The following is a 115,872-nucleotide window of genomic DNA, read 5'->3' as shown; positions in this document are numbered from 1 at the left end:
CATCCCCTGTCATTGATGCAGAGAGTAATGTTGGAGTTGTATCAAAGGTGAGCATAAGGCTTATGGTTAAGGGTAGTAAACCGCCGCATCAAGCAAGTTACCCCGATGCTTGTTTACCCAGACTGCACAGATAGATACTTTGTTAGTTGTTGTCTGAATGTAAATCCTATTTTCCATATTTACCCCTGCCGTAGAAGCAGAGAGCAGCACTGTATATGTATTCAAAGTGAAGTATCAGGCTTAATTGGTTTAGGGTAGTAACCGCCGTAATAAGCAAGCTACCCCCACGCTTATTTGTTTACCCAGATTGTGAAGTTCAGTCCTTGTTGGTTGTTGTCTGAATGCAAATCCTCTTTTCTGCATGTGTGACTGAGGTGAGGTATTCTGTTAGCATTTAGCTTCTGTGTAGGGATGTATAGCAGCCTGGCTTGTTCTGTTTTCACAATGAGAGGTGTATTGGTATTTTAGGAGCTGGTTTATGTTTGGAGTGTTACTTTTTCATATTGTTTGAGTGCTGACATTTAATGCTGATTGGTATGGGAGTGCTCAAGCCTTTCTGAGGGTCAAGCCCACATCCAAAATGCTTTCCAATAGGTCTAATACCATATGAGTATTTTTGCAGGGTTTTCTGATTAGCACCACAGCAGTGCGTGTAAATATAACATACAGGTTGTTGTAAGTGATATTTTTACCTTGCAAGACTATACTCAATGTTCTTTTGCTATAAAATCTGTTGTTATAACTGCATAAGTTTTTTTTGTATAAACATTTTTATTGGTGTTTAACATATACAAAAATACAACACCATATCAAGATATTACAAGCTCATAACACCTTTTAACAACTCACCCCAACCCACCCAACCCTCCCTCCCGCCCCCCTCACGTACACAACCAATAATAACAAGGGGGTTCCCAAATATATATACAACATACTTCAAAACAAATTACTGCACATCTAGAACTGAGAGATTGGCATCCCACTACTGCCGAAGATGGAGCACGAAGTCATAAGGAGGTAAATTAGCATACTAGAGCAGGTATGAAATAGTTAATAGCCAATTTTCGAATGTTCACATATAGTGCAAACTATCAGCACAGAATAATGGAAGTCACTGGAACAAACTAGTGTCCCTAGAAGGGGAAGATGGAAATCAGCTCATAAGAGTGTTACAGTGCGCCATGCCAGCTGTCCAGGTAAAGTATGGGTCCCAGGTGGAACTAAATTTTTTAATGGTGCGATATTTCTCTGCCGTTATTTGAGCCATAGTACATATTGTATCCAATCTTGCGAGTACCGCTTTCAATGACGGGCAACAGGGCGCTTTCCACTCTTTAGCGATCACCAGCCGAGCTGCTATACACATCTGTGGTAGAAAAGGATGCCGTGAGCCCGGTTGGGTGGGGTCCGTGTTATTGAGTAAAGCAACATCCACCGTGAGGTGAATAGGTTGCTTCAAGATAATAGACAATTGGGCTTCGATTTGTCTCCATAGAGGTTGGATACAGTCCCCCGACCACCACATGTGTAGATAGGTGCCAGTCAAAGCACAGCCCCTCCAGCAAAGTCCCGAACAGGAGGGCTTCATTTTGGCTAGGCGTTCTGGGGTCAGGTACCATTGAAAGAGCTGCTTATAACCGCTCTCTACTAGAGTGGCTGAAATGGAAGCTTTACTAAGTTGGCAATAAAGTTGTGCCCAGTCATCTTCTGAGTACGCCCGCTGGAGGTCACAGTCCAAGATTTAATGTGGGCTGGAGTATAGGTAAGTTTCGCATTTAGTATTTGATACAGTTTAGCAATCAGTCCTCTGGGTGGGTTGGTGGTGTTGCAGTAGCCCTCAAAAAGTGACTTGCCTCTACCCAAGCCACCCTTCAGCTGTTGGGAAGTACAAAAGTGGCGTATTTGAGAGTATGCTAAATAGTCAGTTCGAGGAAGACTATATTTCTGGCACATAGACTCAAATGTGAGGATATCATCTCTGCTCCATAAGTGTTCAAAAGGTGCAATGCCCCGGGTTCGCCAAGCAGCAAAAGAATTGCGTTCAAGGCCAGGTGGGAAAGCTGTGGTATGGAATATATGCGAGAGATGGTAGCAGGGCTTCTTACCAACAAAGCATGATTTCCACTTTTCCCAAATGTCCAGTGTGTGCCTGGTGGTTGGAAACAAAGCAGATGAGCACCCCCAGGTTTTCTTAGACTGCCACACCAGGGCTGAGAGTGGTATGGTTGGTATTTGCGACTGTTCAATAGCTGCCCAATGTTTAGGTTCGTTTGTGTGATGCCATGTGATGAGAGGTCTGAGTTGCGCCGCTACATAGTACCAGAGCAGATTAGGGACACTTAGGCCTCCAGATAGCTTGGTTTGATATAGAACGTGACGATTGACCCGAGGAAGTCTCCTCTTCCAAATGAAGCTAAATACTTTTCTTTGCCATGATTTTACAAGAGCAGGTATGATTGGTATCGGCAGGGACTGAAACAAATATAACAGTCTGGGTAATACATTCATTTTGACTGTCGCTATACGACCCAACCAAGAGAGAGGTAAGTTGCCCCATATATCTAAATCCAGAAAAATTTGTTTTATTAACGATGGATAGTTTAAGGCAAAGAGATCTCTGGGATGAGATGATATATGACAACAATATCCACCAACCTACACCAATCGACTCTCACATCACATGTAAGCAGGTTAGAGATCTTGGGGTGATTCTAGATAACCGACTAAACCTAAGGAAAATGGTCAATACTACAACGAAAGACTGCTTTTACAGATTACAGGTTCTAAAACGACTTAAACCTCTCTTATTCTTCCACGACTTCAGGACAGTCCTCCAAGCGCTACTGTTCGCCAAAATAGACTACTGCAGCGCACTTCTACTAGGACTTCCCAAATCTGCTACTAAACCTCTGCAGATGATTCAAAATGCGGCAGCAAGATTGTTAACCAGTACCAGCCGCTACGATCACATATCACCAATTCTCAGGAAACTACACTGGTTACCAGTAAATTACAGAATTCTATACAAATCGATTACCTTAATCCACAAAACCATCCATCATCAACTTCAACTTGACCTGGAAATACCTTTCAAACTCTACTCTTCTATCAGACCAACTAGAGACATTTACAAAGGCACTCTTAATGTTCCCCCTACTAAAGCCACACGCCTCGCTATAACCAAAGACAGAGCCTTTTCGATAGCAGGCCCATCGATCTGGAACAGTATCCCATCAAACCTCAGACTGGAGCCATGCCTTTTATCTTTCGGAAAAAGTCTTAAAACCTGGCTCTTTCAACAAGCCTTCCCTGAACCACCAGACAATCACTAGTTGGCCTTCATTCCTACCCGGTCTGGCACTCCGTTTCTCAAAGAAAAAATAAATGGACTCTGAGACATTCAGGTTAAAGCACCGTCCTTAAGTTTTTAACTTGTACACTCTACGGTAAAATTTTTTACCGGCCTATCTTCTTTCCAGCTTGTTACAAGCATCCAAGTTCTCTCCCCCTGTTGATTGTAACTTTGACTTATTCCTACTTATTGTTATCTTTCGTTTACGTGAATCTGTACTCTAGTTTTTCCCTTGTTAAATTGTAAACCGATCTGATATGGTAAATTTACTATGAAGGTCGGTATAAAAAACTGATAAATAAATAAATAAATAAATATACGAATCCCCAAGTATTTGATGTGCTTGGAAGCCCAACGGAACGGATGTTGTGATTTCAATCTGGCAACGTGGGCAGGACCACAGGTTCAATTTAAAATCTCGGATTTTTCCCAATTTACCTTAAAGCCCGACACTGTGCTGAACGCCTGGATATCCCCTTCAATAGCATTCAGAGCGGTATGTGGGTTGGTCAGAGAGAACATGATATCATCGGCAAAGAGGGTGATTTTGAATTCTTGTTGTGCAAAAGAAAAGCCTGAGATTGCCGAATCAGCCCTGATAGTGACCACCAGTGGCTCTAAGAAAAGTGCAAAGAGTAGAGGTGAGAAGGGGCATCCCTGTCTAGTACCACGGCCTACTGAAAATCGGTCTGAGTACCCTCCATTGATTTTGAGACAAGCTTGGGGATTGGTATATAAACTCGTGATCCAAGTGCAAAAGCTCCGGCCGAAGCCCATCTTGCGGAGAACACTGAAAAGAAATGGCCAATGAACCAAGTCGAAAGCTTTTTCAGCATCTATAGAGAGAAAAAGAGATTCAACCTTTTGATCATGGGACCACCACATCATGTTAATCAATTTCCGTATATTGTCCCCAGCTAGCCGGCCCGGCATGAAGCCAGCCTGGTCTTGGTGAATAAGACTAGTTAGGGAAGTGTTCATTCTTCCTGCTAGGATTTTCGCTAGGAGTTTAATAACTGCATAAGTTTTAATTGTGTGTGCGTGTGTGGATGGGCCTGTGATACCCTTGACGGGTTCCAGAGAGGGAAAGGGTAGACCTGGGTAGGGAGGAATGTCAGATTTTAAAGCTTACGTTATAGAGGGAGATGGGCTGGGGAGGGGGCTAGCACAGTAATTGTTTGCACAGGGCAGCAAAAAAGCTAGCACCGGCCCCGATGAGGGGAGAGTGCCAGTGTGTGTATGAGAGAGCACCTGCATGTGTGTTTGAGAGCATGCCTGCATGAATGTATGCGTGAGTGAGCACCTGTCTGTATATGAAAGAAAGAATGCCTGTGTGTGTGTGAAGGGAAGAGACAGAGGATAAAGATTGTGTGGCTCCCCCTTCCCCCAAATCCTCAACAATCTGTGGGTGAGTGGAAATCAAAAGATCCCTGTATTTCTTTATTTTATGGTATGGAGAGCTGGAGATTTTTTTTAATCCTATTTTTAATTTTGGGGTGTTATTTCATGTGTCTGCTGTTTTGAAATATTTTAATGGTATTTGGAAAATATTAGAACAAATTTGACTTTTTTAAATTATTAGTTGTTTGTGGCCTGTTCTGACATTTATTCTTTTTATTATGGTTTTAATATTATGAATGATTTATATCTCTTGATTTTACTGCTTGATGATTTGTGAGCAGTGATGATGTTTCTCTTTTTCCACTGTTGCACTGCATAATACAGTTGACCTTGTGGTTTCCAGAGCATGTATGTGAGCAAGAATATGTGAACCAGTGCGCATGTGTGTGAGCAAGAGGACTAATTAAGTTGGTGGGCCTGTGTGTGAGTGTAAAAGAGCAAGTGAGCTAGTGAGAGCAAGAGTGAGCCAGTAAGCATGTATATAAGAAAGCACAAGTGAGCAAGAGCATGAGAGAGTATATGACACAATAAGCTTGTCTGTGAGAGTGATCGTGTGAGCCAGGGAGCATCTATATGAGAGAGCATGAGTGTTAGAGAGAATATAAGGGAGTTTGTGTGAAAATGAACATGTGTTAGAGAGAGGAGAGAGCTTGTGCGTACCTACCACCACTTGACTAATCCTCGACAATCTCAGGTTCCCAGGAATGGCGAACAGGGGATTTATTGTAGCTTAATTTTAATTAATGGATGTTTGATGTATCTGCCATTTTGAAAGATTTTATTGATGTTGGGGAAATTAAGAAAACAATGTTATATGTTGTAATCATTGGATGTTTTCATCAGCTGTTTTGAAATATTCTTTTTATGAGTTTGGTTTTACTGTTATGATTGATGCTTTATATTTCTTGATACTATTTGATGTTTAATGAGGAATGGTGATACTTCTATTTTTCCACTGTTTTACTGAAAACAGTGTCTGGCTTGTTGTGGTTTCAAGTTCAGTTTTTGTCTGCATGTTTCTATTTATACTGACAGTTCAGTGTCAATACTTTGTCATCTCTTTATTTTGTATTTGGTGAGAGTCTGTCCGTGTTCTGCATGTTTCGAGGTGAAGTATTCTTCTAATGTATAGTTTCTGTGTAGGGATCTACAACAGCTTTGCTTGTTCTGTTTTCTTAATAGGAGTGTTTTAGTGTCTGGTGTAATATTTATAATGTTGCCTTTTCATAGGTAGGGCTGTTATTGAATACTGTCAGTTAGTGCTGTTTTCATATGGGAGGTTTACTATATTGTAATTGCTTACTTAAAAGCTTTCTGATGGCTGAGCTCTCACCCAACACCCTTTACAAGACGCCTAATAAAATATGGTTGCAGATAGTATTTTTTGCAGTTTTCTGGTTGGTACCATAGCAGTGCATGTAAATAATATACATATTGTAGTTAATATTTTTAGCTTAGAAGACTGTATTTTGAATGTTATTTTTCATGTAAAATCTGTTACTCCTGGCTGCATTGGCTCCACAAGAGAAAGCAGGATTCCCATCTGGAGTGGCGCTGCTTTGGGTTAGTGGCTTTCCCTAATCTTGGACAGGGCTTAATTTTTTCTTTCTATAGGCCCAAGGAAAAGTATGGATCACTTCTAGTCCCCTTTCCCTGAAGTAAGTAAGCTGAGCCGAGCCTGGGGAATCATAAAAGCAGCAGATTGTGTAGTGCCAGGTCAATGGGAATGCATTGGAGTGGTGGGAGGGTGGTGAAGTGGATGCAAGCTACAGGCACAGGAAGGGGAGTGAGCCAGGAAGAAGTACCTGTGCAGTGTTGGAAAGGCTTCTGTCTGAGGTGACTGGACTGAGCTCTGTGGATAGGAAAGGGGAAAGGCTACTGAAAACTGAGAAAGGGTTGGCAGTAAACAAAACTTTAAACTATGATGTGGCTGTGCTGAAGTGGTGGCACTCATATGAGTACATATGTGGCACATAACAACAGTAGTGTTAGAATGTATGTGGGTCTGTCATACCTATACATATATTTTGTGTTTAAGAGTGTTTGTGTTTCTTTCTCTGACACAGATACACACCCACATTCTTGCTCTGTGTGGATTTATCTGTGTGTTTGTGACAAAGTTTCTGAGAAAGTGTGTGTGCCTTTGTCTATGTTAGTGTATATGTGCCAATAAAATTTCTGCAATCAATAAATCTGTGTGACTGAGCATCTGTGTCTCTCTGATGTTGGCAGTACCGTTGCCTCCTTACTTGCACTGGTTCAAGAGCTGCTTTGTTGGCCAGGCCAGGATGTGTGTTTAAGAATGTATGTATGTATGTATGTTTGTGTATATATACAAGATAGCAGACTTGGGGGGCGCCCAATCGATTTGCATGGATCAAATAGGGGCTACAGCTTTGCTTGCTGCTGGTTTTGAAGTATGCTCTATTTCTTAGTTCTTTAGGGAAAAATGTGAAATTTATTTTGGAGATATTTGGGCTTAATTCTGCCAGGTTCCGGAGTCGACTTGGCATGCTTTTGGAAGCTGTTGATGCATGCGCTGTAGAGCAAGTGCATGAGGAAGTCAGTTATCCGGTGGGCCGGTTTAAAAAAAAAATTCCCCGGGCTGATATTTTCCTGCAATCCCCCCCTGACCCTCAGTGAGGGGAAGTGTAGACCTTTATAGTATGATTTGCATCCTAATGGCATCCTGCAAAACTCTCAAAGTAAGAGCTCGGTTCTTAAGATCTGTAATGAAACCTGTGCTAACTTGTGGGGCCAGTAAGACTCAACCTAAAGGGGGTTTGTTCTGCTACAGCTTCTGATTGGGCAGAAGTTTTTTCTGCTGCTTTCGGAGTGGTGCAGAGAGCTCCACCCCAGAAACAGCACAAACAGGAACACTGGAGGGGGAGGGTCGGGAGAGACTGTGCCGCATGGGTTAGTGTCTGCACCCTGGGCTCCAGTCACTCTGCAGCGTCTCCTAATCTGCCAAAAAAAAACAACCCCTCCCCTGTCAAGGTTGCACAAACAGACCCAAGGGCAGCCGAGCAAGCCTGCACGATCTCACCGGGTCAGACAAGGCTAAAATGTAAGGTTAAGACGGGTCAGCCTCTGGTGACAGCTTGCTTGCCTTACCAGTCATTTTGCACACACTGCTTTGAAATGGTGCAGATAAAGATGAGCAGCAGCCTCCCTCTCACCCTCCAATCCTCATCACACAGCTAGGCAAAAATACATTTACATAAATAATTCTTGAATTCTTCAAATGTCTTCCTGTAAGTGTCCAGCTTTTTCATACCTGCCTAGTCTTTTTCTGTTTGATCAGAATGGATTTCAGATATCGATGCCGCTCTGAATTTCGGCAACGTGAGGGGAAGAGAGGCTGCGTGAAATCGCAGAACTAGGGCGATAGAAATTAGGATCTGGGAGGATATTTCAAGTGGAGCAATTTCTCTAGCACCTTTTCTCCCTTGTAGTTTGCCAGATGTTGTAAATCATGTCGTCTAACTTGTTTGTTTTTTTTTTTTTCTATTTCCTACTAAGAAGTTGCAGACCTTCCATCCCCTCTCTAGGATCCCCGTCACTACCCGAGGCAGGGGGCCTAAAGGCTGGCATCTTCAAACGCGTACCAGCACGATAAATGTATTCCTAGCTTTTTCTAGACATTAATATTGGTTAATAAAAAAAAAAATAGGATGATCCTCGGGTTTCTTCCAGAGCTACGCAGGCTAAATTTCCAGGATCAAGTTTACCGAAATTTGAGCTGAAAAAAAACGCAGCTCGGGCGGGGAAGCAAACAGAGGCAGCCAATCGGAAGAGCGCGTTCTCAAGGGCTGCTCGGCAGCCCCGAAGGGCGACCAATCGGGTGCAGGCTTACTTGTGACGCTGGGAAGCTGCGGGGAAGCCGCGATATTTTAGGTGGTGTGGGCAGCCGGCGGCGGGGGAAGGATACAGGGGCGGCGCGGCAGTGATCTTACCGAGGAAGGGGCGGCCGGCGGCAGGAAATGCTGCTGCTCAGGAAGGTCCTGGTCCGCTCGTGGACGGGGTGAGTTTTGCGGCTCCTCGGCCGTGGATTTGTAGTCTCGCTTTTCTGCGTCCCTGGGCTCTGCCTCGGGGCTATCGCCCGCCGCCACTATTCAGGAGCGAACGGCCACTTTGCGGGGCTGGAGAGATCCATGTTTTCGATACGTGGCTTGTAGTACCGTATTCGCATCCCAGGTTTTGTTCTTGGCAGTGTCTGTGCTGATTTTTCCTTCTCTGCATATTGGAGTAGATAGAAAACATTTAGACGGATAATTTCAGTTATCCGTCTAAATGGCAAGCTTTAGGGCATTGACTGTTACCCAGCTAAGTTATAGCCGAATAAAAAAGGGAGTGTTCTGGGGATGTTCGGGGCATCACAAAGAGATCTGGCTAACTTTGCCAATTTTCCACTGTAACTGTTAGTCGGCTAACTTTAGACCTGCTTCAGAGCAGGTCTAAATATATTTGGCCTTATTTTTATCTTCGAATTTATAAATTGTCTAAAGCAGTACTGTAGGCAATGGACAAATAAAACAAACATAAAAAATACAAATAATCACAAAAACAGATCAATTCAAATCATGAAATTCATAGGAGTACCATAGCAGTCCTTAGGAGCATGAATAAGTATGTCAATTATTCAGAATCCCAAGAAGGCTAGTGATATGGCTGTTTAAATAACCAAGGTTTTAACAAAGTTTGGAAAGTTGGTTAAGTTGCGCTTAAGCTATTAAAACAAAACAAAACAAAACCATCCTCATATCATGGGCCTACAGCCCCAAACCTGGCCCCAACCTACCTCCCAATCAAACTCCAAAGGCCCTGCAGGGCTGAACCTACCGCTCCTCCCCAGAGTGCACCATTGTCAAGTTCAAAAAAATTTTTTTTTCAGGGCCAGGAATCATTGCCACTCAATTCCGCCCCCCCCCCCCCCAACACCTGGTTCCTGACAGTGCCCTGTTGGGGCAAAAATAGCCAGACAGCCATCGTCTGGCAGGGGTTGTCTGGTTGGATCCAAGATGAGCCAGCTGGTCGTGACCTTCTGCACTAATTGCCTTGACTATCCGGGTAGACCTGCGATTTCAAGAGCGAATGCAGGAATGTAAGGTCTCCCAGCGGCCCATCCTCCTGGCTTCTCGCTTCCAGCATCCCTTGGCATCTTCCCCTGATCCCTCAGAGGAACTCATGCAATTGGGTCATTCGAGGCTCTCTTAAGAAGAGAAGCGGAGGCCAGGGGCACCTCGCCCATCATTGTCCTGAGAGGTCGTGAAACTTCCATGCCTAAGGTTGATAGGAAAGGGAACCCTAGTCCAGATCCCACCATTTCCACAGATGCTGGGATCTGTTTGTCTGACCTTAGGCCAGTCCTCAATCCACACTCTGAGCAGGCGGAAACGTATTTGAGAAGGCGTTGGTCCGCCAGTATGGTAAGCCCATCACTAATTTGGAGAATGCTCTCACCGTTTCTTTACTCTATGGGGAGCCTCTTCCAGGCCGAGTCCCCGAAGGGACACTGTCCGTTACAATGCGGATGGGTCTTCTCCACAACGAGATCCTCACCACCTTCGTGCTCCCCAGGACAGTCATCCCCGTTATCTTAGGGCTTCCCTGGCTTCAGCAACACCAGCCCTCCATCGGCTGGGGCACCTTGCATCTGGCTTGGTGGGGTCCTACCTGTGCCAGAAACCATGCTTAGCATTGGCTCAGCCATCCGTTACCATGTCTATGGCCACTGTCATGCTTGGCCTACCATCCTAATATGCCACCTAAGCCGACGTCTTTAATAAGCAATGGGTGGAAATCTATGATCCTATGATTGTGCCAGCAATTTCCTACCAGGGAAGATGCCCCCTCAAGGTCGGGATGCTGAATACAAGTACCCTCTACAAGAAGTGTCCTGAGGGAAGGAGAAGAGTGGAATTAAAGCTCAAATTGACTTTTGTGATGGTTATTCTGAATTAGTTTGTTGTTTTTTGTCCTAAGAAATGTCAAGTTTTCCTTGGCTTATGAGGGGAACTTGTGCATCAGCTTGGAAAACAGACTGTTGCACCACATTATATAGGGGGGCAGTATCAAGTCCAAAAATTTGCCCTCTGCCTCCATCTGCTGGTAGGAGGGACAAACCCACTTGTCTGGACTGGTCTGTCAGGATTCAAGGAAAAACAGCAGGTGAGAACCTAATTGTAGCCTTTCCTCGGTTGTACAAGTCAGTACTTTGGGGAGAAAGGATCCGCATGTAGGAGAAGAGTTATTGCTATACAGATCAATTTTTTTGAGATGTTTAATTGTTTTCTACTTTGTGACTGCTTGAAAAAGTTCAATATTTTCCTCACTGATCCATGAACTTTAAAGAGAAAGGTTGATAGATAAAAATTAAATCTTGTTAACAAGAGGGTCATAAATACTAAGCATTATGTTTTATATATAATCACAAATAGACACAAAGTGGGAGAATTATTATTAGTATTTCTGGCCCCTGCCCTGCAAAGATAATTGGACAGATCTTGATTTTTTTATGAAGTACTTTTGATTCTTTAAAACATGTGGCAATCCCTGATGCTGTTTGACCTGTTGGAACTTGTTCACAATTGAGGCATCTCACGTTAACTGAGTTGATTTTTAACCAGTGTGTTTTTGGCACTAGTTAAGACTACTGGCAAATGTCTGTAAGAGAAAAAAAAATGTTGACTTTATTTGAAGCTCAAAACAAATTGATATACCATCAAAGCACCTGCAGATTTTAAGTGAAATGGCATTTTTGACCGTACTTCAGAGGTAGTAAAAATGCTAGGTAATGTGCCTTCATTCTGCTTTGGACTTTTTCCTGCTTTCCAGATTGAGATGGCACCATTGTTTGACAGCAGAAGTAACAAATGAACCTGTTTTAGAGTTTAAACGTGACAGTCCAGAACGAGAAGCACTTATAAAGGTAGGTGCATCCATGTTTCTGAAGCAAAATTCTATACGTTGCACAGACAAGGCCCCCATGTATTTATTTAAAGTGACTTTTGTTTTGGACTCTGCTTTAAAATAGAAATAAGCCTGGTCATATTCTGCAAGCCTCCATTCAGAATTTATTTTTTTTTTTGACCGCTGCTGGATTCATCCTTAAATAATCTACAGAAGCACTTCAATGAGGTTGACTGGAAAGCAATCCTTACCATCCTGCTGGAGCGGTCACTATGGATGGGAATTTCCGTCTCCACAGCTGCCGGGGGTGTGTGTGTGTGTGTGTGGAGAACACACCCTTTCTTTCTTTCTCCCTTCTGACGTCAGATCACGTATACGACAGGTGCGGCCTTTGGCAGTTGCCAGTATTCCCAACTGCTCCCAGAGTCTTGGCTGGGCCTTGGCCTGGCTGAGCTTGCTGGCTCCTGGGCCGGCAGTCTCCCGGGGGCCGTTTTCCCCCAGGGGATAGCTTGCTCCCGGAGAGTAGATTGATTTGTATTTCTCTCCTGGTTGAGCTCCCCTCGGGCACACTCCCATTTCCCTTAGGGATTTGCTGAGTAGCCCCCCCTCCCTTTTATGGTTTGTGCGACCTCTCTGCCTCTCCTCCCCACCCCCCCCCCCCCCACCAATGCTGGCGTTGTTTGCCACAAAACGTAAAAAGGGGGGGGGAGGGGAGCGAGCAGGAGGCGCTAGATGAAGAGAGGATAAAGCAGGGTTGCGGAGGTGGGGAGTATATGCCCCCCATGGCGGGTCTCAGGCAGGAGACAGGATCCACAGGAGCCCTCCCCCACCCACCCCCCTCGGGCCGCGGAGGCAAAGAGAGCTTATCAGGGCTGCGAGGGTACACCTGTCTGTGGTGGGGGGAGGCAGCCAAGGCTGTCTTCAAAGGGCCCGCGGCAGAATGAATCTTTAACCGTGGCAGGGTGGAAGAGCCGCATGGGTGCAGGGAGAACCGTGGCAGCGTGTGGGGGATAGTGCAGGATCTCTTGCATAGTGTGTGTGAGTAACTATTCCACCCAGGCTAGAGCCTCCTGCAGGCACAGCAGCAGAAGCAGCACACGCGTGAAACCCGGGTGCCGGCATGTCTGACACGGAGACCCTCCCCTCCTTCAGAAGTGTTCCAGTAAACACGAGTGGCGTGCTCGGTCTGCAGTGGGTGCAGGGAAGCCCTCTCAGTGGGGGAGGGGGGGGGCCTTAAAAAGCTTTTGGTTTGTGTAATGAACACATCAGGCATGTTTCGCCACGCAGAAGCCTGGAACAAGTAGGGTTTTTCTTGGGTCCGTCGAGCCTCCTGAGGGCAGGGAACGGCCCTTCAAGAGGTGCAGTAGCTACTCGGGCGGTACATGCTGTCCCCCCGGAATCTATGGAAGGTTCCTGGTCAGGCCCGTGCATGCCGGGGGGAGAAAAGGTTCCTTCGGTGATGAGTCCTTGGTGGGGCAACTGCCCCCAAGAGGTAATTTCCACATTTTCCTGACAGGGGAGCTGTTCTGTAATTCAGAAGGTAGCGCTCCCTGCACCTGGACCAGGCAGACCTCTGTGATTGGCCCACATGCAGAAAGCTCGACCTCGTGTAGCCAGGGACTGCGCTCTCGCTTTCCCCTGCCCATGGCCGCCCTCAAAGCTCTGTCCCTTAATGACAGAAAGAATCTCTCTAGCTCTTTTCACCTTAGTATTAATTAGTATTGATAATGCTTCCACCGGTCCTGATAATGAGTGGTCTAGTAGGATGATAAGGAAGGTGAAATTTAATCTTACCTGCTAAATTTCCTTTCCTTGAGTCCTGCTAGAAAAGCCCGATTGGGAACAAGATGCTGTGAGTCCTAGCATGGCATAGAGAATATTCATCTTCTCTCCTGTCCTATCCATTTCCTATCTCCTATAGGTATAGCAGTAAAGACCCAAGCTATGCCCTCCTTTTCAAAAAAGAAAAGAGGAGGAAAGGGAAAGAACTGGGTTAAATGTAAAAAAGAGGTACATGTTTTTTCATTGCACAGATATATAGATACCAGTGAAACAAATGAAGACATGGAGTGAGAATCGGGATCTCTCTCTCTTGCTCTTTTCACCTTAATATTAATTTGTGTAGAGCAGTTGTTTCTCTTGTTCTGTCAGAAAGCTGCTGGCAACTGCCTAAGGCCACACCTCCCTTATACCTGACATGATTTCCTGAGAAAGTAAAGAAGGCATGTTCTCTGTCTCTGGCAGCTGTGGAGGGGGAAATCCCCATGCGTCAAGACTGGTCTAGCAGGACTCAAGGAAAGGAAAATATACAGGTAAGATTAAATGTCACCTTATGCTGTATACCCTAAAAAATTAAAAATGACCTTTAAAATCTTGGTTGGCTATGTATTTATGGGCTAGAAGATGCCAGGAACAGTGTCAATGAGCACTTCCCTTGCTGACTGAATTGCACATCCTGACATACCATAAAGAGGGCTTGCATGCTATTGGTAAGGAAGTGGAGTGCCTGACATGCTGTCGTCACCAGAGTATGGTAAATAATGCCTAAGGATGTATAAAACTATAAAATAGCACTATGTTTGTGTGGAGGGAGTGTGTCAGGGATTGCTATAGTAATCTCAAAATTTAGAGATTCTAGTCTGCTTACAAGTTGGCATAGTGTACAGCCATTTGCGATGCTGTCCGTTGCCTGGTTTGGGTGAACACACTTAGGATCATCTTTTGAATTTCTGCTTGTGCAGCTGTGCGCAGCTTTCCGCCCCAGTTCTAAAGCAAATTTAGGGCGCCCTGGTTTTCTTGGTAGGTTAAAAGCATGGCTCCAGATGCACTGATCCCTGCGCGATTACTGGTTGCTTTCTTATTTTTCTTGTAAATCTCACCCAGGCGCTGCGGGATGTGAAGGGTAAAACTGAAGACATCCCATGTGTCGTTGGGGGAGAAGCAGTGTGGACTGGGGATGTGAGATACCAAGTCTCGGTGAGTTTTGCTTAGAGGAGAGAAAAACCCCCAGGAATAATTTGCATCTGACTGAAGGTGGGATTTTAAAGAAAAGGGCCACACAGTTTCCAAATGTGAACATGCCTATATTCTATTACAGAGGATCTGTAAGCCATTTCCTAGGGACTGTTTTTTAAATATGCGCTCTGCTAGCAGTGTTGAAGGGCAGAACTGTGACAGTACATGTTTAAGAGTTTGACTGGCTGCATGGAGTTTACTCTTAGTGTTAGATCGAATGTCGTGCGCTCTGATTCCCTTACCGGGCACGTCCTAGTCACAGATGGAACAGATACCACGGGAAGGGAGAAAAGCAGGAAATGCAGTATGCTTACTTTCAGTTCTAGAGTGCTGTGGCCATGAATCTGTGCGTTTTAGAAGGCAGAGGGAAAAGCAGTTTTGAAATCGGGTAAGTATGGAGGCAATATTCATCTGCTGGGTGGCCCGCAAAGTTAGCTGGATAAACCTATCTGTCTAACCTTGTCAGGATTTCAGTGGGGTGGAGGGACCTCTGAATATGCTTGGCAGTCTTAAAGAGAGCCAGATAACTTTATGGCACAACCAGAGGTAGCCAGCTGACTTACCTGGCTAACTCTGAATATCGGAGTAAGCTGGATAACTTATCCGGCTAATTTAACGCTGCCCCAGAATTGCCCCTGTGTTATCTGGCGAAACCTTATCCAGATAAGTATCGGAAATAATTATGTCTGCATTCAGCCAGAGAAGTTATTCAGCTAAATGCAGTTCATTGTGGATCCCTTTTGCTTTCAGCTGAAAAAGAATGAAGTGGGCAAGTCTCAAAATACCGCTCAGTGGCCGCTGAGCTTGGCTAACTTTAATCTGATTCCCAAAGAGAGCCTGGCTGGCTAGGATGTCTCTCTGAGAATCTGACTATCTGCTGAAGCTTCGCCGCCTGTGATTCGCGCGGCTTCAGTTGCCCAGCTGTGTTCGAAAACTGAAAACATCCTAACTTTCAGCAGCTGAAACAGAACCGCTTTAGTGCAGGGCTCCCCAAACTTTCAAGAGAGGGGGCCACATGGGACACTTTGTGTCACTGGTGGGGGAAGGGTGGCGCCCCTGGGAGTTTTGGAGCCGCTCGGAGCGGGTAACGTTTTCAGATAGGTGGATCGAAGTGCCTAACTCCTTAAATTAGACGGCTGGGTTGTTTGTTTGAAAGGTGAACTCCTAACTGTACATCTTCTTCTGATGGTTTCTGTTTGAGTTGTTTTAGGGGAAACGAGTGTTTGAAACTTCTCCTCCTGTTCAGTGGCTTTCGCTGTTGTAGAGCAAAGGCCGTAGAGGTTCTGATCAGAGATTTCGGGAGCCGTTTTCATTCTAGCTCAGCGCGCATGCTTTTAGCTGCATTAAAATGGGACATTCCTTGGTCTTTAGGTCGGGGGGTGGTGGTGGTGGTAAAATGGCGGAGGTGCTGAAGCTTTTCCGAAATTCCACGCCCTCGCTCCTCCCTGCCACCCACCTAAATAGCAGGCGCGAAGAGCGCAGGTGCTTCTAGCGCATGCATTTTACGTTGGCTTCTTTGGAAAAGGAAACTGTGTCCTTTGCAATTACATGGGCTACTCAAAATGATCCCCTCTGCCCTACAGTACGTGGAAAGTAAAAAAAAAATAGCACAGACTTTAGAGAAAGATATTGGACTCCATGCGTTCTGTCCCCCGCCTCCCAAAAAAAAAAAAAATCTACGTAGCAGCTATTGTAGAAACAGATATTCGGGAGATAATTTAAAAAAAAAAAAAAAGATATTCTTCATGGCCCCCCCAAAAATATTCACTCCACTCGTTTACAAAGGATTCTCTGAAATTCATAGGTGCCGTTTATTTGGCTTTGCTTCTGTCCAAGGCCGGATGAATTCTGGCCGGAGCTCGACATCACCTGTGGCCATCATTTTAATTCTTTAAAGTCATTCTCAGAAATAGAGCGATTCATTTCTCTCCCATGTGTCAGTAATGTTGATCGTTTTGAGGGTAAGCATCAAACATATACCACACGTGGTGCTACACACCGGGCGTTACCAGGTATTTCCAAAACGAACTTCACACGCATCAGTTCGCTTTGAAAATCCTCCGGTACCCGGCCCCAGTGACCCCTCACGAAGTCAGGGTGTCGCTTGCTCACGCGCAATCAAAAACGTCAGTCTGTTAGTCCTCACTCTGCCTCTCCTCAGTGGGCGCGAGAGCACCTTGCGTGTGGTTTTACACGCACTGAGCTTTCTTGAATTTCTCAGGAGCCATTTATGCGCATTAAACCGTGGCTTGTGCGCATAAATAGCTCTGAAAATGACCCCCCCCTTGGCGAGGTCAGATTGTTCGCTCTGGGACAAAGTCCGTGGACTCTTTTTATCCACAGGCTCGCGACGTTTGCGCCTGCTCTCCGTACGATTAATTTTTCCCCGTGAAGAGTGAAGCGCGCACAGTTGACAACGCGGCCTGCGCGTTATTTTCCTCCCAGACCCGAACGCGTCCCCTGGAACGCCGCCTCTGACGGTGGCTGAAATACGGTGTGCGGTGAGACACTGTACTCATGCGGCGCAACTTTCAGACCCCAGTTTACGAAAATGCCCGTCTCATTTCGGTTTGCTGAGCCTGGTAGGGGGGAGTTTGATCTCGCTGCAGTGCAAAACTTTCTGCCTTTGCACAGAGGGAATATTTTTATCTTTTGTGTGGTTTTTTTTTTGGACTTGTGTTTGCATTTGAAAGCTTTTGATGTTTGTCTCTGGACCTCCCTGTGTGGGTGGGGGGATGCGTGCTCTTCTCCTGTCCGTTTCTTTGTGGGGGAAAAAATGGAGGGGGAGGGAAGGAGCGTGGGGGGGGGGCTGAAACAGGTTCGTCTGTGCTTTATTAAAAAGGGGCTGGTGGAGGGAGCTCACCGTCCCTGTAAGCGTGAAACCTGAGGAATTTTATCTGTGAAAGTGCAGTGACTCGGTTTGCCTGTGGTGAGATATCCTTAGGGGTCACTGGGCCTCTTGGACACAGAGCTCCCTTGTCCTCTGAGGGTGAAGGGTTTGAGGTAAGAGGTTTGTTTTTTTTACATGGAAATTCAGTATATTTTGTGGGGCGGTTCCCAAAGGAATTGAAAAACTACAGCGGAGAAGACTGAAAGCCGCCTTCTTCCATTACCTGTGCTCTTGGGCCTTTCCTCTGTTTAAGAATCCGGTGTAGTCACCTACTTATTAACAACTTAGCTTAAGAATTTATTTTCTGTTCTCCTTTTAATGCTCGTGTGCGTTTACCTGCTTTTGAACTCTGTATAGATTACTCGTGTGCATTTCTGTGTAAACCTTTGCTGCCATACGTGGGATGGGATTCAATCATTAATGGGTTTTGTCTCCGCTCTATCCCATTTAAAGGCTTACTGTCTCTAAAGCTAACCTGCGGTAGGCTTGCATACCAAATATTTAATAATTAGCTACATCTAAGTTATACTGAACTTAACAGGGACAGACCTTCCTAGAAGAACTCACAAATAGTACAGGGTTATTGAGTTTGCTTAGGATTGGTTTAATTTAATGGGCCCTGTGGAGAATCGTAAGGATCAATTAAATACTGCATCTGGGTGAGGTTCAGGGTAGATTTTGTAGGTTTCTGCAACAGAGGCGCCTTCCCTGCCGTAAAGCAAGGAGGAGGATCTCTGCTGTTTTGGGGGTGTGAGCTACAGCGGCACAGGGAATGTAGTCAGAATTATTAGCAAGATGAATGCAGCATCTTACCAGAAAATATAGGAGGAGAATTTGCATTCATCAGCCAGGAAGCTGCGCATGGGGCGCATGTGGACTTTCCAACACGACAAGGATCTGAAACATAAGGCCAAGCTGACCCTTCAGTGGCTGCAGCAGAAGAAAGTGAAGGTTCTGAAGTGGCCATCAGAGTGTCCTGACCTCAACATCACTGAGCCACTTTGGGGAGAACTCAGACCTGCAGTTCATGCTGGACAGACAAAGAATGTACAAGATCTGGAGGCTTTTTGCCAAGAGGAATGGGCAGCTTTACCCCATGAGAAAATACAGGGCCTCATTCACAACTATCACAACAGACTGCAAGCCGTCATTGATCTTGTTCTCTATGTTAAATTCCTAGCCCCTTTTTCTCTGTTCCAAGTTGGGTAATTCCCTTGTTTTATTGTAACTGCAATCGTTTTATCAGCACCTGTTAATGTTTATTATTATCATTTAAATATTATTATTTTGTGTTCCTGCACCTCTTGTTAATTGTAAACTGGCATGATGCGATACTCATCGCGAATGCCGGTATAGAAAAACTTAAAATAAATAAATAAATTGATGCAAAAATGAGGCAATACACGATATTAAAAACTAGGGGTATGCAAACTTTTGAACAGGACCATTTTATTAATTCCCTTATTGCTATGGTTTGTTTATTGCTTGTGCTATTCTGTGTTGCATATTAGTTCAATTTGAAAGATTTTAAAAATAACAGATGTATTGTGTCTGATCACTCATGTTTTCTTAAAATGCTATGCATCTTACAAATTCTGCCAGGGGGATATAAATTTAGAAATAGATTTTTTCGTTTTGCTATAAATTGGGCTTTTTTTGTAAGATGTAAATAGCATAACTCAAAGCTTAGAATTCCAAATACTGTAGCTGTTGTCAGTTCAACTCCATAGAAAATGAATGCACCGAAAATCACATGATTGGTGACTGAGCAAATCCAGAAGCAAGAATTAAAAAAGAAATGAATGAATAAACCCACAAATAAATGAATCAAAAACCCCAAAAGGCACTAATCTGTTGTTAAACACACCAACCCGTCGATTGGAGCAGTCAGCGATGATGAATAGAAGGAACGGAATCAGCTGAGATTTTACCTAGTAATTTATGATCATGCGATGATCGATATGTATAGTAAATCAAAGAGAGTTTGCTTATGCTATCTTCCACAGAGCTCAATGTGCGTAAAAAAAAAAAAGATCCATTGGTCATGAAAGATGGCTTAAAGCGCCTGGAAAAAGCATCTTGTTTACTGCCTTGACCACAGCCCTGGACAATGGGTAAAACATGCTGAGGTCACGGTTCGAAGGCATTTATATCCTGATAACTTCTCAGTTAATCCGGATAAATTCCGATGTTCGCATATCAGCGGCGCTTATCTGGATGAATCATTATCTTAATACAATTTAGCCAGCTAAACTGGGGGCGTTTTGGGGTGGGAGAGATGACGTATGGTAGCCCGGAAAATTCATTTTTCCACAGCTTGATTCTCAAAACTGCTTTCCTTTCAATCTGTGTCTTTAACGGCCACCTTTTGAAGTGGGTGTCTGCATGATACAGCATGAAGGTAGTTTGCTGGTTTGTGCGGGCTGACCCCATTGCAAATAACGTGCTGCGATTTGATGTGTGCGGGACAGTGGGGAGGGGGCAGGTCTGATGGGATGTAGATGCTCAGGCTGAGCGACGCTTCAGAAAAGGGTGAGCTTCCCTGTGGAGGAGGGGAGGGAGTCACTTTTACTGCAGGGGAGCTGGGTGAACCCTCCTCTCTCTCACCAACCACCATATCCTTGGAGGGGAATTCCCTTTCCTAGGCTCACTGGTGAGATAAATTTGACATTGGAAATGTAACTCTTTTCTTGGAGATTCATAGCCCTGGGGTGAATATATCTGGATATTAAAATTGATATATAGGGGCAGAAAATCAGTTTCTTTTTGTTAAACAGATGCTGACCAGACAAATAGGTTTACTAGGTCATTTTAGCTGTGTGCTATGGTCTATTTTGATTTTTCTAAATATTTTCCTCTTACCTTTTGTGTACGGCATCCTGGTGGAATGTTTTGCATGGCTCCACCCTCATCTGATGTAAAGTCTTACATATTTATGACGAAATGTGCTTTGTAAAAACTGCTGTGATCATAAAACAATTTTTCCTTTTTTTTCCCCCCCTCCCAGCCTTTTAATCACTCGCACAGGGTTGCCAAGTTTTGCTATGCGGACAAGGTGAGTGAGTAAGCATCCCTGAGTAGGACTCTCTTATGCTGTCCTACACGCTGAAGGGTGAAGCCTTAATTAATGGTGCTGCTGCCGAGAAGAGCCGATTCACACTCTTTATGTGGGTGTGAAGAGTAAATGAAAGGATCTTCATTGCTTAAGAGAGAACAAAACACGGGGAACATTACAGGAAGGTGTGGGTAATACAACCGTTGAACTTTCAAGCAAATCGTTTTTATTTCTTTCCCAAACGAGGGTGACCGTAGGAAGCGAAGGCAAAGGAAGCCGTTCCCTTTGTCGTGACATAGAAGGGTTGTAAGGTATGCGCGTGATCACTGCGTACAAAATCTGCGACAGATTAGAAGGCCAAAACGAATTGGTGCAATCGAAGTTTGCAGTGAACTACACTGAACGAATGTGGCGGAATGATGAGAAGGGGTTGAAATTGATGTCCTAGTTGCTATAAATGTGAAACCAGCCATTTTTTTCATAGAAAGGAGACTTCATTTAGGCATGGATGAGGAATTTCCTTCCGTATGTGGATATTTTTTTTTCTGCTCCTGTGGGTTTTACTGTTGGGGGTTTATACACTGGAACCGTGGTGGGTGAAGTGAAAAGGCTCCCTTTTCCGCGTGCCACTTATTTTATTAGTTTTGAGAGGCAGGCAATTGCTGGGTGCTCCAGAGCTCAGAGTGTCATAGGATATTTTTTGTCAAGTAACATTAAGAGGACAACATAAAAGCTATAGGTGACAGAACAGATTTCTGATTAGCTTTCGAGAGAGACACTTACCAAAAAATGTATTTATTTTTTTTTATTTTTAAAGGACTTACTGAACAAAGCAATGAACGCAGCTTTGGCAGCGCGAAAAGAGTGGGACCTGAAGCCCATCCAAGATCGAGCTCAGATTTTCCTGAAAGCAGCCGATCTCCTTAGTGGCCCCAGAAGAGCTGAAGTGCTGGCCAAAACAATGGTTGGACAGGTAACGCGGTAGTCAGAATGGCATTCCTCAAAAGTATCTTAACCACTTGATTCCATACAATAAGGCCCCTGCTCAACCCCTGCCTCAGGCCCAGCAGGTGCTGGGAACGTTATGAAAATAGTGATCGCTGCCCAGCCCTCCGCCCCCGAGGGTGAGAGCCCCTGCTGTTGTGCAACAGAGACACCTACAGGTAGGAGTCAGGGTGCACACGTAACGGGTCGGTAAGGGAGTCCCTCACAACTGTTGCTGTGATGGTTGGGTTATAGGAGGAGAATGGGACCTACAAGGGGGGGGGGGGGGGGTTAGAAAACCTTGGTGGTTGGGAATAAAGGTCTGATTTACAGAGTTCCCTGTCACAAATGACATTGAGTTAGGGGTTGGAAGCTCGGGCATGGATGGAGAGGTTACCAGACCCAAAAGGTATGCTCCAGCAGCGGTACGATGCTCTTCTCTCTTCGTATTTTTACTAGACTACCCGTAGAACAGTTCTTCCAGTCTGCTCAGTTTCAAACCATCTACCTCGCTTGGGAGTACGCGGGAGAAGCGGTCATTAGCTTTCTTTGTACCTGCTGCTGAAGATATCACTCCTACCCAGAAAGCCAATGGTCTTTGTGCAGTAATTTCTGTCCTACACGTTATTAAAAGTAAATCCCATCCCTTTCATGCGGGTTGTCACACTTTTTCCGGTGAAGTCTATTTGCCAGCGAGAAATGTCTCTAGTTGTTTCTGACAAGCAGAGACGAGTCGGATGGTTAGGTGACAGGGCTCCGAAGCTTTCTAGTAAAATCGCACTTCCCACGTGCCCATGGGCCCAGCTGCTCTTCAGGTTACTTTTTCTTCTCTCCGCCATCCTTCAGACATCTCCGAGGTACTTCATAGCTGACCCCCTCTTCACAGAAGAAAATAGTAATTTTCTTAGTGTTGATCTTTTTTTTTTTTTAATTTACCCTATTAGTGTCCAAGTTAGCATTTGTGTGTCCAGAAGAACAAGCAAAAACTGCACCATCTCACTCTACAAAGTAGGTAGACACTTATGGCTGTTACTGCTGTAAAATGGGCTTCCACCAAGTATTGTGTCGAGCACTGTGTACAAGGCCATGACTTGGAATTCAATTCACTCGTGCCTCTCTCATTATTGTCTAGACACGGCGGCCTGTTGGGATACTAGGATGAACTGTCCATCCTCCAAGGCTTGTTTTCAGATCCCAATTTCCCCACCCCCTGTTTTTTTTAATTTTAGATAAGTCTTCCTTTTTGTTGTCTTTTTTTTCTCCCCTTCTTTATTTGACATCAGTCCTTATCTAGGGAGCCCCATCTATGTTGTTTATTGTCTCTGTCATCAGAGGAAGCAAAATTGCTTATCTATAAAAGATGTTCTCTGACAGAACAATGAATCACACCATCTACCTGCTTCCCTACTGAATGTGATCTTCTTTCCTTTCATCCTTTGAGCTGGGCTAGATGGGAAAGTGGGGGATACTGGGGCATGGGAAACCCTGCACGTGCCTGTAAAGAATTTACTAGAAAGTTCTAGAGTCCTGCACTCTGCCCGTGATAGAGATCATGTGACCCATGGGACTCGTTACGCAGTCTTCAGAGGAAAACCAGTTTCTTTGTATTTGTTCAAGGCTAGAACGCTTGTCAGCACTTTTTCAAACAAAGATATGAATCAGAATTTTATTTAGAACAAACTGTGAAATCTCCGATTTCAGGAGCTCTATAAAGTTGAGCTGGGTCTTTGTGCTGCACTGCAGAAATGCAGTGGTGATGTATGCCAAAGACCCTGATTGTTTCCAATCTCGTTTTAAGGGAAAAACTATTATCCAGGCCGAAATTGATGCTGCGGCAGAACTGATCGATTTCTTCCGATTTAACGCGAAGCATGCCTTGGATCTGGGACGTGAGCAGCTCATCAGTATACCCATCAGTACCAATAAGATGGTTTATCGGGGACTGGAGGTAAGAGCAGAGAATTAGCAAATCTATTACTGAAATTGATCACTGCACCTGGAAACTGAAGGGTAACCACTGTAAAGCCAACATTTAAGAAGGACTCCAGGGGTCACCTTAGAAACTATAGATTGGTGAGTTTGATATTGGTGCTGGCCAAAATGTTGTAAGCAATTCGTAAAAACAAAATTACTGGTCAAGTGGATAGGTGTGGCTTAATGGGGACAAGCCAATGTGGATTTAGCAAAGGGAAGTCTTGCCTTAGCAATCTACAAGATTTGTTGAAGGTGTAAATAAACTCGTAGGTAAGGGTGAACTGGTCGATAAAGTGTATCTTTCCAGAAGACATTTCCGAAAGTCCCTCATGAGAAACCCTGTCAGGAATTTAAAGTCATGGGATAGGAGGCGAGGCCCTATTGTTCATTGGTAACTGGTTAAAATGCAGGAAACAGAGTAGGACTAAATGGTCATTTTTCTTAATGGAGAAAGGTAGAGAGTGGAGTGCCCCAGGAATCTGTACTGGAACCAGTGCGGTTTAACACATTCATAAATGATCAGGAAAAGCAAGCAATGAATGAGGTGACCACATTTGTACAGGATACAAAAGTATTCATAGTTGTTAAAATACGAGTGGATTGTGAGGAACTGCAGGAGGACCTTGTGAGACCAGCAGATGAAATTTAACATGGACAAGTGGAAAGTGATGCACCCACAGGCCGATCTAGTATGGTGTGCTGGCCGCAGCGCACGGCTCAACGCGCATTTTGGACAAGCAGCCACAACCCCGGAAGCAAAATGGGGGGTAGCGCATCCAAAACACGCACCCAACCGCCCGCGTAGAAAATAGCACTCCTCACATGTAAATTCATGTTGATGAGCGCTATTATGTCTTCCCCTCAATGCAGAAAAAACAAACGTGCGCCCAATCCGCACATTTGTACTGATGAGCAGCCAAAAAAAAAAAGTGTACAGAAAAGCAGTAAATACTGCTTTTCTGTACTTACAGGGCTGTTCCTTCTAAAAGGTGCTTGGTCCCTTCGCTGACATGTAACAGTGAAGGGACCAAAATAAAGACCATCTTGCGAAAACGCAAATGATACAAAAAGTTGTTCTGGAGGAAATTTCCTCTTTTGATTTCTCTAGAAAAGCTAGACATAGAAAAAAAATGCGATGAAAGGGGAGATGAGTGGTATATGAAGGAATTATCAGTCGAACTGCAGTGTTATATGCCACCATGCAGGACTCCTTACTTGCGGTTTGTTTGTTTGTTTTTTGCCAAGGTAGCCCATAACATCATACAATATGTGTACACACCCATCAGTCCCCAGGCACATACATTTCCTGCAACATACACATGTACTCTTTGCAGCTGTCATCGTAACACAGATGCTCACTCCCTATTGCCTGCATTGACTCACGCACAAGTGCCTGTCTCCACTCACACAGCCCCTGCTGCCTGCCTATCAGGCCGATTCAGTAAAGTCCGCGGGAGAGCGGACGAACGCCCGCTCTCCCGGCCCCTCGCCAGTGTGCGCGATTCGGTATTCAAATTAGGTGGTGTGGTAGAAACGGGGAAAAGGAGGCACTAGGGACACTAGCGCGTCCCTAGTGCCTCCTTTTAGCCTGGAGCAGCGGCTGTCAGTGGGTTTGATAGCCGATGCTCAATTTTGCCAGCGTTGGTTCTCGAGCCCGCTGACAGCCACGGGCTGGGAAACCGGGTGTCGGCAAAATTGAGCATCTGGTTTTTGGCCCGACAGCCCCGGGCCGAATTCAAATTTATTTATTTATTTACTTTTTTTTTACTCTTCGGGACCTCTGACTTAATATCGCCATGATATTAAGTCGGAGGGTGCACAGAAAAGCAGTTTTTACTGCTTTTCTGTGCACTTTCCCGGTGCCGGAAGAAATTAGCGCCGACCTTTGGGTCGGCGCTAATTTCTGAAAGTGCGGCTTGGCTGCACATTTTACTTTCTGTATCCCGCGCGCATAGCTAATAGGGCCATCGACATGCATTTGCATGTCGATGGCCCTATTAGGTGCCGCGGGTTGGACGTGCGTTTTCCTCCCCTTACTGAATAAGGGGTAAGGGAAAACGCGCGTCCAAGAGCAGGCTAACAGTGCGCTCCGTCGGAGCGCACTGTACTGTATCGGCCTGCAAATAAAACTCACTCCCAGCAGCCTGCATTCACATACTGTCTGCCGATGCCTACATACATACATGCGTACACGTACAGCTCATTGGATTCTTTTCAGCTAAACTAACTGGCAGTGAGTTGTGTAATAACTGAGATAGCCAAGATGAGATGTCAGGAGAGAAGGTTGCAGTGGCTATGCTTAAAATTCAGGCTGTATTTCATAGTGCATGTCATTCTCTCTCCCTCTCTTCCTTTCCACCTCTTCAACAAGGGTTTTGTGGCAGCTATTTCACCGTTTAACTTCACTGCAATTGGTGGAAATTTAGCAGGTGCCCCGGCATTGATGGTGAGTACTTTCCCTAGTTCGCTTTGTTAACCTGAGGAGATATTTTAATTTAGATACAATGGAGTGGAGCTACCCGGTTGATAAGACATACACTTTACTCCTGAGGGAATTCTGCGCACAAATACTGAAAATTCTGCAAACTTTATATTGGTCAAAATACCACAATTTACATGACAGACTTTAAGTAATTACATTTTAAATTATTACAGAAGAAAGTTATTACTTAAAGTTGCAGAAATTTAAATATTTTGAGCAGAATTTCCCTAGAAATTCACTGTAAGAGTGTCCCTTCCACATACACACACCCTCATACAGGCTCCCTCACTCTCTCACAAACACACATCCCTTCACACAAGCTCCCTTTCTCTCTCACGCATACCCCTCACACAGGCTCTGTTTCACACATACACAATCCCTTTTTCATACACATGAATACACTCCTTCACAATCTCCTCATATAGGCTTCCCCTCTCTCTGAAACCCATACTCAAGCATCACCCCACTCCCCCTCTTACCAACCAAGCTGTCTCCCACCCTCCCCCCACATCCCCTCTCCTCTCTCACACACACATTCTCTCTCAGCGGCATCCCTCTCCCCTCATATAGGTTCCCTCTCTCTGAAACCCACACTCAAATATCCCCCCCACCCACCCTCTCTTACGTCCCATGCTCTTTTTCACCCTCCCCACCCTTCCTCTTACCAACCATGCTTACACACATTCTCTCTCACTGGCATCCCCCCCCCTTACTCTCTCTCACACCCTCCTGCTCTCTCTCTCTCACCCTCTCCTCTCTGACATACATTCTCTCTCACCGGTGTGCCGCGGGTCGTGCTCCGTTTGCGGCGAAGATGAAGGCCTGGCGTGCGCGCCGTTCGCGGTGAAAAGGGAAGGCCCCCGTGTGTTGAGAACGGCGCGCCGGGCCTTCATCTTCACCGTGAACGGAGCGCGTCCCATGGCACACGGGGGCCTTCCCTTTTCGCCGTGAACGGCGGGCCGGGCCTTCATCTTCGCCGTGAATGGAGCGTGTGCTGCGGGACGCGCTCCGTTTGCGGCATGCCGGGGGTCTCCTCTGCTATTTTCTGTGCAGAATTTGGCAAATCTGCGCAGGGGGGGGAATTCTGCGCAGAATTCCCCCAGGAGTAACACTTCCAGAACACTGTTAGCAATTAATCACCTCTTCTGATCCTGCACGGGAGAGAGAGAGAGCCTGACCTCTGTCATGAGAACAACTTGCATGATGACTTAATGAGTGGGAAATATGGGGACTTGAACCTTCTTGTTGGAAGAGCTCTTTGATTCACACTGTGTTTGCTAGATGTTGTTCACTTGTAGGCTGTGTCATGTGTGCCTTTCTCATTGTTTTCTGTCCCTTAAATGTATGATTCTATACTTTTTTGCATGGAAACTTACCTGTCAAGCACTCAATCATTTCTCAAGCTTTCTTAGATCACTGTCTGTTCCCTCAGGGATATCCACTATTTCGGATTTTAGCGTCATCCACAAAAAGGCAAATATTTCTTTCTGACCCCTCTGCAATATTGCTTTCAAAAATAATCTATCACTCAGCCCGTTTTTAATCCAGCCCACTGCATTAGGCCCATTTCCGACCTCTTATGCGGGGTAGTATCCAAGATTTTGCTGAAATCCAAGGGCTTTACGTTCTCTAGTCAACCAATCAAAGAAATCGATCCGATTTCTGTGACACAATCTGTCTCTGATAAACCACTGGATTTCCTTCCGTTGTCTCCATTCAGTTTCCAACCACTGAGGTCAGACTGGCTGACTTCCAACCGTCTCTCGGTTAATCCTTTTATGAAGAGGGACATCATGACTGCTGTTCCCTTTTCAAAAGTTTGAGATGTCTTGTGTACTCCTAGCTCTATAGCTAATGCTTTTCATACATTGGTTTTAATTCCATCTGTATCACTCCATGGTGGGAACTCAGCTTGAGAATTGTGCGCAGTTCTGGTCACCACATCTCAAGAAAGGTACAGAGAAGGGTGTCCAAGATGATAAAGGGGATGGAATGGGTCCCTTATGAGGAAAGGCTAAAGAGGTTAGGACTCTTCAGCTTGGAGAAGAGATGGCTGAGGAGGGATATGATAGAGGACTATAAAATAGTGAGTGGAATGGAACAAGTAAACATTAATCAATTGAAAAGTGCAAAGGACACGGGACACACAATGAAGTTACTAAGTAATACAGTTAAAATTAATAAGAGAAAATATTTTTTGCTCAATGCATAATTAAGCTCTGAAATTAGTTGCTAGAGGATGTGGTGAAAGCTGCGTTTGAAGAAGGTTTGGACAAGTTCCTGGAGGAAAAGCCCATTAACTATTATTAAGGTGGAGTTGCAGAAATCCACTGCTTATTCCTGGGATAAGCAGCTTGGAATCTCTCTACCCCTCGGGATCCTGCCAGGTACCTGTGACCTGCCTTGGCCACTGTTGGAAACAGGATACTGGGCTTGATGGACCTTTTTGATCTGATGCACCATGGCAAGATTTATGTTCTTATCTTTCCAGGTTTCCCACCTGAGTGGGATTATAATCCACTACTGAGAGAAATTGGAAAATAAATCCTTGTGCTATCTCAAAATCAGGCAAGAAAACTGACTTGCTGGCTTTTTTGCAGGGTTTTTTTGGCCCAAATCTAAAATTTGGCCCTACGAAAATTGTCTATAAACAGAAAAAGCTACAATCACACATTTAATAATCTCTCTAGTTGCTATGTTTGGTGTTGGCCACTATAGTTCCGCTGCCTTTTTGGAATTTGTAATGTTTAATTTTGTTTCCTTGTTCCCACCAGAAGTTGTGTCTTAATAAATTTAATTAAAGATAAAATAAAAGAACAATTTTCTCATGGGCCACAAAGGCAACACTTTTCTGCGCCTTTTCCTGGGGGCGAACGTGTGCATTTATGACTGAACATAATCTCTTCACTTTGCCTGTATAAGGTAATGCTATTTTATATAAGGAATCTGAAATTTAGGGATTCTTTTGGATTGTACTTTGCCTTTTAAACCTCAGCTCTAAAAGCTTCTTAGAGGGGAGTACTTTACATTGAGACATGTTAAACTCATCCTGGATCTGAAGGACTTTGAACCATTTTACAAGTCATTGTATTATGGGTTACCAAATTCCAGTTTAAAAGCACTGCAGATCTTACAGATTTCTGCTGCCCACCTTATTACAGATTGGCAGTGAAATGATCATATTACATCTGTATTGAAACAGATTCACTGATTACCTGTTCTGCAACAAATCCAATTTAAAGCCTTAGTTTTGCTTTTTAAAGTTTTAAAACACAATGAACCAGAATATTTAAAGTTGTTACTGATTCCCGATGTTCCTAGACGCCCCTTTCGTTCCAGTGGGGAAAATTAGAAGATTGTTCGGCTTTCATGCAGGTAAAGGCACGACTTCTGGTGGGAGACAAGGAAATGTGCTTTTACCTGCAGTAAAAAAGTCTATGTCTGCTATCCCTCCATAGCTGAGAAAAGGTGCATTCTCAGGAGTGGGGAGATGGGGGCAGTGCATCTGTTTGCATGAATGACTCCCCTCAGCTCACCCTATCAATAATGGGTCTTTATACGAGTCTGTTATAATAATACTCGTTATCAATCTGGGAAATACTGACATCTTGTGGCTATTGCTCATACTGCAGCCTCATGTTTCCTGGATAGACAAGTTAGATAAAAAATGCTGCTTATAATAATACTATCTTGAGCATGCATACAAGTGCAGAGTTGGGCAGTGAGGCACAGATGTAGTCAGGCAGAAGCTTTGGGCCACATTGGATTGCAGAGTCATAGCACTGGAGTTGCAATTTTAAAGGCAGGGGTACCAGTAATATATGGCAGGGAGAGTGAATGAGGAGGAGATGCTGGCCACTGGTACCAGCAGAGGCAGTTTGCATCAGGTGGTGCTGTGAGAGCCATGGTGTTGTCCACATTTATTAATTGTATTTTTTATTAAAATATTTATTATCCACCTATAAGAAAGCAGTTCTAAACAGAGTACAAGAACATAAACAATCTAAAAAATGTTACAGTAAGCAAAAATGAATAAAACAAAAACAATAATAAAACACAAAAACATAATTAAAACAAATTAATGAATTAAATTCTTCCTGAAAAAGAATGGTCTTGAGCTGCTTTCTAAATATAACTAAATCAGTGTGGCGGGTAAAGCATTCCAGCATACAGACCCAAAAACAAAGTAGCTCAATGACAGGTACTTTCCAAATGAGGAAGTTTAGGAGAAGGCATTAACAATATATGTTCCCCACTGGAAGGAAGGTGGCCTTTAGGAACATCGGGAATCAGTAACGACTTTAAATATTCTGGTTCATTGTGTTTTTTAAAACTTTAAAAGGCAAAAGTAAGGCTTTAAATTGGATTTGTTGCAGAACCGGTAATCAGTGAATCTGTTTCAATACGGATGTAATAATATCATTTTGCTACCTATCTGTAATAAGGCGGGCGGCAGAAATCTGTAAGATCTGCAGTGCTTTTAAACTGGAATTTGGTAACCCATAATACAATGACTTGTAAAATGGTTCAAAGTCCTTCAGATCCAGGATGAGTTTAACATGTCTCAATGTAAAGTACTCCCCTCCAAGAAGTTTTTAGAGCTGAGGTTTAAAAGGCAAAGTACAATCCAAAAGCAGTAAATAAATAACTAGGAGGAAAATAGAAACACAGGCCATTCTCAAACTGCCCTCCTAGGCGCAGAGCCCTCAGGTACTGTGTGCCTACGGCCCTCACACTTAGTCTTCAAAGGGAGCACTCATGGAAGACTGTCGGCGCGTGTAGTGTACGTACCGATTTCACATCAGCTTTTTTTGTGTAGGTGAAATGTAAAATAACACACACAGACTTGAAAATGTCATCTTTAAGAACATAAGAAAATGCCATACTGGGTCAGACCAAGGGTCCATCAAGCCCAGCATCCTGTTTCCAACAGTGGCCAATCCAGGCCACAAGAACCTGGCAAGTACCCAAAAACTAAGTCTATTCCATGTAACCATTGCTAATGGCAGTGGCTATTCTCTAGGTGAACTTAATTAATAGCAGGTAATGGACTTCTCCTCCAAGAACTTCTCCAATCCTTTTTTAAACACAGCTATACTAACTGCACTAACCACATCCTCTGGCAACAAATTCCAGAGTTTAATTGTGGTTGAGTGAAAAGAACTTTCTCCGATTAGTTTTAAATGTGCCCTATGCTAACTTCATGGAGTGCCCCCTAGTCTTTGTACTATCCGAAAGAGTAAATAACCGATTCATCTCTATCCGTTCAAGACCTCTCATGATTTTAAACACCTCTATCATATCCCCCCTCAGCCGTCTCTTCTCCAAGCTGAACAGCCCTAACCTCTTTACTCTTTCCTCATAGGGGAGCTGTTCCATCCCCTTTATCCTCTTTCCGCATTAATTTCCTCCCCTGAGCTGAGAGTGCCTCTGGGAATGCCTCCTTGCTGTCCGGCTAACAGCTTGCTTGCCATGGAAGATGGGGCGTACTCTTTGGTGCATTGAGGTTGGGCAGATTCCAGGTAGCCCGTTTACGTGGGTAAATCTCTTAGAACCAAACTTGCTAATGCTTCCCCCCCCCCCCCCCCCCCCAATCTGTGTGTATGGAGTACAAAGCATAGCAAAATAGGCCCTTAGTGTTTTGCAAGTGAAGAGAGAGAACCGTGTACCGCTGGATTTCTTACACCGACAAGCTCTAACCTGCTGAATAGGAAACCGCAGAAGCAAATCTTGCAGGTTTGGTTGACCAGTAGATGACTTCAGTCCTGGCTTAAATGTCACACACAACTCTGTCCCCTGGTCAAATTAGCAGCAGGGCTCAATGCCTTCTATTCCCGTGTGACAGATATTAACTATCGTTTTACAGGGATCTGTATTGTTTAACTGTGAATATCACGATTTCAAACCAGAACTTATTCCGTCATGCAAAAAATTTATTTTTATTTCAGTTTATCTGTATTTGTTGTACTTATGTGTTATATCCAATAAATATTAATGTCAGCTCAAAAGCATACATCAATACCCTTCCCTCACCCCCCTCCCGTTCCACCTTGGTCATTGCATGCAGAGATTTCAGATGTTATATTGGTCATAGGAAAAACTGTTGTTGGGACAATGCAGAAATAATTCAAAGATAAAAGCATATTTGCTTCACATGTCTAGCTTGTGAGACCACATAGGTTCCATCTTCAAAGTGCCACAGCAGCTTTTGATTCTGTATTTATATTACTTTTTTAATACGTTATTTTAACCAGAGGCATCTGACAAGAGCAACACATATAAGAGAGGTTTTAGCTGGATTGAATTGTCAGGAGTTTGTTTTAACAATAGGGGTACAAGAAAAGAGAGCACACAGTAGCCATAGAAGCCTGCTTAGAGCAAGTGGTGCACGGAGTATGAGACTAGAAGAGGTGAGCGTATGAAGCAGTGAGATAAGGAGGAGCCAGGTTTATAAAGAGCATGGCACGTAAAAGGGAGCTAGTGGAAGAAGCGAGAAGAGGAAGCAGCACGAGAATGCTGGAGGAAGCTGGTAAGAGATCCTAGCAGTGGAGTTGGGAAGAATGTATAAGTAATGAAGAGAAGATTCAAGAATACTAATAAGGAGACTGTTGCTGTCCAATGAGCAATTTCACAAACTGTAAAGAAAGTTTTGCACAGAATTGGATTGTGACTGCATTTTTGTGGCATCAAATCTGTTGAGAATGAAGAAAGGTGGATCTATATTCAGGCAACAATCAACAAGGACTGAATTACACAGTCTGAATAAACAGATAAGCATGGGTGTAGCTTGCTTATTTGCGGTGGTTAATATCCCTAACTAAATTAAGCTATTTCACTTAGATGCAGTTCCAAACTGCTGTCTACATTAATGGTGGGGGTGGAAGGGAAATAGAATAAAAAAAAATGAGCCAAGAGAAACATAAGTATGTGAGAGAAAAAAAAAGTGCGAAAGCTTGCTGGGCAGACTGGATGGGCTGTTTGGTCTTCTTCTGCCGTCATTTCTGTTTCTATGATTGTTCAGTGGACTTCATATATTCATTGATCCCTCCTCCTTCAGGGTAATGTTGTGCTGTGGAAACCCAGTGACACTGCCATTTTGTCCAGTTATGTTGTCTACAAAGTTTTTCTGGAAGCTGGCCTCCCTCCGAATGTTGTTCAATTTGTTCCTGCCGATGGTCCTGTTTTTGGAGACACAGTAACAAACTCTGAACATTTATGTGGGATCAATTTCACTGGTAGCGTGCCGTAAGTATTCTGGGATATTAATCTTGAATCTGTGTGTACAATGACACTGAAAATTAGTATTCTTCCCTGTACGTACCTGGATCAGTCCTTTCTGTTTTCTACGTTCTAGAACTTTCAAGCGCCTTTGGAAGCAAGTTTCTGAGAATCTGGATCGTTATCGAACTTTCCCACGGCTGGCTGGAGGTAAGGATATGTCCCCCGAAAGAAACCAATTGGACCTAATTCGTTTTGGGATACCCATTCGTTTTAAATGAGTGAATATCCCTATTAATACTTTAATAATATAAAATCATGGAATCTTCTAATCTAAAAAAGTCACATTCAGTCAGGCTCGTACCTGAAGCTGGGGATATTGGCATGGGGCAAGCATTAATCAGACTGACAGTTCTGGCTGCTGTACTCTTAATACCACACAAGACCATTTTTTAGCACTTTGGTCACGTTAACCCACTTACTTTTTCTGCTTTAGTCAGTCTAGTTTTACTGATTTAGTTCAGGGGTAGGCAACAATTTTTGAAGTGGTGTGCCAAGATTAAAATCGGGGGTAGATAATGCTGGTCCTCAAGTGCCACAAGCCGGTCGGCATCCTGTTCAGCCAGATTACTTTCACATAACTGAATAATTTAATTGACATTCATTTTCACTTAAAATGTTCGTTATGTAAAAATGATAGAAATATGTTTTTCCTCATGTAAAAACAAAATAATTAAAATAAGAAAAATGTCTCTCACTCCCTATTAGCAAAACAGAAGAGGCCAAGCTGTTATAGATCCGTATACAGAAACTGCATGCTAGTTAGCAGAATACCTCACCGCAATCAAACATGCAGAACCTCACCAAATACAGAATAAAGTGACCCTAAAAAAGAATAGATAGAAACATGCAGAGAAAAATGAACTTGAAACGGGAACAATGAAAAACAGAAACACTAGACTAGGAATAGCCTAGAAGTGAGAGCAGTGGGCCATGAACCAGAGCAGTCAGGGTTAAGGTCACACTGCAGTTCCTTGTGAACGTGGGTAAGTCCATTGCCTCAGGTATGAACTTAGATTGTGTGCCCTTTGGGGACAGGGAAATACCTACAGTACCTGAATATAATCTGCTTTGAAGTGCCTGAAAAAACGGAATGTAAACCAATAAAATAAAAAATAAAAATAAAATGTGTCAAACTTCAAACCACAAAATTAAGGAATATAAAACAATCATAATAGTAATACCATACTAATAAAAAGAATAAATATTTCAATACAGCAGATGAATAGAATAACAGTCAATAATAAAAAACTCATACAGAAGTTTGTAAACATTTTCCAAACACTGATAAATATTTTGAAACAGCAGGCAGAATATTAGAACATAAAACTTCCCACACTGGGTCAGACCAAGGGTCCATCAAGCCCATTATCCCATTTCCAACAATGGATCCCAGGGAGTAGATAGATTCCAAGATACTTATCCAAGAATAAGCAGTGGATTTCTGCAACTCACCTTAATAATGGTTTATGGACCTTTCCTCCAGGAACTTGTCCAGACCATTTTTAAACGCAGCTACACTAATAGCTTTCACGACATCCTCTGGCAACGAATTCCCGAGATAATTATGCATAGAGTAAAAAAAATATTTTCTCTTATTAGTTTTAAATGTTTTACCTTGTAACTTCATTGTGTGTCCCCTGGTCTTTGTACTTTTGAAAGAGTAAACAACTGATTGTTTACTCACTCCATTCCACTCATTATTTTATAGACCTCTATCATATCTTCCCTCAGCTGAAGTGTCCTAACATCTTTAGCCTTTCCTTATATAGGGGAATTGTTCCATCCCCTTTGTCATTTTGGTTGCCTTTCTCTTTTCTAATTCCACTACATACTTTTTGAGATGTGGTGACCAGAACTGCACACAGTACACAAGATGAGGTCGCACCATGGAGCGATACAGACTCATTATGATATTCTCTGGTTTGTTCTCCATTCCTTTCCTAATAATCCCTAGCATTCTATTTGCTTTCTTGGCTGCTGCTGCACACTGAGCAGAAGATTTGAACATAATATCAGCGATGCCGCCTAGATTTTGTTTTCCTGAATGGCGACTCTTAATGTGGAATCTTGAATTGTGTAGATATAATTTGGGTTCCCTGTACGTAACTGGATCAGCTCAAACTGCTGGGTTATGCCTCCCTTCCAGCAGATGGAGACAGAGAAAAACTTGAAGGATACCCCTGTAAGTAGGATGCGCCACCCTCAGCCCCTTCAGTGCTTCTCTGTCTCCAGCAGATGAAGGTGGCAAACCTGCAGTCCTGGCTAATAGACTCTAAACAAGAGAAAAAAAGAGAGTTGCAGTGACAGGAGTCTTTTAAATGTGCTTTGCTGAAACAAAGTTAAAAAAAAAAGAGCCGGGCCTCCTGAGGAGCAGAGTCATTTCTCATCGGTGGTTGGCCTGCCGTGTGCTTTGTCCTTCACTCCGGTGTACCAGGAGCAGCAGCTGGTAAGTGACTGGGGGGGGGGATTAACCGGTGGGCCGGTCCCTCCCTGATCCAGAGAGAACCATGGGTTGTGCTCTGGTGACGCCAGCGCGAATTAAAATAAAAAAGAAAATGAATCAGAAAGTGTTCTTGTTTGCAGCTGTGCTGCTCTTATTTGGCGTCCCGGGCTCCGGGGTTTATTTTCACGGCCTCCCCTCCTTGTCCAGCGTGGCAATGCCGCGTGCTTTGGCCTGCAAATTCTTTGGGGAGCCAGCAACATGGCTCTCTGCCTGGGGGTGAGGGCCTGTCAGCCGGGGGGGGGGGGGGGGGGGGGGAAGAGTAAGGCATATTGGTCCCGTGGTGTGGGCGTCCCGATGCTCACTCGTGGTACTTAGCCTGCCCTACTCCCGCGGAACATGGGAAAGGCGGCCATTTTAGGAGCTTTAGATGCTGATGTAGACAGGTCAGTGGGGGCAGGGGGGGGGGCTGGGGGATCTTCCTCTTCAGTTATTTCCGCAGGATTTTTGCCCCGGGTCTCCCCATGATTTATTTCCTGCTTTCTATGCTCCTTTGGGTACCCCCCCTTGGAAAAATTTAAAGGGTCAGGGTCTATATACCTTGTAAGTATATAGACCCTGTAAGTAACCCGTTTAAGCCTGTATATACAGACCTGTAAATAGCCTGTTATAGTTTTAATGCTTCTATTTCATTGTCCTCTGCTCTATGTATATTCCTCCCTGTTTCACCTCCCCGTTGATTGTAATTTCAGCCTTTCAGTTACAATGTGAACCGGTATGATGTATGCTTACTAATGCCAGTATATAAAAGTTTTAAATAAATAAATAAATAAATCATTTTTCAGCTGATTTTATTACCATTACATAAGGTTTATTTAGCTAGCTTTATGCCCATGGGAGATCCTGAGACCCTTCTGGGGTGGCCTGGGGATGGGCCCTCTTCTCCCATGCAGGTTCCTAGGCCGGATCCTCCTGAGGTCTCCTGGATTAGGATGGTTCCGGTTCCGGGAACCAGGGGGCGGTGCCGCTGGCGGATCCACTTCAGGCGGACATGGATGAGGATTTTGAGCGTGTGGCCCCGGTGGAAGGGGATGATCCTCGGGTCCTTAGGCTCTTTCGTAGAGATGAGTTGGAGCCGATGATCCCATATGTCCAGGTGGAGTTGGGCATACAGGCTGGTCAGATGGCAACGCCTCAGGATCAGGGCACGCTGGATCTGGTGCTGTCTGGTCTTTGTCCCACGGCTAGAACTTTTCCTTTTCATCCTATGTTGCTCCAGCTAATGTTTTGGGAGTGGGATACTCCAGAAGCTAGACTTCACGTAGGCAGAGCTATGGAAAAATTGTACCCGCTGCCGGATGACTCTCTTGACCTCCTTAAGGTTCCCAAGGTTGATGCGGCCGTATCCGCAGTCACCAAGCGTACGGCTATTCCTGTGGTTGGGGCGGCTGCCCTTAAGGACCCTTAGGATCATAAGCTGGAGGTGCTTCTCAAGGGTATCTTTGAAGTGTCGGCTCTGTGGGTTCGAGCAGCCGTTTGCAGTAGTTTAATGCAGGATCCGAGTCTCCGGTGGGTACGACGACTCCTGAGTGCGAGAGAGCTCTCCGTGGAGGTGTCTGTGCACGCTGATCATTTGGAGGCGGCGGTAGCGAATGGGGCAGATGCCTTGTACAATCTCCTTCATACGTCGTCGCGTTTTGTGGCATCTGTGGTGTCAGGCCGCAGGCTTTTACAGCTCCGTAATTGGTTGACTGATGTTTCCTCCAAGTGCAGCTGGGTGCTTTTCCGTTTTGGGGGAAACCTTTTGGAGATGATTTGGAGCAGCTCATTAAGTCCTTGGGGGACAATAAAGTGTACAAGCTCCTGGAGGATAGGTCAAAAACTTCCAGAGGTTTTGGCCCTTCCTGATTTGCTATTTTGGGGGCAGTGCCGTTTTTGCCAGTCTAAGCCGGCTCCGTTTGGCCAAAGACTGTCGTCTGGCAGGTCGCAGACCTGGTCTCCTTCTTTGCGTGGCCGTAGACCTGCCCGAGAATGTGGTGCCACAGGGGCGACGGGAGTCAAGTCCTCCCAATGAAATAGCGCCGGCCCACTCCCCCGTTCCTGTCGTTGGGGGGCGGCTGTCCCTGTTTTACGACGAGTGGGTCAAAATAACATCGGACCATTGGGTTCTACACATAGCTGCGTTCCCGGATTTGGATCAGAATTCTGCACATGCTCGTGAATTGAAGCGTTTGGATGTCAGGCGGGCGCTGATGCGTTACTTGGAGGTCACTAATGATTTTCGCCTGTCGGATCACCTTTTTGTCTTGTGGAGCAGTCCCAGGAGAGGGCATAAAGCTTTCAAGGCCCGGTGGTTAAAGGATGCTATTGTTTCAGCATACATATGTCATGGGTGAGTGGTTCCAGAGGGTCTTTAGGCTCATTTGCTCTGTTCTCAGGCGGTGTCCTGGGCAGACAGTCAGTTGATTTCCCCTCTGGAGATCTGTAAGGCGGCAACCAGGAAATCTTTGCATACCTTTGCTCGGCATTACCGTTTGGATGTTCGGGCTCCTGTCTTTGAGAATTTTGGCAGCGGTGTGCTTCGAGCAGGTAAGGCGGCTTGGGTACATCCCAGCAGTCTGGGCTGATCCGGGTACGTGCAGGGAAAGGAAAATTGGTTCTTACCTGCTAATTTTTGTTCCTGTAGTACCACGGATCAGCCCAGACGGCTGCCAAGTTTTTTGATTCCGCTCGATAGATTATTGGTTTTTTTCCTGTCGTACTATAGCAGGATGAAGATTTCACATTTTGTATGTAGTTGAGTCTCCTAAATTTGGTTTAACCATTAAAATGTTTTGGATTCCTGTTACCACTTTAATTCTGCTTTGATATTGTTTATACTGAAGGGGCTGCAGGTGGTGCATCCTGCTTACGGGGGTGTCCTTCAAGTTTGTCTCTGTCTCCATCTACTGGAAGGGAGGCATAAACCAGCAGCCTGAGCTGATCCGTGGTACTACAGGAACGAAAATTAGCAGGTAAGAACCAATTATCCTTTTCCTCTCTTCCACATGCAATTGCAAACACAGACATGCTTTCTCTGTCTTCTACATGAATATGCGCATACATGCTCTATTTCTTCCACATGCAATAACACACAGAGAACTGTTTCCTCCACATGCAATCTTAAACATATGCTATTTATCTCTCTTCCACATGCAGTCACACAAACTCTCTCTGCCCTACATGCAAGTGCACATAAACTTGCTTTCTGTCTCCCACATGTAATTACACATTCTCTCTTAATGCAATCGCAAACACACATTCTTTATCTCTCTTCCACATGTAGTCACTGACGCATTCTCTTTTTCACATGAATCACAAACACACACTCTTTATCTGTCTTCCACATATTGTCACTGATGCATTCTCTTTTTCACATGAATCACAAACACACACTCTTTATCTGTCTTCCACATGTAGTCACTGATGCATTCTCTCTTTTCTACATGAATCACAAACACGCACTCTTTATCTGTCTTCCACATGTAGTCACTGATGCATTCTCTCTTTTCTACATGAATCACAAACACGCACTTTTTCTTGCCCCCATGCAGTGACACACACATACACCTGCTCTCTCTCTCCCCCACATGCAAACATACACACACATGCTCTTTATTTGTGTTCCACATGCAGTCACAGACACATGCTCTCTCTCCCACATGCAAACAGAAGGAAAATTGTAGAAATGATTTATTAGTACATTTTTTGGTTTGTGATCAGAATGCTGTATTTGCGATTTGGAAAGACGATCTGCTGAGCCTTTGCTTGATCTCTCTCCCATTCTGCCCTAGGGAGAGAGGGTGGGGGGGGATCCTTGGACCTATGCTGACTCTTGCCTCTTCTCGGGCCGTGGGTCCCTAAAGAGTGGATTCCTAGGCCACTGTTTCTCCTCCTGTGACCCAAGTGGGGGGAGGGGGGGGGATTCCTGGTCTAGGGGTTGACCCAAAACCTTGAGAGCAGGTATGCACTGACTACGTATGCAATGGGCACTGTGACACACAACAAGCAGAGCTTTGTATTGTTTAATTTTCAAGCCATCTGCATTTGCTGTGTGAAAAAGGTATAAATATATATATATATATAAATATTTTTTTTGAAAGTATGCACTTTACTGTTTCCAAAGACTGCTCAACCATGTGTCTAGGGCAGGGAAAGTACTGGGATTATATGGCAGCACAAAGTAGGTACATTCCATATAAATGCATGTCAGTGTATATAAAGTTTGTCACATACACTGTGCTTGCATTGGATCTTCAGACAAACCTTCAAAGATGGAATTAGCTAACCACTCATAACATCCATCACCTAACCACAGTCAATTTCATAACCGCAATATCAAGAATATCATCATAGGACTCGTTTTAAACCATTAATGTACCGCCACGTCAATTCCATACACCTTCTCTCAAGCTCATAATAATCATTTTTTCCTAGATTCTTCTAGCTCCAACACTCGCCGCCTTACGATATATCATAATCCAGACTATAATCCATGCCTTTCTCCTCATCACTTAAAATAGTTGACATAAATTATCCAAGTTACATTTTGATGTTATTTTTAACTCACTTGATGTCTCTTATTTATTATATTTTAATTCGTTTGATGTCAGTTGTTTTTTCCTGTTTGTTGTCAGTTGCTCCCAAATGTATTAAGTTGTTATATCTGTAAACCGGAATGAAGGCAGCCTGCTAAATTCCGGTATATAAAAACTTTTAAATAAATAAATAAATAACTTTGTGGTATGAGGGGACTTTTGCTGCCCGTGCAGCTACGAGCATTCATTCGGTGCTTAACAATTGAATCTGAAATGCTTTGTTTTTTTTAACATTTAGAATGCGGGGGGAAGAATTTTCACTTCATCCACAGCTCAGCAGACGTGGGCAGCGCCGTGAACGGGACCCTGCGCTCCGCTTTTGAGTACGGCGGCCAGAAGTGCTCGGCCTGCTCGCGCCTCTACGTCCCAGACTCCCTGTGGCCCCAGATGAAGGAGAAGCTGCTGGAGGAGCACAAGAAGATGAAAGTGGGAAATGTGAGAGCAGCTCTCATAGGCTGAAGGGCTTTGGGTGGCAGGAGCCTGATAAGATTTAGTCACTGTGGGAGCTCACCGCTAAGTCTTCTTTCCAGTAATTTCTCCCATCTAGGACCAAACGATTAGATTGTAGAAAATGGCAGGAAGAAGTATTGTAAGTAGTAGTGGACTTGCTGCGTGAAATGAAAAAAAGAGGGGGAGAGTATAGTAAATGTTCATTTCCTGTGTCTTTTAATTCCTGTCTTGTGCCTAGCAGATAATGACTAGGTATTAACAAAATGAAAACGTTGCCTTCATTTCTGTTTCATTTCAGCCCATTGAGGATTTTGAGTGTTTTCTCTCTGCTGTTATTGATGAAAAGGTAAAACGCATCCCATCCAAAGACCCTTGCAAACAAATTGCTTAGTCTGGCGCAGCCCAGCAATGTTTCAAGAGAAAACATTTGCTGAAAGTCACAGATCTAGATCAGAATAATAAAAGACTATTTTGCTATGTTTATTTAGTCTTTTGCTCGTATTAAAAACTGGATCAAACATGCCGAGTCATCGCCCAGTTTGAGTATCCTGGCCGGAGGGAAATGCGACAACAGAGTTGGGTATTTTATCGAACCTTGCATCGTAGAGACCAAGGATCCGAAGGCGGACATCATGACAGAGGTGAGAAGCCCGAACCGACGTGCCCTGGATAAGTTTCTCCTTGTGCTGTCAGCCTTGACAGAGCTGTGAAAAATGATCCCAAGTCCAGTAGCTCAGGGTGGTTGAACAAATGGAATGGATGAAATGCCGGCCCAGTGGAATATAGAGCGGTGCTGTTTAAGCACAGGCAGCGTGAGGCCCAAAGGTGAGAAAGAGGGAGGTAACCAGGGTTAGGATGCGGGACATATGTTGATTATCGGGGACAGTGCAGAGATTTTCAATAGGAGTTAGAGGACAGATATGGTACATCATTACCCTACTATGCTTTGCAAAGGTTAAAAAGTTTCTTTCACTGAATGCACAATTAAGCTCTGGAAGTCATTGGCAGAGGATGCGGGTAAGGCAGTTAGCGTAGGCTGGTTTAAAAAAGGTTTGGACAAGTTCTTGGAGGAGAAGTCCATAAATCTTTATTAATCGGGTAGACTTTGGGAAAGCCACTATTTATCCCTGGCTGTTAGCAGGATGGGATGAACGTACTACTTGGAATCCTGCCAGACACTTATGATCTGGATCGGCCACTGTTGGAAATTGGATGTTGGACGTGATGGACCCTCTGTCTAACCCGGTATGAAAGGTTTTATGTTCTTCTAATCTTAACCTAGCCTTTTGTGTTGCCTGCATGCATCTTAAAATCAGTGGTTGCAGAGCACAGTTTTTGAAGTTGGAGAAATTGGTCAACAGACAGATTATCATGCGACTTCCACGAGTGATAGGTAGAGTACTTAATTGAGGGTATTCCGGTCTGTATTTGTACGACGGATCAAAAACAAAAGCTTCTCGCCTGTAAAAGAAGATACAAGTATTAAACTGTCTTTGTATGTCAAATGGAGGTTACTGTCATAATTATTAAGCCACTCCAAAAAACACTGGTAATGCAGACCAGTGGTTCTGAACCTTTTTTTGGCTGGGACACACCTGACATGTGACCATCATGGGGCAAAAGGTAAATATATATTCCCTGTATGTACCCGGATCAGTCCAGACTCCTGGGTTTTGCCCCCCCCTAGCAGATAGAGACAGAGAAGTTTACAGAACAAACTCCACCTTATATAGGATGGTGCCACCTACAGTCCCTCAGTATTTCTTTGTCTCTAGCAGATGGTGGAGGTGCCAAACCTGCAGTCTGGTTATTTAGTGTAGATACATTTTTTTTGGGTTGTAGTGATTTGTTAATGTAAAAGGTTGAGTTTACCCAGTTAGAACAGCATATTTTAGCCTGAACCCACATGGTTTCTGAAGGAGTATGGTGGCCTCTCAGGGGGTTGCTGGGTCCTGAGGGAACCATCCCCCCTGGTTTCAGAGGCAGCTGCAGCTAAGGGCTGAGAGCTCTGTTACTGGGCCAGTAAAGCTTGATATATTAAAAAAAAAAAAAAAAAAGTTTTGTTTGTTGTTTGTCTCTCGGTCATGGCTACTCCTTGCGGTCTAGGTGGGGCTTTTATCGCCGTTTGGTCCTCCGGGATGGTCGCAGCGTTTGTGGGCTCTTTCAGGCAGGTTTTTACGGTGAGACTATGGTGGCATATATTCATAGCCAAGGGGGCATCCGGAGTCAACCAGTGGCACTGGAAGCTTGTCCCTTGATCTCCTGGCTGGAGCAGAACTTAGTAAGTACAGTATTGTCTCACTTTGCTGGGGTGGACAATGTGCAGCTGGCCCTTTCCCTGTACGTACCCGGATCAGTCCAGACACCTGGGTCGTGACTCCGCACCAGCAGATGGAGACAGAGTAAAACTTGACGGGCTCCCTACATATAGTAAGGCGCCACCCACAGCCCCTCAGTCTTTCTCTGTCTCCAGCAGATGGGGCAGGTCCACCCACAGTCTCTGGGATCCCTGGGGTTTTAGTTAGTCAGGGATATTAAAAAAAAAAAGTGAAAAAGGGAAGAGCATTGGTAGTTTTTAGCATCCCTTCTTTAAAAAAAAAAAAAAAAGTTTAACTTACAGTTTTGTAGAGGACAGCTCCCGTCGGAGGAGCCTCCCAGGGGGACAGGCAGGTCCTGAGGGGATCTTCCCCCCTCTGGTAGAGGCTGCTGCTGGGGTCGAGGACCCGGCCTTCTCCGGCAGCAGTGTCGGGGGTGACACCGGGGAGCCCGGTTCACTCACCCCCGGTGGAGCGGGAAACTTCGGCACCTGGGCCAGTGGCTAAGTATTAAAAAAAAAAAAAAAAAAAGTTTGCAGCTTTTGTTTTCCGTGTCGTCTCTTTCTCTCTCTTTGTCTCGCCGGCGGGTTCCTTCGTTGGGGGGAGGATTTCTTCTTTGTAGAGGCGGCGATTTTTTGTTTTAGCTCAGGTCCGGAATGCCTGTCGGGTCGGCCTGCCGCGCGTGTGGGTCGGCGTGTGTGCCGGCGTGTGTGCCGGCGTGTGTGCGGGTCTCTCGTGACGGCATGTGTTCCGCTTGTCTCGCTGGAGGTGAGGGACCATCGGGGGGCGGTCGGGGGAGCCGTTCTCGGTCGTCTCGCTCGCCGCCATGTGCCGTGGCTACCGCGATCGGGGGGCTGGACCCGTTCCCGCTTAGTGCGGGAACGGCGGCCATTTTGAATTTGGTTCGGGAAGCCACGAGGAGGGCCGTGGAACATGGCGGCCAGCCACCTCCACTTTCTCCCCAGCCTTGGGCATGGGGGGGAAACCCCAGGGGGCCTAGATTCAGGAAAATTGAGCTCGGGGGGAGGGATCCTCGGATTTGGAGGATTCCTTCTCCGAGGATTTTACGCTTTTATTAAAAAAGCTGGCAAAGTTCAAGAGATGAAAACGCAAGTCCAGGAAAGCTCCAGGGGGCAGAGAGGGGTGCTCTCACCCCCAGAAGAGGTCGGGCCGTCATGGGGAATCGTCGGGTCACCCCAAGGAGAAGAGACCGGCATGAGGTGTCCCTCGGGACCCGGCGACAGAGTCTACCTCTTCGGAGGAGGTGGAGTCGGTCTCGGGGACCACAGGAGGGCCCGAGGGGCCCGATGATCAGGGTCCGGCTCAGCCGGGCGCAGGCAAGGGAGCGCTGATGGGGGATGGGGATGATCCCGAGGTCGTGCGCCTCTTCAAAAGAGAAGAGGTATCCCCACTTATTCCAGTGATCCTCGAGGAGCTCGGGGTGGAGGCTCCACCCGTGGAAGCCCATCAGGGTGCTAATATGGACCCGGTAGTCCTCGGTCTCGTGGGACCTACGGTGGCGTTCCCGTTTCATTTTTCTGCATCTGACATCCTTTTTCGGGAATGGGATACCCTGGAATTGGGTCTTAAGGTTAGTAAGGCTATGGATAAGGTGTATCCTCTGCTGGAGGATGTTTTAGAGTTGCTGCGCCTCCCACGAGTGGACGTGGCGGTGTCGGCAGTGACAAAGAGATCTACCATCTCCATGACGGGCGCCACGGCGCTCAGAGACATCCAGGATCGGAAACTGGAGGTGCAACTCAAAAAGATTTTTGAGGTATCTGCCCTGGGAGTCAGGGCGGCCATTTGCAGCAATTTTGTGTTGCGGGCTGGCCTCCGCTGGGCCCAAAATTTACAAGCGAATGCTGGTCTTTCTGAGGGGGAGGCTTCACAGGCGGATCACTTGGAAGCGGTGATAGCCTACAGCGCAGATGCCATGCATGATTTGCTGAGAACTTCAGCCAGGGCTATGGTGTCAGCGGTCTCAGCTCGCCGTCTCCTCTGGCTCCGAAACTGGGCCGCAGATGGTATGTCTAAGGTTCATTTGGGCTCTTTGCCTTTTAAGGGGAAGTTACTCTTTGGAAAGCAACTGGATGATCTTATGCAGTTCCTGAGCGAGAACAAGACTTTCAAGCTGCTGGAGGACAGGCCTAGGCCTCGGTCTAACTTCTCCGCGAGGACCGCAAAGATCGACGGGGACGGATCAGTCCTAGCGGGCAGGCTTTGCCAGATCCTCCTCATGGTCTCAGTCCTTTCGAGGGAAGAAGTTCAACAGGTCAGGCGGGCCCTCGGCAGGATCAGGGTCCAAGTCGGCCCAATGAAACGAGACAGGTTCATTCCTCGCCACGGCTTTCAGAAGCCGTACCAAACGTGGGAGCGAGGCTCGAGCAGTTTTACGAGGAATGGACCAACATAACTTCAGACCAGTGAGTCCTAGGAGTGATAAGACACGGTTACGTGTTAGATTTTGCACGTCTGCCGTGGAACAAGTTTCTCGTCTCTCCCTGCAAGAATATCGCCAAACGTGCAGCTGTATGGGCGACACTTCAGCGTCTGGAAGATCTGGGTGGCATTACTCGCATGTCCTCAAGGCAATGGGGATGGGAAGGTACTCCATTTACTTTGTGGTCGCAAAGAAGGACGGCTCGTTCAGGCCAATCTTCGACCTAAAAGGAGTCAACAGGTGCCTTCGTGTTCCCAGTTTCAAGATGGAGACGATCCGCTCGGTAGTGGCCGCGGTTCGTCCGGGCGAGTACCTCGTGTCGCTGGATCTAACGGAGGCGTATTTGCACATTGGGATTCAGCCGGCCTATCACAGGTATTTGAGGTTTTGCATCCTAGGCAGACATTATCAGTTCAGGGCTCTTCCTTTCGGCCTTGCCACGGCTCCACGCACCTTTACCTAAGTTATGGTGGTGGTGGCCGCTCAGCTCCGGAGGGAAGGGTTCCTGGTTCACCCTTACCTAGAGGATTGGCTCATCCGGGCCAAATCCTAGGCCGATTGCCGGCGGGCGATTGCCAGGGTCCTGCAGCTTTTGCGGTCTCTCGGCTGGGTGGTCAACCTATCCAAGAGTCATCTGCAGCCTACCCAGAGGTTGGAATACCTGGGGACTTGTTCGACACCGAGGGTGCCAGGGTCTCTCTGACTCAGGAGAGAGTGGTCAAGCTCCAGAGGCAGGTGAACCGACTATTGTCCATGTGGTGACCGCTGGTATGCGATTACCTGATGGTCCTGGGGTCCATGGCGTCGACGCTCGCTTTGGTCCTCTGGGCTTTCGCTCATCTGCGACCGTTACAATCAGTGTTACTTTCCTGCTGGAAGTCGGCATCGGAAGAGTTTCGTCAGCCGCTGCCCCTCACAGGCCGCGCCAGGGCCAGCCTGCAGTAGTGGCTCTGCACCGACCATCTGACGTGCGGTGTCTCTCTGCTCATGCCCACTTGGACAGTGGTGACGACGGATGCCGGTCTTTCTGGTTGGGGGGGCAGTCTGTGGGGGATGGTGAGTGCAAGGTCAGTGGTTGAGCCAGCAGACACTGTGGTCCATCAACCGGTTAGAGACCAGGGCGGTAGCGTTGGCGTTAAGAGCCTTTCTTCCATGGATACAGGGCCGGGCGGTCCGGGTTCTGTCGGACAATGCGACCACAGTGGCCTATATCAATTGCCAGGGAGGAGGAAGGAGCCAGCAAGTGGCGGAGGAGGCGAGCCAGTTGATGTGCTGGGCGGAGCAACACCTCAGCAGTATAGCGGCGTCTCACATCGCCGGAGTAGACAACGTCCAAGTGGACTTCCTCAGCCGACATCGGCTGGATCCAGGTGAATGGGAGTTACCGGAGGTTGCGTATCGTCTCATCTGTGCCAGGTGGGGACAGCCACACCTGGATCTGATGGCCACCGCTCACAACTCAAAGTTGCTGCGGTTCTTCAGCCGTCTGAGGGAGCGGGGCGCAGGAGGAGTCGACGCACTAGTGCTTCCCTGGCTCACGGACGTGTTGCTATATGTATTCCCTCCGTGGCCTCTCATAGGCAAGGTTCTACGATGAATCGAGTTACATCCGGTGGCGGTGATCTTGGTGGCGCCGGAATGGCCAAGGCGCCCGTGGTTCGCGGACCTCATTCGGCTGGCGGCGGAGCCTCCGCTTTGGCTTCACGGAGATGTGATCATCGTTCGTCAAGGATCTGTCTGTTTGGAGGATGTGGATCACTTTTGTCTCGCGGCTTGGCTTTTGAAAGGGCGTGCTTGAGGACGAAGGGGTACTCCGAGGCAGTCATCGCTACTTTGTTGAGAGCTAGAAAGCAGTCTATGTCTTTAACATATTTGCGGGTTTGGACAGTTTTCGAGGACTGGTGTGGTACTTGTGAAGTAGATCCTGTATGGCCATCTGTACCTGTGGTCCTTGCTTTCCTCCAAGAGGGCCTCTCGAAGGGGCTGTCCTGGAGTATCCTGAAGGTCCAGATAGCTGCGCTGGGTTGCCTTAGAGGTAAGGTCCAAGGGGTGTCCTCGGCTTGCCATCCAGATGCGATGCGTTTTCTTCGTGGGGCTAAACATTTACGCCCACCGGTACGTAATCCTTGTCCATCCTGGAACTTAAACTGCGTGCTATCATCTCTGTGTGGAGCGCCGTTTGAACCAATGAAGTGGGCGACTCTTAAGGGTCTTACCTTGAAGACGGTGTTCCTGGTAGCAATTATGTCCGCTTGTCGGGTCTCGGAACTGCAGGCCCTGTCCTGTAGAGAACCATTTTTGTGATTTTCGGAGGCCGGTGTCTCTCTGCGAACGGTTCTGTCCTTTTTGCCCAAGGTGGTGTCTGCCTTTCATTTGAATCAGTTGGTGGACCTTCCAGGGTTTTTGAGCATGGATCAGATGGACAAAGGGTCGAAAGAGTTAAGGAGACTTGATGTTTGCAGAATTCTACTTCGTTACCTGGAGGTTACGAATTCTTTCTGGGTTTCCGACCAGCCGTTTGTCCTCTGCGGCTTCGCGTGCCACGATTGCGCGTCGGCTCAAGGAGGCGATCGGTTCGGCGTATCTTCCGCAGGGCAAGGTGGCGCCTGAGGGGCTTTGAGCTCATTCGACTGGGGCGCAAGCCACATCCTGGGCTGAGGTTTCTCAGGTGTCCACGCAGGAGATCTGTAGAGCAGCGACGTGGAAGTTGTTGTGTACTTTTACTAAGCTTTACAGACGTGATGTCCAGTCAGCTGAGTCTCAAGGGTTTGGAGCGAGTGTTCTCCGAGCAGGACTCTCTGCTTCCCATCCTCGATAAGTAGCTCTGGTACATCCCAGGTGTCTGGACTGATCCGGGTATGTACAGGGAAAGGAAAATTAGTTCTTACCTGATAATTTTTGTTCCTGTAGTACCACGGATCAGTCCAGGGTCCCGCCTGTCTGTGTGTTGTTACTGATGGACAGAGGGAGAGCCTGCTCGGTTGACTTGAGTCCTCATTTACTCCAAATGCGAGTTTTTTGCAGTGTTTGAATTTGAGACCGGGCCGTTGTTGGCTTCTGGTTCTGATGTTTTCGATTCTAGCCGGAGGTGCTATGGTGAATTGAACTCTGTTATGGTTTTTCATAGTTAGTTCTGGCATTTTATTGCTTTGACATTACGTTCGACTGAGGGGTTGTGGGTGGCACCTTACTATATGTAGGGAGCCTGTCAAGTTTTACTCTGCCTCCATCTGCTGGTGCGCCGTCACAACCCAGGTGTCTGGTACTACAGGAACGAAAATCATCAGGTAAGAACTAATTTTCCTTTATCAACTGTCACCATCTAGACCCTGGGGAATGGGAATGGATGGTTGCTGTCTCTCTGCTCGGTTGTGACGTGTGGGGCACGCCCAGTATGGGTTTCACGGTGATGTTTCAGAATGCTACAGTGCTGTGGTATTTTTTACGGTTGTTGCAGAGAGACGAGAGCAGAAGGGGGTAGATGCCCGTAGTGCAGTCCTGGCCCACCAGGGTTCTTCTGTACGTCTTCCCGCCTTGGCTATTAGAGGAGATTAGAGATCCATCCAGTAGAGGTCAATCTGGTAGTCCCAGAACGGCTGAGATGTTTCTGGTGGGCGGGCCTCCTCAAATCTGGTGGTACGTGACCGCTGCGGTTTCCAGTTTCTTCCAGGCCTGCTGCATCAAAGGCCCGTTTGTTTGAAGGAAGTGGGTTGCTTTTGACTAGCGGCTTGGCCTTTGAAAGGCACTGTTAACGTCGCAAGGGCTATTATTCAGCTGTAGCGGCTACTCTCTGAGGGTCACGAGAGCCTTTCACTAACATAGTGAATGTGTCAGTTTGGAAGATATTTCAGCTTAGTGTCTGGACCGTGTGGTGCTACCTACCTGGGCCTCAGCGTGAGCGGCGTTCAGTTTTTCTTCCATCTGGACTGACCAACGGCTTGTCGGGTAGTTCTGTAAGAGTGCAGGTGGAGGCTCTTGATTGTTTGCGTGGCACCGGGCAAGGAGTGGTGTGTTTCCCAAGAGGAGCAAATCACTCGCGTCCTTCGCCGAGGCATCTTTGTCCGTCGGGGAGTCTGAGATTACCTTTCATGTCTCTTTCCTCTGTGCCTTCTGTGTTTGTCCAAAGGGCGACTTAGAGGAATCTTACTTTGAAGGTAGTTGTTTTCTAGTGGGCATCTCTTTGGCTAGTAGGGTGTTGGAACTCTAGGTGCTTTGCTGTTAAAAACCTTTTTTTTTTTTGTGGATAGTTCTCTACCGGCCTTTGCGGAATTGGTCCCCTCGGATGCTTTGTATAGGGACTTGTGGAAGGGGGACGGTCGCAGAGCCCTGCTGTGTTGTCTGGAGGTAGCGAATGCTTTTTGTGAGTCAGACCATCTTTTTGGACTATGAAGTGGTCTCAAACGGAGACGGCAGGCTTCAAAGAGTAATATAACTCGCCGGCTGAAGGTCGCTTTTCCTCAGTCTCTTTGTTTTGCGGTGGATGTCTTCCGGCAGGGCTGCGGTGGCATTGTGGGTGGAGTGTCAGCTGGTTGTCTGCCGGAGCTTTGTCGGGTGGCTACTTGGAAATCCTTGCATACTTTTGTGAGGCATTCCAGTCTGGTTGTCCAAGCAGTAGGTTCTAGAGGCTTCGGTGAAGGTGTGCCTTGAGTGGGCCTCTCCGGATCACATCCCGGGTAAGGAAGCTCCGGTATATCCCAGGAGGCTGGATCGATCTGGGTACGTACAGGGAAAGTAAAATTTGGGGTGGATTTTAAAAGGGTTACGGAGCGGCCTCGGAGGGAACGGGCAGCGCGTGGAGGGCTCGGCGTGCGCGGGTCGTACAAACGCGTACCCCCTTGCGCGTGCCGACCCCGGATTTTATAAGATACGCGCGGCTATGCGTGTATCTTATAAAATTCAGTGTACTTTTGTTTGCGCCTGGTGCGTGAAGAAAAGTATGCGATCGTGCAAATTCTTAAAATCTACGTCGGTGGCTTCCTGAAGGCTGGAGGATGGGAATGAATGAATAGAGGCATGGGGGTAGCTTGCTGGAACGGTGGTTACTTTCCTTATCTAATAAACCATGTTACGGTTAATGCAAGTTCAACAATTCTCCTTGCTTCAATGGTAAGGGGAAATGTGGAAAAGAGGAGTTATATTCAGGCAACGAACAGGGACCTTGAAGTGTATGGTCCGTGAAAAGAAATACACATGGGGGTGATGTGGTGGTTACCAGCCTTAACCAATGAGGCTGATAGTTCACTTTTGGTGCAATTCCAACATTATTCCGTCAGCTTAAATGGCAGGGGGTGGCGGAAATTTTGAAATAAACAGTAACTAAGGGCCCCTAGCTTGGCGGTTTATGAAACCGATAAGTACGGGAGCTTGCTGGGCAGAGTGGATGGGCCATTTGGTCTTTTTGTGATGCGCTGTTTGTAAAGAGCATTGGCAAAGAAAAATTGGAATGGTTGAGTATATGGACTAAAGCTTGGAAAGGAAGAAAAGGCATTGAGATAGCAGGACAAATAGAAAGGGAGGAAAATATTTATTTAGAATAATGTCCATAGGAATATTGGGGAAAATGGTTCTTGTCAGTGAAATTAGGGAGCAGTCATAACGCAAGTGCATTATTAATGCTTAATAATTGTGTGCCTGATTTGCAAAGTATATTGTATGTGTGTTTTTAATACATAAATGGCATTTTCAAAATCAGAGCCAAGCTACAATTAGCACGTACTTCTTATGAAATGAGCGAGAGGCATTTACACACACATGTAGAAAATGATATAAGGCTGGGAAGAAGGGTAACTTCCTTTACTAATATATATGTGTGTGTGCTGTGGGAGGAGGTATATATTTCCAAAGCAGACTTCTATGGAAGCAGCTCATGCATGCTATTAGGAAATTACTTTCTGTAAATGTAATGCTTATGAGTATGTAGGGTATGGCTATGTGGTGTTCCTGGCTGGTTTCCAGAATGTTGATGTGTAAGTACAGTAGATTGCGAAGCGGTGCTGTTTCTCCCAAATTGAAATTATGTAGTGTTTCATCGGTTAATGATGAAAGTTACCTGCATGTGTGCTGAATTATCTGTTTATGACGCAGGAAATATTTGGGCCAGTTTTAACGGTGTACGTCTATCCGGGAAAGAAGTACAAGGAAGTCCTGCAACTGATAGACACGACGTCCCCCTACGGACTGACGGGAGCTGTGTTTGCCCAGGACAGGTATATGTCCTGATATCTCTGGGTTCAAGTAGCGGTACGGTTAGAGGGTTATCGGAGGGAATCGTTAACTAGTTTGAGTTCAGACGGGTGTGATAGTGCTTAGTTTCCTCTGTAATATGCTGCTTATGATGTTGGTGGTAGATAGAGAGAAGGTGATTACATAGCCAAGGTACAAGAGAGTAGAAGTGGCCTTGCTCCTGAGATGTTGTTGATAACTCAACAAAGAGTACAGTAAATAGCATGAACAATGCAAATATTAAATAATATCGAACGGTATGCTTGAGATGGCGGTCGGAGAGACTAGGTCATACATTTGGTAGAAATGGTTAATGGCATGGAAAAATAAAAAGAAGGAATAGAAAATGTATTATCATTTGAAGGAGAATGGCAAACATTTGATGGCAGATGATACGCCACAAAATTGTTCACGGAACCGGAACCGAGCTAGGGCGATAGCTCAGCGGGATTATGTTGACTGTCCCTGATATATAGTACGGTAAGGCAATACATTCATGGAAGTATTGATTGTGCAAGTCTTTTAAAGGATAAAAGCTGTCTGTTGAATGTTAACTGTTCCGGGCCATGTCTTAGTAGCCATTTTGCTCGGCAGAGGAATGACAGAAATATAATAAGGTGTCAACATTTTGTCTTTTTCTGCCTCAGAGATGTCATTGATGAAGCCACTCGGGTTTTGAGAAACGCAGCTGGGAATTTTTATGTTAATGATAAATCGACCGGTGCCGTCGTAGGCCAGCAGCCTTTTGGGGGGTCCCGAGCGTCAGGTGAGTCGTAGGTTAATATAAGGGTAGGTTGTAAGTTTAATTATTTTTCTTTCTATTGTCACTTTGTACCTTAACAGTCTAGACTTTGTGCTCGGTTTTTTGAATCGAGATCTCATGTTATCTTTTTGATTTTTGCAACCAGGTCACGATGCAACAAAAAGATGGTAAATCAGTTGTCATTTATTAATTTATGTAAGATATCAGTCTCTTATTGATTTATTATTTCTTTTTTTTTAAATTAATACTTTTATTAACTTTCATTATAACAAAGTTATTACAATAGCAAGATGAATACAGAATATAGAATACTTCCCCAATCCCCACCTATGTAGGGGAGCTGTAATTGTTGTGTTACAGAATCCCCGAAGATAAATGATGAGTGCTTATTCACACCCCCGAATACTCTCATACCCCATATAAATATTTGTAAAGAATAATCCACTGCCACCCCAGTTGTGTAGGAGCAGTTAAGCTGTGAATCAAACAACAGATTACATGGAAGAAATATATTCCACAGATGATTTTCATGAGGCACGAAAGGCGGCCATACTCCCGTATTTAGTAGCTGTTAATGAAGCCAAATGATAATATAAATGTAATTTATCTATGACTTCTGGCACCTTCGGTACCTGTTCTGTTTTGCACTTTACTGCTATCAAAGTGTGAGCAGCTATAAATGTATTCGAACAGAAGCGCTGCTGGGTTTTATGAAGGGCATCTGGAAACACATGCAGTAAAGCCATCATGGCTGATGCCTGAAGAGGCACATGAAACAGGTCACTCAGCCAGGCATTGATTTATTATTTGTAATCTGCTTTTCAAGCAATTTAAAGGCAGATCACATTCAGGTGATGTTGGATTTTCCCTGTCCTGAGAGGGTGTACAATGTAAGTTAACATGTAGTGCTCTGCTTTTCACTGAAGTAAACTGAAAAGACCATAGAGGTGTGTAGATGGTGTTATAAATGTGGAATGGAGTAGCCTGGGGCTAGAGAAGTCCATTTGAACAATGTTAGACTTTGGTCTGTGTCGCATGCCTGACACCTGAGTGTCGTGCTGCCAAAGTGATCGTCCTCTGCTTTGTGATTCCTCCTTGTTTAGCTTATGTGTTTTTCTGTAATCTCTTCTTGTGTTATTTTTCTTTGTTACACAACATTCTTAGCCCAGCTTTTTTACATCTGTTCCCATTTACCCAACCATGTTCTCTCTGCAATGTTTTTTGTTTCCAGGTAGTGTAATGAGGACCTCTGTAGCAGTGGTGAAGGAAGTCCTTAGGAGATTTATCCAGTCTAATTTTGGGAAGTATCCAGATAAATCTGTGCTTGCCAAAATGTTCTTCTGCTCTCTGTACAAATAGAATGTGGATAAATTGTTTTGTGCACTAAGTGGAGGTGGATAAAAAAGAGAGGTGGGAGATGAGGTATTCTAGGGGTAGTGCTGATAAGGAGCGCTATCTGAAGCAATGGAATTCATTGTCGGAAGGTGTGGTGAAAGCTGTTAGTGTAACCGTGTTGGAAATGGTTAGGACAAGTTCCTGGAGAAAAAGTGCAATAAGCATAGTGAAGGTAGAGTTGCAGAAATTGACTGCTTATTCTTGGGATGAGCAGGTTGGACTCTATCTGTCCGTCGGGATCCCGCCAGGTGCTCGTGAACCGGATCGATCTGCGTAGGAAACGGGAACACGGGGTTTGTCGGATCCTCGGTTTGTTCTACTGTGGTATGCTCGATGTTATGTTTATATGATAATGTGTAATTATGCGTATGCGGTCTGCGTTTGAGCCGAACAGCTGACGTAAGTGTCGTCTGAAGTTTAGTCCCTGTTATAAAAAGTAACCGTGCTTCCTGTAGCCTTGCAGGTTTTGGAAGTAATGCCACTTTAAGTTTATGACTACTGTGTTTTTGTTTTTATGTTTGCATAGGAACGAATGATAAGCCAGGTGGTCCCCATTACATCCTTCGGTGGACTTCTCCTCAAGTTATTAAGGAAACCCACGTTCCCGTGAGCGATTGGAAGTACCCTTATATGCACCGATGACGTGCGCCTCGGGGGTGCCGTGCGGCGAGCGTGACCGGAGGCTTCGGCGTAACCGGCGGACGGCTCACTTTAGCGCTACTGACCGTTTTATTATGTAAACTAATTATGGGTCCTGGCAGGAAACTACAGTTCACAGTTTTAACAATGTATATAATTTTGAAAAAAGGAAATTTAATATAATTGTAAATTAAGTATTTTTTAAATAAAAAAGCACCGTGTGTTTGTAATGGTGCTGACATGATACAGTTGTCGTCAGAGTGAACTATGTGTTTTTCTTTGCAAGTTTAGAGCATTCTGTATACTTCTGTGGTCATTTGACATGGGCTTTGTTTAAGAAATGTATTTGAATGAAAAAGTGCATTTGTGGAAGAAAGTTTGGAAGTCATTTATGCAGGTTATTTATCAGGCCAAATTGTACTACAAGCGGGTGCTGCCTTCCCCAACATGTTGGGTAGGGGTGGAAAATAGCGTGAATAGACAGTCAGTAGAGGTTCACATTGGTTAGATTGTGCCTCCTTTTCTGAAGGAAAGCATGTGTACCCTTTTACTTAGAAACCATGTATAGTTAAATTATCCATAAGGTCGATACGTGTGAACTTTGCGTACGGGTGGAGTCTTTGCAAAGTATCCCGCAAAGGGGAACAATATTCAGAGACAGACAAAGAACAGGGCCGGTTAGGTACCATTTTAATAAATTTTGTTTTTAAAATCTGATTTGTTTATTTATGAGTCTTCACAAATATATTTTGATGAATACTTTTGAAAGGGAATGCATATCACTAAGGAAATGTTACAGAGGGAAAGAAAAAGTTGTAAATGTAAGAAGTTTTGTAAGTTCACAAATTAGGTGATCCAGGAACAGTGCTGATTGGTATAATAAAGTCAGTTCCGAGTATCTGGATAAAAGCGGCTCATGGGGTAGGTTATAAGGGAGTAGTTGTTAGTATATGTGCTCAACATGGAAAACCTGGGAAGGAGGAAGGGTGAATTTTATATGCATTTGATGGAAGAGTTAGGAAAAATATGAGGTGTAGATATTTAAGGGGAAAGAAGGCTTCAAACTCTGGAAGCATAGTGTTCATTAAGAGAAATGTCAGCTTTTTAGTCTGTGTCGATGTAGCAAGGTTAGGAGAAAGTAGGATTATGAGTGAAAGAATTTCTTCTTAGGAACCCATTGTCTTTGTGGCTGGTGTAGCCTCATTTTTTGTAGGGGTTTGTACTGTTGTTGTCATGTCCCTTTGTGATGTTACTATTGGAGAGAGAACTCGCTTAGCATCCTTCTCAGGAGGGCTAGTCTGAGAAGGTGGAATATAATACATGTGAAAATGCTAGCGCTAGAATGAAAAAATGAGTGCGTGACCTGTCATCTGAAAAAATGTGCACTGGCTGTCTATTTGGAACAGAATTTGTTTCAAGCATCTGTGTCTAGTCCATACAATGAGGGAATAAACCGGTTCAAGGTATGCTTCCACTTCTAAGTCCCATGACGATGCACAAGATCTGTCAATAATGTCAGTCTACCTCTAAGGTCCTCGAAAGTCAGCAACCTCATCTGTGTGAGAGAATGTGTAATTTACCTTGTTAGGCTGGTCTCGTGGAATAAAATGTTGTTTGATGTAAGAATGTAATGAAAAAGTTTAATCCAAAATAAAATGTGGAAATGATGGCTCTTTAAGCTGGACTTTCAATAATCTGTCCTCCCTTCTACACATGAGAAGCCACTCTGACTCGACAGCCACAGCATTTATAGTTACTTATTCCTATTTCATGTTGAGTGCTTATGTCCCTACCTCCTTTGTGTGTTTGAAATTTATGGTTGTTACATCTTGTTTCTGCTGTAGTGAAGACACTGTTTTCCAAATTGTTATGTAATTTACCATATGAATGTTGGTCTCTAAAAGTGTTAAATAAAGAAAAACGTTTAAAGTGAAGGGAAGAAAGTGCTGAGGGAATGGAAGTGTTTCCCTTAGGTATCTTTTGCAGCTGTCTTTGGGAAGGAGATGTGGGGAAAAAAGGAAAACTAGTACCCTGAAGATTTCTTCCTTTTATTTGAATTTCGATGGAGGAAGCAGGTTTTCCCTACTTAATGGTTGTTGTAAAGATGAAGTGATTTCAAGAGCGTCTGGTTGTTCTTGGATTCTTTGTGCATATTATATAAGTGATAGAAGAAATATGTGAAAACATGGAAGAGAGGATGTATTTGTGTGTTGTAATGTTGCAATGTAAACATGGAATAGCTTTTCAGATAGCATGCAAATGAAATGTACAGGCCTTACCAGGTGAATACGTGGAGGAAATGGAACCGCAGTCTGGCTTCCGGTGAACCGTTGCAGGGTGGCGGAACCGTGAACTTCCTCTGATTCTTCGGAGATCTTCTGTGAGGCTGAGGAGCTTTCCTGCACAACCGGATCGGTTTCCGGCCACGTCCTCGATCGTCTCTTGGTCTTGTTGTTGGGACTGTACCGGTGCATTTGTTGGATTAGTTGGGGGTTACTGTGTTTGTGTGGGGACAGAGATGTTGAGAAGTCAGGGAGAGGATTTGGGCTCCTGTTACCTCCCCAGTCTCGTCCAGTGAGCTGACTGTCTGTGCTAAGGTTTTGCTTTGGATATGTGCATCTATGGGGCTGCTTGGATGGAGAGCAGTAGAGGTAATGCACTTTTCTGGACTCAGGTTTTGAGCAGATTGTGGCATGTGATTGGGGGGGGGGGGGGGAGTAGAAGGGAAAGGTGACAGCTGAAAAGTTAGTGTGCTGTCTTTGGCTTCAGGTACACTCTAGATAGATGTTAAAGGAGTGTTGTGTTGAATCCTGCAGATGAGGAAAAGCACACTTGTGAATATTAATAAAGAGTGAAAAAGTGTTATGCCTGTACATATGGTAGACGGATTTGAATGTGAAGGATTAAAAAGGTGGGAATGCAAATGTTAAGGAGTGCAGGGTAGAAAATCAGTAATTTTCAAAAACGTTTTATATTGATTGCATGTATCATTTTTTGTAAAAAGAAAGTTTGTATGTCATTTAATGAATTTGATACATGTATGTGTTGTGTGTATGCAGCAGTGCTAAGTAAACAGTGTGAAATGGTTTGTTCAGATCTGTAATAGTATGTAATGTTAATATAATTATGTGAGTAATTTGAAGGGGTTAATGAAACAATAAAAATGGTTAAATATGCCAGTGAAGAAACAGATAAAAGCAGTTAAAAGCCTATAGTTTTGAAGATATGAGGTTTTCTGTTAAAGATAAGTGTTACTTTCAAAGTTCAAAATATAGGTTCTAAAAAGAGTGTAGTATTGTTACGTTGAGTGTGTTATCTGGATGGGTGTGTCGGGGAGTCGTGTTCAGTGTTTACTGAGAGCAATAGAAAGTACATGGATTGAGTCTAAGTGGGGAAAAGATGAGTGTGGTTGTTCCTTCAGTCTTTTGTAAGAGGGAGAATGCAATTATGTAATGTTACGTGGAAGATAGAAAGTCTTAGATGTGATCTTGGTGGTTGGAAATGTGTTGTAAGGGGCATGTGTGATAGTTAGGTACAGTTGTTTGCGTATAGGATTTGTTTTGCAGTCTGTACCCTGTGGATTTGTATTTGGAGTGTGTGTTGGAAGGGAATGTAAGTTGAAGAAAAGTATGTGAAAAATATATGTGAAGCAAAATGTGACACTGATTTTGAGATGTGTAGGTGAAGTATAGTGATTTCAGGAATGTTATTTGGAGAGTCCAGATCGTATAGTGTGTAAGAGTTGTATCGGAAGGTTGTGATATGAAGTAATGTGTGGTTGAGCTGTTTGTGTATGGATGGAAAAGAGGAGAGGTTTGTGTTTTTGGAAGTCTGAACAGATTGACAGTTGAAATCGGTTGTGATGTATGATGTGGTGCACAGTTGAGGTGAGATTTTGTCTGTTTCCTTCCTTTTGTTGTAGGCAGAGAGTTATGAAGTAGGTGTATGTATATGTGGTGGGGCCAGAGAAAGGGGGTTAGCATTTTGCTAGTTTTTGGATAACTTTTGTATGTTATCATAATTGGCTGTTAATGTTCTGAGTATGGAAGAATTTTTTTCCTAGCGAGCAGTTGTGGTAATGGACTTATTACTTGGTTTGGGCTGTCGTAAGTAGAAGTTTTTCTATTAGTTGGTTGGAAATGGCCAGGTTTATAGTGTTTGGTTTTATCTGTAGGAAGGGATATGTTTATAGTGTCAGTTCTGTTGAGTGTTTTTGCTTGTATGGAGTTGAGAGGGAGTAGGGCAGGCTTTAAATTAAGTGTGTTTGTTTATGTATGTGTTTGGTGTAATTGAGAGGGCTTTCTAGGAGCAGTGTTACTGTTATATTGGCACAGGGCATGGTAGGATTTGCAGAAGATGATTCGGGTGAATAACGGATGTGTCGTGGAAGATAAAGTTAAATAGTTGTTGCGTACAGAATGGTGGAATGTGCCGACGAGAAGAGTGAATTGTTTGGAAGTGGCACAGGTTGGGAGGTTGAAACAAGATGGAGATGAGAGTGGGCTCTTTGCTCTGGAAGGCTGAGGTACCCGTGAGGGGGGGTGGTAAGGGTCTGGACTGCTTGGACTTAGGTGAAGGGGTGAGTTTAGGAGATAAGGCAGAAAGAAAGGAAGGTGGCTGGGGAGAATGTGGTGGTGGTGGAGTGGATTTAGGATCAGCAGGATTAGAAGCAGTGGGATTGTGAAAGTGGAAGAAGAAAAATGTTGGGAGGCAAAGAGTAGGTTTGAAACTAATAGGTTTGGGAATGAGGGAGTCAGGGGGAGATCAATTTGTTGCTAGGCTAGTTAATAAGGCAGATGCTGGTTGTAAATAGTGTCAGGTGTGTGAGATTATGAGAGGGGTGGAGGTTTGTGTGGGCAGGCTGTGGGGAGATACTTGTCGGGTGTGTTGTTTTTGTGGAGATGACAGTTTGAAGAGGTGTGGCAAGTGTGGGTTTTGCTGCACTAGGGGGTAACCGGTAAGGACTTGGTTGCTAGTGTGGTGATCGGGGGGTGTAATCATAGTTTGTGTATACTTTATGTATTTGTTGGTAGTGTGTGAAGGAAAAGGGTTATTTGTTGTTTTGTTGATTTTGTCATGAATGGTTTTGATTGGTGTTTTTTTTAAAAATTGCAGGTTGTAAGTGTGGTTTTCTGTGAGGCCTAAATAAATAGTATGGTTTTTAGTTGGTGATGGTGTGTTGGAAGATATGTAGTGTAAAGATTTGTGGTTGAAGGTGGAGTGAAAGGCTTGAGATGTGTGTTGCAGAGTAGATTATGGTGTAGTGGTGGAAGGATTTGTAGGTTTTATTTTTTTTAGAGGATTTGTAAAAGTAGTGTTTAGAATGGTTGGTGTGTGGTGCCAAGGTATTTGTTTTTTTGTAGCTGTTATTAGTTTGTGGTGCAGTTTATGAGTAGTGATAGGAATGTTGGTTTTAGATAAGTGTTAGGAAGGTTTAATTGATATTTTGGAGAGTAGAAAAGGATGTTTCAGTAGCAGAAAAAGGAATGGTTGAGATGTGAAGTTGTTTAGAATGTGTTTTGATTTGATGGTATTTTGTCTTGTGAGATGAGTTGTTGGAAAATGGAAAATGCAGTGTTTGTACCTATGTGTGATTGTGAAGTGTGTTTGTGAGAAGTTTAGGTGTTTGTATATCAGACAAATTGCTTTTCTATGGAGTCTATGAAGTAAAATGGCATTGTTGTTTAGGGTGTTTGGAGAAGAGATTGGAGTGGTTGAGAGAGGGAGTTGTGGAGGGGACTATGAGAGGGGTTGAAGAGAGTGAGAAGTCGGTGGGAGTGGGTGTATTAGAGAAAAGGGTGGTGGAGGATGGTTGTGGGTGAGGTATAAGGGGGGAGGGTGTGTGAATAAGGATGTAATGTTGGTGGATGTTGCGTGTATTGAGGTGTGGTTGTTGTTTGCTAGTGGTTAAATTCTGTGAGTTGGGGGTTGTGTGGTAGGAAAAGTTGGGTGTTGGATTGGGTAGGTATGGTTTGTATTTGTTTGGTTTGGAGAAAGGTGGGGATGGTGAAGATGTGGATAGGGAAGGAGGGATGGAGCTATATAGAAGATAGTGGGTGAGTTGGAGAATATGAAGTAGCAGAGGGAGTGTAGGAGGAGGGAAGTTGAGGGAGAGATAAGTTAGGTAGGTAAGGGTGTTGAAGGAAGAATGAGTGATGGTAGTAGTATGTGTTGACATGGTGGGAGTGTTGTAGGTGAGGGGTCGGAGTAGATTTTGAATTGTGAGAGAGAGCAATGTGGTGTAAGGGAAATTGTGTTCTGTAGTATGTCGTGCAAGGTGTAATAGGTTTACGTTTTGTAGAGTTATTTGTGATTGAAAGTGTGGTGTTTTGTTGGATACCGTGTAGAGTGTAGTGTATTGTTTGGTGTTGTGTTGAGATGGGGAGTGGTGTAGGTGTTTAGGGAGGGTATTGTTTGGGTTGTAGGGATGGGGTTGTAGATGAATAGTATTGTCATGTCGTGTGGTTGTTAAGCTTGTAATTGTGAGTGTTGTTGTGAATGGGTGTTTGAATTTGATTTCCTATGTTGTTTCCTGTGATTGGTGAGGAGAGGAGGCAAAATGAGCTGTGTGAATGGTTTGTAGGGTGGTTTGTAAAATGTTTGTAGGGGAGATTGTTGATGTCTTTTGTGTTTGAAGGGATATGTAGTTGATAGAATGTGTTTTTGTGTTCTATGTTTTGTGGGAGGGTGTGGAGTGTTTTATGTGTGGCAAGTAGTTTTTTTACTGAGAATGTTTTTGAGTTGTTTCTGAAGGAGAATTTGTGAAGTGGTTGAGGGTGTAGTGTTGAAGTGTAGGGAAGTGGTTTGTTGATGTGGTGTCATGTATGGTTTTTGAGTAAGTGAAGGTGTGTGTTGTGTTCATGGGTAGTCAGATGTTGGTGTTGTATGTTCTGTTTGTGGAGTTGTGCTACCTTTTTGGTAGTATGTGTTTATAGTTTGTTGATCGGTTGTCTGTTGGTTTGGAGATGTGGTGTGTGTAAAAGAGAAGTGTGTTGTAGAGGTGGTTTTAGCATGGATTTGAAGAAGGAGAGTAGTGATTGTTTAATGTAGTTGTGTATTTGTGTAGTGATGTTTTTGTGTGGGGTTTGGTTATGGGTTGTTGATATAGTAGTGGTGAGGTATGTTTTGTGGAGAGTTGTTAAGTTCTTCTTGTGTACAGTTTGTTTGTTTGGATTTAGTGGTTTGTGGTTTAAGTGTAATGGGTGTGTTTGGGTTAGATGAATGTAATTATATGTTAGGTGTGTTCTGTGTTGTAGGTGTTAGTATGATGTTGAAGCAGGTTATATATGTGTGGTGAATTTTTTGCATTGTAACTGGGAAGTAGTTGGATGTTTGTGTAGGTGTTGTATTTTGTGTGGTGTAGGTTTAGGTGATTGTGAGTTAGTGTGTTTGTGAATTTGGTAGTTATGTTGGCTGCAAGTTTGGTTGGTGTTAAGTGTTTTTATTTGGTTTGTGGGATGGTTGTAATGAAGTGTATGTGATTGGGTGTATTTTTCTTGTTATGTGGTTGAGATGTGGTGGAAAGTAGTAGGAGTTTGTAGTGGGAAATTGTTAGTGGTGAGTTGGCAGATAGTAGATTAAGTGTTGGATGGGTTGTTGGGGAATTTGTAGCATTGTGTTTAGGGTATGGTGTTGTATGTTTTGATGTGGTAAATGTTTAAGTGGGTGGAAGTCAGGTTTTGTGTAGTGGTTTTGTATTGTTGCTGTTGAATGGGTTTTGTGATGTTATAGTAATGGTAGTTTAGTATGGAGGTGGTATGTAGTGTGTTAAGTTTTGGTGATGTATGTTAGTAGGGTGAAGTATGTTTGTGTTAATGTGGTGAGGGTGAGTTTTTGTGTGTTATTGGGTAAGGATGAGTAGGTTGTGGGAGGTATTTTTACATTTGGGTTGTTGTGTTTTTCTGGTGCAGTTGTGTGATGTTTGTGTTAATTGGGTGTCTTTGTGTGGGGGAGGGGAATAGGAAGTGGTGAAGGGAGTGTGGTTATGTTTTGTGTTTATGTAGTTGATGTGATAGATATGTTTTTGATGAGTTATATGAGTGGTGTTGGGAAGTGAGAGGTGTATGTGGAATGCTGTTTGTGGGGTTGAAGTTGAGGTGGAGAAGTGTGTGTTTTTGGAATTGTGGAGGCAAATGATGCACAAGAAGTCTTCAGAGGTACTGCTTGAAGAGAATGGTGTATAATAGGTGTCTGCAAAGTAGGTAAAAGAGAAAATAGTGAACTGTTGTTTGCAGTTGGTGAAAATGATATGTTTTATGTAGAGAATTAGATTAGGAAAATAATTATATTGGTATGGTTGAGTATTTATTGATTTGTTTGTTTGTGGGGTGTAGTCATGTGTTCTGGGTATTAGTTTTTTTTTGTTCTAGAGATATGTATTCTTAGGTATGATTATGTCATAAAGTGAATTACAAATTTTGTGCAGAGATCTTTATCTGGGAGACACTGATATTTAGAAACTGTTATTTGGGTAAGATTGGTTTGAGTATGTGTGCAGAATGAGATGTAAGATAGGTAAAGGAAAACAAAGTTGTGTATTTTATAGATAGTGACAGGTATGAAGTTAGTAAATTTGGAATTATGGGATTCTTTGGAAGTGTAGTTTGTAGAAAGTGTTATAGTGGGAAAAGAGATGTGTGTGTTGTGGAAAAGTGTTGTGACTGTATGGGAAGTGTGGTAGATGTGTTTGTAATTTTTGGATGGCTGTAATTCTGAAGATCCTTGTTGTATGATGGGAAAGTATGAGAGACAGATGATAGGTTATGTGAATTAGAGTTAAAGTGGATGTAGTTAATGCTGAGTGTGTTAGATTGTGTATGATTTCTTCAGGTAATGTTGGTTTATTTGTAGTAGGAGGGTTGTTTTTTCAGATGTCTAAGTAGTTGGAGTTAGGTGAGTATATGTATGTAGGAGAGTTGGATATGGTGATGTAGTGTGTGTTTTTTGATGTAGGTGAAGTGGGTTAGTGAGAGAGTTGGATTGGATGAGGGTATGTGGGAGGTGAAGTCTGATGGAAGGCTTGAAGTGTCATGTTTTGGAGTTTTTTAAGTGTGTTGTTTGTATTGAGGTAGAGGAAGTTGATGATATGAAGGTTTGGAAATGGTTGTGGTAAATTAGATTTGATTAGTGTTTAGATGTGTTATCTGTCTATAGTTTTTAATGAGAGGAAAGGTTGGTGATTTAGTTTTTTTGCTGCTGTGTTTTGTTGTGTGTACTGGGGGTGTATAGTAATGTAGTTGGGTTTCTAGTGTGTTTTGAAGGGTTGAAAGGTGTGTAAGGAAGGAGGGATGATATGGAAGGTTGGAGTGTTAATTATGGTTTTGTGGTAGTTTGTGTGATTGTTATGTAGTAGTGGTGAGAAGAGTGTGTTGTTTGTAGTTAGGTTAGTGTTTTGATAGAGTTAGTTGGTTGTTAGTTTGTGTGTGGAATTGTTGTTTGTGTTTTCTGTTAGTTTCTTTGTTTGATTGTGGTTGCTGGTTTTGGGTGTGGTGTGTTGTGTTTAATTGGTGTTGGGTGTGTTAATTGTTGGAGTTTGGTGGTTGGTTGGTATGATGGAGGTGGGGTGTGTGGTTTGGGATGGTGGTGTGTATATAAGTGAGTAAGCTCTTGGGGTGGGTGGGTTGTGGGGTAGGGTGGGAGGGATGATAACAGTGATGCTGTACATTTAACATTTTACCATCTCCTCCCCCATGGTGCTCAAAGAACCTTCATACTTTGTTTTTAAATGTCTATACCAGGCTTCTCAGGTAACTAGTAAGCTAATATTTTAAACTTTAAGCCTGATACTGTTTGTTTGCTGCTGCATTACTTTTTGTTACACTCTGTGGGGTGGATTTTGCCTCTTTTCAGTTAAGCTACCATCCAGGACCTCCTCTTCCCACATTGAGGTGAGTACTCTGCCTTGTTGAAGCCTCACTGTGTGCCACTATTACTAACATGAGTAGAAGATTCTACAAACTAGCTAGCTCAGCCTATTGCTTTTCTAGCCTGCTGCTTAGCCTACATTACTTTGCCACACCTTGCCTATGTTTCTGGGTGCTCAGCTCTTTGTATTTGCCCAATGTTTGCTCATTATTCTCTTTTGCCATTAAGGTACGTACTGTTGTTTTACTGGAATTACATGTTTGCCTTTTATGCTTGCCATTACCTATCTCAATCACTATGAGTTGTCTCTTAACTTTGCTATTCAGTGGTCTAAATTAGTGTTTTCCTACAAAATGGCCCTGCCTGTAAAGCTATAGAGCCATTGAGCAAGGGTACATTGGTGGTGCTAATATCTGCTTACTACAAATCCACATTCTTTTTCCACCCTGTTTGCTCTTTGCCTACTGCATGGTACATTTCTGGAATATACCTGTTTCTCCCTAGGATTATGTTGTCAATATTTGCTGATACTAAAATGTCCCCTATTGCCTACAACTTTTTACAATAGGCTGGAGCTATGTTGAGAAGGACAAACTGCTACTGCACGAATCCACCATTATTTCAACATCAATGGTAAGTGCCAGGTATTGGCATATGTTTCCACTTAGCAGCTCTGCCTCAAGCTATTTCCCAGATTGAGCTGCTATTAGGCATGCTAGATCATTTGTTCAGGTTGTATTGACAGGATAGGATTCAAATTTGAATGATTCCTACAACATTTGGCACCAGGAGATAAGCAAGGGTCCTAATAGGAACCATACTCAAGGTACATCAGCTGGATGAATGTTACTGGCAAATTGGTTTGGTCTGTAGCATGCAGAGAACCCTTGGCTTTAAAACTATAGATCAAGTGGACAACAACCTTTCCCTCAGGTAAAACTTTCCAGATAGTGGGCCCATCTTCACAAAAGAAGGCATACTTTGGCTAACTGACAACTGAAGCCGCTCGATGGAAGGCTCATCTACCAAATTCTACAAGAGATTGTATGTGTGCACTCGGTGCAAAGAGCTCCTGGCTCTCAGGGAACGTGTCCGATCTCTGGAGGCTAGAGTAGCAGACTTGGAAGAGCTGAGGGAGACAGAGAGGTACATTGACGAGACCTTCAGGGACATAGTAGCCAAGTCCCAAATCCATTCTGGCAGCTCCAGTGCTGCCTTGGATCAGAAAGGTCTCCCAGTAGGAGAACATCACCCTGGTGTAGCAGGAAGTGATCCGGTAGCAAGGACCTGCTCTCCAGGTGATGCATTGTCCTCTCGCACTGAGGACAAATCTCCCAGGGCTACTGCCCAGGAGGGAAGGGTTAGGCGAGCCATCATAGTTGGTGATTCAATTATTAGAAATGTAGATAGCAGGGTGCCGGATGGACGCGAGGACCGCCCGGTGCGAAGGTGGCAAACCTCACACGTCACCTAGATAGGATTATAGACAGTGCTGGGGAGGAGCCAGCTGTCGTGGTACACATGTGGGCACCAATGACATAGGAAAATGTGGGAGAGAGGTTCTGGAAGCCAAATTTAGGATTTTACATAGGAAGCTGAAATCCAGAACCTCAGGGGTGGCATTCTCTGAAATGCTTCCTGTTCCCCGTGCATGAGACGATGGTGCAGGGAAGAGGGATTCAGCTTTGTAAGGAACTGGAGAAACTTTTGGGGAAAGGGGAGACTTTTCCAAAATGACAGGCTCCACCTTACCCAGAGTGGAACCAAGCAGGTAGTTAAAACAAGCAAAAAACACACTTTGAAATGTCTGTATGCCAATGCCAGAAGTAAAATGGGACAGTTAGACTGTATAGCAGCAAATGATGAGATTGACATGATTGGCATCACAGAGACTTGGTGGAAGGAGGATAACCAATGTGACAGTGCAATTTCAGGGTACAAATTATATCGCAATGATAGGGAGGATCAACTTGGTGGGGATCTGGCACTTTATGTCCAGGAGGGTATAGAGTCCAACAGGATAAAGATCATACAAGAGACTAAATGCTCAGTAGAATCTATATGGTTGGAAATCCCATGTGTGTTGGGTAAGATTATAATGATAGGAGTATACTACCGTCCACCTGGACAAAATGCTCAGACAGATGATGAAATGCTAAGAGAAATCAGGGAATCAAACCAATTTGGCAGTGCAATAATAATGGGAGATTTCAATTACCCCAATATTGACTGGGTAAATGTAACATCAGGACTTGCTAGAGACAAAGTTCCTGCATGTAATAAATGATTGCTTCATGGAGCAATTGGTTCAGGAACCAACAAGAGAGGGAGCTATTTTAGATTTCCTTCTTAGTGGAATGCAAGATTTGGTGAGAGAAGTAACGGTGGTGGGGCCACTTGGCAACAGTGATCATAACATGATCAAATTTAAACTAATAACTGGAAGGGGGACAATAAGTAAATCTGCAGCTCTAACACTAAATTTTAAAAAGGGAAACTTTGATAAAATGAGGAAAATAGTTAGAAAACAACTGAAAGGTGCAGCTGCAAAGGTTAAAAGTGTTCAACAGGCTTGGACATTGTTTAAAAATGCAATCCTAGAGGCGCAGTCCATATGTATTCCGCGCATTAAGAAAGATGGAAGGAAGGCAAAACGATTATCGTCATGGTTAAAAGGTGAGGTGAAAGAGGCTATTTTAGGCAAAAAAAAATCCTTCACTAATTGGAAGAAGGATCCATCTGAAGAAAATAGGATAAAACAGAAGCATTGTCAAGGTAAGTGTAAAACATTGATAAGACAGGCGAAGAGAGAACTTGAAATGAAGTTGGCCATAGAGGCAAAAACTCATAATAAAAACTTTTTAAAATATATCCAAAACAAGAAACCTGTGAGGGAGTCAGTTGGACAGTTGACAGAGGGGTTAAAGGGGCTCTTAAGGAAGATAAGGCCATTGCAGAAAGACTAAATGAATTCTTTGCCTTCCTGTTTACTAATGAGGATGTTGGGGAAATACCAGTTCCGGAGATGGTTTTCAGGGGTGATGAGTCAGACGAACTGAACAAAATCACTGTGAACCTGGAAGATGTAGTAGGCCAGATTGACAAACTAAAGAGTAGCAAATCTCCTGGACCGGATGCTATGCATCCTAGGGTTTCTGAAGGAACTAAAAAATGAAATTTCTGATCTATTAGTTACAATTTGTAACCTATCATTACATTCATCCATTGTAACCCCAATATTTAAAAAAGGCTCCAGGAGGGATCTGGGAAACTATAGACCAGTGAGCCTGACTTCAGTGCCGGGAAAAATAGTGGAAACTATTCTCAAGATCAAAATCGTAGAGCATATAGAAAGACATGATGTAATGGGACACAGTCAACATGGATTTACCCAAGGGAAGTCTTGCCTAACAAATCTGCTTCATTTTTTGGAAGGGGTTAATAAACATGTGGATAAAGGTGAACCGGTAGATGTAGTGTAAATAGATTTTCAGAAGGCATTTGACAAAGTCCCTCAGAGAGGCTTCTACGAAAACTAAAAAGTCATGGGATAGGAGGCGATATCCTTTCGTGGATTACAAACTGGTTAAAAGACGGGAAACAGAGAGTAGGATTAAATGGTCAATTTTCTCAGTGGAAAAGGGTAAAGAGTGGAGTGCCTCAGGGATCTGTACTTGGACCGCTGCTTTTCAATATAGATATATAAATGATCTAGACGACGAGTGAGGTTATCAAATTTGCGGATGATACAAAATTATTCAGAGTAGTTATATCACAGGCAGACTGTGATTCATTACAGGAGGACCTTGCAAGACTGGAGGATTGGGCATCCAAATGGCAGATGAAATTTAATGTGGACAAGTGCAAGGTGTTGCATATAGGGAAAAATAACCCTTGCTGTAGTTACGCGATGTTAGGTTCCATATTGGGAGCTACCACCCAGGAAAAAGATTTAGGCATCGTAGTGGATAATACTTTAAAATCGGCTCAGTGTGCTGCGGCAGTCAAAAAAGCAAATAGAATGTTAGGAATTATTAGGAAGGGAATGGTTAATAGAACGGAAAATGTCATAATGCCTCTGTAGCGCTCCATGGTGAGACCGCACCTTGAATACTGTGTACGATTCTGGTCGCCGCATCTCAAAAAAGATATAGTTGCGATGGAGAAGGTACAGAGAAGGGCGACCAAAATGATAAAGGGGATGGAACGGCTCCCCTATGAGGAAAGGCTGAAGAGGTTAGGGCTGTTCAGCTTGGAGAAGAGACGGCTGAGGGGGGATACGATAGAGGTCTTTAAGATCATGAGAGGTCTTGAACGAGTAGATGTGACTCTGTTATTTACACTTTCAAATAATAGAAGGACTAGGGGGCATTCCATGAAGTTAGCAAGTAACCCATTTAAGACTAATCGGAGAAAATTCTTTTTCACTCAACGCGCAATAAAACTCTGGAATTTGTTGCCAGAGGAGGTGGTTAGTGCAGTTAGTGTAGCTGGGTTCAAAAAAGGTTTGGATAAGTTCTTGGAGGAGAAGTCCATTAATGGCTATTAATCAATTTTACTTAGGGAATAGCCACTGCTATTAATTGCATCAGTAGCATGGGTTCTTCTTAGTGTTTGGGTAATTGCCAGGTTCTTGTGGCCTGGTTTTTGGCCTCTGTTAAACGGGATGTTGGGCTTGATGGACCCTTGGTCTGACCCAGCATGGCAATTTCTTATGTTCTTATGACTCTGTCATGGTGCTTGGGAGAACACCTGTCACTAAGGGGATCTTTTGGATACTTTGTGATGCTTTGGGGAATTCGTGTAGCTGTTAGGGCTGCCTTGGCTCCTCTTTTTTGCAGCTTTCACTGCTTTGCACAGTTTATACAACCACTGCTGGTTCTATTTTGCCATCTCATGAGGCCTGGTGGGTTGGGAAGACTCTCTGGACTGTATTTTTTGGTCTGATTTCTGAAACATCTAAGCCTAAAAATCACCAGAAACTCTTGTGATCATGATATCTAAACAAGAGAGAAATGTGAGACTCAAACTGCGTTTCAATTTTCAGTTCTATCACAACTATTCAACCGCATACATAAACATTTGCTATTGTTCTGCAGGACCTGTCTAGCTACAACATGAAAGCATCATAGCAGTGACTTTTCTTTTAAGAAAAGATGATTTATGAACCCTGTTAGATTCATAGTTCATCATGTCTTAATTTGCACACATCAAGTTACGACATACCTCCCATGGCTGCACTCTGATTTTGCACACAGATTTGGCCCTCCGATGGATAACTGATGAATAAATACAATTGGTGACTGATCCAATGTTTCTTTAGTCATTCTCGAATGTTGAATCCTGTGAACAGTAATATACAATAATACATTAAAGATGGCCATGATTACCATACATTCTTCCATGTCACTTTGTTCAATAATCTGCATAACTTGTCCCTAATCCTTTACATAAGATCATGTTAACATAACTGTTTCTATCTAATAGCTTAATCAACTCCTTTGCAAAATGGTCCTTGCCTCCTTTTAACTTAGAATTATTAACTTTTAATGGATCTGACAGCTTTGCCCTCCCATTAAATCCTTCGTTTTACAAAATATCAAAAAAGGCCAAACATTCCTCTTTTCCCCATGATCGCGGGAGATTCACAAACCTTTAGCTGCACTTTATTGGCTCCATGGATATGTCCAGAACCTTACAGCTACCGAGCAGAACTCCTCTTCCTAACTCCTGGAGTAATTCTTTATATTCAGTGATACTAATCCACTCTTTAGGGGATGGAAATAGGGAAGAGCAATGCAATTTATAGCTACACATTAGGCGTCACCACCCAGAAAAAGGAGCTAGGCACCCTTGTGGATAAATATTTATTTATTTAGCGTTTTTCTATACCGGCATTCATGATTAGAAACCACATCGTGCCGGTTTACATGAAACAAGGGGTGAGAACAAGAAACGAAAAAACAAGTGCAAGGAGAACAAAAGTTACATTACAACAAGGGTCTTAAACTGGGAAGAGAAATTAGAATAAGAGAGCCGAACAGTAGGGATTACATTAGTTACATTATGATGTGAAATCTATTGTATAGTTTGCTGTCTCTTGTAAAATTGCTATCATTTATGTTGACATCCTCTGCTCACTGTGCGGCTGCAGTCAAGAAAGCAACTACAATACTAGAAATTAATAGGAAAGGAATAAAGATTTAAATAGAGATTATCATCATCCCTCTGTATTGCTCCATGATGTGACTGCACCGTGAGTATTGAGTGCAATTCTGGTCACAGCTTCTCAAAAAAGATGTTATATCATTAGAAAAGGTACAGAGAAGGGTGACCACAATGTTTTAGGAGATTCAAATGATTCCCCTATAGGAAAGGCTAAAGAGGTTAGGGCTGTTCGGCTTGGAGAAGAGACGGCTGAGGAGGGATATGATAGAGGTCTTTAACATGAATGGAATCGGTAAATGTGAATCAGTTGGTTCCTCTTTCAAAAAGTAGAAAGACTAGGGGACAAGCAATTAAGTTACTAGGTTGCCCATTTAAAACCAATGATAACAATAAAAACGTTTTCTCCTAACGCACAAACTCTGGAAATCGTTGCCAGAGGATCAGGTAAAAGCCGTTAGTGTTGCTTGGTTTAAAAAGGTTTGGACTAGTTCCTGGAGGAACAGTCCATAAACCATTATAAGTCAATAAACGTGGACTTCAGAAATTTCACGACTTATCCCTGAAATAAGCTGCATGGAATCTATCTACCTTTTTGCAATCCTGCCATGTTACTGTGACCGGGATTAGTCAAAGGCCTTGCATGGGGTGCTTCTTTTTAATTTCTTCTTAAAGGCGCTTCTCCACATAGGACACACAAGGATACAAAATCAAATTTAGTAGGAACAAATATAAATGTATTATTACATATCCTTGGCAGACACAGGTAGCCAGACCTCTGCTAAGGTATAGCACCAGCTCCTGTCTCTCGTTGTATGTCAGTGAGTGCTGCGCTTTATAGGTTTCAAACATACAGTGATGTCCATGACCCTGTGATTATCACTTACTCAGTTTTTCATATTAATATAAGATTTACTAAACCTATGTTTACCTGATCCCTTTCCACCCAAATTAAGAGCCCCCCCCCCCCCCCCTTGCCTGAGCCGGACGTTCGCAGCTATCCTCTGACAGTCCGTTCTCCTGTCCGTCTTTCCATCCTCAGGGGCAATTGGTATCCTGTGAGAACATTACCTCATCCATTTGCCCTTTAGGACCTCATGACCCTCCATCAAAAGTTTTGAACATCTCCAAATGCAGTCCTGATGTCTCCCAGAGTCTCCATTCTAGGGTCTATTTGAGGCTCTCATGGCCAGAATTGCAGCTAGGCTGAGCAGCAAAGGATTCTGGGTGAGCCATAGTCTCTATGTTGATTTCAAATTTCAGGCATACATATCATTTCCCTCTTGTGCCACTTTCAAATGGCAAGAGTGGCACACCAAAGCATCAGAGAAGGTGACAGGTCAGTGAAGGCCATGGCAAAGGGGGCCTAAAAGTGTAGCCTAGCCACTAACCTTGGTATTTTTGGGGTGTAGAGAAAATTTGTGTCCCTCTAGATTCCTTATAGGTGTAAGTGATACGCATAAGCATTCACCAGTTAATCAAATGGTTACATTAAGACTGGTTTTCAAGAGAGATCATCCAGCTCTGTCGTTGAGCTACAAGTGTGACAGCATTATCATGACTTTAGTCTTACACTAGAGTTTACATTGCATAAGGAAAGATACACCATATGAAAACTAATAACAATCTAAAAAGAAATAACTTGTTCTTAATAAGTATTGGGAGAATGATAGGAAGCTGTCTCTATATACTGGACAGAAAGAAGAAAAAAACATAGCTTAGTTTTATAAGACAATTTTTTAATTTCACATTCTGTTTTCGGAGTCAAGAAATCGCACAATAGTATAACTTGCATAAAGATAGGAGAAACAACTAAGATTCATTTCCTTCTACATTTAGCACTGTTTATAACGGGTGAGTCTCTGCAAGGAGAAAAGTCTCATACTGAGAACCAGGGACAGAAGTAGATAGATGTAGCAGAGAAGAAGGAGTGCAAATATATGATAGATGAGAGAAGGAGCGTTGCAAACAACAACAGCAGCCAAGGATAAGAATAGCAAAGATGGTAAATAATGAAGTAACATAGGCAGCCAAGAAAGTGAGGGAAGCCAGGAGAATAAGGAAGCAAACCACGAGTCAGCAGAAGGATTTATACCACCTTGTGCATATATTGAGTGCGCCAGATTATGAAGGTGTTGACAAACATAAGATATGTTATTGTCATAAGCAGCAGTGGGAATATAGGTACTACATGCTGCGCCTATGATAACACAGATGCCACCCTTAAAAGCAAGATTAGAAGCTAAGGCTAAACGATTCTGCTGAGCCATGACAGTGCTAGCAAGAAGTTCGGCATTGTTAGCATTAAGTCCAGCAGCAGTTAAATTAACAAACTGCAAATTTTGAGAATGGAGCGTCTGAATCCATTTGACATTTGCAGCAGCTTGGACACCAGGTGTCAGCCAAGAAGCAAATAACATTTCAGTTCGGCTAAACAATTTACATTCGTCAGTTACAATAGTTAGAGTAAGATAAGCAGAACGACAAATGTGAGTTGAGAAAACAGAAGGCAAGAATACTGAAAGGGGAGAAATAAACACAGGAGCAGGTAAAATTACCATAGCACAAGTACCACACCATTGAAATAGAAGAAACGGATAGACATAAATACCACTTTGCCAGAAAACTTCCATAAGAGGTTGTGAATCTAATTCTAGATACATAGCGTGATAGGTAGTATCACAAGAAGAGATACCCAAAGGTCCAGTGCCATTTTGTGAAAAACTAAAGGAGAAATGGGTAGGAGCATTATGAGGTGGACAGATATTGACAAGAGAAGTTAAATGAAAAAAGGTTCAGGTAGGTGAAGGGGGTACAGGGATAGTAGAAACACAGCGTAGGTAGTTATTTACTCTTTCAGCTAATAGGAGGACTAGGGTGCACTCCATGAAGTTAGCATGTGGCACATTTAAAACTAATCAGAGAAAGTTCTTTTTCACTCAACGCACAATGAAACTCTGGAATTTGTTGCCAGAGGATGTGGTTAGTGCAGTTAGTATAGCTGTGTTTAAAAAAGGATTGGAGAAGTCCATTACCTGCTATTAATTAAGTTGACTTCCAAAATAGCCACTGCTAGTACTAGCAATGGTAACATGGAATAGACTTAATTTTTGGGTACTTGCCAGGTTCTTATGGCCTGGATTGGCCACTGTTGGAAACAGGATGCTGGGCTCGATGGACCCTTGGTCTGACCCAGTATGGCATGTTCTTATGTTGCGGAAGATCCACAAATAGTCCATTTTTCACGCTCTCGACAGGAAGAAGTAAGATAAGTAAGCTGACTGAGTAAATGCTGAGGACAAGAAGCAGAAGTCTCATTAAAAACAGATGCATTCCACAAGGAAATCATAGTAGAAGGGGGAACAACCTAATTTGGTATGTTGATTAGAGTTAGAAGCAGGGGGGGGGACATAATATGGAGGTCATAACAGGCTGCAGAAGAATAGATGCGGGAAGAGACCTGTGCCGAAGTACCAGCAATTGGACAAGCGAGAGAATGATAATAACTGGAAGCATTTGAAGGGGAGAATGGTATAGTAAGGACAAAACCTGCCATCTGAGTAGTATGGAAATGTTGATAACAAGCAATACAAGGAGTGTTAGGATACGATGTAATAGATTGTTTATACATTAACTGATACCACATGTTGGTTGAAAAAGGGGTATGGGTGGGTAAAGAGAAATTAACAAAAAGGTCTGGAGAAAGAAGGGTAACAGAGAAAAGAAAAGACAACTAATCATAATTTGAGGTTGGTTTTTTTTTTTTTTTTAGAAATTATGTATCTATCTTAATAACTTTTTTAGTTAAAATATGATAAAGACAGAAAACATGCACCTACTAAGGTGATACTTCACTGTTCAAAAATTTATCTATCAAAGAACTAAAAGTCATTACATACTCCTAAGATTCCTGCCGGATAAAGTCAAGTCAATCTAAACCTGTGAGGCTGTAAAAGCAGAGACACAAGGGTCAAGTGTCAGCATATAGATTCTGTGCTTGGACACGGCCTCAAGTCAGCTAGGCGTGTGAAGGTGGTGTCAGCATCTAAGCAAGCAGCTGTAGGAGTTAGCGTTGTTGTTCTGTATGGTCCAGTGTACGCCGCATCTTTCCACATTTGGTGGGTACAGTTGCGTCGATAAACTAAATCTACTGCATACGCTCTCGAGGGCTCTAGCACTTCAGATTGCTTAGCACTAGCAGCATGTATTTGCTGTGTCGCCACCTGTACATTTTTAGGAAATACAAACAGGTTATCTGGTACCTTAGCATGCTTCTGATACTCAACTTGTTGGGGTAAATTCATAGCTCTGCCCATACACAGCTCAAAAGGAGCGAGTCCTATAGATCTCACCGGGCTCATTCTAAGTGCCATCAGGGCAGCTGGTAAGGCAGTGAGCCTATTTTGCTCATAAGACAACATCAGTTGTCTTAACTTAGTTTTAAGAATCCCATTCATTCTCTCCACCAAACCATTAGAAGTTGGGCGGTACACAGAAACACGATGGCATATGATGTTCAGATCTGATGTTAACACGTGCATTAATTCATTTCAGGAATGTGAACCGTTATCTGTCACATTTTTTACTGCTACCCCTAATCTGGATATTATGTGAGTCAGCTATGCTTTTGCCATACAAGTACCTGTTTCCCCATTACAATGGCCATATACCCAATGGCCCCCAGCCATTGGGTATATGGACAGACACACACGAGTAAATAGCGCTAGCCAGAACAGGTTTGGATCATATCAGTTTAATCACAATGCCATTCTAAATAACGTCCCTGTGGTTTTGGAACATGTCCACTAGGGGTCACTATGCCTTTATGGGGATTTGCAGTAGCACATATTGGACAGCTGGTCACTAATTGAGAACCAAGGGTCTGTAAATTTGGAGCCCAAATGCTTTGGTGTACATGGTATGTGCACTGTTGTGCAGAGGCCAGCGAGACTCATGTAGCATCAGATTTAAAACATTCAAAGCACAACACAGGGTTCCTGCTGGATGCACCCAGCCTACATCCTTGGTATAAGTACAGCCTGCAGCTTTCCACTTTCCTAACTCCTCCACTGTAGCTGATTCCTGCAATTGCTGCACTGTTCGTAATCCTGCTCCCATTTGTGCTCTGCTCTGCACTAATTCCTTTACTACAGGCTGACAAGTTATCTGAGCAACCTCTTGTGCTGCATAGTCTGCCAATGCATTTCCTCTATAGAGCCATGTATCAATAGCATGGTGGGCTTTCACCCAACAAATAGCCGTTAATAATCCTCTCTCTCCTCTTTCCTGTAGGCGTAACAAAATAAGTTCCCATTACTGTAAATGTGAGAGAGATTCTCCAGAAGCTGAGATAAATCCTCTCCTATTCCTTTTTCTCAGGTGTTCATTAATAGATGAAAATATATAGTGTGAATCCTTAAAAATAGTCAAAGGGACATGAGCACGAGTCATTAACACCCATGTTACAGCACACAATTCTGCTCCCTGTGCAGACATTTCTGATGGTAATGAAAACTGTTCACATCTAAGTACTTGATCTGCAGAGTTGTACTTAACAGCAGCAAACCCTGGACTTGCCTTTGTGCAGGACCCATCTGTAAACCAAAAATCTCCTTCTACTAGGGGTTCATTAGATAGAACAACTTTATCAGGTAAGGGTAGCGCAGTTATTCCGCAACTATGTGGAATCAAAGGCGCTCCCCTCTAGAAGGTCCTGGAGGAAATTAAATTTGGAAGCATTTGTTATTGTCCTATGTAACACTGCTAATAATATGTCTATAATATGGCTGAATATTTACCAAGTCTCGAAGTGATAAAAGAATTATTATCATCTGCCATAAGTGTTTAAACTGCATGAGACGTATGTAATACTATTGGAATGCCTGGTACATGTGACTGCCATTTAGAAATAGCTTCTTGCACATGCCACAATGCCTAATTCACTATCTGAGAATCCTTGTTCTATCACCCCGAAGGTGCCAGAAAAATAAGCAAGGGGAGTGACATTATCATGCTGAGCAGCAGCCGCTGCCCAACCTTCAGAGCCATGATACACCCCCACTGATCAATTTCACAACTTTAATCACCAAGAGCCTAACTAGGATCATTTCATACTGACTGCACTAAATCCTGCAATATTTCCTGATCTTTTTCTGTTAGGGTCAATTTATCATCACTAGCTGGGCTGCCTTTGACATGCCGTCCAAGTTACTTGCTTTTGGTATTAAAAGCTGGAATCCATTAACTACAGAATTTCAGCACACCTAATAAACCTCTTAACTGTTTCAATGTTTGTGGAATTGCCTATTCTGACACTTGTTCATGCAATGCACAGCCCCATGCTCTTACCCTCTAAACCTAGATTCAGTCCTAGAAATGAAACTTGTGCCTGACATATTTGTGCTTTATCGGGATTTACCTTGTAGCCTTCCTGTGCTAATGTTTGCAAAAGTTACTCAGTAGCTTGCATGCATGCAGAACGTGTAGGTGCTGAGATTAATAGGTCATCCACATACTGGATCAAAGAAACACCCGCTGGAGTTGGGTACGAACTGCCTGAAGATCTTGAGACAATATTTTATAATAGATAGAAGGGCTTTCTACATAACCTTGAGGTAATCTAGCCCACTGATAACTCTATTGTATTGGAAAGCGGTTCGTTCCCTACTTTGCTAAGCGAGAGGCACACTATAAGACACATTTTCCAAATCTAAAACTGTATACCACTTTCCCAGTGATACCATTTCATTAAGTGCACGTAACTCTTGCACCAACCCCATTTCCCGGAAGGTTTCGGAACTGGGAACAAAGGGGTATTATAAGGTCTACCACTAGCCTCTATTATACCATGTTTAAAAAGAGATGCAATTTCTGGTTTAATTCCTTCCTGTGCTTCTCCGGGCTAAGGGGTATTGACTACACTTGGGAGCCATACCTCCTGGTTTTAATGGGATTTCCACAGAGTCTACACTCTGCACCTTACCATAAGGGTCTTTTTCAGTGGCCCATACTGATGCAGGCACACGAGGAAACTGTTCCTGTCTGTGCGTTACATTGACTAATTGTCTAGCACATTTACTGGACAATCCGGAGCATACAAAAACTGACTCATCACTTCTTTTCCTTTTAACTCTACACATTTTTGCTGTTCTCTGTACCAGCTTATTCTGTCCTTCAAATCCTATAGTACAAATAGTTTCATCTGACAATTCAATGCCCTTTGGAAGTATGGTTATCACTGAAGTGCTAGCCCTGGAGTCTAATAAAAAAAGTATGCGGTTGTTTGTTATTATATATATTGTCTACATGGAATCTGCTGTTCCTGCTCTAATTTGCACCACTCCGAAGAGTCATTGGCCATACCATTGCCTGCTCTATACCTCTGGATCTCATTAACAGGATCCCAATGAGGAAATCCCCCATGTCTTCCTCTACCACCAAGTCTGTTTCTGTCAGGATTAGCCCTGCATTCATTTGCTAAATACCAACATTCTACACCTGCTCGTCTATCAGGTCCGATAGCAGCTCCTTGCGAAGGGCTCCCATACATACTTCTTCCACCTCTCAACATCCCTCTGCCACGAGTGTTATTTCCTCTAGGTGTAATTACTGCACCTATTAAGTGATTCTGGGGATACCATGCATCACACTCATCCTGTCCATGTCGTTGTTCTAACTCAAGTTCCTTATCTGGAAATGCTGGCACTCCTACTGTCCCAGACACCTTATTTTTCTCTCCATTGTTTCTTTTATTAGATCTTCTATCTGCATGGAACATATTTTAGTTTGGATTTTTTTTCACATCATCAGCTCCTTTACTTTTTTCTCTAGCATACCGAGCACCATAGTGGCAAAGATGGAGGAACATTTCGGCCCACATCTTACTTTCCAAACCTACTACCTGATCTAGCCTTTGCTGAACACCTTTTGGCAAAGTTTTCCTTAATGCTTGGTAAAACAGCGGGAACATGCCAGGCTGATCAAATGCTTGTTGCATTTGCCAAAACCATTCCTCCTGCGTTGCTTGCACATGCAGCCTGATAGCTGATTTACCATCCCATTGCCATGACATAAGGGTTGATAAGTCTCTTTGTGTAGGGAAGTTTTGCCGTAGAGCTTCCCACACAAAAGTGATTAAAAGGATTACCATCATATTCTAAATTAGCTAATGTGATTTGCCTCATTCTAGCTTGTCGTAACAATGCAGCTACATCAACTCCAGGGAGTCGCGCTAATAATGCTTTAATATTTCCTATGGCTAGAGTCAGCCCACTGGTTAGTTTTTCAAACTCACAAATCCATGCACCTGCACCTTTCGTTAAAGCTGGCAACTGCACCATTAAATTAGTCAGATCAGTAAATTGTCATGGAGTATAATGAGGGAGGACCTGACCCCACTCATTAGGTCTCCATAGCAACAGGGGATACTGCTTGGCTTCAACCCCTGCTTGTTTTTCATATTTTTCCCATACCATTAAGCCAGCATTCATATACTGATCATCCCAATCAGGGTCCCCATAAAGCCCTCTAATACACTGGTGGCCTACATTCATGCCTCTGGAAGATAAAGAGCCCTGTCTCGGATAGGGGGACATATTTCCTCCCATCCCCTCAGTCCATTTGGCTAAACTATCCACCCAAGGATCCACATAATAGCAACTATCTTCACTCTCAGCCACTATTTCCTTTGGTGTCTTTTTATGCAAAGTCTGGACTACCATTATCAGGTCTCCATTTCCATCCATACTGACTTTCTCTTCGTCTGTTCCTTCATATATTATCACACATTCCTGCGGTTTACATTTCCTGGATGGCTGTTTTCTAGGAACTTTTGTCTTCCTCCCCCTCATCTGCAGAGCTACCACTGTCTCCTCCTTCCTCTACACTTTCAGCTCTCGGAAAGGTTAAAACATCTCCAAACCTCTTTGCTTAGCTCATCTACAGTCAGACCGGATTGAACAAGGTTTGAAGGGTGAGTTAACCCTTTAAGAATGCAAGTCATCTCCTGCCACCCTTCCTGTAATCCTAACGGAGGTGGGTCAGCTACATCTGCTGGCTGACGTGCCACAGGCGCTCCCACTGACAGAGGTGCAGTGGGAGCTGCTGTCGGCAGAGAAGCCGCAGGAGCACTCCTGAAATATCACTAACAGGTAATGGAGTCATGGGCGGAGAGTCTAACTGCTATGGCTTATAGCCTGGCGCTACACCTTTTGGATCTACAGGTCCTAACTCAGATGGAACAGAATGTAGTGGAAATTGACCTAACCTGCTACAGGCATCTAAGAGCTGGATACAAGCCTGCAGCGTTAGAGTCAGGGAGCGTGGAATAATTAACTGAAGCCCTATCAGGGGCATATGGTGGGGGCTTTTTGTCCCATTCAGGATCCTTATTGACAGAATCTCTCTGCCTATACCATAAGTCACAAACTTGCTAATGCTTATCTAAAGACTGTCCTTTCATTGAATCCCTAATATATTTAAGCAACTTCAACAACACAGAAATCTGCTGAGAGCCTTCTTTTGACTTAACAAAATCAGGATGTCTTTTACACTGTTGTCCTGACTGTTTGCACCATTTATCATGAAAAGTCTAATCTGTTTAACATAAAGAGGGTTTGCTTCTAATACTAAATCTAAAGGAATTTTCATATTATCCACTAGATGGCTCCCCTACACCTGAATAGATAAACTGACTACACACAACAGCAACAAATACATCTCCGACGTTTCCCCCGTTAACCGTTTCTTTTTCCTCTCTTTATTTTCTATTTAATAATGAAAAGAGCTATCAGGATACAGACGAATAGATGGAATCCCAAGAAATTAAACTGAAAAGATTTGAGTTCGCATCAGTCCATCTTTGGAAACCTATTAGAACACAAAGAGCTATAGCTCGGCCAAGAGGGACCGACAGTGAAAAAGAAAGGCAGAAGAAGAAGCCCTAACTGGTACACAATATCTGATGCTATATTTGACACACTATCACTATACACTGTACATGTGTACACAATCTAAAAATTATGATTTATATAAAACAATTTTTTACTCACATGTTATTGATGTGGAATTAGGTACGTACTTACAAAACAGATCTGTCATACGCCTTTACCACCTGCGGGGCAGGGTGCAAAAACTTCTTTGAGCAGTGATACCCGGAGGATCTGGAAGATCAAAAGAGAGAGAGGAGAGGATTAATCTTTGCTCATCCAGAACACTTAACTCTGGCCAAATTCCTTCAGATGAGAAGCCACATTTATGTCCGAGAACTAGTGTTGAATCTGAAACTGTCCACCAGATTCAGATGCAATACTATGCCAAGTACAGTAGCCGCAGCTACTGCTCGGTCCCCAAAGGTTTCTTTTTTAATTATTCTTAAAGGCGCTGCTCCCCATAGGACACACAAGGATACAAAATCAAATTTAGTAGGAACAATTATACATTTATTTTTTCATATCCTTGGGAGACACAGGCAGCCAGATCTCTGCTCAGGTACAGCACTAGCTCCTGTCTCTCGTTGTTATGTCAGTGAGTGCTGCGTTTTATAGGTTTCACACATACAGTGATGTGTATGAGCCTATGATTGATTATCACTTACTGAGTTTGTCATATTAAAATAAGATTAACTAAACCTATGTTAACCTGATCCCTTGCCACCCAAATTAAGGGCCCCCCTGGCCTGAGCCCGATGTTCGCAGCAAGCCTCTGATAGTCCTTTGTCCTGTCAATCTTTCCATCCTCAGGGGGAATTAGAAAACTCTTATTTCACTAGGGCCCCTGAAGTCGAGACGGTATCTTGTGAGAACGTTACCTTGTCCATTGGCTCTTTATGACCTCATGACTCTCCATCATAAGTTTTGAACAGCTCCAAATGCAGTCCAGAGGTCTCCCACAGTCTCCAATCTAGGGTCTATTTGAGGTTCTCATGGCCAGATTTGCAGATTGGCTCACCCAGAATCCTTTGCTGCTCGGTCTTAGTCTTAGCCATAGTCTCTATGTTGATTTCAAACTTCAAGCATACATATCAGGGGTACCACACCTGGGGTGGTGGTGGAGGGGGCTAGTGCCAGCAGGAGAGGTTTTGAGACGTCATCAAGAGTCCACCCACCGGCAGGCGAAAATAAGAAAAGGCCACGGTGTTCCTTCTAATATGTATACGTCCATGCACAACTTTTCCTGCAGCCACGCACAGCTTCCCCTTTATTCCCCCCCCCCCCACGACAGGAAGGCCAGCGGGCCTTGGTGGACCTCATCCTCCACAGCCAGAGTCAGGAGGGCTACAGATCCATGGGGAAGCTCATCTCACCACGGCTCGAAATTAGGAAGAGACCCACAGGGCTTGGCGAGAACTCATCCCAATATGGTCCAAAGAGAAAAGGCGGCTGTGTGGTGTATATGTGAAAGCTTATGTGTATGTCTGTGTGAGAGCCTGTGTGCATATCTGTGAGTGCCTATCAGACTGTGAGGGGGGTGTACAGGAACTCCCGCTAACTATCTTAAGGGACTGTCCACAGCTATCTATCTCGGGCCTCCTTAAGGATGAGCCCCACTAGGGATTCTGGGTGGAGGGTCCCCTCATCACACAATAAGGAGGTCAGGGTCCTGAAGAGTTAGACAGGACTCCTAGTCCTCTTGGCTGTTTCCTAAGCCACAACTGGTCATGTTACCACAGTGTCACTCTCATATAGGCTCTCACAGGCCCACACATGCACACCCACACACACATATAATTTGTTTGTACAGAGCAGCAACTAAGCTAGCACCAACTTCGATTGACACTGGGAATTTTCCAGTTTTGAGAGATTAAATAAGAGTTGTCATAGTGGGTCACAGCCAAGGTCCATCAAGCCCAGTATCCTGATTTCCAAAGTGGTCAATGTATAGTGAAGCCGAGACTTTACGTTTGCAAGACATCTTGAAGATGTTATTCATTGTGGAAACCTTACACAAGACCATTCCTGCAGCTGACTCCTCTTCTTACCTATTCTGTACATCTGCCTTACTTCCCACTTCCACAATAAGCTCCGTAGAGACGGGAACTCCCTTAGCTATTGTATCTGCCTGACAGATGAAAAGCGTTCATTGTATTTCTGCTGTCGTGCTTCATTTAGATAAGCTCCTCTCCCAGACATAGGTCCTAGGGTGCCAAACTTCCTCTAAAGAGGAAACACCACATGGTATATTTATCCCAGGAGAATATGCAACCGCCTTAAGAATGTGCTTAAACTTTAGAGCAGGAAGGTGAACAGAAAACACAGTCCTGCCACATCAGAAAAGTCAGATATGATGCACTGGCAGGCTCAAGCGGTTCCAAGGCTGAGGGAGTCCAGGTCCACGCACTTCAGTTACAGGTGCCAGCACCCCACGCCATGTACCCATTTGCAAGTATAGAATCCTTCCCTGGAAGTTGGATCCAAACAGAGTATTCCATACCGTCCACTACTTTTACGAAATATTTAATTACCACTCCAGGATGCACGCAGAGCTTTATGCACACACAGCAGAGGCTGTCCCTTCTGCTTGGAGCTTACATTCTAGTTACCAGGTTCATTGGGACACACTGGGTTCCTCATCAGCCCAGCTGGGAGTCGGGTCACTTCTCCTTTATCGGGCTTGCCAGGAGCTACCCTCACTTCCTTTTTTCTTCTTTCTGGCTCGGTCAGAGGTCTTTTTCTCCTTCACCCAGATCAGAGTGAGACCACCAACTTCTGCTCTCCTGGGCCTGGAAGGGATGCTGATCCTCTCTTCAACGAGTGTGGGAAGGGAGGCTGGGGATGCTGAGCAGGAAGGGATGAGAAAGAGGTGGTTGGGGGTAGCTGGCCAGGAAAGGGGAGGGGAGGGGGGGGAGGGGGAGGAAGGGGGCAGAGATAGCCAAGGGTAGATGATGCAGGGAAGGCGAGATTGCTGGGCAGGGATGTGCATGTGAGGGGATGGTTGAAAGGGAGTCACTGGGAGAAGTTAAGGATGGAGGGAGATTGATGGGGGTGCAAGAGCCAGAATGGGTCAGTTTGGCCAATGTGCATTTCTTCCCTCTTTGTACTTTGCTTAGTGTAGGAGGATATGCATTTCTTTTTCAAGTTCTCCAGTTTTGCACTGCATGCAGAGAAAATTCTGGGGGTTTCTATTCCACTTTGTGTTTCCACCTTTGTAAGTTGTGGTCTTGTATTCTGTATTTGAAGTTTAGTCTCTTGTTTTCTGTGTGTGTGAACAAGCTGAGGCATTTAATTAGCATATAGCCATTTACATTGGTCATATTTGTTGCAATAGGACATGCATTTCTGATGCACTGCTGACTTTTCTTAGGTAGGGCTATTGCTGTTTGTGTCCTCGAAGTTAGTGCTGCTATGGGACGGCAGGTTTGCTACGCATGTGCTGAGTTAGGTTTTTGTTTCCTTTCACATTTTGCTTTTTACAATGTGCCGGGTATTTAAGGGAGTTTTCTGTTGCCATTACTGAGATGACACCAGAATCAGATTATCTAGTTCTGCTCTGTATCCATTGTTGGGGATCGGGGAGGGGGGGTTCCTGTGGACACAGAGTTGATATTCACTTTTAGCCCTGTGACAGTCATGTATTCAGTGTGTCATGCATAAGACTCCTCATCTCCCCGGAAAACAGCAATATCACACTAAGCGCACCATCTAACTTCTTCGTCACCCAAGCAAGAGACCTAGGAGTTCTAATCGACAACAGGTTGAATTTAAAATCATTCATCAACCGCACCACCAAGGACGGCTTCTACAAACTGCAAGTACTAAAAAGAGTCAAACCACTCCTCCACTTCCAGGACTTCAGAACGGTTCTCCAAGCTGTGATTTTCTCCAAGATAGATTACTGCAACTCTATCTTGCTGGGTCTCCCTTCCTCCTCCATTAAACCTCTTCAGATGCTCCAAAACCCGGTAGCTAGAATCCTGACAAACACCAGAAGAAGAGATCACATCTCTCCCATTCTCAAAAATCTGCTCTGGTTACCAATACATTTCAGAATCCTCCATAAGTCCATTACCATCATCCATAAAACCATCCATTCCCAAGCCCCTCTTAGCCTTCAAATCCCACTCAAACTACACTCCTCTTTCAGACCCATCAGAGAAGCCTACAGAGGATCGTTACATGTTCCCCAATCCAAAGTGACACACCACCTCGCCTTCAGGGAACGAGCCTTGTCCACGGCGGGACCATCTATCTGGAACGCAATTCCCCCGGACCTCAGACAGGAACCATGCTTATTAACATTTAGAAAAAGACTTAAGACTTGGCTATTTAGACAAGCCTTTCCTGAATCTCACTGACTCCTCCAATGGGCCTTATGAACTGTCTGCTACAAACAAACTGAGACTGTGTGCGGTACGCTACTCAGAAAGCGGGTCACACAATTATTGTTCACTGGATGAAACTAAATTGTTGAGTTTCACCTTTGACTTTGAAGTGTTCAAGCCCCTGAGGCAGCGGCTACTAAGCTGCAAAACTCGGCCTGAGTCGGGCATTTTACGAACACGTCTCTGTTTTAATAAACGTTGGAAAAGATTGAGGCATCTATTCTTCTATGTAAATTAGTTGTTCCTGTTTTACTCCTAAAACTACTCAGGCTTCTTTTCTTATCCCAGGTCCTGCTTCCCCTGTTTCATTGTCACTTTCTTACGTCTCTCCACCTGTTAAATGTTAGGTTATCACTCCCTTTGTTACTTGTAAACCAGCATGATGTGATTCTATCATGAATGCCGGTATAAAAAAGCTTTAAATAAATAAATCTGGTCATGTGTATCCTTAAAGAGAAAAAAGTGGAGGTAGACATTCATCGAGGATAGAAGCATGAGGGGGTAACTTGCTGATGCAACCTTTGCTCTCTTAATCACTCTACCTGATACTTTTGATGCAGCTCCAACCTTGCTCTCGGCTTCCACGGCCAAGGGTTAAGAGAAAGTGGATTCAAGCAGCATTCAAAGGCCCTGACTTTTATGGTCTGGCAAACTGACAAGCATGGGAGGTAGCCTGCACCGTGCAGCAGCAGATACTGGCATGCGCTTTAGCTGGCTGGGCAGACTGGGTGGCTCTTTTGGTCCTTTGCTGCCGTCATTCCTATGTTTCTCTGAGGAGGGAAGAGGGTAGACTCAGGAGTAATTTAAGGGAATATTTCTTTACGGCGAGATCAGTGAATGCATGAAACGGTGTCCCCATGGAGGTCATGGATAAACATTATCTGAATTCAGTAAGGCATGGGATAACCCCAGAGGATCTCTGAGCGAGCGGCAGGGATTTCCGAGCCGAGTTAGTTGGGTGAATGGACAGACTACATAGGCCATATGGTCTTTTTCCGCCGTCATGTTTCTATCTTTCTAAGTTTAGCTCCTGAATCATAGTCTGAATGTGAGACCAGCTTTTTCTCTCTCTCCTTCGGCCCTTTCTCCCGTTAACAGAAGGCCAGGTCGCAGTGGAACATGTAATAGGAAGGTTCAGCACGAATGCTTCTGGGGAAGAAAGGAGATGATTGAGTAACGAGAGTAGAATATAGAAAGGAGCACTTTATGGGGCAGGCGTGACAAAGGCTGAGGCGAGGAACAAGGGAGTGGAGAAGGAGCAGGTATAGTGGAGTCATAGGAAATGAAGAGAGGAAGGAAGGGTTTGGGACAAGATGATATGTGATGGGTTTCGCAGTACTGAGGACAAGCGTCCTTTTATATGAGCAGCGGACTCCGCTCTCCAGAAGCTTACATAAGAAAAAAACACTCTTTCCTGAGAGGAATTAAAAAAAAGCCTGACAGATTTCGGCACCTGCTTTGTTTGTGTGGGTAGTTATTTATTTCATTTTTGGGGGGGGAGGGGGGGGCGGCCGGGAATAAAGCACATGGAACTTAAAATGCAATCTGTGCACATTATTTCTTTCCCCCCCCCCCCCCCCCTTAAACATTTTTTCGGGAAAGGCCTCCTGAAAAGGCAGCCTAAAGCGTGAGCTTTGACAATGTGGACACGGCTTGGACTTTGACATCACATCCAGGAGAGGGAAGAAACATGAGGCCTTGCTCGTAGGGTAACCAACATGGGATTCTTCTTCTGTGCACTCGTAAAGTCTTTCCCAATCCCCCCAACTGTTTTCAGAGTCTAACAGACCTGGCAGCTCATCTCTAGGAAAGAAATAGAGCAGAGAGTGTCAATAATAATATTTCTACTGACCGAGGGGGGAAAGGGGTGTTCAGGGAGAGCGAGGTAAGAGCTGAAAATACGAATCAATTCTTTGCCTTGGTCTTTACTGAAGAGGATCACAATGATAAACTAAGCCCTAACAAACCTGTTTTTAGTTATTTTGTAACCTATCATTTAACGCAGCCAAAATACCCGAAAACTGGAGGAGATCTCTCCCCCCACCCCTTCCCTTCAGCTAAGAGGGAGGAGCAGAGCTGCTGAGATTTGGCTAAAGCGGGCCCTGCCTTTTGGAGAGAGGAACAGCAGTGCAGAGAGAGAGGTTGGGCGAGGCTCAGAGAAGGAGCTCAGGGCGGCTACTCTTTCACAGAGTCTGTTTTAAATGCCATTTTTTTCTTGAAAAAGGCCTTTAAGGTAAGGTATAAGCACATTTCAGATTGAATGGGGGATGCATGTGTGTGTGTGTGTGTGAGAAACTTGCAGTGGTTACATGCAAACTTGATGACATTTGCCCAGGTAAGAGACAGGACAGGATCGGATAAACCTCTATGGACAAGAAGCAGTGCACCCTAACACCAGCTCCTAGCACTCAAATAAGGACACGGATAAGCCTACTCTGGCACTTTGAAAGTCTAGCGAGACCAACAGCCATTTCTGCCTTCAGAGAGTTTTAAAGATAAAGAAAGGACACTCACTGACTGAAAAAGTTAGAGGAGACAACAGGAGAAAGAGAGACACAAATAGTGACAGACATACTTTACCGGAAGACATCTCTCCTAGTCATCTTTTCAAAGTGCCATTTCATCGGCTGGTTCCAGTAACAACATCCATTATTGGTTATTTTAGGTTGGCACATTTAGCTCACACCTTTTTATTGGTAGCGCAAAGCTATTGCATTACCCTTGTGGGTCAGGTCCCCTGAATGTGATCATTACCAGCCTTAGATCAAGGTTGCTCCTCGGCTGCTCTTCTCCTATGGAACACTTCACCCCAGAGCGTGGGTCTACAGGCGGCTTAATATATATTTTTGTAAGTCGCTCAAAACACGGTTGTTTATCTAAGCATTTGATTCATTTGTGTTATTAAATTGCACCCCCCTGTGATGTTCTTGTTGTTAGCATATTCTATTTTTGATCTGATGTTATTAGCTTATATTTTATTAGTTTTTAATATTTGAGGTATATTCTACCTTTCAGACACTAACCAGCTTAACAGCTGGCATACTAAATAGACCATTGCTATGTGAATGAAGAGAATGCCCTGGTACATAAGAGATTCAGGAGATGAAAATGTTTTTGAGTGAATTGGTACTGCGTGATAGATCTCGGGGGTGGAACTGAAAGCGCCCTGTCTCTTTCCAGGACATACCAACATTAGTTTTTAGTTCAGGTATCTGATTTAACAACAGTTGACTTAGCAAAAGATATTTATTATTGACCATTCCCCATCTACAGGAGACAAGTTTTGTGTGAATTGTACCCTAAATAACTGATATGACCCCAGCCCTCTTGCACACAGCATTTTGTTTGTAACACATCGTTTGATCATCCTTTAAACTTTCATACCTTTCCAAACCTTGGTATGGTGGGTAAAAATGATCACACTATGTGAAATCTGAAAGGAGTGGCTGCTTGAGTGAAAACTCAGAGAAGGCCTTCCACTTTGCGGTGCTACATACATGCAGTTCTATAACTTGTCAGCAGATGGTGCTGTTTATCCTGTTCTTGACTGGATAAGGCAGGATTGTTTGGCAATCTGTACGTGAAACGTATAAATCCCTATTTTCAAAAGTAGTTTTGCCAGTTGGAGAAACCATCTAGAAAGTAGAGCCAAAAGGAGTAAATACTAAATGTATGATAACGTTCCTTGAGTACTCTGAATTAATAGAATATTCTTGGAATATTTGTAGTACAAAGAGCAGAGTTTATATTGCCCGGCTCCGGGTTTGTTCTTTCAAGTTGCTGCTTTTTCTCTCCGTCTAGTCCTTTTTCTCTTTACCTAACATTCAGTACTATATTGTCCTCACTGCTTCTTAACACATGGAGCATCAGGGATATAGTAATAAAACAGTTATGGAGGGAAATTGATATATGGTGGTGTTTACCTCTCATATTGAAAGATCTGTAATGGATACTGTCCAATCTATTGCTCTCTCTATATACTCTAGAATAAGAAACATTGATGGCCAACAAATACCATCAGGCCTGTTTATTTCAACGTCATATTTTCTGTACCTTGTTTAAAACAAACCCTAAAACTACATATTTACACTTAATGGAGACAACAAAGAAGGGATTCACTAAGGACTGTGGATTTTGGGTTTGATCGAGAATTGTCTTTTGATTTTACCACTATGTGCGGTTCTTATGTACCTTGCCCCGAACCTTGGATGCAGTGCTTTTTACAAAACAAGGAAAGAAACCCAAAGAGTAAAAAGGGAAGGAGACAAAGCTAAAAGCTTGCCTTTTAGAGATGTTGGCACGAAGCTAATCTCGCTTTCACGGTGATGGCAGGCGCTATAGTAGGAACCGGTATTACCTTTGTGCCACGAGTGCGGTGGGGCTCAGTACTTTCACCCATTGGGGGGGGGGGGGGGGGGATTTTTGACTCCACCAGTGATGCTGTTTACAGAAACATAATGATAACCACATCTGTAACTGCTCATAAATCTGAACTATTTGAAGGCAAGGGCAGTAGTTAAAGCACCCATACATCATTAGTGCACCGTATCCCTCCAAATGACTTTGATGCCAAATTAATGCATTTACAATGTGTTCATAGGGGGAAGCAGGTGTTGCAGTTGCACTGGAGGGGCAGAAGTGTTGTGCAGTTAGCAATTCCGTTCTAATCTTTCTGTGACAGGGAGGTGCGCGGGCTTCAGAACAGATGTTTGCGTGCCGTACCCTCCCCATGCCTGTGACGACTAAGGGCCTGTGATTGGGGAGCGAGTTCAATATAGACGAACACAATGCAGAATACAGATTCAGAGCTATGATAATATGGCTATTTTTTTTTTTTTTATGTATTATTGTGCTTCCTCTTTAGAAGGAATGCACTAAGAATGCCATGTTCTGCATTTTATAGCACAAGCTTTACACATGGGACTGCACAATCTGCTGAACTGAACCCTAACACTGAGATGATCGGCCATTGCTCTTGCTTTTGCTATTTTATGTGAACAGAGTCAGCACGACATTGGCTTCACATCTTTTTCAAAGAGGGGTGGCGTGGGCAGTGCAGACCCTTCATAGTGCTGAGGGTCACAGACTTCCCACCCGCTCAGTGCCCACTGCTAGGTCGCCACGGTTTACCTTTTAGCATTCCTTGGAGATCCCTGCCGTAGCCGTTGTGATCTCATGGAAGGAAAGGCCAAGGTGGTGTTGTCTGCAGATAATTAAATCCTATCTTTTTTTCACATAACCCGAGGATGATCCTCTGACACAAAATAAGTTCTTAGACTGACTGTAGCCCCTTATCCTGACATGGGCAATGGAGGGAAATTTTTGGATAGTGGGGAGAGGGAGGTGATAAGTTCCTAGGGAGGACTCCCTGACCAGAGATGAGTTCCACGTGAGGAGATGAACAGGTGAACATAATATGTTATGTTGCCAACAGCAACAGGTTCTTGCTAGAAGCCTTTTTTTTTTTTTATTATTGCACTCCTGGGAGTGCCCAAGAGATAAATTATTGATAGTTGGATAACCCGAGGTTTCCTCACATGGACAAAGCTTCTGACCAAATGAAAAAAAGCACAGTGAGTTTGCCAAAGGAGCCTCAGATTAGGTAAAGTGTAAGTTCTCCATCTGCCCACCATTTATATTCCCTTCAGTCTTTTAAGGCCCAGCTGTGTGGTGTGGTTGCTGTTTCCCGTGTCATATTAAGACCATTTCACACAGTAGCTGCAAGAGATAAGATATTTCTGCTAAAACCTGACTAAGTTTACATAGCTCTTCACACTGAATTACCCAGCATGCAGGAGACTGTTATGCGGGAAATGTGGATGTTACTGCCAAAAAAGCTGAAACTCCTCTCTGGCCCGAGAGGAAAAGCTTCTTGCCAAGGCTCAAGGCTGGACTAGAAGGAGAGAGACACTTTTTATAATCATTCAGATCAGGGCTGTCTTGCCAATGGGTCTATTGCCCTGGCGTCTGCAGTGGTCTACAAGGATGCCCTTACCAGAGCTGCTGCAGCGGCCATAATCCCATCATTTCCCACCTCCCCACATGCCGCCTCTCGCCCTTCCTACCCGCTTAGCTCGGTGGTGTTGGGAGGTGGGGCCCTGGGTGCTTCCGGGTCACAAGAGTCCCCCCCCCCCATGGCACCTTTCCTCCTGCGGGCTTTAATTCTGACAAGGAAACTCGCACCAGAGGGATTTGAGGCACTGAGGGGACTCTGGAGAAGGCCGGTTTGGGAAATAAGTTACTGGGGAGACAGGTGAGGCCAGGAAGGAAACCGAGAGGAGGGGCGTGCGAGAGAGGGAAAAACAAGGATGAAGAAAGTGAAAATTTGGTTCCGGAGAGTTGAGAGGAATAAAGAACAAATGCAATGGCAAAACAGAACAATAGATAAAGAAGATAAGAGAAAAAAAGATAGCGGGAGGTAGAGCGAAAAGCCAGGCAGGCGGCGTTTTTAGAAGATAAGTTTCTTTAATAATTTTATGTGCTTTTACTTTTGCTATAGGGCTTTGTTTTTTTTTTACTTACTACTCCATCTCTGAAAGAGTTAAGATCAGGGAAATGACAGAGATGTTCTTCAGTAGCAAGGCCAAGACTCTTGGAATTCTTGGCCTAGGAGCATTAGATTGGAAAACAAACTATCCGATTCTTCGAAAAGCTGCAAAAAACTGCCTATTTCCAAAGCAGATATGGCAGGCTTTCCTGGTGCTCTCAGGAGGAAAAAAGTGATTTTTTTTTTTACACTTTCCCTGATACCTGGCCCCTTATACAGAGTTTATCCAAGTTTTAAGGCTATTGTCTGATGGAAAAAGTGGCTATTAGAGATATTTAAAAAAGTTTTCTTTTGCTATGATTTCTTGGATAATTGTGGGAGGGAAATGTTTTTTCCAGGGTTTATATTGAATGCTACGTAAGTATTGTGGCTGATGGTTTACTCCATGATATTTTTTTTAACTTTTTAATTGCCGAATTGGTATGTTTTGTTTCGCTAGAGATTCCTAGTGGCCTGGAAAGGCAGATTAGAGGTTGTTTAATTAAATTAAACTGCTGCGCAAGGTTCAGTGAGTGAGGAAAGAGAATGGGACAGATGCCAGGCTGAGGTCAGTGACCCTGGGCCTTGCTTCATTGCCACAGCAGGGGTCCAAGTGCAGGCAAGCAGAGGATTCTCTGCAATGCCTTGCCTACCCTCAGAGGTCAGTGATCAAGTTGTATCCCACCACCTTCTGTGTGAGCTACTTAGAGCAGTCAGTGATGATCACCCCCTCAGCTGAGGGCAAATTCTAGGAGCTATATTGTAGTGTAAAGCTCTAGCAGCTGTATTGTTCCTGTAAAAAAATGATTACATTTATTGAATGTAGCAGCTTTGTCATCTAAAATGACCATGATAAGTAGAGAATGTGAGAGTCACAAAACATTTCTTTGGAGCAGGGAAGGCAAAAAGGAAGAGAAACCTACAAACTCAAAAGCATACTATTAAAATATTCATGAATGACGACAATGGTTCACACCCCTGAACACAGGTAAAGGACAATTTTGATAGGGATTTAACTGGGTTACTAAGCAGCTTCCTGGGCTACATTTGTCCGGTTGGAACATTTCCTGGTGCTAAATGGCTAAAATTAGCATTCTGGGAGGTGGGGTTAGGTCGGGGGATACAGCTGTAAGGGGGGTGTCTAAGGATCCCTTACTGGTGATGCTCATGTCTCCATGTGAGGTCAGAGGAAGTGTTTTGTTTTTTCAGACACTCCCCAATGGAAGGCAATAACACAGCTAGATGATGAAAGTCTGGCTCCTGATGATGCAAAGTTCAGAGAAATAGAAGCTGATGTGTCAGACAAACAAGTTATGAACAATCCTTGAAGCTGGTTCCTTATTTTGGTCAGAATAACTTTTGATAACAAAGTCTTTATTACCCACCCTGAACTACCAGGCAGGGTGGATAATAAATACTTCTAAATAAATGAATAAAGATAGGCAAGAATTCACATTTATTCTCAGTTGCACATAACATAAGGTATGCCATACGGGGTCAGACCAATGGTCCATCAAGCCCAGTTTCCTGATTCCAAATGTGGCCAATCCAAATCACAAGTACCTGGCAAATACAAATCTAAAGCTACTATTGCTTATTAATTAATAGCTTATGGATTTTTCCTTTAGGAACTTATTCAAACATTTTTTAAACCCAGTTGCACTAACTGCTGTAACCACATCCTCTGGCAATGAATTCCAGAGCTTATCTATGCACTGAGTGAAAAAGAATTTTCTTTTTTTTTTTTTTTATGAGAGAGTAAATAATGTGATGGCTCACCGTCCGTGAGGCCTCGGGTGCCGCTCTTCGGTCTTCAGTTCCGAGCCGCCACTAGCTGCCCAAGGTCCCTGGAGTTAGACAGGCTCACGTAACTCCCTGGGTCCGTGCCTCCGCTGGCCCTGGTTTTGCTGGGCTCCTAAGTTCCCTTAGAGCAGGGTTGGGGGTAAGCAGCCCCCCCAAAGACAACACAGGGAGAGAGCTAGTTCCTTTCAAGCAGTTTATAAAGTAACAACTGGATACATTACACGAGGGTTGCCCCCTCCCCCTCCCGCCCTCCAGTACTCTTACAGGCAGTGCTATTACAGAGTAACCTGTTACCTCCTCTGCTCAGCGCTATTACAAGACCCAACACAACAGGCCCCTTTAGAGCCCTCCTCCTGGGCTTCCCCTTTAGGCTAAAGAGTATACTTCACTACACATAGATTACTCAGTATCCATATACGAATTGGAGGACTCCTCTCCCCCTGAACCTTCCTCCTCTGACTCCAAAGAGCTGGGCTTTTGGGGCCAGTTCCACCAAGGGGGCACACCCTCTTCCTCCACTTCCATGGACTCATCGGTGTCTACCTCATTAACCTTTATGCCTGCCACCTGTTCGCCTTCAGGCTCTCTTCCCAGGTCTGGTGGTGTTTCAGGGAACCTGGGATTTGTAGTTCTTCTCCTCTTCCTCTGCGCCCCCTGCTGTCTGGCCCTGGTATTCCTGTTGCTCTTATGGTAGCTTGTCAGCTCCTGCCTGCGGCCGGGCTGCGCTACATCACAATAACCAAAAGTTATATTTTCTTCAGTGTAACTATATCTTTCTGAGATAGGGCGACCAGAATTGCACACAGTATTCAAGATGTACTCTCACCATGGAGTGAGTCAGAAGCATTATGACATCCATTGTTTTTTTTTGGCCATTTCCTTCTTAATAATTCCTAACATTCTGTTTGTTTGTTTGATTGCCACAGCACACTGAACTGACTTTTTCAATGTATGACCTCTCGATCTCTTTCCTGGGTGGTAACTCTAAGATAGAACCTAACATTGTGTAAATACAGCATGGGTTATTTTTGCACTTGTCCATGTTAAATTTCATCTGCCATTTGGAAGCCCAATCTTCCAGTCTCTCTAGGTCCTCCTGCAATTCATTACAGTCTGCTTGAGATTTAACTACTCTGCATAATTTAGTGTCATCCGCAAATTTTATCACCTCACTCGTTGTACCCCTTTCCGGATCATTTAGAAATATATTAAAAAGCACAGATCCAAGTACAGATCCCGGAGGGACTCCACTGTTTACCTTTTTCCACTGTGAAAACAGTCCATTTAATCCTACTCTCTGTTTCCTGTCTTTTAACCAGCTTGCAATCCACAAAAGGACATCGACTCTATCCTGTGACATTTTAGTTTTCTTAGAAGCCTCTCATGCAGGATTTTGTTGAACGCCTTTTGAAAACCCAAATACACCACGTCTACCTGTTCACCTTGATCCACATGATTATTCTCCCCTTCAACAAAATGTTGGAGATTTGTGAGGCAAGACTTCCCTTGGGTTACTCCATGCTGGCTGTGTCCCATTAAACCAGGTCTATCTAAATGTTCTGTGATTTTAATCATTTTCCATGATTTTTCCCGGCACTAAAGTCAGGCTAACCTGTCACAGCCCTCCAAAGTTTTTTCTTTTTTAAGTTTGACAAAATCTTGCTGTTGATTAATGCCTTTCCATTAATTCTCCATGATTTCAGCTCAAGTAACTTCCTTATGCTCAGTACATGATCTGCTGACACTTTGTGATCTTTTAGTTTGCTATTAAAGGGCTGCTAGTCAAAGCCTTCTTTGGTCAGCTTATTGTTTGTTGTGCCTCCTAACTTTCAACGAAAGCAGTGCTTCGCAATTCACTGAAGCACCTTCTATCAATAATCTCACCATTTGGCATTACGCCTCTGTGGTTATTTAAACTGAACTTCCTCTTTGTTGGGCCAATAGGAATTCTTAATTTCACGGTGTATATAATAAATTATATGAAAACAACAGATTAGGGATAGAAAGGGATTATAAAGTTGGGCAGGAGATGGGGATGGGAAGATTGGGTGTATGGTCTTTACCTGCCGTTAAGTTCTATATTTTTTGATTATTTTGGGGCTTGATTGACATGATAGGAAAGTTTGAGCCAAACGTGCAAGAGCATATTCGATGAATAACTGACCACTGTTAGAACTTTTAATTCTATATCAGTGATTTCAGATGATGTAATCTAAAAAGGATGAACAAAATAATGATAAAGTGAGATGAGCAAATTATTAATTCATTATATTTTATCACACACCTGATGTAAGCCACCAGGAACAGCTTGTCATCATTTTTAAAGTGGTAGAACACTTTATCAAGTTCATGTCTGTAAGTGACACCACCTATAAGCCCTAGTAGATTCACTGAAAATCCAGCTTGATCTGTTGTAGTTGAAACTAGACAAATAAAGAGGCGCCTATAGGAAAAAGCTGAGTCAAGGAAGCGAGCAAGCATACTTAGTGAAAATCCAACAGCTTTTTACTGCCCTTGTGGATGTTACAATTGAATTCTTATTCTCAAAAGTTTGACCAAGAGCTCAGTTCAACTGTATCATTTTTATTTTTTTTTTACTAATACAACAAATATATACAATTTTCTCTCAGCTGGTAAACAGATGGAAAATTTGTCAAGATCATGAGACTTTGCTTGCAATAAAGCATCTATCTGAAACCTGATGGGAATACAAGGTCATAAGTGTCAAAGTCATTAGATACCAAACTCAAAGCATCAAAGCCACTCTCTGTGAAGTTGCTGATAGTTCACATGATTCCAAAACAAAAAGTGAGGCAAAGTCCCTAGCAGAATTTGAATTGAGCAGTTTAGAATTTCTCCTAAGTTTGATCATTTGGTACGGTCTTCTGGTCACTGTAAACACAGTTAGTAAAACATTGCAGGATCATAGTATGCAGCTCAACATAGCTGTCAGATATATTCAAGGAATAATTTCATTTCTGAATTGGTCCAGAAAAACAGGCTTTCCGTAGGTACTCCTTACTGATAAAAAAAGGACTTGTGAAATAGACATAGAACCCAAATTTTTAGAACAGAGAATAGGAAAGAAGAAGAAAGATTTTGAATATGATGATGAGGCTGAGAAAATTTCTGAAGTTTTTACGAATGATACCTTTTTATGCATTCCTAACACATCTGTCGCTCCCAATCTTATGAAACATTCAACAAGGGCTTTGGGGTCTTGTGCAACATAAACTAGCTCAAATAAATGACATGATCTCAAAAAACATTGCATGAATTTGGACAGAATTCATCAAGATGGTAGGCCCTGGAATCTAGAGGGAATGGATCTCGTTGAAGAAATGCAATTTTATGTGAAATTGTGCCATAGAACTCAACAGCAATCCTGACTCTTCAACTAATCAAGAAACTTGGCTGCTCCTTCCTAAACACCTCATTTTCCCTGAGAATTCTACTTACATTTCCATTGTTAGTACCAAGTAACGAAGGCAAGTTTTATATATTGAGCTGAGCTTTCCAAATGATGATGAAGGTGGCTTATAGCATTATTAGAATTCAGGTACAGATAGAAGCTTTTCAAAGATGAAATGAATACATATCTTTGGACAGCCAAGTAATAAGAACAACTAAATGGTATGGCCATTCTATTCCTAAAAAGTTGATTTCTTCATGTCTCGATTTGAGTGAACTCATCAAGTATTTGGATGGTGGAAGACCAGAAAAGTGGTCTTTACCTGTTATATGAGGTGGGCTTGGAATCTTTGTGTGCTGTGATACCTTCCAAAAGATCAACAAAGTAGTTGTTGTAATACAGTGCCAGCCTTTGGCAAGGGTTCGCTGGGCAGTCGCCAGGGCGGTCGTTGACAGGTGCTCTGGGCGATGCTATCGCCCGTTATGCTGAAGAGCCAACAGAAAAGCTAATTTTCTCTCAGGGCGCCATTGGCCCTAGAGTCAACCCTGTTGTAATACACGAGGTCTTAAGACCACATAAGTCCCTTCTTCAGATGGCAAAGTCTGTGTGTCACAATATGGGGAAACTTTCAAACTTTTCACATTGGGACAGAGTTCGTGGATGCTTTTTACCTTTGGAACTGCATAAACTTTCCAAGAGAAATTACCTGCACATTTTCACTTTTGTAGCTGCAGGTGTTTATTCCACGGAAAATAACCCATGTACACTTGAAAATGCTGTCTACATGTGTTGCTTTCCTCTCCCATGCTGAAAGAGAGTCAGGACTGTTTGTGAACTGTGATGGTGAAGCTGCTGCCTCCTCTGAAGTCACAGATTTCTCATTTCCTAAGCTGCAAAAGGGAGATGTCCATATTTTAGTATTGACAGTGGAATGATCTTTTTTCCGAGATCAGGTGATACGGGTTCCAGCTGCCTATTATTACCTTTTCCTTTCTGTATTAATTGCGCCTGCAGTCATTCATTAGTGGAATGGTGATCTACTCAGCGTGGAGAGGGATGACTTCCAGCCATCTTGGGAGACGGAGGGAAGGAGATGGAGAAGAGATGGACCACACCCATGGCCCGTGAATATTTACTGAAGATTTATTTATTTATTTATTTTGGTTTTTTATTTTTTGGTGATGGGGAGAAAGAGGAGGTAGGAGATAAGACTAAAGTACTTCTTAGATGCTTCATCCATGCTGGGAGGGAAATACCACACTTGCCCTATATTCCAATGGGAGGGAGGAAATCAGGTAACAAAGATTTTAAAGAACTGATTCAATTGAAATAACATTTGAAAATTAAGAAAGGCTGTAAGAAGTCACAAACTTACCCAAAAAACTTGTACCAACTTGACAATGAAGTACACAGCTATAAAGACTTTATTTTATCATTGCACTTGATCAGTAAAAGGGAAGTGTAGGAAACCACCAAACAACTCTCGTGTGTTTTATGGCACAGTGAGATTATCAGTGCTGTGTGCAAGAGACTTAACTATGGGAAAAGTAGAGAGCTATGTCAGGGGCCTGTTTTGTGTGAGCTTGCAGCTTTTTACGTGTTGGCGCTGACGTCTTCTAGGACCACTTCAAGTTTCGGGTTGAGGTCTTCCTGCATAGCACGCTTTTCACCATTTAAGGACCCTTTTAATGGCCACAAGAGGGCCTTATTATGCAAATGAAGGTTATCGTTTCGGTCCTTAAATGGTGAAAAGCTCAAAATATTCACCCATACATATCCTTCCTGAATTTGGCGGAGCGTTGCAGGTAAAGGTCAGGACTGTGTGTTCAAAGGGAATGCGATTAGCGTTAAAACACAATGGTTGAGCGTGAGAATCTTGAAGGTATTTTCCACAAAGATCATACATCGATCATCTGTTTAGACAATCTACATAACTATACTTTTACTTAATTCTGGGTACATTATTATTTGGTTACTGCCTAACACTTTTTCTTTTTCTGCATGGGTTTTTATATGAATGGGCTTTGAAACCCGTTCTTTCCTCATGCTTGAAGTTACAATATATCTAGAGTATAATCTAATCTGCTGTTTTTCATTCTTCAAAGGTAAGCAGTCTATATTGCATCAAACAAACACTACAGATCCCATACTTTATTTATTTTTTGCTTAGTTTGTAACACAGTCACAGTTTCCACCCTACTCTAGTGTTGCTTTCATTTCAGTTCGTTCTTGTTGTTGTGGTTGCTGATTTAAGATCACAAACCTGACATTTCTGCGTCTTGCTTTTCCATGCCAGGCGGGGCAGCGTGGCCTGAACAATCGATTCTCTCTGCATAATCTATCGCTACGATCCAAAACATTTAATCAGCGGAAGTTCAGTCTGGTTTTTTTTTATCCTCCCTCTCTCCCATGAAAATAAAAGCCAGAATGTGCAGAAACACAGCCTGATGCATGGGATAGAGTTACAGGACTGAAATATTTTTTTTTTGGGGGGGGGGGGGGGGGACTTGTGCTGTGAGGAGAATGAGGGGAAATCTGTTAGTTCCTTGACTGAGAGAATCAGCCGTAACAGATGTTGGGCCCGAAATAGGGCTTATAATATTTTGAGAGGGCAGAAAATAGATCCCTTCTAATCATGTTGAAGACTTCTGCGTTTTTGGTTGGTTGTGGTGGGATTTCTGTGGCTGCAGTGATCACGACCCCTGCAGGATGAAGCACAAGGCATTGTGCTGTCATTGCTTGCTGTGTATACATGGTATTCAATAACAAGTTTCTTAGCTATAGGTGGCCCATCTTGTGATGAACAGTGTGAGATGTGAAAAACGTGTCCTGTTGGAAGTGTACCAGTTGTGAAAACTACAGCTGTAGTAATGGCCGGGCAGAAGAGCCCTCAGCTGTAGCTCTTCTTTCCTACCAAAAGCGGGGGTTTATATATTCTACGCTGTGCTATTGACTCAGGCTTCATCCATAACATTACAGACTTAAGATATCACATGACTAAGAATAGCTGTGAACGCTTTATGTGAAGAAGTTGTGGAATATACGAGTAACCTCTGGGACTCTTGGGGGTCACTTTCCCAGCCTCAGAGAGCACTGGGGTTACTATGCCGAGGTGAGGGATCAAGTCTCTGAGTCCGTAAGCTGGGGGCAGGATAACCTGACAGCTCAGACAGATGCAGAAATTAAACACAATCACTGTTCCAGAAAGTCTCTGTTAGGATCTCGTACCTTGCTGCTTCCTGCAGTGATGCCTCCCCACCAGCAGAGGCCCTCAGTTAGCCACTAGCCTTGCCAAGCTCCCCCTCATTGCTCTTGCTACACCCAGACTCCTGCCCTATGTAAACTTGCCTTGCCATTGCATCCTTGCCTTCTCATGGTATCACCTTTGCCTCTATTACCTGGCCCTTGATCCTTGCGGCCTAAGGGCCTTCCTGCTCTTTGCCTTGCCTTGCGGCATTCTTGCTTCGTGCCGTGCTTTGTCTTGTAGCCTTCAGACCTTCTTGCCTTGAGGCCTGCCCACTACCCAGTCTCTCCTTGCCTGCCTCGTCCAAGCCTCGCCTGCCCAGCAGTGCCTATCCACCCTTATCTTGCTAGTCTGGCTCGAGCCTATATAGACTCGGTATCATCTCCTGCCGCAGCAAAGTCCAACCTGCAGGGGAGGGGGCTGGCTAGGTGGCAGACCAGCCTGTCTCTGGTCCAGCCTTGCAGTCCCCTGCCACTCCTTAGGTGGATTTCGCTGATTCCAGAAACCACGATACTAACTCCTCCCCCTTATAACTTCTTTTCCTTAAGTTACAGTTTTTGCTTACAGCGACATAGTCTCTCCGGTTATTTTGTTTCTTTTTAACAAGCTAGCCTGGTCCTCTCTTTTTTTTTCTCCTCAGTTGGGAAATTAGTTACAAGAATGTCCTGCTCAGCTCAAGGAAAAAATCCTTCTGCTGCAGCATCGGGATCCTTCCGGCCCCAGAGCGGGCACGCAACCTCTGGCCAAGTTTGTCTTCCTGGTCCAGATAAGTTCCTACCCTCAGCTAAGCGCAGGCTTTATCTTTTAAACCTCCAGGCTGCATTGCAACCCTCTGCTTCTCTCTTCAGGCCTCTGGAGATTTTTAAGAGAACATCTCTGCTCCACTCCTTCTACTCCCCCTTCTGTAACCCTGGGAGAGGATCACAGCTCCAACCTGTTTCTTTTCCTTGCGATCTGGAGCAGCCCCAGAACTCGGTAGGGGGTCCATATTTATCTGCTGAGTGGCTATATAAGTTAGCCAGATCCACCTATCCGGCCACACTGCTTAAGATTCCCGGCTATCTTAAAAGCTAGCTGTAAAGGTATATTTGGCTCCCTTTAGACCTGCCGGCAGTGCGGCCAGAGTTCGCCAATTAGGTTCACCAGCTAACTCTGAATATCGGAGTGGGTCGGTTAACCTAACCGGCTAACTCCGCTTCTCCCCAGAATGCACACTGTGCCCACCACAGGAATGACCCCCGACATGTCTGGCTAAATTCCAGCCAGAGAAAGAGTTATCCTGATAAATTCTAGCTGGATAAGTCACCCAAGATCGCAGCTAAGCTATTTAGAGGCATCACTTTTCAGTTATCCATTTAAAAGGCTTTGAAATATCTACCCCAGTAGAGTCAGGGCTTTTATCACTTCTCAGTGACTGAGCCCCTAGGGGATGTACCCCCTTTTTGACTGGCAAGAAGAACATGTAACATCCTCTGACCAACAGATGACCCAGAGTCCTCGGACATTCCTCCACTGGCTCCAGGATTACCTCTTGCCCTCTGCACATCCTGGGCACTTCCAGCAGTGGTTACACACTATTTGAGGCTCTGCAGCTTTCTCATAAGGGGGAAACCTCAATTTTACTAAAAAACCTCCCTCCTAGCAATGCCAAACTCTGCACACTCTTTGTGGCATTGGGGCCACATTAAATTTTTAATAAATAAATCAAATATATGTAGTGGGGGGTCTCAGTCCTTCACTAATATTTCCCCCCCCCCAAGTACATTTTTCTAAGCTAGGGGCAATGGGAGGGGGTGTTGGTCTTAGAATCCCTCTCATGGCTTAAATCCCACCTTATCGGAGGAGAGGCAACTTGGGGTTTATAATTTATTTTAGGGGCGGCCGAAAGAGCCACTAGAAAGCAGCTAGTGCTTTCAGAGCAACCGAGAGGGTTGGTGGATTGGAAAGGAATCAGATCCCTCTCCCAGGATCTCAACAGAGGTTGGAGAATGGCAAGAGATCACTCCCTGATCTTGAGCAAAGGTGTAGGAGAGCTATGGATTCCCTCTGGATATTATGCAGGAGGTTGAAGGAGAAGATTTTTTTTTACTATTGAAGATTGATTGTGTTTTTCTGGTCTGAAGGGAAGGGTTGCTCCCCTGCCTTCCTGAAGATTGTGATTCTATTACTTTCTGGCCCAAGTGTCAGGACAAGCAACGGTCTACAGAACCTTGCGCCCGAGGCAGACCAATATAATACTGCCCTCCCCTACAGTGGGAGATATATAGTGTGTCAGATTGTCTCTTTAACAGAGTCTCTCTCTCCCCCCCCTCCCCGTGTTCAGGATCCCTCTGGCCAAAAATCTCCACACTTGCGCCTCTTCAGCACCAGTAGTAAAGTTACGCAGGTAACATGGTGTGCGTTGCCTTGGTCAGCCTTGCAAAATTTCAGAGGTTACTCTATCTATACTGGGTCAGACCAAGAGTCCATCAAGCCCCGCATCCAGTGGCCAATCCAGGATACAAGTACCTGTCGCCATCAATTGATGGTTGTTTTCTGAGCTATATATTGGCCTTTAATGAAGATATGTATGGCACATTCGCCTGAAGCGGGCAGAAGTTGCCGAAACATTGTCAATGTCAGGAAGGCATAAATACTGAGCACCTTGCAGAGAGTGGGCTTATACTTAAAAAGATAAGTGCTGTGGTTTGAAAATTACAAGATATAGGTACATAAGATGATTAATGATAAAGTCTTTTATGTAATTTTTTTTTCTTTTGAATGGATCAAAATAACGATTAAAGTGTTATTACAGGTGAGATTAAGTAAATGACTTGAAAATAATGTGCTCACTAATATGATGCTGGTTGAAAGAGCCTGTGGATTATATGTTTGAACACTTTTTAAAAATGTTTATGTGATACTTACTTATTCCCTTATATAGGGTTGGCTTACCTCAGTTAATTTATGATTTTGGGAAATACCCAAACAGTAACATAACATAGTAATGATGGCAGAAAATAACCAAATGGTCCACCCAGCAAGCTTCTTTTGGTAGTATCTGCCACGCCATGCAGGTTATCCCCATATTTCTCTTAAGGGTAGCAACTGGCACTCTCTGTGCATTTATCCCCAAGCCTTATGGTAACTCATAACATTTCCTGCTAGCAACATATTTGCTGGGTGATGAGCCTTCTTGAAAATGCACACAGTGCTGTTTCACTTGCTTTGCTTATGGACTTGCAGTCCTGTGCTTTCTCCCTTTATGTTTGTGTATCAGCACCCCGGACCGTAAGAGTCCGGGCCTGTGTTGGTTGTCATCTGAATCCAATTCCTCTTCCACCCACCCCACACCTCACCACCGTCAAAGCGGAGAACAAATTTGCAGTGGCATCAAAAGCATTAAAGCTCATTGGTTAAGGGTAATAAATCCATGCCTTCTGTTAAGAGTAGTAACTGCTGCTTATCAGTTCCACAGACTGTAAACGTTGGGGGCCTCGTTGGTTGCTATCTAAATCCAAATCCCCTTTTTCCCTGCCATTGAAGCAGCGAGCAATGTTTCGGTTGCATCTAAAGCATCAAGCTTATTGGTTAAGGGTAGTTATCCCCATTTCCATCCTCTAGCCTTTAGGGATCCAGAGTGTTTATCCCATTCCCCTTTGAATTGTTTGACTGTTTTTGTCTTCTCCACCTCCTCTGGAAGTAAATAAATCCCATGCTAGTAATAAGCAGTGGCTATTCCCTAAGGGGTAGATTTTCAGAACTTGCGCACACATGAATGCACACGTTATAAAATGCCAGGTCGGCGTGCGGAACGGGAGGTAGAGATAAGCAAGTACAAGCGGCGACACATCGGGGCTTTCTCCAATTCCCTCCCAGTCCACTCCAATTAAGGATCGGACTGGGAGGGAACTTCCAAAACCCCTAGCCTGACCTCCCTTCCCCTTCCCCTATCCTAACTAGCCACACACAGTTATACAATGATCCTCCCTATTATTAAATCTTTAAAAATATTACACAATGAAAATATAGCTGGTGCTACAGCTTGACCATCTCTCTGATAAATAGAGAAATGTTGATTGCCAAAATGATTTATCAATGGTTATGAGCTATTGTAGGGGTGGCCAACGCCAATCTTCAAGAACCACCAACAGGTCTGCTTTCCAGGATATCCACAGTGACTATACATGTTTATTTATTTATTTAAAATCTTTTCTATACTGTCGTTAAGTTATATACCATCACAACGGTTTACAGATAGGCACATATAGTAATGTTAACATTGTATTGGGTAATACTATCAAAGTGCCAGTAGAATTCCGGTTACATAGTTTCAACAAAAAAGAATATTTGATGAATGTCATGAATCTTGTCCACTTAAATGTGAAATATTATACAGGTAAGGTAAAACCTATCTAAAATTAGCGGAGAGAAGTAAAATAACAAAATATGCACATATTTTAACTACATGCTGTGAGCTGATGTTCTGCTGCCTGCTTTATTTAGTTTCCTATTCTCCATTCTCTTTGTAGAATGCTTATTTGAAAAGCCAGGTTTTTAAACAAGTTTGACATTTTTCTGCAATCTAATGTGAGAGAATTGTTTCCAATGGTTCTGTCTCTTGCATATTCATTGTGGTTATCCTGAAAACCAAACCTGCTTCTGGCTCTTGAGGACTAGAGTTGCCCACCCCTCAGCTATTGCAAAATTAGCCTCTGATAGGGTTAGGGTTTTCACCATTTTGTCCTTGGCTGTGGGATAGCCATATTTTCAGTGACAACTCACTTTTCACATGAAGGCATGTCCAGATTTCTCCTTTGATTACTGATCCTTTCCAAGTGCTAAACTTATCACACATCAGTTGTGTAATAGGGAACATCTGTGGTATAGTACATAGGGTACCACTCACATACGCCTTCATTTTAAAAACGTGTTACGACAAATCCTGCCCATTGTGCCACAAATCCTGAAGCTAGAGGCTCTGTGTCGACAGATTTACAAGATTCACCACCCTGCAATGAAACAGCCAGCCTAAAAAAAAAAAAAAAAAAATCATGCATAAGGTCCGCATTTGCCATGGCTATGGGGCTACACTCTGAGGAAATGATCAATCCCAGCTGAGGCACAAAATATGCTTCAGTGCAAAGCTGCAATACTGTGTGCAACTGGAATTGAACAACTGGGTGGACATTTGTTCTACATGGAGATATTTCTTCGGCCTGTCTCTGCATGGGACAGGTACGGTGGATCCTTCGGCATGTGCTAATATGGAGAAGGGGGTCTCTTGTCCTGTACTGGTAGGGAAAGGGACTTCCTTAACCAAGCCTGTTCTGACTTTTGATGGTAGGAGGGGGGAAAGAGAGAGTCTCCCTTGCCCTGTTCTTGGTATAGTCCAAAGACCTTGATCATTATTTCTTTGTTGTATGAATGGTTATGAACCAATAGTCTGTTACAATCAGTTCCTCATAGTTTATTATAACCCCTGTCTCAGGGAAATTTGTTTTTCATGTATTTGTAGAATAAATTACATACTCTATTAATGTGTCTATGGAAATGTACTTTGGCCTGGCCCATAGATCATAGGCTTTTGACTTTCCCTGTGAGATGTTCATCCATATTTCTTTGCAAATCCTTGAGGTCTGCTGCACATGTGAGTTCCTTGAAAGTGCAGGTGCATCAATTCCTTTTCAGATGCCCTCCGGACTCTGACTTGAGTACCGACAGGGACCCGGGTAACTCTCTTTTTTTCCCTGTATTTTAACTGTTGCATGCAACCGGAGCATTCTCAGCTTTTACCCTGTTGTTTCTTAGGAATCTGATTACAGAGGCATATGATTCAGAGCAAGGAAGAGAGCGACTCATCATAAAAAAAAAAAAAAAAGGAAAAAAATCCCAAGAAAAAAGACTGACATAAGGCTCTGAAGAATGCGTTCCCAAAGCCTGCAGCCCCCCCTCCCCCCCCCCCCTGTATAATCCGGCAGTGATAACAGGATGGATGGAGACAGCTGTGGTTCTTTCCGATCTGCTCTTTGACATCACAAACCTGTTAGGAACTCCACAAATGAGCTAAACTGGCAAAGGGTACTTTTCTGTCATTTTTCTAGAGAGAGCGCGGTGGGGGTGAGAGATCGCTGCACATTAACTCTGTGTTTGCTCTTGGAATCCTCGCTCATTCATACAAATGTGTGGTGACTTGCCTTGGTAGATTCGCTTTCAAACTGAACGAACAATTAGCAGAAAGAAATTGAAAGGGTACAGAGAGAAGCTATACAGTACTGCTCGATGTCTGTTGTGTGAGCATTTATAGAAAGGGACAAGTGCTTATGACTACTTCTGAAAACAGCCATAGAAATGCAGACAAAGGTAGGATAATGGCGCTCTTATAAAATGGCACATCGTTCTGCCGACATTTCTATATGTTGATGTTAATCGTGCATTTTGCTTCATCTTGAATACAGGCAGTTTCTAGCATGGGTTACATCTTCTGGCTCCTATAATTAATTAGGAAAACAATTTGTAAAGAAGAAGGGACTTGTCAGTACAAGATGCCAGAGAGATTCTGGGGCCTTTCTCAATCAGGATCCACGTTACCAATACTGTTCTGCCTCATAACAATTTCGCTGTCTGTACTGCCACCCCCCAGATAAACCAAGATTTTTTGCAGTGATGCAAGAGATTGAGAACTAACGAGCTCAGAATTCAAAGGACTGGAGAACATGATAGTATTCCGTGTGCTAACTCAGAGGCCAATCCAATAAATTGCGCTCACCAGAAGGCGCTGTTTAACTTGCAGTTGTGCACCCGATTTTGAGCATACACTTTAGTGCTGATGCACCAAGGAGGCTTCTGCTTGGAAAATGTGCGCCCAACACATTAAACTGTATGTTTAAGATAGCACCCTTGCATGGAAACTCCATGCAAATGTGAAGGCATTAGGTATTGTCTCCCAATGCACACGGGTGCGCTGGTTTAACTGACAATTTCTTTGTGCCAGAAACTTTATTCTTGGTCAGAAGTGGAGTAAAGGTTCCAGCACGTGTGTCAGAAGTGGCTGGGCAGCCACTATAAGGACGATCTGCTCGGAACGGGGCTGCTTGTTGTATTGCTGTTCATTCGCAGGCTCAGCCATACACTTGGCTGAATGGTATTCAGTAAATTCTGGCCTGGATCAGAATCCGTTCCGCCCATCTGCAGCCCCTCCATGTGTCTGTTCTGTTTGAGATCCAATGCCTTATCCCAGTACTGGACTCCTTCCCGAGTCAAGGTTCATTTCAGTGCCATAGTGACTCACCATATTCAAGAGGAAGGTAAACCAATATCCATTCATCTGTTAGTGTCAAAGTTTATGAGAGGTTTATGGCATGCCAAACCACATGTACCATGGGACTTTAATATGGTTCTCGCACAGCTTCTGAAGCCATTCTTCAAATCATTAGAATCAACTTCTTTCAATTTTCTCACATGGAAAGTGTTATTCCTTGTTGCTATTATGTCTGCTTGGAAAGTCAGCGAATTTCAGACATTGGTGCATTATTTTCCATATTTGCAATTCATCCACAATAAGGTGGAATTCCGCACCTAACCCAAGTTTCTACCATGTTGTCCAGCCTCACTGAATATCCCACTGAATATATGAGACAAGTTATCTGGCTAACTTTATTCTGATAACTTGTCCACTAAATGGCCTATTGAATATTGACCTCAGTTTCTGTGTTTTCTAATGGTGATGTTATGCTGACTGGGGTCAGGGAACACCCCCCTCAGGAGCAGGGCAGGATCACAGGGCTGCCTAGCCATCCCCCTCCACGTTAGGTTGAGCCCTTGGGTTCTGATAGGGCTTGGCTTCTTCGGCAGATCATGGCTGAAGGTAAGTTGGGCTGGACGAGGCTAGCGAGAATGATCTCAGGCACAAGCTGGATGTTGTAGCAGAGACAGGCTGGAAGCTGAGGACTGGATACTGGAGCAGGCTGGGCGAGGCTGGACAGACATGCTGGAACTGATGGCTGGATACATACTCAGGCTGCGCAGGATACTGAGCAGGGGCTGGGACTGGATACAAATACAGGTCGGTCAAGATATTGAGCAGAAATGGACTGGACACAGGCTCTGGCTAGGGTGATTAGAATGAGGTGCTAATTTATCCTATGTGGGATCTGCCTTCTGCATCTGTTATCTTTTAATAGTCTTTATGGAAGCATCTGAAAAGACACAAAGTTCTTTGTAATGAGCAGCAGTGAGAGACAGAGAGATATGCAATCATGGAATCTGAGATCTTGCTGGGAATCCTTCCATGTTTCCCATTTTCATTCCTTTTCTGGAGGCAGTGGGGCATCCCACTCTTTTGTCTCTGATGAAAATTCTGTTAACAAGGACACCTGTCTTGCCACTAAGATGACCAGGGTAAGCCCTTGTTCTAGAGAAAAAGAGAATAGGCTAGAGTAGTTGGAAGTTCTATTCAAATGCAGCTTCTCCTCTTGTGGAGTCTGGAATGGTCATCCCCGTGATGGTCTATTTAGGAGCTCTCCTAATTGAGCTCCGGAAGAAGTCCCTTTAGGTTTTCAAAGAGCACAGAGGAGTTGAGAAGTTTAACTTTTGTTGTTTTTACAGGCCCTGTCAGCAAAAGCAGGCTAGCCCAGTCTGTGGGTCCTGACCAGAGTTGGGAGGGTATTCTTCTTCCAGTACACAACCTGTCTGGTGGACTTTTCCATCTGGGTTTACTTTAAGGGATTTTAAAAATTTTTATTAGGAGCCTCACTAGACACTTGGACTTTTCATGACCACAGGGCTTGGGAACCCCATGTGTAGGCGTCCCGGGAATAGGGAAGATAAACCACTGAAGTGGTGGTGACTTTCTTTGAAAAGGGAATGCCACTATTTTGATTATGTTCCTTTTGGGGGAAAGATTGTTTTTAGTTAGAAGATCCAGGAAGAAGTTTGGCTGCCTCTTCCTTCCTGTTTGAAGCAAGAGAACATCAAGGTAAGGAACATCAAGAATCCTGCAAGAGAGTACTAAAGAGACTGTTAACTAAAAGAAGATCCAGAAGATCTCCTAATCATGAGTAAAGGAGCATTTCCCCAACTGGAAACATCCATCAGGTGCTTCACACCCTGGGGAGAGAAAGAGAGGATTTAACACTCTGTGTCACAGACTGTTTTGGCAAGTTAACAGTTTGGGAAGGGTTTTGTCTAGCTTAAAAGACCCTGTCCATCTAGGAGCTCCACTTAATTAATCCAAGAGAGTGAGAGTTTTCCCTGGTTCCCAAAACAAGTGAGTCCTGCACAAATAGAGGAAAGAGATTGTAAAGAAATTGAGAAGATAATTCTGTTGTGTTGCAGTTTGAGTTTTGTGCCATTCATAACCAGTATTTACAGTAAAGACTTATTCTGGACACTACCAAAGTGACTCCAGAGTATTTATTTTGCACTCACTACACCCACATAAAGGATAGACATCTTCTCCAGGTGACTAACTGCATACATCAAGGAATGTGTAAAGAAGCCACCCCTGTCACTTTAGGGCCTAAAAGGACTCCTTTCTTCCCCCGGTCCAACAAATTCACACCTGGAGAAGTGAGGGAGACCAAACAACTGGCCCAGGAGAAGTTCCAGCCCTGAAGAGCAACAAATATATTTATGTACCCACCTGTGCAGAAGAGGCACACCAGGTAGGGTTGCACTTATGTGGGTGAGTGAAGCCACAAATCAAAGTGGATCTATAGCTATTTACTGTAGATAGAAAGCTACAGTGGGAATATGGTTCCTCCTCATTTGAGACTTGGAATGTGAACATGTCTCCTTTCAGGTCCCAATTTAGTCTGAGACTACACTGGAGTGGTGGCATGTCAACTCCAAAAACTAAGTTCTTGAGGTCTTTCGCATGGTCTTTTGTAGGGAATGCTTTTATGGAGCCTCAAATTGGCCTCAGCTAACATTGACTGTGGTGTCTTTAACAAGTCTTCTGTAGGTATGGACTTCATCATCCACATAGAAGTCTCTTTCTATGAATTACCTGTCATCTGTGCCATGCTTCTCCTTTCCTTCTTGTGTTGTTCTCCTGAATCTATAGGTAGCCACTGCAGGTAATGGACTGTTGTCTAAGACATGCACAGCCACACATCCTGTACTCAACAATCTTGGTGTTGACATTGTTTTCTTGGTACCACAGGAATCTTCGTTTCTATAGTCTTTATGAACATATTGAATATCAGCCATAATGGCAATGGGTTCTTTTCCGAAATGAGTTAAGATTCCCAATAGATTATTGGTAAAGTTGGGCCCATTGAGGAGCACATTGTTCAAAGAGACTACTTGAAACGGAGCACTTGAGTCAAATACAACTCTGATTTTACCTGGTTTCTGAGAATAGTACATGCCAAAGAATATAAGATACCAGCATCTTTCAGAGGCAGAGCTGTCTTTGCATGAGCTTTATTGAACATGTCTTTCATAAAGCTCTCAAAGTTGTCTCTTGTCTCTTATCAGATATATCAGTGAAAGAAGGGAGGTCAAAAGTGGTATAGTGAAATTGAAAGGTGACAAGGAGTACTGTGTAGAGAATGACAAAGAAATGGCAGAAATATTAAACACTTCATTTCACTAAAGAAGACTCAGGAGAAGGACCATTGCTGGTTAATAAGACTGTAGATGTGGATGGAGTAGAAAAACTCTGTTTACAGAAGAGAAAGTATGGGAGGTGCTAGGCAAACTGAAAGTGGACAAGGCCATTGGGCCGGATGAGATGCAACCCAGGATACTGAGAGAGCTCAGAGATGTGCTGGCAGATTCGCTTAAGGACCTGTTCAATAGATCCCTGGAAATGGGAGTGGTGCCGCAGGATTGGAGAAGAAGCGGCAAAAAAACTTTTGTGTGTCCATTCTTTATCTAACTCCAAAATATACCCTACTAGCAAAGTAGCTCGGGAGTCAATGTTGGAGTTTTGCAAGAAACTAGCACTTGCATTCTCTTTCCTTCCCCTGTCACCTATCAATAAATCCTGAGTCTGAGTTGATAAACAGTAATTCTTTGATACAGGGGGGAAGGGCTCAGGAGGAATTAGAAAAATGTCCTGATAACTTTTTGTTATGAATTCCAAAGAGGATATTAAAGAAGATTTAGGAAATTTAATAAAATGAAGATTAAATCTTCTCATTGAATTCTCATATATTCTTTATCTTTAATTAATGCTGCATTACTCTTTTTACATCAGAGACATAAGTATTCCGCTCTTGAAATCTCAAATCATATTTACTCATCTTTTGAGAATGAGAAACAGTTTATCAGAACAATCATTGATGGAAGACAAAATATTATCAATTCTAGACATCACGAATGTTCCAGCCCTGTTATAGCTCACCATAATGTTTCTAGAGTAATCAACAAAGGTTTAGGAGGATCAGTCAAAGGGGCTTTGGATAAAACCCCAGGGATAGAAGTTGTCACACCCATATAACCCCCCTCCTCTGAATTCACTGCATTGGCTCCCTATTAACAGCAAAGTTAATAAATGTTCAAGCTCTTCTTACTAACAAGTTCAGCTCTGCACTATCCTTCCTCTGTTCTCTTACCTCTCTTTACAACCCTCCTTGTGCACTCCTCTCATCAAATGTGTTTTCCACTTCGCTGCATTTTAACCATTGTCTTACTATATGAAACTTTCCAAGTCTCTTGACCTGTATATGTATGTCTTGATTAGATTTAAGCTTTGTGGAGCTGGGCCTGTCTCTTATGTGCTGTTTGCACAGCGCTGCGCATATTGAGTAGCATTAGAGAAATGTGAAGTAGTAATAGTAGTAGTTTAAGTAGTATTTTTGCCATCTGAAAACTTTTGCGGTCAAGATTTAATTTGGTCACTCAGCTCAAGCCACCCCTAACACCTTGTGTCTTGGAGGATCGATTCCTCCCCCCAGTTGGAAAAGAACATTATCCTGGGGCCCAACTGAACTGTTTTGGAGTGAGAAAGAGACTTGGAAAGTGGTTGTGGGACTCCAATGTGCCCCTGACATTTAAGACAACCACCATGCAGGAGTTACATCAGTAAAACTGGATGTGAGCGGGATAGATACATCCCGTTTACCGAAGAGAATGCATGGGAAGAGCTAGGAACAGTGAAAGTGGACAAGGCCATGGAGCCGGAAGAGGTACATCCCAGGATACTAAGGGAGCTCAAAGATGTGCTGGCAGGTCTGCTGAAAGATCTATTCAATAGATCTCTGGAAACAGCAGTGGTGAAGAGCAGTTGTGGTCCCACTTCACAGGAACAGTAGCAGAGAGGAGGCTGGAAAGTACAGGCTGTTTAGCCTCTCCTCGGTGGTGGGAAAATTGATGGAGACTCTACTGAAGGAAAGGATAAAGAATTATCTACAATCTGGTGGTTGCTGGACCAGAGGCAGCATGGAATCACCAGGGGAAGGTTCTGTCAGACAAATCTGATTTTGTTTTATTGCATGACTAGACAATAGAATCAAGGAAGAGCGCTCATTTTGATTTACTTAGATTTCAGAAAAGCTTTTGATACGGTTCCACATAGGAGGCTCGTGTTTATAATGAGAAGCTTGGAAGTGATGAGTGCCTAAGTGGTGGAGTGGATTACATACTAGTTGACTGATAGGAGACAGCATGTAAAGGTAAATGGAGCCTACTCTGATGAGTGAACACTTAAGTGGAGTGCTTCAAGGACTGGTTTTGGGATTGGCTCTATTCAGTATTTTCATGAGTGATATTGTGAAGGGTAAAGAAGGTTAAATTTGTCTTTTTGTGGATGATACTAAGACTGTTAACAAAGTAGACACACCTGAGGAAGAAGAGAGAATAGAAAGTGATTTAAAAAGCTTGAAGAATGGTCGAAGATTTGGCACTTGGGATTCAATGCCAAGAAGTGCAGTCATGCATCTGGGGTGCAGTAATTAAAAAAAACCCTGTATGTGATAGGGAGTAAAAAACTAATATGCAAAGACCAGGAGAGAGACCTTGGGGTAATAGTGTCTGGCTTAGTTAGGTCTTATTTTTACCCTCACGTTGAGGCACCACCAACAGAAGAAAGGGGCCATTTCCCCTGTGGTCCGTATGTGAGTTTTCCCTTAGTGGTCAAGAGATTGATTTTGGACTACAATGCACATTTCGTCTATGGCAATGCAGTGACTGCTTTTCAGTGGGAGTAATATATACAATTTGGTGCCCTGGTTTTTATTCTACTTTGGGAAAATTATAAGACCTATTAAGATTCGTATGCTTGAAGACCAAAGCTGTTTACGTCGGCAACATATTAAAGCACCACTTGTTGACCACTGGATTAAAGCTGGCCAGTCATCTATGGATTTAGTTTTTACAGTGCTCACCTTTCCTTATTTTGTGAGCTGGAAATCTGAACAGAAGATTAGTCCAACGTGAACAAAAAATTACTTTTCAAGTTTGACACTTTTTATCCGCTGGGGTTAAATAAAAAAATCAGTTGGACAAAAAATTTCTCCCACATCCACAAAAATTGATTTTCAATCAGACATTGTTTTCCCCCTGGGGTTAAATAAAGAAATTAACTCAACAGGTTTGATAGGTTTGACGTCGTACATGTACATCTTCTAAGAATGAATAGCCGATTTCCATTGATATGTGATTTTATATAAATGGTGCTCCTTTAGCAATGAGTGAAGGATTGTGAGGCGGTGTCCGATGAAATGCACAGTAAGTAGCGTCACATATGTACCTGTATTTATAAATCCAGTCTGTTTCTATGATGTTATTTCATACAGAGAATTGGCCCCTGAGGCTGGCTAAGATTGCTGAAACACTGCCTGTGTTGGGCTCTTTTACTGTTGATGTTTGACCTTTTGAATAAATGTGCAGGGCATGTCTCTTGTTTCTACAGTGTAAGTGTGACACACAGGAGCAATAAAAGAACAGAGCTTCCCAATAGAATGATTACTGGAACAAATGCATACTTCGGATGGACAGCTAAGTATTCAAGTTTTCGTTTAAACTCAGAAAAAGCATTGAATTTATGCCTTTTCAGTTTGGATTTACTTAGGCTTTTCCATTTTGATCTGGGTTCAGTTAATGAGAACCATCTCCTGTTATGAACTCTCTTAATTGCATAGAAAACTTTGCTTAATATTTCTTCCATATAGATAGTCATGCTAATTAAAAGGTGAATTTTAAAAGCCCGACACACCATTAATTAGGGGATGCGAGAAAATGTCGGGCTTCCGCACGTCAAATGGATTTTAAAAGCTGCCAAGATACACACGTTATCTCCTGCAGCACACACATCTCAGAAGTTTTCAAAAAAGGGGCGGGATGTGGTCATTTCAGAGCGTGAACCCGAGATCCCCTGCTGCCTAACTTTGTAAGTTAAAAAAATACAGAAAAATAGGCAGATCTGCGGGGTTGTAAGGGTCGGAGATAACTGAGAGGAGGGAAGGCTATTAAACTAGGGGCGTTTGGAGGACCTCTCTCAACTGGGCGAACTGGGGATGAACTGGTAAAAATGGGAATAGACTCAACCGCCCCTTTTTAACCCCTCCTGATTTATGCAGTACAAGTGGCATTTGTGCACACGGCCAAGCTATTTTATAACATACGCGCAAGTTATAGAATGGCCGCATCCATGGGCGCGGGCCGACGAACGTGCACAGGTGAGCCCGCGTGCCAGTTTGAAAGTTACAGTCTTAGACTTATGTCACTGGTACCTGGTTACTCTGATACCTGCTTTTCACTCTCTTAAGGCTGTAGGCTTGCTTGAGTGTTAATGTACAGGCTTGTAAGATACCTGTATAATTGCTTCCAAGTGTGATACTAACCTTATTTCTCTAAATTTTTCTTTCATTACTAGAAAGCCCAGAACAGAAAATATAAGTCGCCTTGTTTGAAGATACCTTTGAATGAGACCCTTCTTAATCTCAAAGATTAGGTTCGGAAAAGTCACCTGTCAGTCAGAGGAAGCTGGGGAACGGTCCAAGTGGTCATAGAGAGGAGAGGGGTGTTTTTGTGTTTATTTTCACGATCCAACATGAAAATTATAGCCTTTGCCCCTGGGCCAGGTCTGATTGGTCAGTTTTGTTCGTTTGAACCACAGAGGTTGGTGCTTAGCTCCGAAATGGGCATCAGAACCTCTTATCATTTTATGTGCCCCAAAAAGAGATTATATTGGCTTTATAGAAAGGTCTTTGAAGTGAGATAGAATGACCTGGCGATTTATTACATTTATTGCTGAGGGTTAGGCATTAATTGGGGTTGATAGTGAATTTCAGATGTTGCAATACTTCTTACGTATCATGTCATGTGTATATGATGCTTTTATTACATTTTGTGCATTACCTAGAAGAGCAAGAGTAGTACTGATTACTGAATGTGCGATAGATACATTTGTACCCCCAGAAGTAGACTCTGGCTGATTGCCCAGCAGTGCCTTACATTACTAATGTGTTAGCTTCACTCCTGCTCCTTAGTTATTAAATGTAAGAAATTGGTTTGAAACACACCTGTGACTGCGGGCTACCTTGTAGCTTTGCAGCCCCTGCTCATCAGCTTCTTTTTAATTACATCCGATAACTTTTTTTTTTCCCCCCAGTGTGGTGAGCAGCTGCACTCAAGTACAGTCTCATCTTTCTAGTCCAGCCCTCCCCTAACCTCTCAACCTCTCATTTTCATTACAAATGCTTAAGACTTTGGCAGCCCTTCAGGCTTTCTCCTCTTTCCTGTTGCAGGAGGGAAGGCAGCTGCACGTCTTCTCATAGCCTGGGAAAATACTTCAGCCCCCTTAACAGCCCGCTAGGATGTGTCGACTTTTCCGCAAGGCTCCTGAAACCTGAGTGGTCATGGGTTTTTTCCCCTCTCTCTCTCTCGTTTCTCCCCCCCCCTCCCCATTTCTTTGCCCATCATAATTCGCATGCACGCAGAGGAGGTGAAGCCTCCTGGAGC

The 115,872-nt window shown here is 43.7% G+C and overlaps 1 protein-coding gene across 2 annotated transcripts; it reads left to right on the top strand.

Annotated features, from left to right (window-relative positions):
- Window positions 1-8,621: 8,621 nt before the first annotated feature.
- On the top strand, window positions 8,622-55,367 carry ALDH4A1 (aldehyde dehydrogenase 4 family member A1). Of its 2 annotated transcripts, XM_029579339.1 has the most exons (16): window positions 8,622-8,777; window positions 11,591-11,684; window positions 14,549-14,641; window positions 20,578-20,625; window positions 21,443-21,598; window positions 23,408-23,557; window positions 25,955-26,029; window positions 33,123-33,310; window positions 33,420-33,493; window positions 40,662-40,858; window positions 41,172-41,219; window positions 41,362-41,514; window positions 51,716-51,837; window positions 52,501-52,619; window positions 52,762-52,783; window positions 54,538-55,367. In XM_029579339.1, the coding sequence occupies exons 1-16, from the start codon at window positions 8,737-8,739 to the stop codon at window positions 54,545-54,547; spliced, it is 1,590 nt and encodes a 529-aa protein (XP_029435199.1). In that variant the 5' UTR covers window positions 8,622-8,736; the 3' UTR covers window positions 54,548-55,367. The 2 variants fall into 2 exon arrangements, with proteins under 2 accessions (XP_029435199.1, XP_029435198.1); XM_029579338.1 differs by lacking the exon at window positions 52,762-52,783.
- Window positions 55,368-115,872: the final 60,505 nt, after the last annotated feature.

The sequence above is a fragment of the Rhinatrema bivittatum genome, chromosome 15 (assembly GCF_901001135.1).
Source record: "Rhinatrema bivittatum chromosome 15, aRhiBiv1.1, whole genome shotgun sequence".
In the NCBI taxonomy this organism is placed as follows: domain Eukaryota; kingdom Metazoa; phylum Chordata; class Amphibia; order Gymnophiona; family Rhinatrematidae; genus Rhinatrema; species Rhinatrema bivittatum.
Note: the sequence above shows the minus strand (reverse complement) of the source record. Positions and strands in the feature narration are given on the sequence as shown.

Excerpts from the sequence above, each read along its gene's own strand:
- ALDH4A1 (XM_029579338.1), top strand. The coding sequence starts at position 8,737 with ATGCTGCTGCTCAGGAAGGTCCTGGTCCGCTCGTGGACGGG. Across the intron at positions 11,685-14,548 it reads AACGAGAAGCACTTATAAAG|GCGCTGCGGGATGTGAAGGG; the intron begins GTAGGTGCATCC and ends AATCTCACCCAG. Across the intron at positions 52,620-54,537 it reads TGGGGGGTCCCGAGCGTCAG|GAACGAATGATAAGCCAGGT; the intron begins GTGAGTCGTAGG and ends ATGTTTGCATAG.